Genomic DNA, 140256 nt, shown 5'->3' on the forward strand with positions numbered 1-140256 from the left:
GGGCAGCGGAGTTCAAACTGCTGACCAGAGTGGTCATGATGGGCATTGTGGAACACTTCCTGGAGACCAATTAGGGTGATATAAGCAGGCACAATGTGTGCACTGACCCTGAGTCAATCTAACTTTGTTGCAAAAATCTCTGCGCCCCTCATTGAGATGGTTTTATTCTGTCAGGGTAGCAGGAGAGTTAAATCGGCAGGAGGAGCATTGTAGTGTGTACACCTCTACTGTTTTGTTGCCGAAAGCTGACTTTTGTTGACAAAATTGTGTCATGTAGACAAGGCCTAATGTCTTCTCTTTTTCCCCACAAGGACAGTTATTACCACTTTAATACCATCTACAAGCTAGGTCCTACCTTCATTCAACTCAGTGGGAGATTTACACAAGGGACACAGAATCAGGCCCTAAATGAAATAAAACCAGAATTGTATTACCTTAATACTTTAATGTCTTCTGCATAGAATATTTTCCTGTTTCTTCCTGGTATTGTTCTAGTATTTAGCCTGGGGGAACACAGGGCAAGATTCACTGAGTCTGGTGCTGGAAGGAATACTTCACATCTCCCAACGCAGGTTCAGCTTCTTGTGTTGAAAGGAAGATTCACCCTTAAAGAGAGCAGGACGGGGTACCCCTTTTCTTATGTATTAATCAAATACAGTAAGCTTGAGTACACAGCATACAACTTACCTCAGCCAAGTTTTCGCTGTATGGACTGTTCTAACACAGGGCCGGCTTTAGGAAGTGCGGGGCCCAATTCGAACAGTTTCGACGGGGCCCCGGCAGGGATGACTATAAAAAAAAAAAAGGTAAAAAAAAACACATGGGGCTTGTACTCACCAGGCGGTGCTCCGGGGATTTGCAAAGTCTAATTTTGTGACTGCTGAGACAACGACCACCTCTACAAGATCCTGTGGCATTTTTAAATTAAATGTATCTGAAAATTGTGTGGCTTTCTGATAACTCTCTACAAATGAGGGCCCCAAAACTGCACAGCATGGTCACAAAGCTGGCAATCTGAGCAGCATAGCAAGTGTATTATACCTCAGATGACATGTCCTTTTCTGTAACTAAAAGAAAAAGGACAAATATCTACTGTACCCAGAGGAGATGTGCATTATGTTCTCTATATGCATAGCAAAACAGCTATAGCTGCTTGGCATACGACTCCCAGCAGCTGTTTGGTTTACACTTCAGTTCTCCTAGCAGATTAGAAGCACAAGACAATAATCTGGTTGGCTGCTGTTCCTGATGCTAGTTTTCGAAAAGCATCTAGAGATCTCATCATCTATATTCATCTCCACCCAGGGGCGGCTCTAAGTATTTTGCCACCTCAAGCATGGCAGGCAGGCTGCCTTTGGTGGCTTGCCTGCAGGAGGTCTCTGGTCCCGCGGATTCGGTGGTACGCCTGCGGGAGCTCCACCGAAGCCGCAGAACCAGCGGACCCTCCGCAGGCGTGCCGCCGAAGGTAGCCTGCCTGCCGCCTTCACGGCGACCAGCAGAGCACCCCCCATGGCTTGCCGCCCCAGGCACGCGCTAGGCATGCTGGTGCCTGGAGTCACCCCTGTCTCCATCACAGGAGAAAGGCCCAGTGAATACGGTAACACATGAATGGTAATAGCATCAGGAGCCTCAATAAGAAGCTCTATTTCCTCTTGACAGGAAGCAGCAAAATATGCAATGCACACACTTCTCATGTGCAAACATGCAAAACAGTTTCTAGTCCAATTTGCATACCAACCACAGCAGCTGTCTGGGACATATCAAAACTCCTTCTACAGACCCACTTAACTTTACCTCAGAAATATGAGAGTTAAAAATACTTAACTGTAGCTGATGGTTTCACGCATCTTTGCCTTGATGAGCAATGCCAACGTCTCTTTTCATTAGAAACGAAACCTCTTTTCTAATTTGTTTGTCTCTTAGCAGCACTGACATACCTGCTGTGAACAATGCTCAAGAGCCCTCAGGCTTTTTTCTCATTCTTTTGCAAGGTCACTGTTATGTGTCTAAGGCTGGGAATGAATCATTCTGATCTGAAAACCCTGAAAGGTGTTAGATACCTTGCTGAGAGAGTATTGAATATTTACAATGTCCAAATACCTACTGCCATGCTTCTTAAAGATCTGTTTGCGACTAAGCAGTAGGTGACACTCTGAGCCACAATGTAACCAGTGCCTCATCCCTGGGGGGCACTGTGCTGCTATCAGATGAGATACAAAACAGAGTTGGTCATTAAAGATCACATGAGGCTGTTTGTAAGAAGAGGGGTAATAACTTCAGGCCAAATTCCAATTTGGGTAGTTACATCCTTATGTACTTAGTAAATTCCCCCTTCTGCTTTAACTAGACATGGTATTCTTGTTCACATTCAGCTCCTAAATTGTGGTCTAATGTTGCTGGTACCATTATGCTGGCTGTCATGTTGCACTCCAGAGGTGGCTGCAATTTGTTAATCTGTAAAGCTCTTTGAGACTTGCAAAAAAAAAAAAAAAAAAAAAAAAAAAAAAAAAAAGTGTATATCTCAAACAAATAACTGCTCACAGATGTCACTTTCCGTGAATAGCTAATGTATCTGCCTAACAGCTTAATGAGAAAACACTAGATTACTGTTTGAATTCCTGTGAACTTTCTTCCTAATCTTAGCAAAGTACTTTGGATTCTAGTATATTAGAATTCCAGTATGGTCACTTAATATTTTTTAAAGATTTAGGTACTAATAAAGAGCCGTGGAAAATATAAATTAAATTCCTAGGATCTGAGTGAGACGATACAAAGTGAAAGATGTACCAGCGGCTTTCTGGTGGCTCCCATTGTTGTATGCACAAATTACATTTTAATTAAAAAAAAAAAGTTTTTAGCCCTTAGGTTTGTGAAGAACCTTCCAAATGTGATCATATAATAAGCTGTCTCCTATTGAGTCTGCAAATAGATAAAAATGTAAAAAAAACACATGGGGCTTGTACTCACCAGGCGGTGCTCCGGGGATTTGCAAAGTCAATTGACAACATGGTTGACAACAATGGGCCAGATTCCACCAGCAAAAATCAGGGCCCTCAGTGGCAAGTTAGACCTACCTATGCAAGCAAAAGTAAATCTAGGCCAAAATTTTTTAGAGGTTCGAACTGCCCTCATCCATAACAAATGAACATTAGGATTCAGTCAACACTTAACAGTTCACATGTCAAAGCTGTTAAGTTCTTAACTACTGGCAATTTTTGAAGCAATATTCAAGTACTTTTGGTGGAGTTGGGGTTTTGCAGCAGAACTTCAACAGAGCTGGACTTCTGTCACTCTCCCAATATTTGATCCATAAAGAATACCCTGCTTGCTAATCCTCTAATCAGTTTTTTTAAATCAAGATTGAGTGTCTTTCTGAAAGATATGTTGTAGCTCTAACAGAAGTAGTGTATGATGTGGCTGAAATTATTGGGTGAAGTTCTCTGGCCTGTGTTATGACCGTCTAGTCTGACCCCCTGCATAATGGCCCCTTCTGGACATAGAAATCTATAAGTCATTGAACAATCATGGTGACAGCAATTAGAGACTTTTCATTTGGGCCCCACGGATGGAAAGGAAACTCCATCAGGTGGTACTTTAATATGTCGTTATAACTTTCCATACACCAAGGGCAGCTATATACTTTCATCTTAGATTAAGAAACACAACAAAAAACAAATAAAGGTAAGTCTCCTTGAAAGAGCACAAGGTGTACATCAACCTGTATTGGGCTGCAGCAATTACAGGAAGAAAATTGCTGCCACCTCTGCAAACAGAGATTTTCGACATTTAAAAAAGTACAGTAGACAGAAAGTGAAAGAAACAATGTAATGCCTACAGTCTATATATTATGAAACTGTACACTGATCCTAAAATCCTCCTATTATGGGCTTATGACAACTTATGAAATACTAAGCAGGGAAAGTTGTCCCTGTCTTTTCTAATTAGTCAGACTGTGGAGCTCCCAGTTTTTTCTTCTGTGAAAGGCAGGCCTTGAATTGAGCCTACGATCAATCGACAACATGGTTGACAACAAAACTGCAGAAAGAAATTAACTTTGTTATGTTTGTTTTGTGATCATAAATAAAGGCTAACAGAAAACTGGCAGGACATCAAAGCCTTCATTAGGATTCAATCTGCCTATAAGCAAACTCATTTAACTGGGAAAATCTGCCTGTAGGCAGGAGTTTTACTGGATAGAGAACAACTGATGCAGATACCAGACTCGAGAAAGAAAATATGCTTCATGGGCTTCCCTTGAACATTTTAAAAATTCTCCAAGTAATTCTTATATACGCCACCTTACACTGCACAATCCTATGTGATGAAATGCCTTATTCATAATCACAAAGCAAAGCCTTGCATTAATATTTTACTGATACAAGTAAACCATCATTATCTAAATGTAGAAGTAAACTGAAATAATTTTTTTATCTGTCAGACCCGTGTTCAAGATTCTGGGCCAGATCCTGATGTACATCTGAGCACCACTGAATCCAGTTGAGGAGGGGAAGTTAGGTAAAAAAGAGGCTGGCTTTCCACTCCTCCTCCCTATCTTCAGCCCCCAGTTCATGATGGACCACCCTTAGGCTGCTGTAACTTGTACCAGAAGTAACTGTTATGTTCACTAAGGCCTGGTCTACACTACGCATTTAAACCGATTTTAGCAGCGTTAAACCGATTTAATGCTGTACCCGTCCACATTACAATGCTCTTTATATCGATATAAAGGGCTCTTTAAATCGATATAAAGGGCTCTTTAAATTGGTTTCTGTACTCCTCCCCGACGAGAGGAGTAGCGCTAAAATCGGTATTACCATATTGGATTAGGGTTAGTGTGGCCGCAAATCGACGGTATTGGCCTCCGGGCAGTATCCCACAGTGCACCACTGTGACTGCTCTGGACAGCAATCTGAACTCGGATGCTGTGGCCAGGTAAATAGGAAAAGCCCCACGAAATTTAGATTTTCATTTCCTGTTTGCCCAGCATGGAGCTCTGATCAGCACGGGTGGCAATGCAGTCCCAAATCCAAAAAGAGCTCCAGCATGGACCGTACAGGAGATACTGGATCTGATCGCTGTATGGGGAAACAAATCTGTTCTATCAAAGCTCCGTTACAGAAGACGAAATGCCAAAACATTTGAAAAAAAAATCTCCAGGCTACACAGTGCTGCGTGACAAGCATAACGGGAAGCCAGAGACTGAAATGGACGCTTATGGAGGGAGGGAGGGGGTACTGAGGACTCCAGCTATCCCACAGTCCCCACAGTCTCTGAAAAGTATTTGCATTCTTGGCTGAGCTCCCAATGCCTGTAGGTTCAAATACATTGTCCGGCGTGGTTCAGGGAATAGCTGAAAGAAAAGGGAAAGAAATCGTTTCTTGACTTCTTTCAGTGTCACCCTATGTCTACTGAATGCTGCTGGTAGACATGATACTGCAACAGTGAAGCGCAGTATTCGCTCCTCTCCCCTCCCTGGTGGTAGATGGTGCAGTAGGACTGGTAACCATCCTTATCAACCCGTGAGTGCTCCTATGCTTGATAACTGCTGAATACCCCTGGCTGGCCTGAGGTGAGGCCGGCCGGGGGAGGCACCTGGGTAAAAATAGGAATGATTCCCGGTCATTCCCAGTAGATGGTACAGAATGGCTGGTAACCATCTTCATCATAGCAACTGGGGGCTGAGCTTCAATCAGCCCCCTCCCTTTCATGTGTAAAGAAAAGATTCTGTACTGCCTGAACTATTATAGCAGTGGGATGCTGGGCTCCTCTCCCCTGCACTGCTTAATGTCCTGCCTGGACTGTCATAGCACGGGGAGGCTGCCTCCCCCTCATTTTATATCACTAAAAACTCAGTGTTTCTTATTCCTGCATTCTTTATTACTTCATGACACAAATGGGGGGGACACTGCCACGGTAGCCCAGGAAGGCTGGGGGAGGAGGGAAGCAATGGGTGGGGTTGTTGCAGGGGCACCCCCCGTGAACGGCATGTAGCTCATCATTTCTGCTGGATCTGACACGGAGCAGCTGTGCTCTCTGATACACTGCTTCTCTAGTACACTTGCCCCATATTCTAGGCAGGACTGACCATTTTTAGAAACCATAAAGGAGGGATTGACTCGGGGAGTCATTCCCAGTTTTGCTTTTGCGCCCTCGGCCGATCTCAGCCAGGGGCACCCATGATAGCAGCAGACAGTACAGAGGAACAGATAACCGTCATCTCATTGCCAATTTACGCTGGCAGCAGGCGGTACAGAACGACTGATAACCGTCTCTGCTATCATGCAAAAGCAAATGAATGCTGCTGTGTAGCACTGGAGTAACGCCTCTGTCCACGGCATCCAGTACACATACGGTGACTGTAAAAAAAAAAAAAGCTGAACGGGCTCCATGGTTGCCGTGCTATGGCGTCTGCCAGGGCAATCCAGGGAAAAAGGGCGCGAAAAGATTGTCTGCTGTTGCTTTCCCGGAGGAAGGAATGACTGACGCCATTTACCCAGAACCACTCACGACAATGATTTTTGCCCCATCAGCCACTGGGTTCTCAACCCAGAATTCTAAGGGGCAGGGGAGACTACGGGAACTATGGGATAGCTATGGAATAGCTACCCACAGTGCAACGCTCCGGAAATCAACGCTAGCCTTGGACCATGGACACACACCACTGAATTAATGTGCTTAGTGTGGCTGCGTGCACTCAACTTTATACAATCTGTTTTATAAAACCGGTTTATGTAAAATCAGAATAATCCCATAGTGTAGACGTACCCTAAGACATTATCTGCTCTATCCATTGCTTCTCCCATCCACACATGCTCACTCTGGTGAGAAAGGAAGGCAGAGGCCAGAAGCAGATGGTGCAAAGCTGGCTCCATTGTTTTTAGGTCACCAGGGCATTCTCTTGTGCCAAGGGAATCACCAGTGCTTTGTCAGGGCAGCTTTCTGTCACCTTTGTTCTGCAGGAGAAACACAAAGGGATGAAGTAGAGACCAAGGATCTGGTTCTCTTTTTTTTTTGAGCCTAAAGGCCCAATCCTGCAGGCCCTCTATGCAGAGTTGTCCCTGACTTCAATGGCAGTCCCACAAAGAGAGGACCTGCAGCAACGGGGGCTTACATTCAAGGCATCCGGGCAGCTCCATTCCTAACAGGGCATTAGCTGCTGGTGAGTATCTCAACCCTTGCACTCAGCTCTAGACAATGGACTTCCAAAGAGTTTGTTTTAAGGGTATTCATCATTTTTAGTGTCTCCTGTTAGTGATGTATCTTATGTACAGTAACTCCTCACTTAAAGTCGTCCCAGTTAATGTTGTTTCGTTCCTGATCAATTAGGGAACATGCTCATTTAAAGTTGTGTAATGTTCCCTTCCAATGTCGTTTGGCAGCCGCCTGCTGTGTCCATTGCTTGCAGGAACAGCAGCCCATTGCAGCTAGCTGGTGGGGGCTTGGAACCAAGACCAGCAACTTCCCTATTAGCTCCTCATGCCCCTAAGTTCCCTGTGCAGCAGCTTCCAAGCAGGCTACCAATTGCAGCTGTCCCTCCCGCCACTGCCATGTGCTGCTTCTGCCCTCTGTCTTGGAGCTGCTCCCCAAGACTCCTGCTTGCTGTGCAGGGTAGGAGAGGAAAGGAAGAGGGGGGCTAATGTCAGGGTGTCCCCCTCCCCCCTGCTCCTGCACCCCCTTACCCGATCTTCCATAGAGCAGGGGCGACACACCAGGGCTCAGGACAGAGGGACTTGCAGCAGCTACGATCTAATTAACAAGGCAGTGTACTTAAAGGGGAAACGCACATATAAAACGTATACTGCGTGTGTGTATGCAGTAACTCTTCACTTAACGTTGTAGTTATGTTCCTGAAAAATGAGACTTTAAGCGAAACAATGTTAAACGAATCCAATTTCCCCATAAGAATTAATGTAAATGTGGGGGTTAGGTTCCAGGGAATTTTTTTTCACCAGACAAAAGACTATACACACATACACACAGTATAAATTTTAAACAAACAATATAATATTGGTACACAGTGATGATGACTGTGAAGCTTGGTTGAGGTGGAGGAGTCAGAAGGTGGGATATTTCCCTTACTGCTAAATGATGAACTAGCAATTGGCTGAGTCCTCAAGGGTTAACTCTCTCACTCTGCAAGGCAGCAGGAATGGAGGGAGATATGCACACTTCCCTTAAGTACAACTTGCTGAGACCGCAGCCCTGGTGTGTCGCCCCTGCTCTATGGAAGATGGAGTAAGGGAGTGGAGGAACAGAGGGGTGGGGGACACCCTGACATTAGTCCCCCTCTTCCTTCCCTCTCCCTCACCCAGCAAGCAGAAGTCTCAGGGAGCAGCTCCAAGGCAGAGAGCAGGAACAGCACATGGCAGTGGGGGGGAGGGACAGCTGCAATTGGTAGCCTGCTGGGCAGCTGCTTCACAGGGAACTTAGGGGAGTGGGGAGCTGATGCGGGGCTGCCAGGCCACCCTGGTTCCAAGCCCCCACCAGCTAGCTACTATGGGCTGCTCTTCCTGCAAGCAGTGGACACAACAGGCTGCTGCCAAACGACGTTAGAAGGGAGCATGGCAGAACTTTAAATGAGCATGTTCCCTAACTGATCAGCAATGTAAAAATGAAACAATGTTAACTGGGACAACTTTTAGTGAGGAGTTACTGTATATATAAAATATAGTCTTTTGTCTGGTGAAAAATTTTTTCCTGGAACCTAACCTCCTCATTTATATTAATTCTTATGGGGAAATTGGATTCGTTTAATATCGTTTCACTTAAAGTCGCATTTTTCAGGAACATAACTACAGCATTAAGTGAGGAGTTAATGTAGCTTTCAATATTGATTTTTAAAGCATTTCAGTCCATCTCTGCACTCCCTAGAAGTTCGGCAATGGTTTAGAAAGCAGATGCACAGCTAGGTCTTAATCTGGACTCCAATGTGTATTTTGCCCATGCTGCATAAGGAGTCAGGGATTGCACCCTTTGTCCTCATCTGAACTCTGAAAAATTGTGAGCAGTAACTTTTATGTGGTCCTAGCCCTTCCTCTGTATGAAAAAACAAGGTATATACTCATAGAATATCAGGGTTGGAAGGGACCTCAGGAGATCATCTAGTCCAACCCCCTGCTCAAAGCAGGACCAATCCCCTATCTTTATCTGACCCACAACATTTTATCTATTAGAAAAGCAACAGTTTAACTATACAAGGATTAAAACAGTCAAATTAAGCATGACAGAAAAAGGGCAAAATTGCTTTTTGGCTCTTCAGTATAAACATATATTATAGGGCTTCACATTCATTTATTCTACACTTATTGGCTACATGTACTTCAATGTCATTAGAGGGGAGCAGAACTCAGGATCTTCTGTTTAAAACTTGGAATAACCCTACACTTGGTCAAAAAGAGAATTTATTACAGACTTGTCTGTCCTTCAGAAGGCCAGTCTCTAGACAGTCACATCATCACCAATCCCAGAGCAGGCTTCACATTCCCTCAGTCGAGGGCAGTGGAACATAGCCAGGGCAGAATTTGGGCTGTTTAACATTTAGCCCACTACCCCTCCTAATTGCTGTATGAACACTCCTGACTCTGTCTGGTCTCTCTCTGCTGTTCCTTGCAAGCTATGGGCTCTGCTGTACATTTAGTTAGCTCAGATAACCTTCTGCCGAGCATAACCAAAAGTGCATCATCATGGCATCTAGTGATCAGGAACAGCATCGGGGCATTTCAACAACTGCTGCAGAAATTGAACCCTCTCCCTCACCCAGATTGAAAATACCAACAGATTGGTCAGATTGCCCCAGGCTGCAGCCAAATCCAAAAATCTCTTGGAGTGCCATTAGCATTCAGTTGAAATGCATCCTTTCCTACTTTCCTTTGGTCACTCTGGCACCCTACAAGCCTCTTGTGAACCTGCCTTGGAGAAAGAAAGAGAAGAAGGGTGATTCAAATGGCACAAGCTACAAAGAAGAACCCTACCTGCTGTGGTAAATTGCATTGAGGAACAGAAAACATAAGCAGGGGGAGTTGAAAGGGGACTAGAGAGAGAAAGGACCCATGGGAGAGACCACAGCAAATCTGTGAAGGAATCTAAAAACAAGCAGGGCAGTTTTGAACTGGATCTTGAAATGAATGGGAGACCCTGAGATTGGTTGAGGCTGGGGATGATGCAGTTGTGTGGATAAGCTCTTTTGCCAGTGTGAAAAACAGAGCAGCAGCCCTCCAAATATACTGTTGGAATTTGGGGTAGGCAATAGAGAAATGCATAATAAGAGATGAGGTGAGAGGAGAGGAAATCATGACTAAGTTGCTAAGGCAGCAAAAGATATAAGCAGTGATAGAGAGATGGCAAACGGTGCAGCAGAATTATAGACAAGGAGAATCCAGAATCAACGACAACACCAAGGGGAGGGAGGAGGGGAAGAGAAGTACCTGTGACTAGTGCTTTCCAAAGCTCTTCACTGGGACAGCTCTAAAGCAAGGCTGGAAATTTAAATTCAAGGTTTTTATCTTGAAGTCAAATAAAAACAAGCAAAGAAAGTGAAATGTAACTACTCCTGGCCTCATGGGAGGTGGCAGAGAGCAGTGGCTGCAGGGATGATTGCATCTTTATTTAGTTTCACTCAGATATCACCAGGACTACTTGGCAAGACTCGCAGACAGCCTGGGTGACGTCATTCAGAAAGCCCCACTCCAGCCAACAGTGGAAATGACACAATCTCTATGGCAACATGACTGGAACCAATCATTGCCCGGGCCTCAGCTCCCCTCCCCCAACTTTTACCCTTAGAAATAAAATGCTGGTTTTCACTTGCATCAAACCAAAATGCAGCTTTCCCCTCACACTCCCAATTCTGGCAGGGCAGAGGGAGTGGAGGGGAGAGAACAGCCTTCCAATGAGGCAGTCATGGGAGAGCAACAAGTCTGGCAAATCACCCAGAGAATTCAATTTGATTCTCTGGAATAAAGGTTCATTCCTTTTGAGATGATCTGAGTCTGTGATCATGTGTTTTAAAATTCAGTTCACTTGCCTTGCAGCTGACATATTCCTCAGGCAACTCAATAGCTAACACAGCCTTCTTCATGTTCAGTGGAGACTCAGAGAGAGCAGGAGAGAGGATGTCTGGTGTGGCTGAGGTTCAGGTAAGGGTTTGTGGTGTTCATGTTAAGGAATTAAACTAGGCGTAGCTAATGCAATGTGATAACTTCCATTCCATTTATTAAACATTTCCACAAAAACAAACAATCAATAAAAGTGAAACGTTTTCCCAGCTGGGACAGTTAATACAATCGAGCGAAACCTTACTCAGAGATGGGTCTGAACAAAACCCAACCCTTGATCCAAACACTTTCCAGAGTTTGGATACGGAGCCTGAAATAAACTGGCCTAGTAAAAAATTGCCAAGGGACCAAGCCAAGTCCCCTGAACATTGGGGGATTCTGTATTCAGATTCAGCTGCAAACTTCATGGCCTCTGCCTATAACGGGCAGAACCAAAACTGTGGATCCAAAGCCTCGTAAACACCGAGAACATTCAGCTCTGTAGCCCGATTCTGTAACTATTCAGATTGTCACTTTAGGATCATTCCGCGGAAGTGGCAGCTTATTTTGCCACTAGTTGCTCATTCGTTTGACACAGGAAGCATAGATTGCTTTTACTAAGGCCCATTACCTGCCCCATCATAATTAAACCATCCACATTGTTCACTGAACAATTTTTTTTTGGGATTATGACTTCTAATTTTTAATCTTGAGCAGGAAAAGCGACCGGCAGGGCTGGATGTGGACATCCTTTGAAAAACGATTAGCCTGCCTTTGCAATGAGTGCATTGAGCCCACAGCAATAGAGATTGAAGGAGGTAGAGGGTGTCTTGTTGGACCAGATAAGTCAGCACTATTTTCCATTCTGCAGCTGCTGGCCAGAGCAGGTGTTGTCTCTTTCCCTTCTGCAGAGCTCCATGGTCACTGTGACAAAGGGAGCCAAGCTGAAAGCTTGCTGCCTGAATTGAACTGTTAAGGCAGAACTGTGCCGTGAACTTTCAAGGTGGGATCAGGATGGGGGTGGGGAGCTGAACTATAGTATAGATGTCTGAGGTTACAGAAGCCCTTAAAAACTCTCTGCCACAGGTCTCACCCTCCCCTTTGAAACTGCCTTTTTTAGGCTTCCAAGCCCTCATCACAAAAGCTCATATCACTCCTTGCTTTACCAGCCACCTTTTCACTTTTACAGTCAGAAACGTTTGGCAAAAACATCTGCTCTGGCTCTTCCCCAGTTGAGCACAGTATATGGTTCATCTGTTAAAACACAGCCTATTATGCAAACAGAGATGGGGCCAAATGAAATCTATATATCCAAGCCTTGTCCCAGCCTGCGAACTTTGGGAAAGTTCAGATCTGGAGCTGGTCAGTCTCTGCAATGAGCTGAGCCAAAGCTTTTCATCTGAACTCTCCTGAATTTTGAGTGTGTTCAGATATGGATTCAAACTTTGCAACTAGCTATTTACTATATACCATTCTCTATAACCATGGTGTACGAGCACCATGAGTCCTCAGCTCAGGAAAATTGAATTGCAAAGTGTTTAGGAGTGTTTACATACACTATTGAGTCATTATTGAAGACAAAGAAGGGAAATTAAGTCAGGGTAACCCATGAATGTTTTTGCCATTCCCCCTTCTGGTGGTGGTGATGCAATAGTGAAAATCCTCTCAGATACCAGGAGCTGCCCCCTCTCTTGACCTGCAGAAAGATTGTGTGTGCCCTCTGAGGGCTTTTCAAATTTGAGGTACAACCATGAAAATGTAACCTCATGCAACACACTACGTGTTGGTTTTCCTTTTTCCCAGATGTGATAGGGTATGTCTACATAGCAATTAGTCACTCACAGTTGGCCTGTGCCAGCTGACTCAGGCTCACAGGGCTCTGGCTGTGGGGCTGTTTCATTGGTGTACAGAACTCTGGGCCAGGCTGGTGCCTGGGCTCTAGGACCCTGTGAGGTGAGGACTCCATGGATCAGCACCACCCCTCCTTCCCCTGGCCTGCCTCCCATCTGCTGTGGGCAGCTGTTTTGCAGCGTGCAGGAGGCTGGGGAGGGAGGAGAGAGGAGGAGCAAGGACATGGTGCGCTTGGAGGAGGGTGCAGAACTGGGTGGGAAGAGGTGGGATGAGCTGGGGACTTGAGGGCAGGGCACGGGACAGAGCTGGGGGTTGAGCACCCCCAGCACTTTAGAAAGTCGGTGCCTGTGGCTGAAACTGCTTCCAATTAGTTCCCTGCTCCCTGGCTTTTCCTCCAGGTACAGCCTGTGGAATTAATTGGCCAGCCTGGCTACCATAACCCCTTTCAGTCTTGTGTGGGGTTGTCACCCCATCACACAGCCCGAGCCCCACGAGCCTGACTCAGCTGGCACAGGCCAGCCATGGGTTTTTCTTTGCTGTGTAGACATACACGTTCTATTGCTTTCTTTATGGGCAATACATATTTTGTAATGCAGTTAGCAACATGTATTCATTGGAGGGGCTCTGTTGTTGAACTCAGCTGGAGTCAGCCAAGCTAATTTGTCCCAGATGACATAACTCCTCTTTTGCAGGCCAGTCAAAGAACTGTACTCTGTATATAGATTTAACATGGCCCCAAAAGGGTGATCCAGACTTACAGTGAGTTTCCTTCATCTGGTCCTGCCATCAGATGGGGAGATCTGAATAGGTGCAGAGTTTCTTCCTCCCTTTCGTCTAACCTTCGGAGGGAGAGATCTGGACAGGAGAGGAGTTTTCTCTCTCTGCCATTCTGCTGCTGAAAGGACTGGCAATCAATAAAGGTTTGTCAAGTTAGTGCAGGACCCTAAAAAGGAACTCTTCACTTTTTGGGACCCAATTTGCATTGCTTGTGCCCAATGTTAACTCTGCAGGCCAATACTTGAAAACTACATGGGGTACGAACACCAATCTATCACTTACTGCAGACTCAGTAAAAATGCCTGCTCCTTTGTGAAGCAAAAGCCAGAGCCAGAGAGATTACTAGGGAAGAAAACACTAAACAAAAGCAAGAGACTACATGCACAGTAAATAAAAGGCTTCTCTGAAGAATCCATTACCTAGAAAGAGATGGTTGTTTTTTTGAAAAGGAAAGTTTTCTTCTTCCCGCCAAAAATTATGCAACAGCAGCAGCAGGTCCACAGCGTGTCTGCCAGATGACCTGCTTGTCACATCCATAATTGCTTCCCATCTGGTGTCTGGAATACACAAAGCCTGGCCGTTTGCCAGAGCAAAATGACTCACAAACTGGCCCACTTCTGGTGAAGCAGGCCCTCCAGACACTACTGATCTGCTTATTTCCTTATGGCTACAGAGAACTTTTCATTCATTTGCAAATTGCAGTCAACTGATTTATAAAGCTATTCTGACCCAACGCTGGACACGCTTCCAACTAATGTGCCTAAGATATTTGCTGTATGCTGCAGCCTGAAACACATCTGCATCCTTCCATGTATTATACTGTTGCATAATATCACCACACACATTCAACTGAATATATAACTTATACTGATGAGCTCAGTAACATATTGCTGCAAACAAACATTTGCAATGTTCAGACAAGCAGACAGCAGGACTCTATCCTCCTTTCAAGACAGGATCTGTGTCTTGGAAAATCATCTCCTGCAACACTGCTTATCCCACAGACCAGAGAGGAATGTTAAGCCCTAAGTGAAGAAATATGAGAGAGAAAGTGTGTGTATATACACATCGGTGCATTCAAAACTCCACTAATTCATGAGATCGAGTGCTTTATCAAATCTCAGCTGTTTCCCCTTTATTTCAACAGGAGTTTTAATGAAAAACAAATACCAGTAATTAATAGGCATAATAATTCAGATAACTTATATAACCCCTAACTACAAAAGTATCTTACGCACTTTACAATTAAACACAGCCTAAGGGTCTGATCCTGTAATGTTCTGAGCAGCATCCGCTCAATAGATGTAAGGTAGGTGATGTTAATTTTATAGATCACCTATAAAATTTTGATCAAGTTGTTTTAAATTCTTTCACCAATCCAATATCCTGTTCCGTCTTCCCATAACAGGTTTTTACTAATACCTAAAATACAATATCACAATACACAACCCTTGATCAATGGGATAGGACACTTTAAGCCACTGATACACTCATCACAATGGCATCTAAAGGCAAGTCTACATTACAAACTTTAATTGACCTAAATTACATCGACATACAGCCACCGCAGTAATTGAGTCGGTTTTACACATCCACACTACACTTCTTGTGTCAGTGTGCATCCTTACCAGGAGCGCTTGCACCAATTAAACTATCCATGTGAGGCATTGTGGAATGGTTTCTGAAAGGCAGCAAGTCGATGTAAGCAAGGCAGCATCTAACTGATGCTGCAGCGACCTAACTATGTCGACTTAAGCACTTTGCCTCTCATGGAGGTGCAGTTATTAAGTCAGCGTAGTGGGTAAGTTACATTGGTGAGAGCTACATTTTAGTATAGATACTTACAGAGTTAGGTGGATGCAAGTTGCCTTATGTCAACCTCTCTCTGTAGTGTAGACCAGGCCTTTCACACCTAACAAAAATTTGTAAACAAAGACTCAAAAGCCCCCTGTGATGTAAGTAAATATCTCCCATTTATCAATAGGGAAGTTGAGAGACAGAAAGATTAAGTGATTTGTCCAAGATCTCACAGGATGTATGTGGCAGAGCAATGACTAGAACTCAGATCTTACTCCCAACCCTGTGCCTTATGACAGGAACATTCTTTCTCCCAGGGTCAGAAACAGAGGACACTCCATAGCCCCAGGCTATCAGCACTGCAGACCCAGATGGTTTCCATGTTGCTCCTGCAAGCCATAGGCTTCAACAAATCCATCCCTCCGCAATTAGAGGTCATGTGGATACCATACACAGGAAGCCAGAAATCTGATATACAGTCTTTAAAAATAAACTTGAACAAAGTCTGGGATTACAAAGGCAGCTGGTGAAATAAATGTGGTATAGGGAACATAGCAGTGAGTAAGCAGAAGCCTCTTTGCAGCTGCTTTACTATTGTTGGGGGATGTGCTGTCTATACTAGCTGCAGGCAACAGTTTATCTCTTTTGTAGCCTACAATAAAAGCAATACTATAAAAAATGTATGAGAGAGAATTAATGGAAAGTAAAAATTGCAGTGGGAAGAAACTTTAATAGTGTTTTTTTTTAATTTTATACAGAACATAAAAATATGTACAAAGAACCAAATCTTAACCTGTGCTGTGCAGATGCATTAGCATGGGGAAGAAGCTACAGAAAGCCTATTATTCCCTCCTACCCTCATGCAATGACAATGCAAGATTCCTGCTAACAGTGTAGGGAGAGAGACCGGTTACTACACAGATCAGTACACTATAGTGCCAGGACAGTGAGATATATTGGCATACCTGATGGAGAAATAACTCTGAGTTTTCCTTACGTAGGCAAGGCTTCTGAGTTTGAGTTTGTTGCAGAGTTTCTGTCCAAGAAAAAGTTAACTGCTGGTCAGTGGAATAAAAATGTGGCCCAATATTAAGACAAGGCTCTACTTGCATCAATAAATTGGCTCATTGCATTGGCTGCAAGAGTCAGTCCCAGCATCACTTTATTTCTTTCCATAAATGCTCTGGTCTGCTTTGATCTACTTGCCATACTTGTTTGCTAGTGCTGGGTGATTCTGGTGAGTTATTCAGTGTGACTTAGTTAATGTGATTCTATGGACTATGGGTAAAATGGGCTGGCTACTAGAAACACATGTGGTCTCTGTTGTGAAGAATGAAGGGGAGAAGTGAAAGCAGAAGACAAATATATTGTTTTGAGCCAAACAGAATTCAGATTGAAAGCCAAAAATGAAATTTTCTGATCTACAGAGCTTTTAAAGGGGGTACTATGCAGATGGAAATACCACAAACGTGTCTTTAATAAACACTAGGGGTGATTCACCATTGTGGGCCTCATTTTATGTTGGAGCAACTCTGACAGTTACACTAGTTTAAGATTGGAGTAATACAGCAGTGGATTAGGCCCATTATTTTTATTCTCACTGCCCAATCCTTTAAAACCCATTTCCTTCATAGCAGGGCTATACCATGAGCAAACTCTGCTGAGTAGCTCCACATGAGCAAACAAAGGACTTTTTTCCCCCTAAGTGATTATGCTTATTGGGGTTGTCCCTATGCTCTGCTTTCTTCAGTTGAGCAATCATGTTAATATGAATAACAATCCTGATCTAAGTGCTAAAGTGGCCCACACCTTGGCTACACCTGGACTTGCCCTGATTTCAGCCACCAGCAACTAGCCACCAGCAGGACCCAGTTAAAATAAGCCATGATTTGCATTGGTGCACCTTAGCCCTGTTTCAAGCGGGGGGTATGCTCTACCAATGCAGAGAGCAGCTTTGTCTCTCTACACTTGGGTTTTGCATCAGTGCATTTACACTGGCAGGTGGCTGCTGCTGGCTGAAATTAGGCCAAATCCCCACTGTAGACCAGACTTTACTGTTTGAGGCATTTAAAGTTAGTTGGTACAAATGACTACAAAATATTCTGTAGGGAACAAGTCTGCACTGACAGGAAGATGGATGAGAGGTTTCTGATAGGTCTTTTCATTCCCTAGACTCTATGATTCATATTTCATCACAGAATTGAGGAGAGAGCAACATCTAAGGGCAATATTCAGTAAACTAGTACATAGACATTTCAAACATATTGAAACAGAGCTTGCAAGTGCAGTGCTAGTTCTGTTGACTTTAAGATTGCTTTGGGCACTATCAATTTAAAGTCCCACTGCAGCACACAACCTTACCTCCAACTTTCCAACAAAGTAATCATCTAATAACATATCTTGAAATGACAGCCAGGCCATACAGATGGGAGGAATGTAAAGTGACTCAGACTCAGACTCTAGGACTGGAAGGGACCTCGAGAGGTCATCGAGTCCAGTCCCCTGCCCTCATGGCAGGACCAAATACTGTCTAGACCATCCCTAATAGACATTTATCTAACCTACTCTTAAATATCTCCAGAGATGGAGATTCCACAACTTCCCTAGGCAATCTATTCCAGTGTTTAACTACCCTGACAGTTAGGAACCTTTTCCTAATGTCCAACCTAAATCTCCCTTGCTGCAGTTTAAGCCCATTGCTTCTTGTTCTATCATTGGAGGCTATGGTGAACAAGTTTTCTCCCTCCTCCTGATGACACCCTTTTAGATACCTGAAAACTGCTATCATGTCCCCTCTCAGTCTTCTCTTTTCCAAACTAAACAAACCCAATTCCTTCAGCCTTCCTTCATAGGTCATGCTCTCAAGACCTTTAATCATTCTTGTTGCTCTTCTCTGGACCCTCTCCAGTTTCTCCACATCTTTCTTGAAATGCGGTGCCCAGAACTGGACACAATACTCCAGTTGAAGCCTAACCAGCGCAGAGTAAAGCGGAAGAATGACTTCTCGTGTCTTGTTTACAACACACCTGTTAATGCATCCCAGAATCACATTTGCTTTTTTTGCAACAGTATCACACTGTTGACTCATATTAAGCTTGTGGTCCACTATGACCCCTAGATCTCTTTCTGCCATACTCCTTCCTAGACAGTCTCCTCCCATTCTGTATGTGTGAAACTGATTGTTTCTTCCTAAGTGGAGCACTTTGCATTTATCTTTATTGAACTTCATCCTGTTTACCTCAGACCATTTCTCCAATTTGTCCAGATCGTTTTGAATTTTGACTCTGTCCTCCAAAGCAGTTGCAATCCCTCCCAGTTTGGTATCGTCCGCAAACTTAATAAGCGTACTTTCTATGCCAACATCTAAATCGTTGATGAAGATATTAAACAGAGCTGGTCCCAAAACAGACCCCTGCGGAACCTCACTTGTTATACCTTTCCAGCAGGATTGAGAGCCATTAATAACTACTCTCTGAGTATGGTTATCCAGCCAGTTACGCACCCACCTTATAGTAGCCCCATCTAATTTGTACTTTCCTAGTTTGTCTATAAGAATATCATGCGAGACCGTATCAAATGCCTTACTAAAGTCTAGGTATATCACATCCACCGCTTCTCCCTTATCCACAAGGCTCGTTATCCTATCAAAGAACGCTATCAGATTAGTTTGACACGATTTGTTCTTTACAAATCCATGCTGGCTATTCCCTATTACCTTACCACCTTCCAAGTGTTTGCAGATGATTTCTTTAATTACCTGCTCCATTATCTTCCCTGGCACAGAAGTTAAACTAACTGGTCTGTAGTTTCTTGGGTTGTTTTTATTTCCCTTTTTATAGATGGGCACTATATTTGCCCCCTTCCAGTCTTCTGGAATCTCCCCCGTCTCCCATGATTTCCCAAAGATAATAGCTAGAGGCTCAGATACCTCCTCTATTAACTCCTTGAGTATTCTAGGATGCATTTCATCAGGCCCTGGTGACTTGCAGGCATCTAACTTTTCTAAGTGATTTTTTACTTGCTCTTTTTTTATTTTATCTTCTAAACCTACCCTCTTCCCATAATGCTCCACATACTCCAGATTTCTTACCTTATTTAAAACACAGACTTCTCCTGCAGTTCTTTATGACTTTAAAATCAAATCAACTGTACAATACTGCTTACTAAAACCAGACAGATACATTTAGTTGACTATCCTATAACAAAACAGATTAATAGGGCCAATTTAAGGTATGCATTGTAGTATGACTTTTAGTTGTCTCGTGCGTAACTGTCACAGGGTCCGCACAGGTCTCCGCCCTCTCAAGCCTGCGCCAGCTAGTTAAATAAAGAGTCCCCATGCCTTCTTCAGTGCTTCACCCTTGTCTCTTATTTACAGTGCAACAGTGCAGTACCCCTTATTCCCCGAACAGCTGTCCTCAGTCAGACCCTTCCCAGGGTCTCCTGGCCCATGAGGCTCCCTGCCTTTGGCAGTGCTTCTATAGTATGATGCCAACTTCTCCCCACCTAGGCTAAAAATTTCCCAAATCTGCTGAAAAATTCCCAGATTAAGTTTTTTTACAGTGCTTCTATATCCTGGGAAATTTCCCAACACGCGGGAATTTGTGAGTAAAATGTTTGAATGAAAATTCCCAATTTGAAACATTTTATTCACAAATTCCCAGACACTGGGAAATTTCCCAGGATGCAGAAGCACTGCTTTGGTGAGGAGACAGATATAAGCCTCCTATCTCCCCCAGGCTAACTTTCTGACTGAGCTTTCTCCGGGGCTTTTATTGCCTGCCCTTTCCTTAGCCCAGCTGTCTCTACTTAGCTCAAGTCATTGCTGTGAGTTGGCCCTCGTTAGGGCCTGCAGATAGGCTCTCTGCGGGCTTCCCTACAAGAAAGCAGGGCTTGGCCTGCCTTTTGGCAGGGCATTCAAGGGTTTTTACCCCAGCCATGCCACAGTAACCCACTGGTCATCATGTTTACACATTCACCTCTGTGCCCGATCCACAGAGGATACAGCTGTTACAGCCCCAGCTACGCCGTCTGACTCTAGCCCTAAGTGCAGAAACAAACTTTTAGCTCTAGCGGTCTCTGGTGAATTCTTCAGTGTTAACCTGTGCACTGAGATGATAAAATCATCCAGTTACAACGGAGGCCCTGTCTACACTGAAGAAATACATGTAACTGTAAAAGTATCATTACATTAGTACAAGCCCATAATGTAGATGCACTGCACAAGCACAAAGCATGGCGTAAGCATGCAGCTTAATCCAGTAACAGACTCAAGCACTGGGGCAAGCCCCATATTGCACCACTGCAGCATATCTACATTAAGGTTTTGAACTAGTGTCACTGCATTAATACATGCATTAACATCAAGGCATGTACCCTTAAGGTAGACAGGGACTGGAGTATTTAGTATGTTGGTGTGGTAAACCCAGGGCTGGCTCCAGGCACCAGCTTATCAAGCAGGTGCTTGGGGCGGCAACTCCGGAGCGGGGCGGCACTTTCCGGTATTCGGCGGCAATTCGGCGGAGGGTTGCTCACTCCCACTCAGAGCGAAGGACCTCTTGCTGAATTGCCACAGATCGCGATCACGGCTTTTTTTTTTGCTGCTTATGGCGGCAAAACCCCCGGAGCCGGCTCTGGGTAGAGTGTTGTGATAGCAGCAAGCTAATGCTTGGAGATTGGGACAATGTCAGGTGTGACAACTTCTGATTTCCTTGCTTTTTAGTATTTGTCTTGTGAGGTAATACATTTGAGCAACCTTAACTCAAGATTTATTTGTACTGAGGACCTGAGATTAGCTATGTGTCTCCTCCGTCTGCCATCTTCACTCTTTATTCAATGTGTGCGCTCTCCCACTCCACCAAACCACCTACCATAAGTCCCTCCTAAAAACTTATTAAAATAAGTGTATAATAAATATAAGTTCTAGTTATTGTTCCCTTTTTTCCCCCCTACCCTGTTTGCTCTCTTTTAGGTTGCAGGCCCTGGGAGGTAGGAGCTGCCATCATTTTATATTTTGTACAGTACAAAGCATATTTTATTTACCTGTGTAAGCACCGCTAATATTTGTTTTATAGTCAATTCACTGCAGCACAAACAAATTGTGACGGATTGGACCCCCTGGGATGTCACCTGGTGTGCTGGGACACTGCTTAGTCAGACTATCCTGCCAGCCTGGGCCCCCTTTTACCTGGTCTTGCTGGGCTAGGCTTCCCATGTTTTTCCAGCCAAGCACAAAGGCAGGGCCACACTCAGCTGCAGAAATAGACAGAATTCCACTCTGAGAAGGCTCAGCATAAGGGATTTGCCACAGCACGCAGATGTCCATCGCCCCTTGGAGTACAAACGCAAAATTATATGAAATTCGCCTCTTCTCTCAATGTGGAGGAGGGTGTACACACCTTCTCACCCTACCCACCATTAGAAATCAGATAAACTGGGTTATATTATAAACCAGAAATACATTTGTTAACTACAGCAGGTGTATTTTAAGTAGTTAGGGAGGTAGCAGACAGAACAAGGCAGATTACTAAGAAAATAAAACAGAGCGTGAGAACTAAGCTTAATACACAAAGAAACTGGTTACATGCAAGTTCTCACCCTAAATGTGGTTCTAAGAATCTTCTTCACAGGTCAGGTGCCCTTCCAGCCTGGGTCCAGTTCTTTCCCCCAGTTCAGTCTTAGTTGTTTCTGTGATGTTGCAGTCTATATGATTATATAAAAATTTGATAATGAGTGAATATAATGTAACTGAAATATGCTTCATACAAAAGGTCTCTTATAAGGTATCATTACAAAACTTATCTACTGAGTGTAATCATCCTATTTGTATAAATGTACCACTATCTGAAACTAGAAATATGAAATATAACTCTGAGGGCCTATTGTAATTATGCAAAGTGTGGGCCATTAATGCTGGTTTGGAATCTTGACTCCCATTAACCAGGACAATTGTCTGCAGATGGGTGTGTTTTACCTGCAAGTCTTCCTGTATACGTGTGTGTTGGCAAGTGGGCAATGAAGTCTTGCAGTGACATGTGATCATGTTACCTGAACTGGAATCCATCTTTAACCTGGTGTCTTTCCATTGAGGAGGGGGTGGGAACCCAGAGAGGGACAAAGGATCCCGCCTTGTGCAAAAGCTATATAAAGGGATGGGACAGAACAAAGAGGGGAGAGGAGCCATTATGAACAATCCCCTAGCTACCACCTGAGCTGAGACAAGAGCTGTACCAGGGGAAAGAATTGTGCCCAGGCCTGGAAGGTGTCCAATCTGAGGAAGAAACGTACTGAAGCATCTCTGAGGGTGAGATTATCTGTATTCAGTTTGATTAGACATAGATTTGAGCATTTTATTTTATTTTGCTTGGTGACTTACTTTGTTCTGTCTATTACTACTTGGAACCACTTAAATCCTACTTTCTGTATTTAATAAAGTCACTTTTTACTTATTAGTTAACCCAGAGTATGTATTAATACTTGGGGGGGCAAACAGCTATGCATATTTCTCTATCAGTGTTATAGAGGGTGAACAATTTATGAGTTTACCCTGTATAAGCTTTATACACGGTAAAATGGATTTATTTGGGTTTAGACCCTGTTGGAAGTTGGGCATCTGAGTGTTAAAGACAGGAACACTTCTGTGAGCTGCTTTCAGGTAAACCTGCAGCTTTGGGGCAAGTAATTCAGACCCTGGGTCTGTGTTGGAGCAGACGGAAGTGTCTGGCTCAGCAAGACAGAGTGCTGGAATCCTGAGCTGGCAGGGAAAACAGGAGCAGAGGTAGTCTTGGCACATCAGTTGGCAACTTCCAGGGGGGTTCTGTGATCTAACTCATCAGTTTCTAGCAGTCATCTTGGGTGGGATAGCAGGGGAGAACTGGCAACCTGGATTAGCTCACTCTCCACCCTTAAATAGGATTTGCATAAGGCAGGAGTCCTTTGTTTCCTAGTTTGTTCCCCACCCCAGCTTCTCCTGGAAAAGAACAGAATTCAAGATGGGTTCCAGTATCAGGTGACATAGTCACATGCCTCTGTAGGGCCCTGTAGCCATTCTTCACAGGCTGACCCTCACGTTCACAGGAAGACTAAGCTCTTTCAGTCCATTGTCTCTTGCTGATGAGCCATCAGCACTGTCAGGCTTTTACATCATTGCACCTGAAGTGTTGCCAGTGGGCGTCTCCCAAAGTAGCATAGTTGAAATATTGATTCATAGTCAATATTCCTAACTTCGGATACAGAAATGATACATGCATACACGTAGGATAATCACATAAATCATAGCCTTCCCAATGATGTCTTACATGAGCCATCTTGAATAAAGTATATCAATTATAAGAACAGGAGTACAGGCACCTTAGAGACTAATAAATTTATCTGAGCATAAGTTTTCGTGGGCTACAGCCCACTTCATTGGATGCATAGAATGGAACATATAAGAAGAGTGTATATTTTATATAAACACATAATATACACACACACGCCATACCAGCTCAAAGAGGCTAATTAATTAAGATGATCTGTTATCAGCAGGAAAAACACTTTTGTAGGGATAATCAAGATGGTCAATTACAGACAGACAGTTGACAAGAGGTGTAAGGATAGTTATCATAAGGAAATAGATTCAAGTAGTGTAATGACTCAGCCATTCCCAGTCTCTATTCAAGCCAGAGTTAACGGTATCTAATTTGTAAATCAATTCAAGATCAGTAGTTTCTCATTGGAGTCTGTTTTTGAAGTCTTTCTGTTGCAAAATTGCCACCTTCAGGGCTGTTACTGAGTGGCCAGAGAGGTTGAAGTGTTCTCCTACTAGTTTTTTAATGTTATGATTCCTGATGTCAGATTTGTGTCCGTTTATTCTTTTGTGTAGACTGTCCGGTTTGGCCAATGTACGTGGCAGAGAGGCATTGCTGGCACATGATGGCATAGCACATTGGTAGATGTGCAGGTGAACGAGCCCAATGGCATGGCTGATGTGATTAGATCCAGTGATGGTGTCACTTGAATAGATATGTGGACAGAGTTGGCATCGAGTTTGTTGCAAGGATAGGTTCCTGGGTTAGTGTTTTTGTTGTGTGGCTGCTGGTGAGTATTTGCTTCAGATTAGGGGCTGTCTGTAAGCGAGGACTGGTCTGTCTCCCAAGATCTGTGAGAGTGAGGGATCGTCTTTCAGGATCACTAGCTGTCACCTTCAGCCCCCAACTAAAACCTCTCCAGCGCATCAAAGATTTACAACTGATCCTGAAAGACAATCCCTCACTCTCACAGATCTTGGGAGACAGACCAGTCCTCACTTACAGACAGCCCCCTAACCTTCTCCAGGAAAGGGAGGGCGAGTTAAGATAGACAGGAATTAACTACTTAACAGAAACCAAGAGACCAGGAGAAGTTACCCAACACCTAACAATGATCTGACTCAATGTAGTTTCAATAGGGAACCATAGCACTTACAGTATGAGTGAGTAGAGATATTACACATAAAGTTGATAAAGTACTTTTCCACATTTATTCTTAAAAGATTGTCAAGAATTTAAGAACACCTCTACCCCAATATAACGCTGTCCTCGGGAGTCAAAATTTTTTACTGCGTTATAGGTGAAACCATGTTATATCGAACTTGCTTTGATCCGCCAGAGCACGCAGCCCCACCCCCCGAGCGCTGCTTTACCACATTATATCAGAATTTGTGTTACATCGGGTTGTGTTATATCGGGGTAGAGGTGTACATCTCACAACGGCACTGGAGAAGGGTATATTGTTATTTCTAGTAATATGATCAAGCTGAAATTGCTGGCCTTAGAACACAAGAGTGGTTAATTTCATAGGCCATGTCTACACTACAAAATTACCTGGACCTAACATGTCAGCATTCAGCTGCTGCAGTTATTAAACCATTTGTGTGCGTGCACACTTGGCTTCTTCAGTCAGCAGTACACATCCTCACCAGAAGTGTTTATATCAATTGTACTGTCAGTGTGGGTATTGTAGAATGGCTTCTGGAAGCCAGTAACAGTTGACATAAGCAACGCTATGTCTACGGTGATACCGCATCAACCTAATTACATTAACCGTTACTCTGTGCTGCTCAGGGAGATGTTACTAAAATTGACATAGAGAGGTACTTACATTGGCCCAAACCAAATTTAAGTGAAGACACTTCCACAGCTAGGTCGATGCAAGGCAGCTTACGTCAACCTTACCCTGTAGTGTAGACCAGGCTTTAGCGTGACTTCTGATAGCAGGTTGATTTACTACCCGAAACAGCAGATGTCAAAACAGAAAGGTTGCAAATGTGGTTGTTGCATGCTATGCTGAGTGTGCATGGTGCATATTGCTGACCTAGGGGGAAAAATCATCCAGGCCATTTGATTGCAATCAACTGAGACCACCTAGGAGCAATATAAAGCCCCTTTTGTGTACTAGTTGGTTGTGGTGATCGGATTTCTTTCGTTCCATCTCAAGCACTTTGAAACTACAAAGAATCCTTTTCCCCATAGAAGAAATGCAAACACTGCTGGCATGAACCGTAGCAGCTTTATAAACCATGGAGAATCCTCTAAATTCATAGAATCATACGGATCTTGAGAGGTCATCTAGTGAAGTTCAGTCCCCTGCACTTATGACAGGACTAAGTATTCTCTAGAGTGACCATGCCTGACAAGGAAAATTTTAGGTCAGCAGAACTGAAACATACCAACTTTAATATTCCTATTTGAGAAAAGTTCTATCAGAGGCCTTAATCGTCACAAATATTCAAGATCTGTTCATCTAAATTATGGTATGGTCAGCAACAGTCCAACACTGGAATGAAAGAAGTGCTATCCGCTGAACTGCCATTGCTACTTCCACAGCAAGAGAAAGTTACTCACCTTGTGCAGTAATATAGGTTCTTTGAGATGTGTGTCCCTGTGGTTACTCCACTCTAGGTGTTCGGGCGCTCCTGAAACGAAAGGAGTTAACCATCTATAACAAAACTAGAACTAACTAGGGTATACTATGCCAAGTAAGCTCTGAGGCACTGCTGAATGCACCAAGTCATAGCCAAGGGCGGTAAGGAAGAAATGAAGGGGGGAAGAGTTGATTGCACTGCGCTAATTAACTGCCTGAAATGGTGCAAGATGGGGACCATGCATGTGCGATCCAACCAGGCACTGCTACCATAAATCTCCAATTACGAGCACAGGGGCATCCAAACACCCAGAGTGGAGCACCCAAAGGGACATCACTCAAAGAAGAACTTAAGTTTTCCTTGGAGGTTTCAGAACTAATTATTGGAAGCATTACACATTTATTACATTTTTCAAGTTTTCAGAGCCCGGCTCCACACAGATTTTGTACTGGTATAATTATTTTTACTTTTAACTGAAGTAGTCATACAGATACAACCCCAAGTGCAGATGCAGTTATACCAGTATGGTTTATTTCCTTTCCTGCATAGGAATAAGCTACATGTGTATATGCAGTGTTGTAGCCATGTCTCTCTAATATCCTTGGACCTACAAGATGGATGAGGTAATCTCTTATTGGACCAACATCTGTTGGTAAGAGAGAAAAGCTTTTGAGCTTACACATTGCTCTTCTTCTTCAGGTGTGGGAAATATAGTCAGGCTGTCACAGCTAAATACAAGATAGAACAGATTGTTTAGCATAAGTAGTTAAGACATATTTCAGGGGATGATTCAAGGTGAAGTGGCCCGTTAACAACCCTTCAGTCATTGGGGGGGAAGAGTGGGTAGTGTAATCTCCTCAGACCTCGCATAAGATCCAATAGCAAATGTTACAGTATCCAGAGACAGTGACCTCACACAAGTTCCAACTGTTAAAAGTTGCAAGTTTCATGAACTGCATTTTTAAAAAATGGGAATTACAGGGTGCATCAGTGAATCTTATGTTTTGTTATAACCCACTGACAACCCCCTTGCCCAGCTGCATGTTACGTCCCCTTTTCCTCCCTATTAACTGGAGGGGTGTTGATGGGCCACTTCACCTTGACATGTGTTTACACTACTTATGCTAAACAATCTGTTCCATCTTGTATTTAGCTGTGACACTGAGTAAGTTGCTCAAATTTTTTTGGTAACAATATATGCCTATAGTTAATTGGCATTGCTGAGATTATGGACATACCAAGAGAACAAGTCCTTGGCAAATGTTTAAATGCGTCAAACACGGGGTCAAATTCCACCTCTTATACAGCAGTGCACTCATGGAAGAAAAAGAGGAACTGAGGTACTATAAGTAGAATTATAATAACTTAGCACAGTAGTTCTCAACCTTTTCCATCCTATGATCCCATATTAAGTGAAAGATGCTAGGAGCCTTTACTGTCTAACCATAAAGAGAGGGAGAGAGTGGTCATGACTCCTAGGTTGAGAGCCTATGAATTAGAATAAATTGTAAAAAACTACAGCTCTGTCTGTTCTATGCTACTAATGGTTGCTGTTCTCACTGCTTTCCATCCCTCCCCACTAAGGCCAAGATAGGGAGAGTAAGAGGAGCTATAGTCACAGCTGACAGATCAAAAAAACCCTGTATGCAGAATAGCTGATTTTCTAGAAGCCATCTACTGAAAAAAAGCAAAAGTAATGTGAAGGAGGAGGAGGAGGAAAACAGAAAAGCTGCCAAGCATCTTAGGCTTGTAGCTGAGACACAGGATGAGGTCACAGGAAGGTTTGGCTGTGAAAAGACCAAGTATTATTTTCCCTTTTAACAGGGAGTGGCTTGAGGAACTGTGTGTCCAAGACCAATAATGAGACTGCCATAAACTGAAATCTCAGACACTTGCATGAGAAGATCCAATAAGCAAAGATTACAGTATCCATAGAGACCTCACACCAGTTCCAACTGTTAAAAGTTGCAAGCATCATGCACTGCAATTTTTTTTTTAATAAAAAGACAATTAGAGGTTGCATCAGTGAAGCTTTTATTCTTTGAGAGTCCTAAACTAGATAGTTCTCTTACAGATTTTCCAATCTGCCAGTGAAGTCTGTCAGTTTCATGAACTCTTATTTGTTCCACAAATTTTATTCAGTAAATCACCCTTCATGTTAATTTAAAAAACCCTGCCGCACGCAGCCTCCCTCTCAGAAATTAATCGTTCATGTAACTAAAAAAATAGTAGGGAATGCAATACTAAAATGAGTTTTCTTCTGAATATTAAGAGAGAAGCTAAAAATCAAGGTAATGGAAGCCACACTGCAACCTCTACTTGACAGTCACTATCACAAATCTATACCAAAAAGATGATCCCCACAGACATGTTTTCCCTTCTCCATACTGATAGCTGTGGAATTATTGCAGCATTTTACTCATTTGGATGCATACCTAAATATTATTAGACTCTCACAAAATGTGTAACTAGAATATTTACAATAAATAAACCACACAGACTAGTCTTATTTCTCATAAGAAACAAGAAGCTTTTCCAGTAACCTTGTACATAGATGCTTTATTTCTGCTGTTAATATGGGTCTGCATTATATGCAAGATTCTCTTACATGAAGCAAAGTTTGTAGTACAACAAAAAAAAAACTAAACTTAATCAAGGCATTTGTTGTATATTATATCAAAACCTTAAAACAAAATGAATTATATATGTAGTCAGTTTTGTATGTATGTTTGGCTGCTACATGTATAGTCTACTTATAAACTGAAAGAAATGCAAATGCACACAACATTCAAAAGGTGATAAAAAGATGCCTGACGTCAAAGATTAAAACCTTTTCACTAACGCAGAAAAGCAGCAGTTAACTAGATGATTCAACCAATACCAACTCAAATAAATACTACTTATCATAACTATGTCTAACCTTGGTTCTGGTGTCTTTGGTGCAACCATTTCTAAGACATCGTCCAGGGGACAATAAATCCAGTTCCTGGCATGAAAGGCTTACAAGAATCTTTCTACATGTTATGCAACTTAATCACCTTCATTAATTCATTTTGTGCCACAGATTGGATTCTCCTTGTGAAATCTACTGCTAGCAATGAACACACCAAAACCACCACTGCCAAGGTGTTCTAACTGACTCCTCCCATTTGAAATGAATGAGGAATAATCCTGGCACAGCTGCGATTTTCAGATCTCTTTTCTACAAGAATTTGTATTCCTTTTAATCTGATTGCTTAAACTTTTTAAGCCTATTACAGAATCTAGGCATTCAAACATTCAATATTTAAATGTTCCTTTAAAAATATTGGAATCCATGAGCTGTTTTTAAAAGTATTTTAATAACCACACAGATTGCTTTTCACATACCACATACCAAGTGTTAAAATTAAGTAACAAAAAACATTTTCTAAAAGTCTTAGTATTATATGGTATAAATTCTGTGGTATGAATTTTGCTACATCCTGCATAGTAATGGTTGATCTCATTAAGATAACTGGAGAACCTGCCATCATTTTTTTTTTTTTTTTGGAAATTTTACATACAGTGCATATGATGCGCGCTCTTTCCATCTCTCATAGCAGCAAGCCGATTCTGCTATTATCTATAGCAGCACACCCAGGAGTGGAGAGGAAGAGTGTCTGAATTATAAATAGCTAAAGCTACAGTGTACAATTCTATTTACTTGTCAGTATTGTTGATAGCACACCATTATAATCTGCAAGAAATTAACTAGATAAAATCTCTACAACAAAAGCAAACCAAAACATTCCTTCAAAAAAGACAAAATAAGTGCAAATACCTAAAATAGGCAACCGAAGCAACTGTTGTAACCTGTAGAGGTTTAAATAAGGACAAAGATTTTCATACATAAACGTTCTCTTCACTCTTCAAATATTTAGTATAGTAAATATACAATGGTCAAACTTCTAAGTGCAGATAAGACTGTTTTAAAAACCAAGGTGCCAAGTTTTTTTTTTAAAATGTAATAAAATGCATTAATTTTTAATTCATTAATAGGACTCAATAATAGGGTCACATAAAGGACCTCAGGCTTGCTCTTATTTATATAATTAATTAAAAACAAGTTATTGGAATACTTGTATTATAATAATAAAGGGATAGTTTATAACTACTTTGCCGACCAACATGATTTAAAGGGTATATAGTGCAATCCTTAGGTAGATGTAACATACAGTATAGATTTATATGCTTCACAGCCTGTAATGATGCAGCTATTCCATACTTCAAGGTTAAAATCTGTCCTTTACCACTTTAGCTGTTATAACAGGAAACAACGTTGGCTTCTAGACAACCTACATACACATAAATATCTACATTTAAGCTTTAAAATGAAAATAAATTATAAAAACAGACTCCTTTCCAATTTACAAAAGTCTCCCTGTTCCTACATACTGTACAATACATTCAACAATGGTCTCAGTTTGAGATTTTGAAGAAAATACTGATGTTTTACACTAATGAAAAACTTAATTCATCCCATTTGCCTACTATCTTATTTCTAGTACCATTCTCAAATAAATATATTTAACACTGTAGTTAATTTTATTGTTTTTGCAGCATACCCAAAACTAGTAGTGCAACTTTCTATCCTTCCTTTAGACTCCTTTCCATTGTGTTTCTTTATATGGTAGAAAAAAATTGCTACATAAGCAACTGAGCACTTAAGCAAAATCATTTTCATACAGCTACGTATGGTGCTTATTCAGAAATCAGAAGTACCTGTAAACCTACTCTACATTCAAAATGCATTAACTGGAGAGTAGCAATGTATGTTGTGAAGAATAAATGTGAAAAACTGGGCTTAAAAAAAAGTGTATGTCAACATTTACTCCAATATTTTGGACTATTATTCTTTACACCCCGCTTTAGATTTTTAAAAAAATATATTGAAAAAGTTAATTGCAGGATTCTTTGTGCTATCCTTACTTGAAAAGGCAAAGCTTCATCTGTCTGTTTTGTCAATTAAAAAGAGAAGTTTTCCTTTACAAGGTTGTCTCAAAAATACCCAGAAGACTTCATTCACATATATTTAACTGGAATCTCTTTCAGTGTAGTGTTAATTGTAAGGGGAAGGGATGGTTTCGTCAGTTGCAGTGATCCTCACAGAATTAAAGCTCTTGAAGTGCTGCCGGAAGCTGTACATGTGCTCAGATATCGTCTTGCTTGTTCTGTCATGATAAGCTGATCTTCTGTTTTTCCATAAACAACTGCTTCCCACTCACAATTTGACTATATATAAAAAAATAGTTAAAAGGAAATTTTATTTTTTAAACAGCTGCATTTGAATACTTCAGCATTTAAATACAATCTTAATTCAGATATTCTTTTAAAAGCTATTTCCACACTAAATTTCACAAGTTTATGTAATCAAAATTCAAGTAATATCACATTTTATTGTCAGGGCCCATATATTTTGCAATACTTGGTCATAAATTCTGTGACAAAGCTTACTGCTTTTTCAGCACACCAGCAGTGCCTGTGCGCCAGGTTGAAAGTTCTAAGGTAACAAGTAGTGAGAGAGGGGCTTTCTTTAATTGAAATATTCATTGTAATAATTGATGCTGTAATAGCTAATTCAATAACACCCCTCCTTTTAGAATGTTTTCCCATTTATTTTACTTTGACGTTTCAAAAGACAGCAGAATGCGATACTGACAATGCACAGTAATTGCTGTTCAGAGGAAATGCAGAAAGTAGCTTGGCAGCTGGGAAGGGTGTAGTGGCTGGAAAGGATGTACGGTACTTTTTTTTATAAACACAGAAAGGAGGGTTTGGCAGCTGTGAAATGGGGGGCGGGAATCAGATATTTTGGGATGAATCGGATATGGTGGTGGACATTGGGGCTATCGATATAGGGGGGAGGGGGAATCAATGATCCACTAGCCCACCCCCCAGAAAACCTGAGCACTGAAATTCAAGCATGGGTAGCAAATCTGTAGAATGTCTCTTGATCAGGCCTGACTTGTGGTGGACCATTACAGAGCTAGCATAAGTAGTAGTGAGCAATTTACATGTCCTTTACTGCCATGTAACCACAAACTAGAATCTGGCCCAAGGAAATGTTACTGCACAGAAACACTTTTCAGAGAAATCTTAGCCATATAACATTACCAAGTGTTTCAATCCTAAAACAGACTGATAAGTTACATTTCAGAATTTAAGTAATTTGAATAAAAAGAGTTTATTTAAAAATTGTCCAGAGTTCAGACATGGAGTAAGTTTTCATCACCGAATTACTAGCTTGAAAAAACAGGAATCATAGAAACAGATCCAAACTAAATAATGGTGGCAAAAATATTGGCCAAGATTCCTATCAGTTATCAAAAAACTGAGGTACAAACTAAAAAATTATTAGAGACCATTTAACAGTTAAAATTGGTAATGAAATTAATAAAAAAGTATCTTGAATCCAGACCTGAAGAGACTTTTCCATTTTGACATTTTTTGAAGTGCAAGAATTCAGTTTCTTTTTAATTACTGTATTTGTTTTGTTTGTTGAAGTTGTAGCTTGTTTCTCCAATGTCAGATTACATCTGCTGTCATGTATTTCCAGCAACGGTATCATTAGTAAAGATGTAGTATAGATATTTTCTGACTAATGGCAAAAAGACAGGAATGGAGAAGAGGAATAAAAGTTAGTATTTAGTAAAACCACCTTTAACTGTTAATTCAAAAAAACCAAAATAGGAAAATAAAGCAACTATGTAGCAGGTAGAATTAATGAGTAAACATTTCTGAGAAAACCCCTCGTCTAGTACTTTATACTGATTTGACACTAGTTATCAACCTTTTTCTTTATGAGGCCCCCCAATATGCTATAAAAACTCCATAGCACAGCTGTGCCACAAGTGTTTTTCTGCATATGAAAGCCAGAGCCAATATTAGAGCATAGCAGGGAGGGCAATAGCCCAGGGCCCCACAAAGCTAAGTTGCTCAGGCTCTGGCTTCAGCCCTGTGTGGTGGGACTCAGGGATCCAGGCTGCAGTCCTGCATGGCAGAATTTTGGCTTTGTGGCCTGGGCTCTAGCGAGTCTAATACCAGCCATGCTTGGTGGACCCCTGAAACCTGCTCCTGGCCCCCAGAGGGCCCTGAACCCCTGCTTGAGAACGACTGTACTAGACTATACTGGGATCCAAAATGTATTGGTAACAACTGAATTTAAAACACAGTTGCTGCTGGCATGGCTCTGATGCTAATTCCTTGACCAGGGTGGACCAGTTTTTCTTCTCCCTTATGTTATATATTCATACTAAAGCTGCAATTATATTTTCTTTAAAATAAGTTATATAAAACTTGATAGCTTGGCATGGTTTTAGAAACAGTTATAAAATATAAATCTCTGTCCACACTAAGACAGAAAGTTATACTAGAAGCCTGCTACTAAAACACATGTTTAATACTCAAGTATCAGAGGGGTAGTCGTGTTAGTCTGGATCTGTAAAAGCAGCAAAGAATCCTGTGGCACCTTATCGACTAACAGACGTTTTGGAGCATGAGCATTCGTGGGTGAATACCCACTTCGTTGGATGCATGTAGTGGAAATTTCCAGGGGCAGGTATTTGCTGCTTTTATGTTTAATACTGATTTTTACGGAAATACTGCTTTCCGTGTTTTTTGTTTACAGATACTGAGGGAGACACTGGACTGATTGTTTCAAAAATTGGTTTAATATATTCTCCCAAATTATATTCAAAAGCAATACATTCACAAGCCTGTTTCATCATTGCCATGCACCACTAGCCACAATTTTGGTATGCAAACTTTTACAGTACCATCAAACAGAAATAAAACCACTGTGTAGGAAATTCCCTTGATTGCTTACAAAAACAACAAAAACAAAAAAAAAATTTTTTAAATGCTGTGTTGAATTGCCAGCCATCTTTGCATCTTTCCTCCATGGCGGATTCTCCACGTACTTACTAAGATATTAAAATTCCTCATTTTTCCCATTCATTTCAACGGTTGCCCATCCTACAATGGCTGTACTACAGCCAACAGCCTTCTTCCTAAGGATGGAACTGGGCTGCTCATCACCATCCTTCCTTAAAACTGACTAAAAAGGCAAAAACTTCCCCTGTCCCACTGCCATTAATGTCATCCAAGAATCCAGTGATTCAACAAGCAAAAGATCACCATTTGCAATACAATCCATACATTCCCCAAACTCATAATCCCACACACCATAGCATGGAGGCCAAGCAGGTACTGGAGACAACTACTTTTTAAATTGCTACAGGTTTACTGTTACTTCTCAATAGTTAGACCCCAAGGTGACTATTTACTAGCACTGCTTAAAAAAAAAAAAAAAAAGGAGAAATATCTGTTCCATTTTTCATCAAAATTTCTACCAGTTCTACTATTTATTAGTATACCAACCTGTACATCCAAAACATTCTCTTCTGTGAAGAGTTGGGCACCAAGTTCTTCTTTTTCCCAAGAATCCAAGACCAATGATTTTCTGACTTTCTTGGCAGAAGTGTGCTGTGATCAACATTTTATAAAGAAAAAATTGAATATTACCATTTAAGAGTTGCCATTTTTTGCTACCACTATTATAATAAAGTAACATACTGCACCATTACCTCTTGCTTGCAGCTTTTATAGACAGAGTCATCTTCCTCCTTAAGGAATATGTCTGTTCCAGTTTCCTCTTTTAAAACCTCTCGAATATCTTCTTCCAAGAAGGCAAGTGGTTGTGACTAATTTAAATGGGGGAGGAGCCACAGAAAATTTATCAGTTGCTGGTTTTCACCACATTTTACATTCATTTTGGTTATTATAATAAGGAGGTATCATCTACTCCATGGGAGGTAGAAAGCCTCAGTAAAATCCACCAAGATATTAAGGAATAAAAATTACTGCATTTGATAACTACAGTTCAGCATTTCAAGACTGAACAGATTTTAACAATGCTGTATTATTCCAAGTTATTTTTAGCCAGCTTGTTTTCTCATTAGGTCTATAAACATATTTTAACCCTAAAGAGGGAAACTTAAACTACATAAACAGTTTGTGTTTATTAGCCAACGGAACTATGAATGATAACTTTATCCAATAAGAACCACATTGTTTGGAAGCACAAACCATTGTGCTACTTTTTGTAGGAGACATTTCAAACTGAACATGTACATTATTGAATTACAGCATTCAGCTTTATTTTACACTTCCAAATTCAAACCCAACACACACACACAGGTGATGAAGCATCCCCTACAAATAGCACTATGGTTTATCCACTACAAAAATGTGATCCTTGTTGGGGAGAAACTCGTATTTACACCAATAATATATCTTTGCATAAGGCACTAAACTATAAAATACAGTGTATAATTTCACATACAGATGGTCCCTTTATGTACCTGCAGGGGGAGAGGATTCTACTAAGCTCAAAACTTTGGCTTTAAGAGCCAACATAGTAGTGGATAAAAGCTGGAGGGCCGAGCTACTATTTGCATTGTGAGGAGCAGAGGTTAGAATCTAGAGTGAGGGTAGCAAGGGTGGTGCCAATCCCGATGGCTGAATCTGAGCAGCCTTTAGTATTTATTATAGCATTTAGTATGGGAACAAAGGAGCAGCCAAAATATAATGGATTGGAAAGGAAAGGGGCAGATTTCACAAAAGGTAAATCAACTAGGGCTGCTAAGCAATTAAAAAAATTGTGATAGTGTGATTTAAAAAATCAATCATGATTAATCATGCTGTTAAACAGAATACTATTTATATAAATATTTTGGATGTTTTCCATGTTTTCAAATATATTGATTTCAATTCCCACACAGAATATGAAGTGTGCAGTGCTCACTTTATATTTATTTTTACTATATTTGCACTGTAAAAATAAAAGTATTTTTCAATTCACCTAATACAAGTACTGTAGTGCAATCTCTTTATTATGAAAGTTGAACTTCCAAATGTAGAGTTATGTACAAAAAAAAACTGCATTCAAAAATAAAAAATTAAAATATTAGAGCCTGTAAGTCCACTCAGTTCTTCTTCTCGTTCAGCCAATCGCTCAGACAAACAAGTTTGTTTGCATTTGCAGGAGATAATGCTGCCCACTTCTTGTTTACAAATGTCACTTGAAAGTAAGAACAGGCATTAACACAGCATTGCTGTAGCTGGCATTTCAAGATATTTACATGCCAGATATGCTAAACATTCATATGTCCCTTCATGCTTCAACCACCATTCCAGAGGACATGTCCATGCTGATGATGGGTCGATAACAATCCAAAAAGGTGTGGACAGACGCATGTTCATTTTTATCATCTGAGTCAGACGCCACCAACAGAAGGTTGATTTTCTTTTTTGGTGGTTTGGGTTCTGTGGTTTCCACATCAGAGTGCTGCTCTTTTAAGACTTTTGGAAGCAAGCTCCACAGTTCATCCCTCTCAGATTTTGGAAGGCACTTTAGATTCTTAAACCTTGGGTCGAGTGCAGTAGCTATCTTTTGACAACTCACTGGTGCCTTCTGTGCGTTGTGTGAAATCTGCAGCAAGTTTTCTTAAAATGAACAATGCGCTGAGTCATCATCAGAGACTACTATAACATGAAATATATGGCAGAATGCGAGTAAAATAGAGCCAAAGACACACAATTCTTCCCCAAGGAGTTCAGTCACAAATTTAATTAATGCATTTTTTTTTAAACGAGTGTCATCCTCATGGAAGCATGTCCTCTGGAATGGTGGCCAAAGCATGAAGAAGTATATGAATGTTTAGCATATCTGGCACATAAATACCTTGTAATGCTGGCTACAAAAGTGCCATGTGAACTTCTTTTCTTACTTTCAGGTGACACTGTAAATAAGAAATGGGCAGTAAATGTAAACAAACTTGTTCCTCTTAGCGATTGGCTAAACAAGAAGTAGAACTGAGTGGACTTGTAGGCTCGAAAGTTTAATTGTTTTGTTTCTGAGTGCAGTTATGTAACAAAAAAAAAAGTCTACATTTGTAATTTGTGCTTTCAGGATAAAGGGACTGCACTATGGTACTTGTATTAGGTGAATTGAAAAATATTTCATTTATCATTTTTACAGTGCAAATATCTGTAATAAAAATATAAAGTGTGCACTGTACACTTTGTATTGTGTTGTAATTGAAATCAACGTATTTGAAAATGTAGATAAACGTCCAAAACATTTAATACATTTCAATTGGTATTCTATTGTTTAACAGTATGATTAAAACTGATTTTTTTGAGTTAATCATGTGAGTTAACTGCAATTAATTGACAGCCCTAAAATCAACTAAATTCAGAAGATTCCTGTGCACCAGCAAGCAATTCAGCAGGAAGAGGCAAAGCTAAAATGAGCAGACTTAGTTTGAGCATAGGTGTAAAGCTATAATATGGTCCCAATGGCAAAGAAGTTACCCACAAAAGCCAGAAGAATCAAAGCAAACACAGTGATGTTTTATATGAAGATATGTGACTCAGTTGTACATTTCATGAAAGCTCCTTCTCCCAGAATACTCCAGATTTTATTTTACGAACATACAACTAAGGATGAAAGACACTCTACTTCTAAATATTAATCACCACCAAAAAATAATTTATTGAGAGCACTATAGTGCAGGGATAGACTATGCTGGGTCAGGGAGCAGAACCTTAAGGACCAAATTCAGTCTCGGTGTGAAGGGCCTGAATTACCACTGACTAGAAATTGCACCAGTTTAGCCAGGACTGACTTGGTTTTTAAGTGTCAAAAAGTGACAGTCACCCATACTTTCATCTGCACCAGCTCAGAAAGTCTCCATTGTCTTACCCTCTGGCCCAGAAAACATGGTTTGATTCAAAAATAAAGACAGCAAACAAAATATTTTTAGATCATGGCATTACCACATGTGTAATTTCAAGCTATATGCATGAGAATTGATTAATGTATAGTGATTCAAGAAAACAAAGAAAATGCTTAAGTCTACCCTTGTTGGTATTCTTAGGACTTGTCTTCACTGCCGCACTGTAGCGGCACTGATGTAGTGCAGCTTATGAAGATGCTCTACATCAACAGGAAAGCACACTCCCGTCAACATAATTACCACATCTCAATGACAGGCAGAAGATATGTCAATGGGAGAGCGTCTCCCACTCTCCCAGTGTAGACTCTGCTTTAAGTCAAAGTAACTTACATCACTCAGAAGGGTGGTTTTTTCACATCCCTGAGTGACGTAAGATGTCTACACTACCACGTAAGGTCAAGATAAGCCCTTAGAGGATATAAATTGAATGAGCGTGGGATCTGAATCTTTTACTCTCTGGAGATGGTCCCTTCAAAAAATGATTGGAGCATACTGGTGGGGCAGAAAGGGGAAGCCTGCACTGTTGCTGCCCCATGCTGTAACTGTCCTGTGGATAAACAGAAGACTATCTTTCAGCATTGGAAAGTGCTACACCTTTCAACGACACTAATAATTTTACTAACTTTTTTTAAATGTTCATGTTAAGGCTCACTTTGTAAGTCAGTATTTTGTACAGTGAGGGCATTCAGACTCACTTAAGAGAAACATTAACGAACAGGCAAAGAGATCACATACCACAATTTTGAGAGGGCCATATTTTTTCTCCTGAGCAGCTAGAGCATTCTTAAAAGGAGTTGGAGTCCTTGGTGTGGTACCCAGTAAAGATCTTCTAATTGTTGGCGTTCTAAAACTATCCAAGCAGAGAAAAATGTTCACATGTATTTTAACATTTCATGATTCCTGATAGTTAAGCATATATGACAAATTCATCAAAATTAGCTATTCTGTTTACTTCTTTATACAATGGAATACATAGGCACACAAAAATCAAGAAACATCACTGTGTATTTGCCCCAAGTACATCTAAACTAATTTTCATTTAGTACAATATTAAAAATATTAAGGGGAAATTAAAATTAAAGTCACTTCTTGGGAAATCAGAGAAAAACAAGGCCGATCTATGTTTGCATGCAAATATTTAAACTTCCTTTTAAAAATATTAATAGCTGCATATACAGCTAAATTGGTTTCGCATAGTCTCAGAATCTTGCTTTTATTTCAACATCTGATCTTTAGTGTCATCCTACCCTGCATTTTCCTTTTGGTCTTTTGGTGTCATTTCCTTGTGGAGAGGAGTTGTAATAAGGACTTTCTGCCCACAGATCGGAGTTGATGTAAATGCAGGATTTTCAAGGTTAAATTGTTCATTTCCGGAGCATGTGTTGAAAAACTAGAAGAAAAACTAAGCCAACTTACAAAACATGAACTCTTACATTATGCTGAGCAATAAAAAAAAAAATTTCCCACGTGATTTCAATTGAAAATCTCTAACAACTTCTTTAAAAAGTTATATGCCTCCATCCCCACAATATGAGCTGAATTTACTAGTGAAACCTCAATCTGAATTTTCTTTAAAAAAAAAATTCACAGAATGCGGCAAGGCCCTGTAGCTACACAATCAAATCTGAACAACCTCCAGTAAGTGCAGGAAGAAAATTGAAGCCCAGTTTTCAAGCTGTAGTAGAGATCAGTCCCAGAAAGGAAATCAGGTAACCAATTTCACCATTTTTAAAAGAACCTGTTTCTTCCATATTAAAGCTCTCCCTTAAATTCGGCCAGTCCTTTAATACATTCTAAGCTGTTTCCTAATACATTAAATTAAGGTACAAGGTACTATTCAAAAAATCCCGTAATTTGTATTGGTTCATTGCAATCCTAGCTTTCTAGCTGTATTAAAAAATTCATACCTGCGATGGGGAAAAGGGTAGTGTTTTTACAGGTGTTTGTTTTAGTGCAACATTGACAGCATCATTATATGATCCATCATTCAGCTCATTGACTGGTGACTGTCCAACTCGCAATCTTTTTTTCTTCCTTAGGATAGCTGGTGGAGTGCTGAACTTGGCTATGGAAGGAGATGTTGAAAGAATCTCTTCTCCTTCTCCACTGCTACAACTATTTTTCTTCCCATCAAGAACAACACTGACATTAAACTGGCACTCCATAGCCCCTTCATTGTGTTGAATCCTCAATGTTACTGGAGCAGGTTTGACAGGGGAATTAGCAGCCTCAGAAAGGTCAAAGCTGGTGACATCGCTCCATGCTACTGGATCCTACAATGTAAGGATACAAGACACTCAGGCTTGGACATACTCACATTTTAGCTAAATTTTTGCTAATCTGAAATGTTCCAAGTGGAAGTTGTAGATCGCAAAGTTCCTGTCTGGAATATTTCAAGTGAGCAACAGTTTCTCTCATTATATTGCATTTTATATATCAGCTTTCAAAACCAGTTATAACTCACTACAAGCATTCAGAGAAGTTATATATTGAGTATTAATTCTCACATTTTTAAAGCTACAAAAATATATTCATTACTCACCCTAATCATATACAATCTAATTTAGGCATACATTTACAGTCCAGACAGAAGTAGCTTGATACAATTAAGATTGGTTGGTTGGTTATAACAACCGGCTACCCCAGCTTCTGGCATTCCAGTAAAAAATGTCAATTTAACTCAGTTATATCGAGCTTGTAATTAAGGCATTACACTCTGGATTAAATATTTCCCCTACCTCTCTTACACAACTAGATAATTTTATATAGTTTGTTTTCAGTACAATTCACTCATGACTTTCAATAAAGCAAGCAATCAACAGTAGTGAAACTATACCTATCAGTACTATATGAAGTAATTTCAAACATTTTACATATGTACTATGAAAATATGAACATACCCAAATATAAACAGATTGCATCCTTATTGAAAACTAGAGAATCACACATCCCAACTTACAGATTCAATAAGCTCTAGTGTCTCTGCAAATTCTGGAATGGTCTGTAGAGATGACAACACTGCATTCGCCTCCACAGCTAGGTACTTGGTGGGTGAATTCTGCTGCGCAGATGTGCCCTGGGCCTCATCCATACTGTAAAACTCACTTGTTTGTTCCTCAAGGCTATTTAGAGTATTAGACATGCTATCTTCCATGATGAAGCTTCCAGACCAGCTAGAGAAACTTCCAGTTTGCTAGTAGTACAATAGAAATGCATTGTTTTATTCAAATTTGAAATTGAAAATAAATTAGAAACATGATTTTGGGGCAAGTTTCATAAACATACTATTATGGACACATTGTATAGTAATATTTTGTTTCAGAATGAACTTTTACCATTCTCCAGTGGATGTACTCACAACAATCTTATTCAGCTCAATGATCTCCCTACCTTTCCCCAGCCAACTTACTTTTTGAAGTAATGCAATTACATTCTTATTTCCCTTAAATTTACAGGACACAGTCAACATTCCCCTTCTCTTACATTTATTCCTTTGTCCTCTGCTCATTACTATAATTGAAATTCTATTTCATATATATTTATATATGGTTCCCTATTGCTCATGTTGAAAGTCACTGGTGATATAAGCTTCCCCACTCTCCTGAACATTAAGACATTAATCGATGTCATCTACATAATAGTTTAAAGGCACATTTTCAGGTTAAAATATTTCATTCTTAAAAATTTTCTATTTAAAGTTGACTTAACTCTTTACTGATTATGCTATTTTGTTTCATCACTGACCAATAAAGTGATGTTATTTTGTTTATAGACCACCTCATTTCCAGCTTCTCATGCACCATTATAACATAATGAGTATGAAGAGATATTGGAATTATCATACTGGATCGGACCAGAGTCCATCTAGTCCAGTATCCTATCTCTGACAGTGGCCAGTACCACAGGTTTGAGGAGGAAAGAGGAAGAATCCCAAAATAGGCAGATGTGGGACAGTCTGCTGTTACCCCCTGGACCTCAAAGATAGCTATCATCAGGGTCTCCATTAGAGGTTTCATATTCCTTCCAAAATTCATCATTAAGTGACAACTCTGGATATTTTTTATATTCACATTAGCGTCCATTCCCTCTTTCCAAACTTGCTAATTTCTTGGCGTCAACATTATCCTGTGGCAACAAGCTCTATAGTCAAAATAAGTGTTGTGTGAAAAAAGTAATTTCTTATGAGTTTTGAATTTACCACCTTCAAATTTCATATAATGTACCCTTGTTCTTGTGTTGAGAGACGGAGAACAGAAGTTCCTGATCTCTCTTTATATATGCCATTTATTATTTTGCATACTTGCATCATGTGCCCTCCCTCTTATCTGTCTCCTTTCTAAGGTAAACAATCCCCAACTTTTAAATCTCTTTTCACGATAGTGTTTCCAGGCCCTTGATCATTCTCGTTACTCTTCTCTGTTCACCTCCAATGTGCATTACTATGCATTTATTGACTCTGAATTTCATATGTAATTGTGTTGCCACTCACCTAGATTGTTTCAGTCTTTCCTGTAGCTCCTCACAGTCCTTGCTGGTCCTGACTAACCTAAATAACTTTGTCTCCTGCAAATTTTGCTGCTTCACTACTCACTTCCCCTTTATAGATCATTAAAGTTTGCATGGCAGGTGAAAGTATTTTTTTTTAAATAAATATCCCTTCATGAACCCTGTGGTGTTCTGGATTGTAAATACATGTAGGAACTGCAGAGGACACTAATGTTCTACTGGACCACAGGTAGAGCCCTACCAAATTCACAGCTATGAAAAACTTGTCGTGGACTGTGAAAACTGGTCTCACCTGTGAAATCTAGTCTTTTGTGTACTTTTACCCTATACCAGGGGTCTCAAAGTCCCGGAGCACGGGCCATCTGCAGCCTAAGAACTGCTGCAATGTGGACCGCGGGGCTCCAACAATTTTGGGGACGGGTCTCTCCCTTGTCCCCACCTGCCAACCCCGGGCACTCTTCTCCTCCCCCCCCCCCCCCGCGCGCATCCTCCAGGTGATTTAAAAAGTCTCGGGGCCCAACCCACCACTGGCAGCACAGCAGAGCTGAGCAGCTTCCTGCGCACTCACTCCATGTGGCTGCTGGCCCCTCCCTGTGGCCCCAGGGCGGGGCAGGACTGTGCCTCCGTGCCCTGCCCCCACCCTGAGCACTCCTGTGGCCAATGGGAAGCTGTGGGGGCAGTGACTGGGGGCAGCAGTGTGTGGAGGCCCCCCCCCGACCACAGAGCCCTAGGTAAGCACCGCACCCCATGACTCCCTCCCAGAGTCTGCATCCCCACTCCCTCCCCACATACTCCCTCCCACCACCAAACTCCCTCCCAGAGCCTGCACCCTGCATCCCAATCCCCTACCCCAAACCTCCTCCCCCACCCAAACTCCCTCCCAGAACCATAGGCAGGTGGGGAGCGGAGTTTGGATGTGGAGCAGGTTCTGGGCAGCATAAGTTACATTATTGGCCCATTGGAAGGATTTGAGGACTGGCACTAGTTCTAAGATAAATTGAGTTTGAGACCTATACTGCTCTATACTATACAGATTTCACGTGGGAGACCAGCGTTTCTCAAACTAGGGGGTCCTAACCCAAAAAGGGGTTGCGCGGGGGAGATCACAGTATTGCCACCCTTACATCTGCACTGCCTTCAGTACTGGGTAGCCAGAGACCAGCAGCAGCACAGATTTAAGGGTAACAATACTTCTGTGTTGCTGCCGTCACAGCTGGACGGCTGGAAAGTGGCAACTGCTGGCTGAAGGCCCAGCTCTGAAGGCAGCAGTTCAGAAGTAAGGGTGACAGTATCATACCATGCCATCCTTACTTCTGCAGTGCGCTGCATTCAGAGCTGGGCTTCTGGCCACAAGCCACTGCTCTCCAGCCGTCCAGCTCTGCATGCAGCGCTGCCACTAGCAGCAGCACAGAAGTAAGGGTGGTAATACCGCAAACCTACTCCCCTACAATAACCTGGTGATCGCCCCCCTACAATCCTCTTTTGTGTCAGGACTGCTAGTTACAACATCATGAAATTTCAGATTTAAATATCTGAAATCATGAAATTTACAATTTTAAAAATCCTATGACCATGAAATTAACCAAAACAGACCATGAATTTGGTAGTGTTCTAACCATAGCTCTCCTTTGCTATCTTTTCTGAGAATCAATGGTAGAAAAATCAGATATAGCAAAATACTGAAAAACATTTTTCTTTATCTATGTTGATCAACTAAATGGTTTATCTACGGAAATAAGTACTTTCAATTCCAGGCTGTTCTTAAACCAACAAAATTTTGCAGCCATTATTCACATGGTTACCCCTTCGAAAGTAACACAATTACTCAGTACATGAAGTGTTGCTGGAGTGGATCTCAAATAAGGGCTGAGTGAAACTAGTAGCAGGCGAAATTACCATTCTAAAAGTCATCTCTTTCTCTAGGATTACGAAAAAAAGCACTTGATTATACTACAGTATTTACCTCAAGTTAAAAAACACCATGTTAAAAGAAAAATAATGTACATTCCCCAAATTGAAGTCCTATACGTACACCAAGTTTGATCAGTTTTGGAAGAGCATATTAAAGCTATTATAGAATTACTAGCATCCATTAACGAACTGCTGATCAATCTTGGTGTAAAGCCAATACAAGTATTTATACAAATACACAGTCCTTACAGATGATACTCGTTTTCTTCTGATTTCATTCTCAGCTGACATAAGGAGCAACTCAAGTTCCTTTATTTTCTTTTCTTTATCAGGATCATCATCAACAAATGGATGCTGAAAGGGGTATTAGAAAACAGGATAGAAGCTGTTAATATAACAAATGTAAGGCTTCCCTTTACTGGCTAGACTTCTACTTTCTTACATCCTGCACATGCTGGGAGCAGAACTATGTAAGCTATAAAGCCATGCTTGACAACCATTTTAGAATAAGGTTGTCAATTGCACGGTTTTGGCACGATTTCAGTGCCCAGCACAGACAGATGTGTCTGATTTTCAACCTATGCATGCAGAAATCATGCTAGTTCTAATTAGTTTTAGTACTGTTTGTGAACATTCAGCATGCTATACTAGGCTTCTATGACAAATTCCCCAGTTCTAGCTCTAGTGGAAGTACCCGTGGAAACAGAAGTATAGAGCACACTCCAGATGACCACCTGCATTTTAAGCACCTGCGTGGCTAACTCTACTCAAAATAGATCTGCATGACACAGGTTTCAAACACTGATAGTTGCTGGTGTTGTCTACACTAGTGCTCCCACCAGTGGAAGTGGACTGATTGTAACAAAAACACGGAAGTTTTTTGAGAAATAAGTATAGCATAGACAAGTTTTTAAAATCATGGTCAATATGTCTGCAGGAATTAAATTGTAAATAAGTTTCAAATATAGTTACTAAGTCAGAGTTTAAGAAGTGTCTTAAAAGGTGGCAGCATATTTAATCTCTCTCTCATATATATATATATATATATATATATATATATATATAGATATATATATATATATATATATATATATATATATATATATGAGAGAGAGAGAGTGTAATATCGTGAGTGGGTTAACAGCGTGGCCTACTTCTTTCAAGGCTATCCTAGGCCATTCAATCATGATTTGCATCCACACCAAGGCTGGCAGGAAGGAGGAAGGGACAATTTTATTTAAAGATGAACGACATAGCAAAAATCACAGTTAAGTTAAAGGCGTTTTTCACAGAAATCCATGCCTATCTAACTGTGAGAGGAGCATGCCGCACAAAAAAGTTAGTTTATTTAGCTTAGTTTTTCCAAATGTATGCATTTTCTGCCACTTCCTAGTCCACTAACAATATCCCAGAATACCATCTCACAAACAGAAGGCTCCTTGCAGCGCACAATATTTATGATGGTACTGATGTATCATGAGCATTTCACAAAGGAAGTTTTTCTTCTAACAAGTTAATTCAAACGTATTTCTGCTCTGAATACCAATATATCCAACATAAAATTTTTGGTTTTGCTATGCAGTTCACCTCAATGCTTCAATATTTGTGAAGACTGACAAAGATTTGGAGTACCCAGAAGAGGTGAGAAAAATTATATGAATAAAATAAGATGACTGATTTATTTACTACATGGGCTTAATACATTTTAGATGAATCTTTCAATTGCTTAGGTCTACAGTAATACATGTGCTGCACACATAAAAAGCAAAACACAGCCTTTGGCTAAATTTAATGGGAGCTATGCACATAGTCAGGGACAGAAGTTAGACCAAAGGATTTAATTAGTACCAGATCTGAATTAGTTGATCATATATCAGAAATAAACACAGGCATCCTCTGATGAGTAGCTGCAGCCTGCACTTGAAGGGGATGGGGACTCCTTTCATTTCACAGGACAGTACTATGATCCTGTAAAGTTGCAACAGCTTTTTCAAGAGAAAGGGCACAAATACAATCTTAGGCGCCAATCCTGGAACTGGATCTATGCAGGAAGACCCCTGCTCCTGTACAGCGCCCCCTTAAGTCAATAGGATTCTGCATGGCGACAGATTTAGCTGAATGGTCAAGGCCTTCAATTAAAAAAAATGTGATGATTTCCAACTTTAAAAATAAACAGAATCCTTGTGTTATCGGGCTAAGAAATGAGACAGAATAAGTCAAACTCTAACCTCATTTCATTTACAATAGCCAATGAAAATTACCTGAATAAAGTTTGAAGAAGTTGAAACATGTTCTATACAGCTGCCTTCTGATGACACATACTGGTAACCTGGAATCTAAAAGAATTCAAAAAATTATCTTTGCACATTATAAAAAACAATTTTAGAGACGGAATTCAAATTTAATTAAAACTATACTTTTTTCTAAGAGAGTTTAGAAAACTTAAATTATTAAACTGCTGAAAACTGACTTCAATTAAATGATCTTTTATTTTACAGATTATTTATCAAGTTTGAAAACAGAATTTTGAAACTGGAAAAAATTGCTCAACTACGTAGCCTGATTTTAGCTTGAGCAGAAGACTAAAATGTGACTGCAGTGCAAATTTCAAAGCGACATTCAGTTTAAAAAAATGTTTTAAACATCTTACTAGTACTTGCTACAATTTAAAATCCAGTCTGTGTTTCTACTTTGAAGTACTTTTTCAGCGTGAAAACAAAAATGAAGGAAGATATTTGCACTTTCAAGCTTTTAGAATTGCAGGGTTTGACTGGGGAACACTGCTAGGAAATTTTAGTTAGAAAACTACCCTACTGAATTTAAAACATATCATGGAAACAGTTCTAATAGTACTAGGATTTTATGTTTCCTTTTACAAAACATAATTTAAGTTAAAATTAAGTCGACAAGTGGCCTCTTCAGAGACCAACTTATATTTTATAATATGCCAACAGTATAGAAGACATATACAGTGCCGTGAATGAATTTTTGTATGTACATTTAAAGCTTACTTGTGCCTGAACAGGTATGTAAAACTGATTCTGGATTTGTAAGCGTTCTACAGAGGCACAAGGTTTGTGTTGAAGTTTTGATGAACTAGGCTGCTCAGTCTTGATTCCATCTTGTAAGTATCCTTCCTGTTCCACTTTTCTTCGCATAGTGGAATTCCAATGATTTTTTATTGAATTGTCTGTCCTAAAATAAAGTCAGATAGTAGGAAGATATGGAAACCAAATTATTTCAGGAACAAATTTTTAATTAAGTAAATTACACAATGTACCACATTGCAAACTTCATAAAATTACACAGATTTTTTTTTTTTAAATTTATCACATACATTTCACCACTTTCCTAACTGGTGAGGAACATCTTTTTCTTGACTGGATACCTCAACAGCTGGATATGCTATATGACCATACTGTTTTCACCTCTAGCTTTATCAAATATAAAGTTGTTAAAAAAAACCCCACAATTTAATTCCTGTAGAACTTGGACAATTACTTTTGGATCTAGAATTTCTTTAAAAATAAATTAGAATCACCCATAAATTCATTAAATACCTTCTCAGCTAACTACCACATATGGAGGCCAAATTCTTGCACCACTACTCAAGATGAATACCCTGCTTTTCAGTCCTACTGAAGTTCATTAGACTACTTGCAGAATAAGAGTAAGGATTCAAATTTTAAAAAGGAAGGTATCTACAGATTTTTGGAGAATTCATTTCAAAACTTGTAACAAATTGACAGTTAGCAAGCTCTTTACTCACACTGCTGAGGAGTTACATAAGAAGTCCCATTGACTTCAACTGAGCTACTCATACAATTTAGCAGTCTGAGTAAGGGGCTCACAATCTGACTCCGAATTTGTCACAAGTTAGCTAACCTGTGGATAAAAGTAAATTAAAAAACTAGAAAGATTAGAAATTGCACTTCAATGTTTAAAACACTAATTACAGTACGCTTGCCCAAGATCTTTTTCAAAGTTTGTTTAGGACTGGGTGTTTTGGGGGCACGTGTCTTCAGTGAAAAGCCAAAATGTACCCCCATCACATTTAACCACCTTTTTGGATATCAGAATACACACATATTCTAGTAACATTTTGCCCTGCCATGTCCTTAAAAACAGATGGAAAATCAGGATGTGATGGGTATTGTATTTATTAGTAAAACAGTTAACAGTGTTGGCATTTGAACAATATAAATGGAGGAAGTTCATATTACTCCAGATGTTAATGTTTTTGTGGGTCTGGCAACAAATAAGAAAACATTGCTTAATCACGAGTGTCATCTTTAACTAGAAGACATAAGCTTTGGGGTTTTTTTAAGCAGAACTTAAATTTTGGCAACCACCACAAAAGTCCATAGGAAGACAAATTAGGTTTCCATGGATTTTTTTTTAAATTTGTTTACATTTAGATTACCATTACAATAGTTATATGAATTTTGGAAAGACCTTGTAAGACTGGCTTTCATACTCTTACATTTAATACAAAAATGTTGAAAAGCACCTTCCAGGAAGAAGTTTTGCAATTTCAGCCCATCTGTTTCCCAAACGCTTGTGAGCTTCATAGATTATTCTGTCCTCTTCTTCTGTCCATGAAGATTTCTTTACCTCAGGATTGAGGTGGTTATGCCATCTCTCTCTGCACTGCTTGCCTATTCTCCCTTTTAGGTGTTTTGCAATTAAAGACCAGCGTTTTGGACCATACTTCTGAACTAATTCAATAACCTTGAACACAAATCAAACAGTAGCAATGACAGACAATTTAGTATGTTTGAAAAATTAGATTTGAAATTCTATTAAAGAGCATTTGTGAAATTAACATCTCAAAAGATGAATAATAAAACTGATTTCTCAAAAAATTAAGTTAAGGATTAGAGAAGGCCTATAGAGACAAACAGTCATGGTGCTTTCACAAGTCATTGGCAGGAATCCTGGTTTCAGAATTATCTATAAACTCCTGCTTTTAAAGTTAAAGGAGACTATGTTGTGAAGGTAATATTAGCTGTAGAAAAATATATGCTGACCAAGTTAGATTTCTGCCAACTGATGCACTAGTGCTGGGAAATACTTAAATTATCTGATTAAATGATTCAAGGCCTAGAAAACAGGACCTTCACAGAAAATTGAAAAAAATTGGTTTGTTTAGCCTGGAGAAGAAAAGACTGAGGAGTCATAACAGTTTTCAAGTATATAAATGGTTGTTCCATGGAGGAGGGAAGTCAATTGTTCTCATTAACATCCAAGGATAGGACAAGAAGCAATCAGCTTAAATTGCACCAAGGGCAGTTTAGGTTGGACTTAAGGAAAAACTTAATCTCAGGGTAGTTAAGCACTGGAATAAATTGCCTAGAGAGGTTGTGGAATCTCCGTCATTGGAGGGAGGGAGGGGGGACCACCACCAGCTTCAGCCCCATGTGCCGCTTCCGGCTTGCGGGGGGACACCACCACCAGCTTCAGCCCGCACGCCGCTTCTGGCTTTTGAGGGTCGGGGAGAAAGAGGACACCGCCACCAACTTCAGCCATGCATGCCATTCCTGGCTTCAGCACTGGGGCTTGGGGCACCAGGTTTCAGCTGTGGGGCTCTGCGGCCCCCCTGAAAGGGCTCGTGGACCTAAAGGGGGCTGCAGCCCCCTGGTTGAGAACCACTGGTCTAGATAATACTTCTAGAGGTCCCTTCCAGTCCTACAATTCTAAAATTCTATACTTCTTGTAAAGAAGTGTGTGTGCGCACGCTGCTTGTTTTACATATTACTAATGAAAGGTCTTGTCTGTTTTTCCTGGAAGCCTATATGTAACTGAAGAACTGAGATCATCACCAAATGAGATATTATGTAAAGCCCTACGAGGAGGGGATGATTTTTTATTCCAACTGTTGAAAAAATGGTATTTTTTTCTTTTTGAACTTTTTAAACAGTTTGAATAAAAATTGTTTCCACTCTCACTCAAGTTTCACTTGTTTGATATCTTTTATGTCAGTCCTCTTAGTTTTCCAGTGGTTCTGTTTTCACAGAAAATAGACAAGATGTGAATTAATACTATATTAATACTATACATAACAGGCAGAAACAGGGAAGGGTTTTGTTTTCATTATTTTTTTTAAAGTCTTATAAGTGTCTTTCACAAGAGCATACAAATCCCCCCCCCCCCATCAGGGCAGGTCACCTGTTAAGTCTGGTGGTCTTGGGGAGCACAAGGTATAAGACAGGCCAGGTTATGGCCTATGAATGTCAGTTCCAAACACAGAGGGCTCTTCTACTCAATGAGATAGAGAAGCTGTTCAACTAGCATGGGGAAATGATAAACACCTGAACAGGCCTCACATTTTATGTCATCCAGGGCAGTGGCATATACCCAGCATAACAAAGTGAACTAGCTAGTATGCACAAAAACAACGAGGAGTCCTTATAGCACCTTAGACACTAACAAATGTATTTGGGCATAAGCTTTCATGGGCTAAAACCCACTTCATCAGATGCATGGAGTGAAAAATACAGCAGGCAGGTATATATAGTACAGCACATGAAGAGATGGGAGTTGCCTTACCAAATGCGAGGACAGTGTTAATGGGGCCAATTCAATCAAGGTGGAAGTTTCCTATTCCTAACAGTTGACAAGAAGGGGTGAATATCAACAGAGGGAAAATTACTTTTTGTAGTGCTAACGAGGCCAATTCAATCTAGTATGTGTCATCTGGGATTTGAGAATCCAACAAAACCATAGTAACTGGAGTAGGGAGGAGACAACACAGAAAGAAGTCTTGATATGCTTTTGCTACAGTCAAAAAATAACCAAGCACAATGTGAAATAGGTTCCATTACCCTCTGATCCTCTTCTTTAGTCCAGGGACCTTTAATCAATTCTGGGTTTAGAACCTTCTGCCAGCGATGCTGGCACTGAAAATCCGAACGATTCTGAAACAGTTTTAAAAAACAACTTTGCTAAAGATTATGTTTATAGATAGTTTTCCAGACTATTTTCGTACCAAACAGCAATAGTTTTGACTAATGCCAAATGTAAAACTAAATAATGAACTATAGATGATTAGCATTACACAGGTTATTCCAAAGTGGAAAAGATTCAGTCAGTGAGTTTCCTAGCCACTATTATAGTTGAGCTCTTTTCATTATGAAAAAGTTACTTACTCATTCTATACTTGTTCTTTAAGATGTGGATGCAGATATGTCTTATTCTCAATATGTTGCTGCCTTGTGCACAAAAAGCCAGAGACTTTTTTTATTACAACAGTAAACCATTAGGTTTACTGCACGTGCGCTTTATGTCCTTATGGCCCCTCCCAAGGCCACAAAGGCAGTATGCAAATGCTTTGTCTTGACCAAAAAATGAGCTGCATTCTGGTCAGGCTTAGCTAGCACATGGTAGCTACACTCTGCCACTTTTTTGGTCAAGGCAAAGCTAAAGAGTTTAACAGACTGACTACAAAACCCTTTCAAATTCAGTGCCAATAACCTGTCACAGAACGGCAGATTTCTGTAGAGGTCATATCCACAGAACACCCTTGCCTGCCTACCTTGAAAAAAACAAAAAATCAGCAACAGAACAGTACAGTTCTTGCCCACAATTACTATTTGACTTTGGGAATGGATGCTTGGTCCTTCCCTATATTTTTCCCAGGCTGTTGGGGGAGGGGTCCCCTTAACTGATCCCCCACTGCCACATAGCAGCTTAAATAACTTTTCTTTTCAGCAGTTAGGCTAACTTCCTTTGATGCTACCAAAAGGGAGTCTTTGGGGGCACCTACCCAGCTACTGAGGTGAGATTAGTCCTCAAACCAGGCACATCCCAATAAAGACTTAAACATAAATAACCCCAAGTTTTTAAGAATTAGAATCACATTGGTCTACAATTGATCCTGTCCTCGCCTTTAAAAAAAAAAAAAAAGTTGCCACCACACCTTTATCAATCTCATCAGCTTTGGCTCATTTCCTTCTCCCCACAAGTAGGTTTTTGGAACCTCATAGGTTGGGTTAAGTTACTGTATTTCCTTCCTTTCCCTCTAAGGTCCTAAAGTCATTTTGTATGTTGAAAACAATTTACAAGCATTAACTAATTAGACTTCTGCAATGCAACTGCACACCATTAAGTTGGGTGATACTCTAACCTATTTGTATTTTTTAATCAAGCATCTTTGAGAAAATACAAGAAACATCCCTACTTGCACTCACACACACAATATCCACCAAAAAAGGTTAGTCTCTGATAGAGGAGGAGGAGGAGGAAGGAAGAGAAAAGCCAAAAGTGTTTAGACCTGCATGCCTAAGGGTAGTCCCCTAACATCCATAATTAGTCACCTGAATATAAGGAGCCTTAGATTCAGAAGCATTAAGGTTTCATAAACGCTGTTGAAGCCAGCCTGAGCTGCACGTGTTCAGCAGCTTTGAAAACTTCTGTTCACTTTTATTTAGGAGATGAACTTTAGGCACCCAATTTTAATTTTAGCCAGTACTTACAAAAATTTCTTGACTGTTATTTTAGTAAATTGTCATATTTCTATCATGTGAACTTCCTAAAGTGTTTTTGAAGTTAACATCTCATTCAGTTTATAACTAGAACCCTATGTGAATCACAATTTTTTTAAAAACATTCACAACAGCCTAAATGGCAAAGTATTGAATTTCATGTAGGTTGCATGGAATGGATTTTGTAACTAAATTTAATCCTTGAAATGGACTAATATTACTTGTAAAATTTATTCTGTGCTTGAAATTGACTAGTGAAGGCAGTTGTTTCTGTTAAAAACTGCTGTAGACATTTATCTTTTAAAAGAATACTTAAAAGATCATGGTTTGAGGCATTTCCATGATTTCCATGCCTTCCGAAGTTGAGATTTACCTGGGGCCTTATATGATGTCAGCTGCTGTAAACACATTTAAAAAACGTATTACCTTGTATCTAGTCATTATCTAAGTTAAAGACTTAAGATGAAATTCATCACCAAGACAGCAACACTGAAAGCAATGACTATCTATACCATCCCCTGTTAAGGTGACTTTCATGATTGCTGTAGGCTACCAAAGGGCACCTGACATCCCTCTCTGCCCTCTCTCCAACCCCAAGATAAGAACACAAAACATATGAATGGCTACACTGGGACAGACCAATGGCCCATCTAGTCCAGTATCCTGTCTTCTGACATCAACCAATGCCAAGTGCTTCAGATGGAATGAACAGAACAGGAAATCATCAAGTGATCCATCCCCTCGCCCATTCCCAGCTTCTGACAAAACAGAGGCTGGGACACCTCAGAGCATGGTTTTACATCCCTGCCCATCCTGGTTAATAGCAATTGATGGACCTATCCTCCATGAATTTACCTAGTTCTTTTTTGAACCCTGCTATAGTCTTGGTCTTCATAACATCCTCTGGCAAAGAATTCCACAGGTTGACTCTGACTTGTGTGAAGAAATACTTCCTTTTGTTTGCTTTAAACCTGCTGCCTATTAATTTAATTTGGTGACCCCTAGTTCTTGTGTTATGAGTAAATAACACTTCCTTATTTACTTTCTCCACACTAGTTATGATTTTTTTAGACCTCTATCATTTTCTTTTCCAAGATGAAAAGTCCAAGTTTTATTAATCTCTCCTGATACAAAAGCTGTTCCATATTCCTAATCATTTTTGTTGCCATGTTCTCTACCTTTTCCAATTCCAATATACATTTTTTCATATGGGGTGACCAGATTTGCATGCAGTATTCAAGATGTGGGCATACCATGGATTTTTATAGAGAGAGTATATTTTCTGTCTTATTATTTATCCCAGGGGTGGGCAAACTACAATCCGTGGGCAGCATCCAGCCTGCCAGCCATTTTAATCTGGCCCTCAAGCTCCCACTGGGGAGTGGCGTCTGGGGCTTGCCCCACTCCGGTGCTCCAGCTGGGAAACAGGGTCAGAGGCCACTCCTAGTGGCTCCAGGAAGCAGTGGCATGTCCCCCCTCCAGCTGCCACGCATAGGTGCAGCCAGGGGACTCTACTCTGTATGCTGCTCCCACCCCAAGCACCGCCCACACAGCTCCCATTGGCCAGGAACAGCAGCCAATGGGAACTGCAGGGGCAGTGCCTGCAGATGATGCAGCAGACCCGCCTGTTCGCACCTTTGCATAGGAGCCGGAGGGGTGGGGGGACATGCCGCTGCTTCCGGGAGCTGCTTGAGGTAAACACTGCCTACAGCCTGCACCCATGAGCCTCCCCCAACACCCCAACCCTGATCAGCCCTCTAAACCCCTCAGTCTCAGCCTGGAGCACCCTCTTGCACCCCAAACCCCTCATCCTCAGCCCTACCCCATAGCCTGCACCCCCAGCCCCCAACCCCTGTGCCCCAATCCCCCTCCCACCCTCCAAAGCCCTCAGTCCCAGCTTGGAGCACCCTCCTACAGCCCAGACCCCTCATCCCCAGCCTGCACCTTCACCCTCCCAATCCAGCCCAGAGCCCCCTCCCGCACCCTCAACTCATTTCTAGCCCCACCCTGAAGCCTGCACCCACAGCCAGAGCCCTCACACCATCCCACACCCCAACCCCAATTTTGTGAATATTCATGGCCTGACATACAACTTCTATACCTAGATGTGTCCCTCGGCCCAAAAAGTTTTTCCACCCCAATCTATCCCTTTCTTAACGATTCCCAACATTCTGTTCGCTTTTTTAACTGCCGTTACACATTGAGCCAATGTTTTCGGAGAACTATCCACAATGACTCCAAGATCTCTTTCTTGAGTGGTAACAGCTAATTTAGACCCCATGATTTTATATGTATCGCTGGGATTATGTTTCCCAACGTGCACTGAATTTCATCTGCAATTCTGTTGCCCAGTCACCCAGTTTTGTGAGATCCCTTTGTAACTCTTCACAGTCTCTTTGGACTTAACTATCTTGGGTAGTTTTGTATCAACTGCAAATGTTGCCACCTCACTGTTTACCCCTTTTTCCAGATTATTTATTAATATGTTGAACAGTACTGGTCCCAGCACAGACCCTTAGGGGGACACCTCTCCATTCTGAAAACTGACCATCTATTCCTACTCTTTGTTTCCTATATTTTAACCAGTTGCTGTTCCAGGAGAGGACCTTTCCTCTTATCCCATTACAGCTTATTTTGCTTAAGAGCCTTTGGTGAGGGACCTTGTCAAAGGCTTTCTGAAATCTAAGTACACTATATCCACTGGATCCCCCTTGTCCACATGCTTTATGGCACCCTCTAAGAATTCTAGTAGATTGGGAAGGCACAATTTCCCTTTACAAAAACCACGTTGACTCTTCCCCAACAAATCGTGTTCATCTATGTGTCTGATAATTCTGTTCTTTACTACAGTTTCAACCAATTTTTCCCTTACCGAAGTTAGGCTTACTGGCCTGTAATAGCCAGTATCGCCTCTGGAGCCTTTTTAAAAAATTGGCATCACATTAGCTATTCTCCAGTCATCTGGTACAGAAGCTGATTTAAAAGATAGGTTATCAGTTAGTAGTTCTACAATTTCACATCTGAGTTCCTTCAGAATTGTCAGATGAATACCATCTGGTTCTGGTGACTTATTATTGTTTTATTTATCAATTTGTTTCAAAACCTCCTCTAATGACACCTCAATCTGGGACAATTCCTCAGATTTGTCCCCTAAAAAGAATGGCTCAGGTTGAGGAATCTCCCTCACATCCTCAGCTGTGAAGACCGATGCAAAGAATTCATGTAGTTTTTCTGAAATTACCTTATCTTGAGTGCTCCTTTAGCATCTCGATCCTCCAGTGACCCCACCAGTTGTTTAGTAGGCTTCCTGCTTCTGATGTACATTTTTTTTTCTTTGCGCTGTTACTTTCCAAGTCCTTGGCTAGGTGTTCTTCAAATTCTTTTTTGGCCTTCCTAATTATAATTTGACACTTCCACCTTTTAAAGATGTCCTTTTGCCTCTTAACTGCTTCTTACACTTGGTAGTTTAGCCATGGTGGCACTTTTTTTGGTCCTCTTACTATGTTTTTTAATTTGGGGTATAAAATTAAATTGAGCTTCTATTATGGTGTCTAAAAAGTTTCCATACAGCTTGCAGGGATTTCACTTGACACTGTACCTCTTAATTTCTGTTTCACTAGCTTCCTCATTTTTGTGTTCTCCTTTCTGAAATTAAATGCTACTGTGGTGGGCTGCTTTGGTGTTTTCTCCCTCTCCACCTCCGCCCCAGGGATATATTAAGTTTTACTATGTTATGGTCACTATTATCAAGTGGTTCAGCTATATTCACCTCTTGGACCAGATCCTGTGCTCCACTTAGATCTAAAGCAAGAACTGCCTCTCCCCTTCTGGGTTCCAGGCCTAGCTGCTCCAAGAATCGGCCATTTAAAGTGCCAGGAAACTTTATCTCTGCACTCCCTCCTGAGGTGACATGTACCCAGTCAATACGGGGATAGCTGAAATCCCCCATTATTACTGAGTTTATTATTATAGTCTCTCTGATCTCACTGAGCATTTCACAGTCATTATCACCATCCTGGTCAGTAGTATATCCCTACAGCTATACTCTTATTCTTCAAGCACGGAATTACTACCCATAGAGATTCTATGGTACAGTTTGGTTCATTTACTTTTTTACTTCATTTGACTCAATGTTTTCTTTCACATACAGTGCCACTCCCCCACTAGCAAGAGAACTAAAAAGCATCAATGTCTTCGAAAGGTTAACTATTACATTCACTTTAGAAGGCAAAGATTGGTCAACCATGAAATCTGCTCTTGGCATCAATAACCTTGCCATTTATTGAATACATTCCAAACCCTTGTTTTCTTAGTGAAGTCAGTGAGAAGATAGTGGCACCCAAATTCCAGCAGCACTGTCATTTTCATCATCCTGGATCAATCACAATCACATTCCGGAAGAGTACCGCAACAAATTCAACCCTTCTGGCACTGGTGGACAAACCTCTTTTGTCGCGGGGCAGGAAACAAGTTCGTAAGGGTATGTCTACACTGCAACTGAGAACAAGCCTTCCAGACTGACAGACTCACATGAGTGAGCCTCGAGCTAGCACAGGGGTAGGTAACCCATGGCACGTGTGCCAAAGGCGGCATGCAAGCTGATTTTCAGTGGCACTCACACTGCCCGGGTCCTGGCCACTGGTCTCGAGGGGCTCTGCATTTTAATTTAATTTTAAATGAAGCTTCTTAAACATTTTAAAAACCTTATTTACTTTACATACAACAATAGTTTAGTTATATATTATAGAAAAAGACCTTCTAAAAACATTAAAATATATTACTGGCACGCAAAACCTTAAATAAGGGTGAATAAATGAAGACTTGGCACACTACTTCTGAAAGGTTGTCGACCCCCAAGCTAGCATGTTAAAGATAGCTGTGTAGACATTGCGGCTCTGAATTTGAATAGTAAAAGCCTAGGGGGTTGGGTGAGCTTCAGAGCCTGAGCTCCAGCCTGAACCACAATATCCACACTGCTATTGTTAGTGCGCTAGCTTATGCCCCACTAGTGCAAGTCTATCTGCCTGGACTGTAAATTTACCCTAGGCTTACAATACTGTGTAGATCTGTCACTTGACACCAGTGACCATACGGTGCTTTTGACATGCAATATCACAAAGTAGTCATTCTATTCATTTGTTTACCTCACAAATCCCAATACCAAAACGAACACCAGCTCTGCCTCACCCACACCAATCATGCCATGGCCCACAAGACTCAATACTCTCTCTCTCTCCCCCTCTTCATCATGAGGAAACTTGGGAAAAATAAGAAGCCATGGACTTCAGTGCTATCAATATGCAGGTGGCAGTCATTCTCCGTTAATGCAGCCTACCACCTCAGATGGATAAAGCTACTAGTTTAAACTCAACCCCACAAAAGAGCTGGAGGGATTTTAGTAGGGGGTGGAGGGAGGATTGGAAACTGGATATTACTCTAACCTTATCAATTGAAGGAGTAAGACCACAGGTTGCCAAACTGGTACAAAGCCTTAGGTTTGAGATGGTTTCCTCATAGCTCCCGGACACAGATTGCCACAGCGATAAAGAATCCTCCTTTGGTAAAAAAAACTAGCCTCTTTTTCCTTTCACATCTGAAAGGAGGATTTTGACTGATTTGCACTTTTATTACCTCCTAGTTAAACTACCTCAATCCACAACATGGACTTGACTGTAACCCCACATGAAGACCGCAAATGATTCAGAATGCAGCAACTCACTTCAGATATATTGGCAGACATGAGCATAGCACACTGGTGCTTCACAAGTGCTGGCTTCAATCCTGAAATTAATAGGAAGTCAAATTCTTGGTCTTACTCCATAAGCCTTGAGGGTTTGGGACTTGGCTGTCCCAGCCCAAGTTACGGGTATCCATAGAAGTCAGATACAGCAGTCATGTATGCCTCCCCATATAAACTGCTTCATAGCCTGTCATCTCCAAATTAGACATATCATCATGGTAGACTCTTTCATTAAAAAAATTATACTTCACACTTACCTGTAAATGGCTAGCAATGAAAGTCCAATCATCTGTGCCATTTTGTTCTACCAGCTTCTTTAGCTTGTCATCCTATAAAGACATAGTATCAGCTGAGAAATATAGCATTTTGGTATGATATAAAAAGTAAAATTACCTGGTCAAGTGTTACCTCATCACGTGTCCATTTTACTCTGTTACATATCTTCTTCAACCCTTTTTGCTGTGGTACTTCATAGTCATGATCTGCATACTGAAGGTCATCATCTTCTTCCTCACTGCAGGTTTAAACAAACAGAACAGTTTAAACAAACTAGAAATATATTTTAAATTAACTGACTACCAATAACTCAAGAAACCAGAGAGGATTTTGGTTGTAATCTGTGCATCTGGTGCATCTCTGGAAGATATCTAGAAAGAAGTATAAAATTTGTAGGAACATAAAGTCAGACCATTGTCTTATCCAGTATAGTATCCTTCCTTTTCATATCCTATGCGTCAAAGATAAGTAATAAACCCCACAAGGGACCTAGTCAATTTTGCAAAACTATATATCGTGAGGAATAGGCAGAAAATTTCTAAAAGCTTAAACTGAGGCAAAAGATTTGCTTAACCTCACTATTTAGGCTTTTTTTAAATATAGCATCCAACAACGTGTCAGCTAGGCATAGCAAATAACTAGGTGCATTAGGGCCATAACAAAATGGTTTTCTAGTCTAGTAAACCCACAGATTAAGGCCATGTTTCAACTTTCTTAATTCACACAGACATGCTATGACATATACTTTGGTGTACACAAGTGCAAGTTCTAGGTTAAAACACCAATTAAAGTATGTGCATTTTTAAAAATACTTAGGAATTTAACAGAGTATATGACAGTCACACTATGAGTTATGGCAGGTGCCCCGCTTTGTTTAACTTAAGGATGTTACTCTAGTGGAAGCAATGTCTTCTAGATTCTTCTTTTTTTTTTTTTTTAAACCTTTCGTGATCACTAAATCCAGACCCACAAAAATGCATTCTGCTATATAATGTTAGTATCGGAACCTAGATAAAATGCTTGCTACAAGCAGTAATCACTGTATCAGAGTGCACAATCAAGCCTGAACCTTCTTACTGTGACTCTTAGAATGGAAGAGCTGCAGAGGAATAATTCAGTCTCTGAAGGTGGGAGGCAGGAAAAAATTATGACATATAGATCCTTATCTAGAGGTCAACAGAAGAAAAGATAAGAGCCAAGCAAAAGCAAAAAAAAACCCAAAAAACAAATCAATGGAATCCTGAAAAGTCAAACTGAAACCATGAGTAGGAGTTCCTTTCAAAAATAAAAGAAAAATACAAGAACTAACGACGAAGTATAATTTCAGATGGACAAAATTTAGCTGAGCAAGCAGCAGAACTTAAACTACAGTGCTGAGCTCCTTACCTTATAGTGAGTCAGAGGAAAGAAATGGTAGAAATAGGTAATGACCTTTGTGCCTTCGTGTTGAGTATGCTCCATCTACTGGAGAAGTGGTATAATATTTCACAACCTTAACTCTGCGAACAAACTCAGTTAAACAGAGGAGCTCACAAAGCTGTGTAATTGCTTAACTCATTCTTTTCCCCCCTCCTTTAAAACTGCATTAATTTTCCCGCTTTTAATTTGTCACTACAAGTACTTCGATTTTTTTAATTACAAATATACATGTTTAATGATCTATATAGCAAATCCTTCCCACTACTTATGAAAGTAGATTACACTCAAAGTGATCACTGTAAAATGATCATGCAGTCGTTATTTGTTTTTCAATTTTACTGTAATAAGAAATATCCAGTCTACAAAAAAGAAAATTCAAATTTTTCAAAAGCACCTAAGCCCTATTAACAGTCAAATATTTAAAAAGTACATACGTTCTAAGTCAATAGGACTTTGAAACCTAACTCACTTAGGGTCTTAGGAAAGTTGTACCCAAAGTTGTAAGGAAAAAAGACTTAAGGTTTTGGATACAACTTTCAATAGGACATAAGTCCCATTGACTTTCAACATATATCCATTTGGCTTTTAATGGGATTTAGTCTCCTAAGTGCTTTTGAAATCTGTACCCCAAGTCTTGATTTATTTTTAATCCCTGCCCACACCTCTTACCCCCCCCGCCACACACACACACACTCCACCTCTTCACTCAGGCTCAGCAATTGCATGTTGATAATACCCCGTTCCACGTCAAAGTAAAACTCTTTCCCCATGCTTATTCCCCCCACACAGTCCCTCACATCTTCTTGTCAATTGCTGGAAATGGGACATTTTCCTTAGCACTACAAACAGTTCTTTTTCTCTCCTGCTGATAATAGCTCACCTTAACTGATCTCTCTCCTTATAGTGTGTATGATAACCACATTCTCTCTTTGTGTGTGTATATCTTCCTACTGTATTTTCCACTGCATGCATCTGATGAAGTGGGCTGTAGCACACGAAAGCTTATGCTCAAATAAATTTGTTAGTCTCTAAGATGCCACAAGTACTCCCGTTCTTTTCACCTCAAGTAAGCCACAAAGTACACTTAAAATTACAACTCAATTGTCTCTATGTGGTTACACTCTGAACATGATCTCCATAATTTAAGCACTGCATAGTGGACCAAAATTAAAGTTAACAACTGGCAAAAGGAGTCTGAAGCTATTACAAAGAGCAGGCTACCGAAAAAGGGCCAATTCATCTGAATCAGATAATGAAATAGACAGTAAAATACTGTTTTGTTTTGTATAGTTCTCCCAATTATGTTACAGTACAGTTAATCTAATTTTCCTCATTTCCCACATCAAAAAGGCATCCTTTAAATGTTTTACACGTTTGAATAACTATTTTACCAACAGTAATTTTTAAAATATTGATAATTAATAAGCAAATATCTTGCTGTTTAAATGGTTTACAACAAACACCTGATGATAACCTCTAATATTAACCTCTTAAAGTATTATTCTGACTTGAAAGAACAGAAACCTTTGTGCTTAGGCCACCTGCCAAATAGCAGTGACAGAGCAAACAAAACATATATCTTTAAGTATCTCTTCCTGTTTTAACTACTGCCCAACACACACAACCCACTGGTCCAGAGACACTAGTCTGACTAATCTACAACTTCAAATACTACTATTTCCATGTCAAACTATTTAATATGATACTATTTTGAAAGGCAATAAAAAAAACTAAAGCTTATCTGTATTTGAGTTATAGCCAAGAATCAGTGTACACTGTCCAAAGCCTGACAAAAATTATGCAGCAACACCACAGTTCCTGGTCACAGTGGCATTCTAGTACGGTGAATAGAAAACTCTGGAGCAATGTTGATATATTTTTAAAATGTAATTTTTTTCCCAAATGAAATATGAAAATGAATATAATCAGTTGTTATTTGATATTAAACTCAATATATTTTGCACTACACTACATTCCCAGTAGACCATGGGATGGGTGGGTGTTTTTGTTTTTAAGAAACAAAATCACGCTGTAGAATTTTATAGGAGTAAAGCTGGATGTTTTGGCAACAGGGTAGGGCATAGAATCTCAGGGTTCGAAGGGATCTTGGGAGGTCATCTAGTCCAACCTGCTGCTCAGAGCAGGACCAATCCCCAGACAGATTTTTGCCCCAGATCCCTAAGTAGCCCCCTCAAGGATTGAACTCACAACCATAAATTTAACAGGCCACTGCTCAAACCACTGAGCTATCCCTCCTCCAACACTTTTGACACCAGATGTGAGAGATAACACGGAATTATGCAATAATATTAGTTGGATGTTTCTACTAAAACAGCTAGCACTAAAATAATGTACAATGCTTACATCTGAACTGTCAATTAAAACTCAGAATTAACATCCCTGAAGTGAATGGGGCAGGTCACATCTTTGGAGCATTATTTCAGGCTGCCTACAGCCTAAGGAAGACAAGAGAATCTTCTTACACTTGTTTTATATATTTAAGGTTCTCTTAACTACCGTGTGCTAGGAACAATTTTTTTTTAAATAATAATATCTAGCTTCTAGAAATGGAGCATATCACAGCCAGCAGTGGATTCCTCAGCAGTTCAAGATACACACAGCTCTGTCTACACTGGCAGTTAAGAACTATTCATTTGAACGTTCTACAGAAAGACAAATGCATTCTACACAGCCCAAAGACTGAGTATTTAAATTGCACAGAGAGAAAAGAGTATCTGCACTAGAGTCCACATATTAAAATTTCTTGTACCCCATCCATCTCAGTCTGAAAACAAACATGAATGTGTAGCGTATAGATTTGCTTAGACTAGGACACAAACAGGTTAGGTCCAAAAATTATATATGGGCTTAAGTAATCAAAAGGTAGTTTTAAAAAAATCCTCAAAACCTAATACGAATTGATTTTTTAAAATTCCAGTGATTACAATTTATTTGATCATTCCTCTGTAGTATTGTGCACTGAAACTGCATTGAGTTAGTGCATGAAAACAGAAAGTGAAACAGAGCCATTTAATTTCACCAAGCTGTTCGAAAGAGTAAAAATACATAAGTTAAATTTCAATAATTCAATTCTAATAGTCAAAAGACTTTTTTAAATTAAGATTCTAGCCTTCAGTGTCCCTTTTTATTATGCTGAAGAGTTGGCAGATGTATTAAGAAATGAAAACTTCGCTCATTTTAAAAATCAAAGACAATGTTATACCTAATACTACCACCTAGAACTGAAAGATCAAGATGCCTCCTTACTCTTGTACAAATTAGCAATCTCAAAAGCAGTTTGCCCCCGTTCTTGCAGGTCATGTTGTTATATGCTAACATAATTTTTGTTCTGGTGTTACCAATCTGTAGAAGATGAGTTCATTCTCTATGCACAACTATTTTAATTATCTAGCAAGAAACGTAAACTTTTCACAATTCAGTGTTCAGTGACAGCATGTTAGCATTTACAGAAAGACTAGTAAGTCTTGCTTAGCTCCTAAAGGCCAGAGAGACAAGGTGGATGAGGTAATAACTTTTAGTAGACCAACTTCTGTTGGAAAAAGAGAGAAGCTCCAGATGGTATACTGGGTACAATATTGTAGATGGAATTTCTGATGTTCTGTTATACCTATATTAAGGCAGTTTCTCAGATATTTTTGTGTTCCTTGAAACAATTACAGGGCAAACATATTACTTTCCTCCCCTGCTGCAGTTTTTCAACAAAAACTATGAATTTATAGTGTATTTGTAATAAACCTGATCTTCTCAAGAAGAAAAATACAGTATCAGATTCTTATATAGCAACCACGAAACTATAATTTGTTCACTCTTATGCACAATATGAATCCACAGCAACCTCCAAATAGTGTGGAAGGTCAAAACCTAATAATTTTCATAACTAATATTAACCATTTACCCTGCTCTTCCTTTATCAACCTTATAAACTCCCTTCTGTATTACCTTATCACTTTTCAAAATTTTATTTTTTTAAAAAACAAACAGGTAACACCATGGAAGTCCACTGCTAAAATAACTGAGGACAGCAGTAATTATATTAATAAATTTAGTTTCATTTTATATTCAAAATCTGAATTTTTAGGAGACACACAGGCTCCTGCAAAACTGAGGATTTATCTAGAACAGCTCTCAACGTTTGCAGCTGAATAAACACTTTCTCTCATAGATCCCCAGCTACAGAGCAAAAACCCCATATAGCTTTCTTTCAGTCAGTGGACATGCCAGGACTAGAGAAATAGTCTGTGTCTTTTAAAAAATTAGGAATTAGTGAAGACAAAGAATATAAAAACACATGGTTGGTTATGGTCAAGCCTAGCTTCCCGTCAGGAGCATGTGAAAGCAGAGTGGGAAAGGATCAGCAATGTTATGGAAGTAGGGAAAACTGACAAGAACAACTATTGTGCGGGAAGAGTATCTATTACCTTCGGGGAAAGAGAAGATGAGGTTACCTTTATGTCTGGGGTACGGGGTAATATGGGATAGACATGGATGCAGCGACTCCTGGGGAATCCAACATGCAGGGGAGATGGAGCAGTCGGGCAACACCTGTGTAGCGACAGGCGGGTCGGTGACAGGAGATGGGGGCGTGATGCAGACGGGATCGGGACAGCTGCGGGGCGCGGAGCGCGGGCAGTGACAACTGAGCACGGGGAAGGACAGCTAGGTAAGAGGAGAGTCTGCGCCTCTGGCCTGGGGAGAAAGATGATGAGGGTAGGGCGGACTTACCTGCCCCACAGCGGAGAGCGGAGCTGGCGGGGAGTGCAGGGGACAGATACCACCTGGGCGCGGAAGACAGAAAGCGCTGAGACCGGGGGAGGGAGCGGAGATTTGGGACCCAGACGCGGAGATACCTGAGCCAGGGCCGGCCAATCGGGGGGCGTTACTCACCTGCGCGGTCTCTTCGCCATCCTCTAGGCGCACCATAGGGAGGGGGCGGAGGCGGGCTGGCGAACAGAGCTGCGCGGCTCCCCGCTCGGGCTCCTCACGCTGCCCCGGGGCTCACGCACGGGCTCGGGAGTCTGTGCTGGTCGTGGCGCACGTCCCTGTCACACACCAGGGGGGAGCGGGCGGCTCCCTCTACCGCTCCCGGAGACCCCAGCGCATCTAACCCCACCGCCTCCACCGGCAGCAGCTCCTAGCCCCGGCCTGGCCCGGCCCCCCGCACACAGAACATGGCTTAGCCCGGGATCAGGATCGGGGGCGGCGGGACGCTTCTTGTCCGGGTCCAAGTTGCGGCTCCCAGGCCCCGTCACAACGGCCCCGGCTCCAGCTGCGTCCCGCGCCACCTCAGCTTCCCCCGTGCCCGTCCCAGCCGCTCCGCCGCCGCCACACTCGCTGCTGGTTTTGTCCGTGCCGCCGAATCTCGCGCCCAGCCTCCCTCCAGAGTCACCGTTTGAATCTGCGCACGCGGACTGCAACCCCATTGGCTGTGGGGGCCGTACGAGATCGAGGCGGGGCACCGCGCCAGCGGAGGAAGTAGTGCGACCAGTAGGGGAGAGGGGGCGGGGCATAGAGCCAGACGGGGCCGGACTCGGAGCGGGGAGGCGGGACATAGCGCGCTGCATGCTGGGGGACTGAGTTTTCCCTCCCGCCGAGCCTCACAGTGGGAAACAGTGGCTGCTTGTTCCACTGAGGCTGCGCAATAAACTCACAGCCCTGTCCGGGTTCGGGGTCTGCTGCTGCCGCTCTTGCTTCCCAGGCCTCGGCCCGCTCCCCTTAGTTGCTAGGGCTGGCGCTTCCAGGGAGGCAGCTTGTGATCGATAACCATTTACTCTCAGGCGCGCTTTCGCTTGCCAGTAACTCAGGACTAATAAAATGCACGTGAACAGCACGGTTTGCAGAGGGAGGAAAACACCTCTTCTAGGACAAATATTACTGGCAAGGGATTTCTCACGTCAGGCTGTAGAGCGTACTCTACAAAATCATGTCTCCTTCGAGCCGGAATCGAACCAGCGACCTAAGGATTCCTATAGGCAGCACCTCTACAGTCCTCCGCTCTACCAGCTGAGCTATCGAAGGGACTTTGAGTAGGTTTGTTTCCTCTATACACATATCTTCCTTTCTTGACTTAACCATTCTATTATTACTCCGTTCACAGCACTTAAGGAGAAGTTAGTCTGGGGCAGTAATAAATTTAGTGAGGGCAGCTTTTGTACCAATAACAAACGGAGACAGAAATGGAGCTTTGGAGAGGATACTTGTTGACTATTGATGCAATATTATGGTAGCCAGACTTACAATTTTTCCCCCTATAAAAACAAGTAAATTCTCTCTAAGTAGATTTTCCCTTCCTTTCATGTATATTTGCCTGACATAATATGGTATGATATAATGTATAAGCTGAGGCTTGGTTTACAGTACAAATTCATATTGCCTGAGCAAAATAGTAATACCAACCGAGCCCCGAGTGTAGACAGCACTACATCAATGGGAGGGCATCGGTACTCCAGCTCCCAAGAGGGGGAGTTGGAGTACTATGCCAAGGGGCAAAGCTCTCCTGTCAGTATAGATAGCTTCACTAAGCACTACAGCTGCATGGGTGCAGCAGCACCACTGTAAGTGTAGACAAGTCCTAATGAATAACATTCTCCCTCCCTTACTCCTGTGCAAAAAGCATTAGGAGTAAGAAAAGGCAGATGATCAGCCTCCTCAGTTATAAGGTACTTTGTATTGGGGAAGGGAGGTTGTCAAGGTTCCTTCCACACTCTGAACTTTAGGGTACAAATGTGGGGACCTACATGGACACTTCTAAGCTTAATTATTAGTTTAGATCTGGTAACTCTGCCACAATCCAGAAATTTCAGTGTCTGGATCATTTCTTGTCCTCCCCCCAAAAAACCTTCCCCTCTCTGGGCAGCCTTGAGAGGCTTCACCAATTCCCTGGTGAACACAGATCCAAACCCCTTGGCTCTTAAAACAAGGAGAAATTAACCATCCCTCCTCCTTTCCCCCCACCAATCCCTGGTGAGTCCAGATCCAATCCTCTTGGATCTTAAAACAAGGAAAAATCAATCAGGTTCTTAAAAAGAAAGCTTTTAATTAAATAAAGAAAAGTAAAAAAATCATCTCTGTAAAATCAGGATGGAAAATACTTTACAGGGTAATCAGATTCATATAACCCAGAGGAGCCCCCTCTAGCCTTAGGTTCAAAGTTACTGCAAGCAGAGGTAAAATCCTCTCAGCAAAAAAGGAACATTTACAAGTTGAGAAAACAAAAATAAAACTAATCCGCCTTGCTTGGCTGTTACTTACAATTTTGAAACATGAGAGACTGATTCAGAAAGATTTGGAGAGCCTGGATTGACGTCTGGTCCCTCTTAGTCGCAAGAGCGAACAACCCCCAAAACAAAGAGCACAAACAAAGACTTCCCTCCACCAAGATTTGAAAGTATCTTGTCCCCTTATTGGTCCTCTGGTCAGGTGTCAGCCAGGTTTACTGAGTTTCTTAACCCTTTACAGGTAAAAGAGGCATTAACCCTTAACTATCTGTTTATGACACGCACCCCAAATCTCAGACAGTGTGGAACCACACTGGCGATGATTTCTTCCTAGAACTTTAGAATAAACAGATTAATAAAACACATGCACCTTTACATATACTACTAATCATGTAAAACTACAAGATTTTCTATATTTCAAGGACAATTTTTAACCAGTTGATTCTGGGAAACTTTCATGGGAGAGTGCATCAGCTACTTTGTTAGAAGCTCCTGAAATGTGTTGAATTTAAATATCAAAATCTTGGAGAGCTAAACTCCATCGAAAAAGTTTTTTGTTGTTTCCCTTGGCAGTATGAAACCACTCTAGCGCAGCATGGTCGGTTTGTAGCTGGAAACGCCGTCCCTAAATGTATAGGCGTAGCTTTTCCAGGGCATGCACAACAGCGTAGCATTCTTTTTCACTGATTGACCAGTGGCTTTCCCTCTCAGACAGTTTCTTGCTGAGAAACATGACAGGATGAAATCCTTGATCCGGTCCTTCCTGCATTAAAACTGCTCCTACACCATGCTCAGACGCATCTGTAGTTAAAAGGAATGGTTTGTCAAAGTCTGGGGCCCTTAGCACAGGGTCAAACATGAGTGTTGCCTTAAGCTGGTTAAAGGCCTTCTGACACTCATCAGTCCACTTAACTGCATTTGGCTGTGTCTTTCTGGTCAGGTCTGTTAGTGGGGCAGCGATTTGGCTGTAGTGTGGTACAAATCGCCTGTAATATCCGGCCAAGCCTAAGAAGGATTGGACCTGTTTCTTTGACTTTGGGACAGGCCACTTTTGGATAGCATCCACCTTGGCCTGTAGGGGGTTTATGGTTCCTTGACCCACCTGGTGTCCAAGGTAAGTCACTCTGTTTTGGCCTATTTGACACTTTTTAGCCTTAACAGTTAGTCCTGCCTGCCTGATGCGCTCAAAGACTTTTTCCAAGTGTTCCAGGTGTTCTGACCATGAATCAGAAAAAATGGCCACATCATCGAGGTACGCAACTGCATATTCTCCCAATCCCACTAGAAGACCATCTACAAGCCTTTGGAAGGTGGCGGGTGCATTTCGCAGCCTGAAAGGAAGCACATTAAATTCATACACCCCTGCATGGGTGATGAATGCTGACCTTTCTTTGGCGGGTTCATCTAGCAGTACTTGCCAGTAACCCTTGGTTAAGTCTAATGTAGAGATGAACTGGGCATGTCCCAATTTCTCCAATAGCTCATCAGTGCGTGGCAATGGATAGTTGTCAGGACGAGTTACCGCATTTAGCTTATGGTAGTCCACGCAAAAGCGTATTTCCCCATCTGGTTTGGGAACTAGAACCACTGGAGATGCCCATGCACTATTAGAGGGGCGGATTATACCCATCTGTAGCATGTTTTGGATCTCCCATTCTATAGCAGCTTGGGCATGAAGAGACACTTGGTAGGGTGGGGTTCTAATTGAGTGAGCATTACCTGTGTCAATAGAGTGATATGCCCATTCAGTCCGTCCTGGGGTGGCTGAGAACATTGGGGCGAAGCTAGTGCACAGCTCCTTGATCTGTTGCCACTGCAGATGTTCCAGGGTTGTGGAGAGGTTCACCTCTTCCATGCCACCATCATTTTTTCCTTCATAGTAGACACCTTCAGGCCACTCAGCGTTATCTCCTCCCTGGGATGTAAACTGACAAACCTTTAAGTCTCTGGAATAAAAGGGCTTGAGAGAATTAACATGGTACACTTTAGGCTTTAGGGTTGAGGTGGGGAATGCTATGAGATAGTTAACAGCTCCTAGGCACTCTTGGACCACGAATGTTCCTTCCCACGATGCTTCCATCTTATGGGCCTGTTGCGCCTTCAAGACCATAACCTGGTCCCCTACTTTGAAGGAACGCTCTCTGGTATGTTTATCATACCGGGCCTTTTGCTCCTCCTGAGCATCCTTTAGGTTTTCTTTAGCAAGGGCTAAAGAGTGTCGGAGGGTGCTTTGTAGGCTGCTTACAAAGTCCAGAATGTTACTTCCTGGAGAACCCCTCCCATTGCTGCTTCACCAACTGTAATGGCCCCTTAACCTTGTGGCCATACACAAGTTCGAATGGTGAAAACCCTAAACAGGGATGTAGTACAGCCCTGTAGGCAAAAAGCAACTGCTGCAACACTAGGTGCCAATCATTGGAGTGTTCATTTACGAATTTACATATCATGGCCCCCAAAGTTCCATTAAACCTCTCCACCAGGCCATTGGTTTGATGGTGGTAAGGGGTGCAACCAAGTGATTCACCCCATGAGCCTCCCACAGATTTTTCATGGTCCCTGCTAGGAAATTAGTTCCTGAATCTGTAAGGATGTTGGAGGGCCAACCTACCCTGGGAAAAATGTCTGCTAAGGCCTGGCACACAGTTTTAGCCCTGGTGTTGCTTAGAGCTACTGCTTCCGGCCATCGGGTAGCAAAGTCCATGAAAGTCAGTATGCACTGCTATCCTCTGGGGGTCTTTTTTGGGAAAGGACCCAGAATATCCACAGCTACTCGCTGAAAAGAGACCTCAATTATGGGGAGTGGCTGGAGAGGGGCTTTGACCTGGTCTTGGGGCTTTCCCACTCGTTGGCACACCTCACAAGACCGGACATAATTAGCAACGTCCTTGCCCATTCCCTCCCAGTGGAAGGACTTCCCCAATCGGTCTTTGGTTCTATTCACCCCAGAATGGCCACTGGGATGATCATGAGCTAAACTCAAGAGCTTTACCTGGTACTTAGTTGGAACTACCAACTGTCTTTGAGGATGCCAGTCTTCCTGGTGTCCACCAGAAAGAGTCTCCTTGTATAAAAGTCCTTGTTCTACAACAAACCGAGATTGATTAGAAGGGCTGAGAGGTGATGGGGTGCTCCGTGTCGCCCCCTAAGCTTCCTGAAGGCTGTCATCTGCTTCCTGCTCAGCCTGGAACTGTTCCCTTGAGGCTGGAGACATCAGTTCCTCCTTAAACTGTGGACTTGGGCTTGGTCCCTCTGGAAGCGATGAAGGTGATGGGGTTGTTTTCGTTGATTGTGAACCGCTTTCTGCTGGTGCACTATGTGATATTTCAGGCTCTGGCTGAGCCTCTTGGGTAGGGTTGTCTGCTGCTTCTGCCAGTTCAGGCCCGCTGGTGCCCTCTGGCGTTGGAGTTGTAGACGGGTCTGCAAGCACTGGAGTCAGTGTTGGCAACGGTTCTGGTGCTGGTTGCTTTTCCAGTTCTGGTTCTGGGACTGGATGCACTATGGCTGTTGCAGTCATTGGCAGGGCATCCGGTTCCACCACCTCTGTCGGGTCTTTGGTAACACAGATGGGGCCCTTGTGGACGGCTCAGGAACAGGGATGGGTGTGGAAGCTTGCGTGGCCTGGCTGTGTGTGACCATTCCCACCCTCTTGGCCAGCTTCACTTGGTTGGCCAAGTTTTCCCCCAGTAGCATGGGGATGGGATAATTGTCATAGACTGCAAAAGTCCACATTCCTGACCAGCCTTTGTACTGGACAGGCAATTCAGCTGTAGGCAAGTTTACAGATTTTGACATGAATGGTATCAGAGGGGTAGCCGTGTTAGTCTGGATCTGTAAAAGCAGCAAAGAATCCTGTGGCACCTCATAGATTAACAGACCTTTTGGAGCATGAGCTTTCGTGGGTCAATACCCACTTCGTTAGAAGCATGAATGGGTGAATTGTCACTTGAGCCTCTGGGTTGATGAATTTGGGGTCCACTAAGGATTGGTGGATAGCTGACACTTGTGCCCCCGTGTCTCTCCACGCGATAACCTTCTTTCCACCCACTCTCAAGTTTTCCCTTCGCTCCGAGGGTATTTGAGAGACATCTGGGCCTAGAGATCTTTCGTGTGATGTAATGAACTGTACTCAGTTGGGGTTCTTGGGGCAGTGGGCCTTTATATGTTCCAGTTCATTACATTTAAAACATCGCCCAGCTGACTGGTCACTGGGTCGAGGTGGGTTGCTGGAGACTGGTGAGGTGGACAATAGGGTGTCTGGGGTTTTCCTTGAGTTGTAGGTGGGGTCTTGGGTTGCCCCCGGTGATAGGGTTTATTTTCGGTTTGCCCCCTCTGATATTCGGTCCCCTTGCTAGTAGTTTTTTTCTTTTCTGCCACTTCCACCCATCTGGCTCCAATCTCCCCTGCCTCGGTTACAGTTTTGGGCCTCCCATCTAGGATGTACCTTTCTATTTCCTCAGGAACACCCTCTAAGAACTGCTCTATTTGCATTAGGAAGGACAGGTCTTCCAGAGAGTTAGCACTTGCTCCTGATATCCAGGCCTCCCAATTCTTTCCCATGTGGTAGGCGTGTCGGGTAAATGACACCTCTGGTTTCCACCTTAGGGCTCTGAACCGCCGACGGGCATGCTCAGGTGTTAGCCCCATTCTGATTCTGGCCTTGGTTTGAAAAAGTTTATAATCGTTCATGTGTTCCTTAGGCATTTCAGCCACCACCTCTGCTAAGGGTCCACTGAGCTGTGACCTCAGCTCTATCATGTACTGGTCTGCAGAGATTCTGTACCCAAGGCAGGCCCTTTCAAAATTTTCTAAGAAGGCCTCAGTATCATCACCTGCTTTGTAGGTGGGGAATTTTCTGGGATGGGAAACAGTACCTGGAGAAGGTTTGTTAGGGTTGGCTGGCACATCCTGCTTAGCCTTTGCTAATTCCAGGGCCTGCTGGTGGGCCTCCCTCTGGATCTCCATCTCTTTTTGTTTCATCTCCATCTCTTTTTCCTTCGCTTCTCTTGTGGGCAGCTTTTTTGGCTTTCTCTTCTCTTTCTCTCTCCTCCGTCTCTTTTTTTCTCACCTCCATCTCTTTTTGTTTCATCTCCATAGCTCTTTTGTGGGCAGCCTCTTCTCTGGCTATTTCTAATTGTTTTAGTTCCATCTGTCTCTTATGTTCATTGTCTTTCTCTGTTGCTTCCAGCCTAGCCAGCTCTAGTTTGTTAGTTGCTCCAGTGGTATTCATTTTCCTGCTTTCTTGTGCTGGCCACACCCCTCTGCAGGATGCACTCAGCTCAGGGCTGCTTGGTTAACAGAGACTTTCTAATTAGCTATACCCGAGAGGTAGAAAGAAAGAAAAAACAATTCAGCTTGTAAATTCCTTTTGCTGGCTGCTTGCTCACAGCTTGAAGCCTCCTCTTAACAAATACCCTTGTTAAAAAACTTAACACCTCTGCCTTGAGGCTGCTTTCTAAGCCGCTAGAAAGGAGAGAAAAAAAATCCTGCTGGCTTTTGGTTCCTAAAAAATCCCTCACCGCTGCTCACCATGTCAAGGTTCCTTCCCCACTCTGAACTTTAGGGTACAAATGTGGGGACCTACATGGACACTTCTAAGCTTAATTATTAGCTTAGATCTGATAACTCTGCCACCATCCAGAAATTTCAGTGTCTGGATCATTTCTTGTCCCCCCCTCAAAAACCTTCCCTTCCCTGGGCAGCCTTGAGAGGCTTCACCAATTCTCTGGTGAACACAGATCCAAACCCCTTGGATCTTAAAACAAGGAAAAATCAATCAGGTTCTTAAAAAGACAGCTTTTAATTGAATAAAGAAAAGTAAAAATCTCATCTCTGTAAAATCAGGATGGAAAATACTTTACAGGGTAATCAGATTCATATAGCCCAGAGGAACTCCCTCTAGCCTTAGATTCAAAGTTACAGCAAGCTGAGGTAAAATTCTCTCAGCAAAAAAGGAACACTTACAAGTTGAGAAAACAAAAATAAAACTAATCTGCCTTGCCTGGCTGTTACTTACAATTCTGAAACATGAGAGGCTGATTCAGAAAGATTTGGAGAGCCTGGACTGACGTCTGGTCCCTCTTAGTCGCAAAAGCGAACAACCCCCAAAACAAAGAGCACAAACCAAGACTTCCCTCCACCAAGATCTGAAAGTATCTTGTCCCCTTATTGGTCCTCTGGTCAGGTGTCAGCCAGGTTTACTGAGCTTCTTAACCCTTTACAGGTAAAAGAGGCATTAACCCTTAACTATCTGTTTATGACAGAGGTTAATTATGAAAGTCAAAATGGTATTATCTTTTTGCCTTTTATTTAAATCAAACACTAATAATTGGTGTTCAACCAGTCTAAAAAAAGCGACTTTTCTAACCACATTTCCCACACACACACCGCAGCTGTTTGCAACCCAAGCAAAATAGTCTATAAAACTAAAGAGGAAATGACTAAACATTAAAAACAAAACTTATTTATCATTATTGGCTACCCTGAGAAAAATGAAAGTACAATGAAACCTCAGTTACGAACAACCTCCATTCCTGAGGTGTTAGTAACTCTGAAATGTTTGTAACTCTAAAAAAAGTTACAATTGTTCTTTCAAAAGTTTACAACTGAACATTGACTTAATACAGCTTTGAAACTTTACTACACAGAAGAAAAATGCTGCTTTCCTTTTTTTTTTTTTAGTACTTTATGTTTAATGCATTACTGTAATGTATTTGCTTTTTTTTTATATTTTGGCTATGAGACTGTCTGACTGTGTACTTCTAGTTCCAAATGAAGTGTGTGATTGACTGGTCAGTTTGTAACTCTGGTGTTCATAACTCTCAGGTTCTACTGTAGTAAACAGTATGTAAAAGATCAAATTCCAAAAATTGTTTCACTTAATACACCTTTTATTTAATTAGTTAATTGAACATAAGAACAGCCATGCTGGGTCAGACCAAAAGTCCATCTAGCCCAGTATCCTGTCTACCAATAGAGACCAATGCCAGGTGTCCCAGAAAGAGTGAACCTAACAGGCAATGATCAAGTGATCTCTCTCCTGCCATCCATCTCCACCCTCTGACAAAGAGACGCTAGGGACACCATTCCCTACCCATCCTGACTAATAGCCATTAATGGACTTAACCTCCATGACTTTATCTAGTTCTCTTTAAACCTTGTTATAGTCCTAGCCTTCACAACCTCTGCAGGCAAGGAGTTCCACAGGTTGACTATGCGTGGTGTAAAGAAGAATGTCCTTTTATTTGTTTTAAACCTGCTGCCCATTAATTTCATTTGATGGCCTCTAGTTCTTATATTATGGGAACAAGTAATAACTTTTCCTTATTCACTTTCTCCACATCACTTATGATTTTATATACCTCTATCATATCCCCCCTTAGTCTCCTCTTTTGCAAGCTGAAAAGTCCTAGCCTCTTTAATCTCTCCTTATATGGGATCCGTTCAAAACTCCTAATAATTTTAGTTGCCCTTCTCTGAACCTTTTCTAACGTCAGTATATCTTTTTTGAGATGAGGAGACCATATCTGTATGCAGTATTCAAGAGGTGGGTGTACCATGGATTTATATAAGAGCAATAAGATATTCTCTGTCTTATTCTCTATCGGTTTTTGAATGATTCCTAACATCCTGTTTGCTTTTTTGACTGCCGCTGCACACTGCATATACGTCTTCAGAGAACTATCCACGATGACTCCAAGATCTCTTTCCTGATTAGTTGTAGCTAAATTAGCCTCAATCATACTGTGTGTATAGTTGGGGTTATTTTTTTCCAATGTGCATTACTTTACATTTATCCACAATGTATGTAGTACTATACATGTCCATAGGTCATTTCAGGACTGAATAGGGTTGCCAACTTTCCAATTTCTAGAAACTGGACACTCCAGCTCCGCCCCCTCCCCTTGAAGCCCCATCCTATGCTCCACCCCCTGCACCGGACACTGTCAGGTGCCATTTTCAACCGGAATTTCCGGTCAAAAACTGGTGTCAAGGTTTTTTCCCCACTTTGAACTTTAGAGTACAAATGTGGGGGACCTGCATGGACCCTTCTAAGCTTAATTACTAGCTTAGATCTGGTAACGCTGCCTCCAGCCAGAATTTAGTGTCTGGCACACTCCCTGTCTCCCCCCCCCCAGACTTTCCCCTCCCTGGGTTGCCTTGGGAGGCTTCACCAATTCCCTGGTGAACACAGATTTAAACTCCTTGGATCTTAAAACAAGGAGGAATTAACCATCCCCCCTCCTTTCCCCCCACCAATCCCTGGTGAGTTCAGACCCAATCCCCTTGGATCTTAAAACAAGGAAAATCAATCAGATTCTTAAAAAGAAAGCTTTTGATTAAAGAAAGAAAAAAGTAAAAAAATTATCTCTGTAAAATCAGGATGGAAAACGCTTTACAGGGTACTCAGATTCATATAGACCAGAAGGACCCTCCCCTAGCCTTAGATTCAAAGTTACAGCAAACAGAGGTAAAAATTCTTCCAGCAAAAAGAAACATTCACAAGTTAAGAAAACAAACATAAGTCTAATCTGCCTTGCCTGGCTATTACTTACAATTTTGGCACATGAAAGACTGATTTAGAAAGATTTGGAGAGCCTGGATGTACGTCTAGTCCCTTTTAGTCCCAAGAGCGAACAACGAACAAAACAAAAAGCACAAACAAAGACTTCCCTCCACCAAGATTTGAAAGTATCTTGTCCCCCTATTGGTCCTCTGGTCAGGTGTCAGCCAGGTTTATTGAGGTTCTTAACCCTTTACAGGTAAGAGAGACATTAACCCTTAACTATCTGTTTATGACAACTGGACACTTGGTAACTCTAGAACTGGGGCCTTAGTTCTCTTTGTGATCAATAAAATGCTCTATTTCTGCCATTTAGGGGTTGAACAACTCATTTATTTAGCTCCTATACCAAATATTGTGACACCAAATATTGTTAACATTTGAAGAGAGCAGTTAGGAGATTTCTCTTATCTATACAGGAATTAGAAAAGTTGTGTGTGTATACATAATTTATTACTTTATATCCTAATGCCCATGGTGCCTTACAATACAGTACAAAGACAGATTGTAATCTCTTTGGGACAGGCAATTTAAGGGCTCACTTCTGCAAACATTTCTTCCAAGCAAAGTACCTCATACTCTGACTAGTCCTATTGGCAGTACTTTACTGGAATTACTCATGGTAGTAGGCACTCTGAGTCAGATCCTGCTCATGCGATCAATGGCAAAACACCCATACATTTAAGGTGTAAAGGATCAGGTCCCATTCATAGCTGTATGCATCTGGAGGACTGGGCTGAGCAGAAATAAGACACCCAACCCCAACAAGGAAGAGAGTCTAAGGAAGAGGACAGTATCATAATATCATGACTTGTGATGGTAGTATACGTGTCTCAGTCTGATCACAAAAGCTACTTTGTCATCTCTGGTCAGCACAGCTGATCGTGATGCTAAAAGTCTGGTTGACATCTTTAGGCTGAGGCTGAGGCTGGGCAGCAGGACAGCGGGGCTAAGGCAGGCTACCTGCCCAGCTCCGCCTGGCTCCTGGGAAGTGGCAGTATGTCCAGCTTCTAGGCAGAGGAGTGGCCGGGGGACTCCATGTGCTGCCCCCAACCATAGGCACCACCCTGAGAGCCAGCCCTGCAGCTTCCATTGGCCGGGAATCCATGGTGGACACCAATCTCGGACGTCACAGGTGCATCTAGCTTCCTGCATCCCTGGGAAATGCCAGGGAAGCACTGGTGCAGCTACTATTTAAGGGACTGCCTGAGGTGAGTGCCTCCCAGGGCCCCTGAGAACCACACCAATCAAAGCTGCCCAGAACCTGCACCTCAAACCCCTCCTGCCCCAAAGTCCCTCACAAAGCCCACACCCCGCACTTCAACCCCCTGCCTCAGACCCCCCCCCCATCTGGAGCCCCCTCCTGTACCCTAAACTCCTCATTCCCAAAGCCTGCACCCCCAGCCAGAGCTCTCACCCCCTCCTGTACCCCAACCTGCTGCCCCAACCCAGAGCCTCCTCTCACCCTGAACTCCTCATTTCTGGCCCCATTCCAGAGCCTGCAGCTCCTCCTGCACCCTAACCCCGAAACATCCTCCTGCTCTTCCTAGCAATCGCCCAGCTACGTGACAGCTGCTTGAGGAGAAGGGGTCCAGACATGCAGTGGACATGCTCCAAATTTGCGACTCCCTTCCCTGATAGTCCTTAGCCGGGAGCCTCCATTTCAGCCCCTCTGAGGTATGTCTACACTGCAATTAAATGCCCTGCTGGCCTGGCTCAGCAGACTGGGGACATAACATTACTATGTAGACATTTGGGATCTCTGAATCCCTCCCCGCTCGGGGGTTTCAGAGCTTGGGACTGAGCTAGTCCAAACAGCCCCCCAGTGAGCCAAAGTCAACAGACAGAGGACAGGAAGCTTTAATTGCTGTGAAGACACACCCACCACCAGCCCTTCCCAGCAAGCTGCTAGTCTAGGTGGCTGTGCAGGCCAGTCCCTCCCTGCAGGAGGAGCATGAAGGGGTGTGTGTCTGTTAAGGCATCCAGAGGCAGTGCACTGGGGCTGGTCCAGTCTCCGCCCCTGGGTGGCCACTGCAACCCACCTAGTCAGTGGAGCACATCAGGAATTGTGCCAGCAGCCAGACATCGCTGTGCGCAAAGCCTAGCACCTCACACTAGTGGGTGCCTGCAGGAGTCTGCAAAAAGTAAGTGGGTCATATGGTCTGATGGTGCCAACACCCTGAGCAATACAAAAGGAGTCTGGCAACAGGGAATGTAGAGCTTCACTGGAACGGATGTCCCTGAAACACAAGAGCTAGTCCCTGGCTGTGGTAATCTCCCTCACACCCATATACAGACCCTTTATGTTTCAAATAAAGGACAACTTGGAAATTATGGGAGAGAGTTTATTTTTAAGGGCACCCTCCCCTCTGAATGTTTTATTTGAGACACACATTTATATACAAACACCACACTGTATTATAGTGTACTATTTTTGTATGATTATTGGTGGATACAAGACAATATTGTTTGATTTGATGTGCAGTGTGGAACTTTGGACACCGAATGAAGGACAGGTGGTCATGTTGTGTGAGACAATCTAACCTATTCCCTCTCAAGCTGCTTTAGGACAGCATGAATTATATTTTATGCAACCTCACCTTCTTAATATTAAAGAGCTATAATGAATTCATAAAATAACACCAATGCAATATTAAGGTTATATATTTAAACATAAGTGTCAGGAAACATTACACAAAGACCAGGGCCATCCCTAGGGGCATGCAGGGCCAGGACATAGATGAGGAGCTCCCCGCTAGCTTCACCCAACCCCAGCCCAACTCCACCCCTTTCCCCTCACCTGCTCCCACCCCTTCCTGCCCACTTCCACCCCTTCCCCCAGCACCTGCAGATGCCATGAAACAGCTGATCAGCAGTAGGCACAGGGAGGGAGAGGGAGTCGCTGATCAACAGTGCCCACAGGTAGGCAGGAGGCCCTGGGTGGGGGGGAGGAGCTCCTACTTGTGCCCCCCACTCACCCACCCAACTCACCTCCCTGCCTACCTTCTCACAAAGTTTGGAGCTCCCTAAAGCACAGGGCCAGGGCAGTCACCCTGATTTGCCGTACCCTAGGGATGGCTCTGACAGACTCCCATAACATTAATTTGTCCACATTGCATATATTGTCTATTAAAACATACATTTAAACAATTTAACTAGTCATTCAACATGGAACAGCATAACTTTTTTCCTTGTTATACAGTTCATTGTCAGGTAGGGAAGGAGTCAGTCAATGACTTCAGCTCTGCTGGATCCCCTCCCAGGACAGTTAGGTGAAGGCAAGAAAAATGAAGCTCCTGCAGTAATCTTTTCAGTTGCTCACACTGAGAGTGAGTGGGACTCTTTAGGGGCAGCAATCACTTTTACAATAGTGTTTGAAATCTCTCCCTGGTACGGTGAAGGGAATTTGAATCACACATTTCATCTCCCATATTCAAACTGTGGCAGCTCCTGGCCTTCTCCTCCTGGTGCCTGCTTGGGCCTTGCAGTGAAAATGTGTGAGTGAGCGAGGGGAGAACAAGCTACAGAGGGAGGGAGGATGGAGCGAGCAGGGCCTTGGGGAAGGGTGAGGCCTCGGGGGCAGGACAAGGCTGTTCAGTTTTCTGCAAGTAGAAAGTCGGCAACTCTAGTCTCAGACGTAAGTTTTAATACTCTATAGAAAATAATGTTAGGTCACTATTCTTCAGCAAGAGGGACAAATTGCTCTAGCCACCACATTGCTTCATGGAAGTCCCTAGGATCTTCCTGCACAGGGGACAGTGAAGGATCAGGGCTTTAGAAGTTAATTGTAATTTCATTTGAAGTTTCATGGTGTATTACAGTCGCATTTTATTTCAGAGGATATGTCTACACTGCCAGGTGAACAAAACACACACTGGCTCTGTGACAATGCGGTTCTGGCGGGACCCAACTGAGAGTGCCAATTCAGGATCAATTGCTTAAACAAGGCAATTACAGCCCTAGGCTGGGGTTTTTCCACCTCTAAGGCAAATCAAACCAGCCAGACAAAAAAGACTTCAGTTTCACCCCACTGGCTAACCACAAGTCACACACGCAAGTTCCTTAGACACTCCAGTCTCCCAGTATCACCACCAGTCCCACTTGTCCTGGGGATGAATGGTTATGAAAACCAAACACCCCAATAAAAGAAAACGGTTCTCTCAATTCCAAAGAATCAAGCCCCAGACCCAGGTCAATATACACATCAGATCTTACCCACAAATCACACTGTTGCCAATCCTTTAGAATCTAAAATCTAAAGGTTTATTCATAAAGGGAAAAAAGGTAGAGATGAGAATTAGAATTGGTTAAATGGAATCAATTACATACAGTAATGGCAAAGTTCTTAGTTCAGGCTTGTAGCAGTGATGGAGTAAACTGCAGGTTTAAATCAAGTCTCTGGAGAACATGCGCCGCTGGGATGGGTCATTCAGTCCTTTGTTCAGAGCTTCGGTTTGTAGCAAAGTTCCTCCAGAGGTAAGAGGCCTCATCTCCATCTTGTCTTCAATCCTGCATCAGCCTTTTATAGGCTTTACAGCAAAATGGAGTCTGGAGTCACCTGGGCAAGTCCCTGCATACTTTGCTGAGTTACAAGGCGTATCTGCCTTCTCTCCATAGGTCAGTTGTGTAGCTGATGGTCCTTAATGGGTCATCAAGCAGGCTAGGTAGAGCTAACACTACCAGAAACACAGCACAAATTTGTAATACAGATAGTACAGAGCCAATACCTATAACTTCAACTACAAAATGATACATATAGACACCATAATCATAACCAGCAACCCATAACCTGGTCTTAGACACCTTATATAGCCCCCTTTACATAAGATTTGGTGCCACTACAGGACCTTGGTCCCAGATTATAACAATAACGTCACAGGCTCTGCTTGAGCTAGCACACTAAAAATAGTATGGATGTTGCAACATAGGTAATGGCATGAGGTAGCTGCTCAAGTACAAGCCCACTAAGACAAAAACGATTGTCTTGGTGTATTCTTCACTTCAAAAATAGGTTTACTTATAAGAATAATAAATATAAATGGAGTTTCTTGCTCAAGAAACTGTATAAGCGTTGTAAACAAGTGACAGTTTGCGTTCCATCTTTGTAAATTAAGTTACAGCCAGTCTACAAAAAGACTATACATTTGCTTATTCTTTACCCTACATAGGACTCTAAGTAATTTACAACAAAGTCAAAATTTGGAGGTCTTATGAACCTAGGGAAAAGTTACCATTCCAGTGACTTATGGCACAATCCGCAATTCCAAGTAAGGGGTCTATATCCAAGAGCTACCATTTTTACAATTTGGTGCAGAAAAGGAGGAGTTTTTTGGGGTGGGGAAGGAGGTGGCGTAGCCAGGAACAATAGGATTGGGTACTGAACTGTAAACACAGCAAGTAGAAAAGCCTTTTCAAAGGCTACTGCATCTGGGCACCAATGCAGCATTTAAAGCTCTGAATTGGAGAGGGATTTATCTTTTTATATGGAATTATATTCAATCACGCAATATCATTTGGCCTCCTCTTACCAGTTGTTTATTAAGTGCTTTAACCTCTTCCTGTTGTGTACCCACAAGGTACAACCCCATACTATTGCAAGCAGTACAACTTTCAAAACACAATGGCTGCAAAATAGCAGGTAATCTTAGGTGCTCTCACTGGTGTTGCTCCAGCTTCAAGAAAAATAATTTGATCGGAGAAAATTAGTTATGCGCTCCTGAATCTCCAATTTAGAAGCTACAGTATATCCTCTCTCAATAAGCATGCAGAATTGCTTATGGAATTACAGGTAAAGTTCTCCAGAAATGTGATCAGTTATTCACAAAACTATGGCATCATTAAGGGAATGCCATCAGGTAACATTTGGCCCACAATACAAGTTTTTACAAATCCTACAAGTAACAGAATTTTTGACCGTTTTTTTTTTTTGGTTGGTTTTTTTAAATTCCAACTGATTTTTTTATATAAACAATTACTTTATAGCAAGTGACATTTCCCTTCAAGGTTTGCAAGCAAAATATTGCAACATTATGCTAAGTGATTAGAAACTGATAGTAAACCAATGACACAAAGTAATCTATTTTTATTATCCAGAACTAATGCAAGAGTTAAGCAAATAGCAAAAATACTTACACATAAAAGTTTAAGTTCTTCACCTTTTGGTATCTTATCATGTCATTAGTAATTCAAGGCAATATATAGTTTTAACAGGATTTTTAAGTTGTACTTGGGGCTGGGAGGGGGGAGGGAAATGTGTACACACATTTTATCCAGGGAAACTCAAAGAAAATACAGTTGTGTGAATTTTTTCACCTAAACATTATGCCTTTAAGCACTGCAGATTATATTTCTGCTCAGAAGTGAAAGGCTTTAGGAAGATAAACATTTTATCTCTGAGTTTTTCTTCTGTATTGTACCTATTGGGTTTCTGGGAACTGGGTAGGCGGTCTTCTGTATTGTAAGCAGATAGGCGGCTTGTACCAAACAAAATGGTAAATCTTAGCTTGTAGCGCCCCCTACACTTTCAAATAAGAATCTAAATTCTCAGCAGTTGTGCCGAAAGTCCATAGGTAAAGCTGTGGTGGAATAGTAACGCAGAAATGGTTCTATTGTTCTGTGGGGGGGAGGAGGGAAAACACAAAACACAAAAACAAGACCATAATTTGATTTTAAAATTATCACACAATTTTATATGCTTTTCTTGGCTTATGTACTATGTCTGTTCAGTGCCTAGTTCCATAGATATGGTTGTGCTGTACCCAAGAGATAATACCACAGCATGTGTCCCCACATCAAGGTCATGACAAGAACCTTTGAACTACACAGGCTGTTTATTCAAGATCTATGTGCAACTAAAACTGCCTTTTTCAGGCAGTTCCCATGTCTTTGTCTGCCTTGTACAGCACCAAACATGTAAACTTAATAAATACTTTAATAAAATCATCAGATATAAAGTACAAAGGGCCTGAAATAGACACTACTGGGTGCAAAGACAAATTTCATTATTAAAGCTAGCATCTTTTTATGGGTGTACATTAGTATACATCAGGGGTAGGCAACCTATGGCACACATGCTAAAGGCGGCATGCGAGCTGATTTTCAGTGGCACTCACAATGCCCGGTCCTGGCCACCGGTCCAGAGGGCTCTGCATTTTAATTTAATTTTAAATGAAGCTTCTTAAATATTTTAAAAACCTTATTTACTTTGCATACAACAATAGTTTAGTTGTATATTATAGACTTATAGCAAGACCTTCTAAAAACTTTAAAATGTATTACTGGCACGCAAAACTTTAAATTAGTGTGAATAAATGAAAACTCAGCACACCACTTCTGAAAGTTTTCCCACCCCTGGTATACATAAATATTTTCCCACATTTTATTTTAATATACACACTAAATTCTGAAGTATTAGTCTTGATTATAGATTAAGAGTTGAAGGTCACAATATTAAAAATTTAGTTTTGCCAAGATGTGCAGTAAATATTGTTCTAGGAGTATGTTTTAGTGTGGATCCCATGCACATGACATCAGACTTTTATTTTATTTTTTTTTTTTAAAGTAGCACCATCCATCAGGGCTGCACAGGCACCCTGTCCTTCCTCATGCTCCCATCTGAGGCATAAAGGTCATGACAGCCATGTCCCTCACTCTTCCCTTTGTTTGTTTCACCGCCACCAACAGTAAATCTGATGAACATCTGATCCGTTACTCTTTAAAAATCCTAAACCGATTTTTCTTTCCAGCCAACTTGGTGAAGAAATTTTATCTAAAGCACATTCCTTTAAATAAATAAATTTTAAAGAAAAAAATAGATCAATTGGCAACCCCCAATACAGCAAAGCAAGGTGCCTCCCACCAACCACCATGACTCATGGCAGAATCCAAACCCTCAGGGTTTAAACCCTGCCCATGCTGTGATCCCCATTAAGGAATGGCACGGCCAATGTCTCTTCTGCTCCAGAGAGAACCATATCATAGACAGCTGCTCTGTGTGCAAGTCCTTTTCCTCCAGGACCTGCAAGTCCAGGGGTAATCAGCTCTAGCTGCTGGAGCAGTCCATGCAGATCACTTCAGACCCAGAGGTGCAGTTACAACTAGAGGCAGTTAGATAAAGCAGCCTAGGCCTGTGCTCCCTTGAGCACACAGACTCCAGGATCAAGCACCTGAAAGAAGGTGGTGAAGAGCAGAGGCAGCTCCAGGCCCCAGCACACCAAGTGTGTGCTTGGGGCGGCAAGAGGCGCTCTGCCAGCGCCACGAGAGGATTGGGGCTGAGGATGAGGGGTTCATGAGGCGGGGAGGCTCAGAGCTGGGGCAGAGGCTCAGGGTGCGGGGGATGAGGGCTCTGGCTGGGGCACAGGATCAGGGTGCAGGGGGATGAGAGTGGGGCTGAGGATGAGGGTTTGGGGCGTTGGAGAGGCTCAGGGCTAGGGCAGAAGAGCAGGGTAAGGGCAGCCTGCCTTGCCATTAGCAGATGGCAGGTGCTAGGACCCTGGGGCAGCAGACAGCAGTTCTGCCAGGAGCCTATCTGTGAGCAGGCAAGAACAAGGCAGAGGGGGGACGCAGTGGGAGGGGTGGAAGGTAGAGGCCAGGATGCGGCGGAGTGGGATGGTGGTGGGGAGACCCACGGGCCAGGGGAGAGACCCAGCTCCAAATATTGCTGGAGCAGGGCACCCAGCCCTGAATATTCCTGGAGCCTGGGCACCTCAAGCCCATATAACCCGCCGCCTATGACCCCTTATGCCAGCTTGTGAACAGGACGCCATTGCACACAGTCAGACAGAACTTAAATATAGCACTAAGACAGAGGGGAAAATATGGAGGGAGGGCACAAAGCATCACTTCTCCAAGTACAAAGGCTCCAAGCAGTCAGGCACATTGAGAGATCTAGACCTAATCGTCATCCTGACAAAGCTAAGCAAAGATGAGGGATATGAGCTCCTCTAAGTCCTAGCACCTCCATAGTCATTCCTGGTACTGAAGAGGCAACCAGCATCGAGACCAACACTGCCTCTATGCAGCCAATCAGCACCACCTTTGAAGATGAGCAAACATTCCACTCCTCTGCCATCCAAGTGTGACCCCAAACAGGCCATCAGGGAATCCCCATTCAGAGCCCTATAGGAGGCATAGCAGTGGTACTAGGCCAGCATCCATGTAAGAAGCCAATACAACCTTATTTGTCTTACAGAGGACTATTCTTCCACATGTTGAATCACAGATCACCCTCCTTCAAGTTTACAAAAGGAGGAGGAGATTGGTCTTCTTCACGGCGTTGTTTGCTAAGTCACCTTCACCAGAACCAGAAGTGGGCCCACAGGAACAACCCCGCCCCTCATCTCCACCCAAAAGATTCCTCAATACTGGATAAGGCAGTGGCACCAGCCCCACCCTGGCAACCCATGAGTGAAGACTTCCAGGACCTACAGGCAAACGGGGGAGGGATAGCTCAGTGGTTTGAGCATTGGCCTGCTAAACCCAGGGTTGTGAATTCAATCCTTAAGGGGGCCTGTCATGGTATAATTCCCCACTCTGAACCTTAGCATCCAAAAGATGGGGTACCAGCATGAATTCCTCTAAGCTCAATTACCAGCTCAATACTTGTAGCGCTGCCACCAACCAGGAATTCCAGTGCCTGGTACGCTCTGGTTCCCCCAAAACCTTGCCCAGGGGACCCCCAAGACCCAGTCCCCCTGGATCTTAACACAAGGAAAGTAAACCCTTTCCCTCACCGTTGCCTCTCCCAGGCTTCTCCTCCCTGGGTTACCCTGGAAGATCACTGTGATTCAAACTCCCTGAATCTTAAAACAGAGAGGAACATGCACCTTTCCCCCTCCCAGACTCTCCCTGAGAGAGAAAGTAATCCTAACAGAGAGAGAAAATTAACCTCTCTTTCTCCCCACCAATTCCCTGGTGGATCCAGACCCAGTCCCCTGGGGTCTCACCAGAATAAAAAAACAAACAAACAGGTTTTTAAACAAGAAAAGCTATTAATTAAAGAAAGAAAAACAGTAAAAATTATCTTTGTAAATTTAAGATGGAATATGTTACAGGGTCTTTCAGCTATAGACACTGGGAATAACCTCCCAGCCTAAATATACAAGTACAGATTAAAATTCTTTCAGCAAAATACAAATTTGAACTCCTTCCAGCCAAATACACATTTGCAAATAAAGAAAACAAACATAAGCCTAACTCACCTTATCTACCTAGTACTTACTATTTTGAATCTATAAGAACCTGTATCAGGGAGATTGGAGAGAAACCTGGTTGCACGTCTGGTCACTCTCAGAACCCAGAGAGAACCACCACCAAAAACTAACAGCACACACAAAAACTTCCCTCCCTCAAGATTTGAAAGCATCCTGTCCCCTGATTGGTCCTCTGGTCAGGTAACAGCCAGGCTCACTGATCTTGTTAACCCTTTACAGGCAAAAAAGATATGAAGTACTCCTGTTCTATTAACCCTTAACTATCTGTTTATGACAGGGCCACTTAGGGATCTGGGGCAAAATCAGTACTTGGTCCTGCTAGTGAAGGCAGGGGGCTGGATTCAACCTTTCAGGGTCCAGCTCTATGAGATAGATATATGGAGATATACCTATTTCCTGTCTGAAATTGCTGAGATCCTGAACATTGAGACCACACTGATACAAGAAAAATCTCTAGCTTCTTGACATTTGAGTACAACAATGCTCACCAGGATCACTCCCCTAATTCATGAAGAGATCTTAGAACTGGCCAAAGGACTGTGGCAGTACCTGGCTACATTTCCTGCAATCTCCATAACCAGCCCTCTGTTCCTACTTTTGAGAGTTTTCAGCCACTATGGGCTTTAAGTGGCAAGGGAATTGAGGGATGGTTGCAATCATCCCTCCTCACACAGGAGCACAAGGCAGTGCAGGGTACATGCATGGCCTGACATTGTTATTAAAATAAATACAGTCTTGCATGCATGTGCACCTACAGTGGGATGCACATGAAGAAAATATCTGCTTTATCATCACAGGATGTGATTGCAGCTTCTGTAGACATACCAGGGCTAGCTTTAATCTAGCTAGCTCAGGCACCAGAGCAGTGAAGCCACAGCAGCAATATGGACTAGCTGCTAGAGTAATTACTCAATATTTCAGACAGGCTTATACAGCCTGTGCTGCATGGTTGCACTCAACGGCATATTATCGCCTAGGCCAACAAGGCCTGGGCCTAGGGCAGCAAATTTGCTCATGCCCCCTCCCAAACTCCACCCCTTCCTCAAATCCCTGGCCCGCCTCCTCCCCCAGGTGCACCATACTTCCTCCTAGGCTTGCCATGCAAAAGCACTGAGAGGGAGAGAGAAGCAAGTAGCAACACACTTGGAGGAGGCGGAGCAGAGGTGAGCTGGGGCCAGCAGGCACAGGGACTAACTCTTGGTGGGCAGCAGGGAACTACTCCCCACCCCAGCTCACCTCCACTCCACCGCTGCCATCCCCCTAGTGCGCCGCAACTCCCCTTTTCCCCCGTCCCTCCCAGGCTTGCTGCGGGGGAGCGGAGGTGAGTTTGGGGGGTGGGGGGCGCCACGGTGGCAATTTTTTGAGGGTCTAGGGGCAGCAAATTTGTTAATCTGCCACTGGTTGCACTGCTAATTGGATTAAAGGTATGTCAACCTGAGCTGTTGTGACACTGAATGAATGATTGTACAGTATGTCTACACTGCAATAACTGGATCTTCAAGTATGTCTCAGGGTAAGTAACAATTCTGCCTTTGACTTCAGTGCTATGACATTAATAATCTGTATACAGGTAATATATAGGCAAACATTTAATAAGATATTTAAGAGTTAAATGTGGAACCATCTGTAACTGGAAAGGTAAGAATGGATTATAAATATGGGAAGAACTACCTGTGACCTTAACCTCTTCAGGCAAACAATATTAAAACAGCTATCAAGTTAATAATTCACAATGATGAACTCAGCAGATTTTTCATGTCTAAAATGTCATTTCATTTACACTGGCTATACCCACCCAAGGGAGGGGTAGTTTTACTGGTTTATCATTATTTGTCAGCAGCAGCAGCTGCAGGAGCTAGCAAATGTTTTAATAAAAATAAATGAAAGTGTATCCTGTGTTTGTGAAAGCTGCCAGATTGACAGCTCTGGCACAGGAAGGGGGTGTCTGTTTGATGTACAGCCCAGGCAAGATCAGTGCGAGCTTTTCCACACTGCCTAGACAATGTTCTCCAACCCTTTCCTGGAGGGATCACTTGTACAGGGGTGTGAAGTCAGTTCTGTCCCCGTCCCTGCTCAGTGCTTGCGTTTTTTTGCTGAGAAGACTGCAAGCAAGCAGTTAGTTCCAGCTCTGATAGCACTTGGATGACAAGCAGACTGAGCGCACCAAATTTTCTCATGGGGAAACATAAAGCAGTCAGATGGAGGTAACTGTTGGTCATCACCAGCCTGAGGTAGAGTCAAGCTGGCAATATCTTCCGCCCAGCCTAAACCATCCAGCCTTTCCAGCCCACAAAACCAAAAGGCTACTCTGTTGAAAGAATGCAAGAGAAAGTGTTGCCCAGCAGTAAGAATGGGAGGCAAGATGTCAAACATCCCAGGTTTCCACCTTTAACACTAGCTCATGCATCTGAGGAAGTGGGTATTCACCCACGAAAGCTCATGCTCCAAAACGTCTGTTAGTCTATAAGGTGCCACAGGATTCTTTGCTGCTAGCTCACTATGTAATCTCAAGAAGAGGTGACTGGTCATTAGTATTTAATAAGGCTAAGCCCCACTAATTTCACAACTGTGTAGTGTTAGTGTTGCTCCTAGAGTAGAGGTCCCCAAAGTGTGAGATGCCCCCACAAGGCAGCACAGAGGAACATCTGGAAGGGGGCACAGCAGGGCCCAGGCCAGCCCCCACAGGGGCAGGGAGGGAACACCATCCAGCCCCTCCCTACCCCCAGCTCTGGTCCCATCCCCAGCCAGGGCCAAGGCTGGAGGCAAGGCCAGGAGTGGAGCCGCACCTGGCAACGGGCCCACCTGCTGCCCCCCACTGCAGCTCTACCCCCCTCCACACCCTTGGCCTCATGACATAACCCTGCTTCCAGCCCTAGACCCACCCACCCACAGCTGCAGCCTCAGCCCAGCCCCTTTATCCCTGGCCACATCTCTCCCCGTCCCCAGCTGTGTCCCTGCTGGCTCCAGGAGGCACTAACAAGTGCAAGGGGTGGGTGCAATCCTCTAAAGTTTGGGGACCACTGCCCTGGAGGGCTACTTGAGTACACTTGTCTGCTTTCAAGGGACTTATAGTCCTACAGCACACGGACTGCAAGGCACAAAGCACATCTTTTGCAAGACTAGCCCAGAGGGTCTGTCTACACTACATAATAAACCCAGGTTCAGACTCAGATTTAAGCTCAAGTCACTCTACCATCCAAACACAGTATTCTGACCCATGCCAGGAACGCAGGTCCGCAGTCTACTCTGGGTTCCAGCTCAGGGACCCTCTAGTCAGCAGCCAAGGTCTGGTCCAACCATATCTTGCTGCATTTCTCCGATCCCTTTCTTGTCCGTCCGTCCGTCCGTCCATCCCTTCCTTCCTTCCTTCCTTCTCTAGGTCTGCCAGTTTCACAACTCCTACCTGCCAGAAGGTATAGACAATCTCCAAACACTCCTCCCAGAAAGTGACTGCACACTTTCCCAGCAGATCATTTAGTGGCCCACTTCCTGGTTTTTATTGGCCACACCCATTCCTGCACGGGTGACCTTCTAATTAAGGCTTCTCTCACTGTCTTAATTCCCCCCAGGTTGCTGTCTAATAGGCTAACTGGCCCCTCTGATCTGCCTTAACTCTTTCAGGGCAAATGTGGGGCCAACACCCCATCACAGGCTATTTCTGAGAAAGTTGAGGAGGTTGGAAAGGTGGCAAGGTGATAGACAGAGTTCAGTCAGGGGAGAAAAATAGGGTTAGCAACTTTCTACTCATACAAAACCGAACATCCTTGCCCCATCCCTGCCCCCCAAGGTCCCTCCCTGTCCTGCCCCTTCTCCAAGGCCTTAATCCCCTGGCTCACTCCACACACCCCATCACTTTCTCTCCCCACCCTCACTCATTCACTCATTTTTACCAGGCTAGGGCAGGGGGTTAGGGTGCAGGAAGGGGTGTGGGCTCTGGGGTGGGGCCAGAAATGAGGAGTTCAGGGTGTGGGAGAGGGCTCTGGGCTGGGGCAGGGGGTTGGAATGTGGGAGGGGCTGAGGGCTCTGGCAGGGTGTGCAGGCTCTGGGATGGTGCCACAGATGAGGGATTTGGGGTGCAGGAAGGGGCTCTGTGCTGGGATCAAGGGGTTCAGAGAGTAAGCAGGGGATCAGGGCTGGGGTAGGGGGTTAGGATGGGGGGGTTGAGGGCTTTGGCTAGGGGGTGCAGGCTCTGGGGTGGGGCCAAGGATGAGAGGTTTGGAGTGCAGAAGGGTGCTCTGGGCTGGGACCAAGGGGTTGGGAGGAGGATCAGGGCTGGGATACAGGGTTGGGGAATGGGAGGGGGTCAGAGGTACAGGCTCCGGGAAGCGCTTACCTCACAGAGCTCCCAGAAGCAGCAGCATGTCCTGTTTCCCCTTGCCCCAGCTCCTACATGGGGGCATGGACAGGGGGCTTTATGTGCTGCCCCATCCACAGGTGCCATCCCTGCAGCTCCCATTGTCCATGGTTCCTGGCCAATGGAATCTGCAGAGTGGTGCTTGGGACAGGAGCAGCGTGCACAGCCTCCTGGCTGCCCCTATCCATAGGAGCCAGAAGGCAGACATGCTGTTGCTTCTGGGAGCCACGCAAAGCTGACCAGACTTTTAACAGCCTAGTCAACAGACGGCAGGGACCCTTCTCAACTGGGTGTTCCACTCGAAAACCAGACACCTCACAACCCTGAAAGAGTCAATTAATGGAATGGGTTTGATGGTAGCATAACAGCTAGATTGGAATGAGAGAGCCCGAAACTAGCAGAAAACAGTGCCAGAGACATCAAATTAATACTAGTTTTCTGCCCTTCCCTTTACTGGAGCATCCTTGTTTTTCCATTCTGACAGGGAGAAGGAAGAGGACACTCTTATCTTCCTACTTCCTCAACAACCTCCCTCATGCCACAGAAACACACTTCCTGTCAAACACCCCTGACCAGAATGAAGAGCATTCCAATAATAATCCCCATATAGATTGCAGGGAGCAGAAGGAAGAAGAGGGATAAAGATCACTGATATTTGGGCCTAGTTTCAAAAGTGTGTGTAACTGTATGGCTGATGTGTGTGTCCTACAGCTCCATTGTACACAAATACTAGTTGGACATGCAAATAGTCATATGCATTTTAGTGATAAAAGAGCCATAATTTAATACACAAGTTAGGCATGCAGATGCGGTAATTGTTTTGAAAAATAAGTCCTTAGCCTTTCTCTGCTTGTTTTCCCTTCTCTCAGATGAATTGTCACTCACCTCACAGGATTGTTGTTGGGATTAGATGTTTGTCCAGCAATGCGTAAATGATTAATTGTTTATCACATACTATGTTACATATTAGACCTAAATTCAGCCCCAAGCTTCTCCTGCCAAATTGCTGTGGAAGAGCTACACGGAAATTTTGTGTGCGTGGGGATGTGGGGGGGAGAACGACACAGACTTTCATGGCTTTAACAGATTATAACAATCATTTGCTCTGTTCATTTTTATCAAAAGGATTCTAAAGGTACACCAGAAGGTAAATATATAACTAATACAAATGCATTAACATCGCAGTAGAGAAACACCAATTTCACATAGCTAAGAAGCTGCACAGTATGGCCACATAGTTGCCCTGTGGAACTGCTAAGTGGCTTAGAAGCACTGCATGATAGCTTCCCCTTTTCGACAAAGGGCAGTATTTCAGTCTTCTTTTGGCCCTGCCAGCTATGCTGCACCCTCCACAAATGCCCACCTCTGAAAGTCCAGCAGGGCAAATCGCTCATTTCTAATGATTGAATCAGTTTGGCAACTGAGCTTTCATCTTCGCTGGTGTCCTGAATCTTGGAGAATTGGTTTGTCACTACCTCCCATTGTCTTTAGAACAGTAGCATGGGGAAAAGTACAGAAAACAGACTAAAACTCCCATTATGAACACACAATAAAAGCCACACAGACACAGAGAAGAAAGGCAAATGGTAGGCAGACAAGCAGAAATATGGCAGGAAAATTGACATTTAAAAAATATTTAATGGACCTCTTTGGGATTTGCTGCACAAAGTTTGGGGGGAAATGGCAGAACGGTAAATTATGCATTCATTTCTACAACTATGTAACTGCACTCTGGATGGGGCCCTGGTTTTAAATAAATTCTTACATGTTGAGTGACTATACAGCATATTCACCTGAGTTTCAAAATAATGTAAAGAAAAGGGTTTTTTTTTAAAACTAGAGCTCGAAGTTTAACAGATAGTTCTTGTGTGCTCTGCTTTCAATAAGAATAACTCCTGTCACTGTTGGCTGAGAGGCAATGTTACTAAAAAAGTTATTTTTTTAATCTATTTACTTTGTTAAATCAAAGCTTCTGGCCTAGGGCACCTGACTTCTGCTAAATTAGTTAGGCAGTATTCAGTTTTGATCCTCAAAGTGATTAACGCTGATTTCTGAGGTAAAATTGACTTATTAGCTCTTTACAGTGGGACGACAGGGAAGTAACAGTTTCAGTGATGGAACAAAGTCGTGGAGGTTCATCTGATTCTCTTTAAAAAAAAAAAAAAAAGAGCACGGTAAGCATATGAAATTACAGTGCAGCCTTGTGTGACTATGCGATCACTAATACATATACCTTCTGTTTCATCTAAAAGGAAATTTAAGAGATCTCAATGAAGTCAATAGTTGTGTCATCTTTTTTGCTGGTTATCAAAATAAGGAAGATATTTATATTCAAAGTAAAAGATGCTGAATATATCACTAAACTAGCAAATACATTGATTAATATAGATTAAATAATGTAGAGTCATTTAGAGTCAGAATAATAAAGAAAATCATTAAAAGTCAGAAATGCAGAAAGTTAAGAGCTCCAACAATGTCATCATGGCCTTGGGACCCATCTATATAGTATTCTCTGTTCTTAATCTTATACAATATATACTTCCAAATATTACATATTCATTTCCTCAGTTTATAAAATGCAGCTATCAAGTTCTAGACGTATTTGTAACACATTACAATCACCAATACAATAGGTAAATCAACCCAATGTATCTATGAAAGAAGCAAAATTACACACAAACACACACCCCACCAAACATCTTTTAGAAAGTCTACCATTTCTACTAGCTTCTGCAAGAAGACCAATAATAACTAGCCCTTTTGCAACATCAGTAAACACGAGTCCTGACCTCAACATGGAGATAATGTACAATTCATGACAAGCACATGCTCTTCTAGTCTGTACAGGCTTGTATACCATGTAGTATCCGAGTTCTTTCTAGTAATGTGTTAAGTAGTGTGAATATTATCAGTTTGTTCTCTCATCTTCTTCCCAGCAGGAGAAGTGTGTATAGTGGAGTTTGGTTTTGCTTTGTTTTTTGGATGGTTCTTTGTTTTTTAAAATGCGTTACTACGTAATTATGGTAGAAAAGGCAAGATCAAAGAACTGTGCCTTCACTGCCCTACCCCTCCAATTCCAGTCCAAAGCTAAAATTTAGACAAGCTTTATGAGTTGAACTAATGTAGCTAGGTTAACATAGGGGTATTAGCTTTTGCATTCTCTCTCTAACTGTAGATCTTTGAACATTGCACTAATGAAATTAATGAAGCTGCCTAAACCACTAAGTGCACACCTGTGAAATATACCTCTATAAAAGTGCATCATTTTCAGTTGTTCAAAGTTTTAACATGCAATTAATGTCCCTTCAAATTTGATTCTGGACCTACTCAGAAAGGACTACATACATGCCATTCTTCAGAGTTCTTTGAGTTACCTGTGTGACTGTTTTTTTCCACTCATACAAAATTTGAAAATGGCTGAAGAGATTTTTCCCAGTTTCTACACCACCACATCTTTGGCCAGGGACCAAAAACTGAACGTTTAAACCCCAAAGATGAATTCTCCCAGGAAGATTCAGGGTTTTCACAAGCTTGTATCATCTCTGAAACTATTTTGTATCAAACACAAACACCTCCTCTGGCTGTTTTGTGAACATAACTCTTCTTTTCCTCTTATATTAAAAAGTGTCCTTTAAAAAAGGGTTTGTTCCAGGTCAAACAAAATGTTTCATTCAACACAAAATGAAAATTTTGCTTTTTTTGATTCACCAACTTTATTGGATTTTCAGATCAGGTTTAACTTTTTTCTTTTTTACGATTTTTCAGAATTTCCAGTGAACTTAAAACAAAATACATGGCAGCTCTGTGCACCAGCTCTAATTCAGACACACGTGGAACCTTGCAATGCCATTTTTACCCAGCCCATTGTCAGAGGAAAATTTAACACTCAGCAAGTGAAACTAGCAGAGGTATTTTAAGCATTAGAGATATAGCAAACATAGTATAACCCAAGTATTGCTGGGATTTCTAAAGTTTAGATTCCCCACCACCACCAAAACAAACCATTGCTATTTTTATTATTTTATATTTACCTAGACACACACCCTTTGTCAAATTTTGCTTTAAATTATAAGGTTTTTTAGTTCACTACTTCATATCCCAGGTTGCATGTTTACTTTGAATGTCTTACTTGGTCTCATGTTTATTTCAATACTTTCCTCTCCAGGTCACATCTTCTAATGTTTGAATCAATAATTCTTCAGAGTTCAGCTTTAGTGCACATTAAATCCTATCCTTAAAGCGACTTTGACAGCCTTCTAAGTGTAGCTGCATTAAATATTTATCGAAGTATTTAAAATAGGTGTGAGGCTGAAAGGTCCCACTATCACTCTAAAGAGTGAAACATTTCCTCAAAGCAGAAGTGTCACTAAACTAATACATAATGAGACAGGAGAAGTTATTTTCCCCCTTATGTATTACTACTACTACTGTGTGCAAGTAGCATGTGATTTTAATTTAGGTGTACTAATTTATGTCATTAAGACCCCGCCCTTAACTTTTTTTTAAAAAAAAGAGGCAAGCAATTTTAATTTAAAAAGATTAACAAAATCTGAGATGTGAAAGGCTAGACAAAAAGTTGTAGTTTATAAAGCAGAAGCAGACTTTTTAACTTAGTTTTAATATAGCAAAGAAAATTCCAAATACTGTACAGTGAAGTGTAGTATAGTACACTATATACTGTTATAATACACTATTGTTACATTACAGATAAAAACCAAATGTAATTAGTACAAGAATCACAAATAAAACAAACCAAAATGTGCTGGATAACAGCCAGTGCTGTGAAGATGGTACAATGTCTTATGCTAATTTATTTTTAATTCAACATGTAAAGCACTTACTGTTTAAAAAGATTTGTTTTCTATATATATACACACTATTAATGCTTATTTATACATACTTTAAATAGCATTACCTCCAAATAGTGCACTCTTTTTAGTTTCTTGGCAATAATCTTCATTAAAAATAAAATAAATCTGAAAATACCAATCATGTTTCAATCTTTTATTGCTCTAGGGCTTAGAGGGAATTCTGCATTCTACAGATTTTATGCAACATCTTAAAATTTTAAATACTCAATAACTGATATTCACAAGCAAAACAACGTTAAACAGATCACGACCGGTGTTCTTAAACAGGAGGCTCAACTTCATGTTAATATTGTACTACAAATGTATGTAGACTCCATAATTTAAAAAAATTGTCAGGTGCCAAACAAATGTACAAACAACAATGGCATTTTCCTCATTCACATTTTGTTCACTTATGCTGGAGCATAGTGCTGAAACTCCCGTACTTCTAAATATTGAATTCTGAATTGTAATATCCAGCATTTCAGTGTGTTCCAAAGAAAAGGCAGAATTAGTGAGCTAGTCTTAGGGGGCAGTATAGTTCCCCCCACCCTCCCTTTTTTAACTATATTTTGAAGATTTTAAATTAAACACTTTGGTTTAAAAAAAATATATATACCCTTTGTATGGAGTTAGCACACAGCTTTGAGCCAGTGTACTTCTGTGAAGTTTGCTAGAGTATTCTCTTGGAGGCTACAGAAACCTTGTTTAGACATTAATACAGCCATACCTAAATATCATCCTTACAAAGAACTGTTATGTTCACATGCTTGATCTGTGGTTTTAAAAATTCCACATAACTATTAAACCACACAATAAACAGATGTGTAAAATAAAGGACTGCCTTTAATTTCAAATAAGATCAGACTAAGTTCTGATCTATTTTTACATCTGATGACACTATTTAAACTTGAAAAGCTCAACAACAAAAAAAATCCACCACTATGAATGAGTGTCCTTGTGATTGCAAAGGGAGGTTGTCCCAAAGAATATATTATAGTAACTAATACAGCATCTTAAGAAAGGTACATAAATCTCTACTTCACTCAAGCAATGAAATTCAAATATTAATTCCCAGAGAAATATAACACAGTAGCAAGTACTTATTCATAGCCAACCATTATAACAATACTGTTAATATCTTGCATTTGTCTGGAAAGCTAACTGCATGCTGTACTCCAGTGATTTCTAGTATGCATACCGATATTGATTCAAAAGCATTTGTCCAATAGTCTGGATTTCAATCTCTACGTTAGCAATTCTTTGCACTGGGCCCTGGCATTTGCCACTGCCTGCCTTGCCTCTCATTCAAATTACATACATTAACCAGCAACGGAGCTTGGGATGCTCCAAAACTTAGTCTAATTTGTCGTGCACACTGAGCAAAAGTTGGCAGGCTCTGGCTAGGACAGTAACTGGTTAGTTGTCCCAAAATGTGGGAACCGCAACTGAATTTCACACTGGTGACTCTGTAGTAGGCCTGATGATAAACAATACTGACTGATCTTTGCACCTTTAGAGAGAAGCCATAGTCACACAGCTTTATTCACCACTATTATTTTACTAAAGCTCTCCTCCCACCAGCATGCTCCCCTACCCCTAGCATTTTCCTGAGTCTCTTAGGGAAAGATGACAAGCACACAAGTGGCAGAAAAACAGGCACGTATATCTCTCAAACTATATTTGCTTCTGTTAGGCCTGCTAGAGTTCAAATGAAATGCTCTCCCGAACTTACAAGTTTCAGTGCTCTTTATTTATTTTCTTTCATACGGATACACACCTCCCCAGGGTGTAGATGAAATCTAACTTCATTTTGGATATGTTGGAAATTAAATGCATCTGTTTAAATGCATCAGAAAGTTAAATGAAATAAAGAAAACTGCAAAGAAATATGCACATTTATTGCAAGCCTGCATGAAACATGGGGAGCTCACATCAAGCTAAAAAATGAGCTTCAATTACACTTCTCATGCATCCTGGAGTTTTCTGAACATTTAAACTATACCTTCTTCATATTTCTTTATTTCACAAAGTGAAGGTTTTTGAGAGCCATGATTTTTGATGGGTCCCAGACACATGACACTAATTGTGGGCCAAAACCAAAGAATGAATAACCTGCATCTATGTCATTTCTGTTCACATAGTACAGATGTGTGGAAAGATTTAACAAAATAAACCAAACAAAATCAAAGTCAAAGTCTTCCTCTTCAAGCAATAAGATGTGCACATACACCTACTTGTGCAGTCCCCCAGAAAATGCAATAGGTCGCTGACCGGTACACACCATCCCTCTGAATAGGATTATGAAAGAATGGGGTGTAATAAATTTAAAAATGCATGGCAATACCTCATTCTCCCCCTACACATACTTTACTTATGGGGAAGGTTTCTCTCTCCTTTTCCCTGAAGAGATTTCAGTGTGTGTTTAAGAAATTCTTATATCAGCTAGATTCACTAAAATCCAAAGCCACCCACGTACCTCTTCTCTCAACCCCTGCTCATTTATAGTGATTTCTGGGAACACCTCTCACCATGTGGAAGCGTGTGCTTTTGTCTCCAGCCTCCAAACAGCTAGGCTGCAGCAATGGACAGTAATACAACATCTGAGGCTATGGCAAGCTTCCAGCTGCTGCATGTGCATCCTATTTCTCATTGGATAAGCACTGTCAGTTAATCAATACACCAGAGAGGTCAATTTTGGTGCCAAGTTTACTTCACTTATAGTTATTTGGTTGAGATTGCAAAGTTAGCAAAAGAATATCTTTTAAATTAGCATTTATTAATGAAAAGTGATTTTATGTTTCATATGTAAGTAATGCACTACCTTATTAAATATTTGTTCCCTGTATGAAAAGAGAAACCAATATATGATGTTTTAATTACTAGTAATTTAACTAAATTGGGACTATATTTTAAGTGATTTGCTTTAGGTACTTTTCCATATAAAAAAATATGACCTCCCTTAAGCAAGGCAGTCTGTCATAACAGTGCTTAGAATTTGTTTCTGTTGATGTGACTATAAATGTAAAAAGTAAGGAGATATTTTTCTGAATACAAACATGTTTATAATAAAAACTTAATATCTGTGGAACTAGTAAAAACCCACGTGTGTACACAAACAGACTTCAAGATCTAAATGTTGTAAATTCCTTTGAGGCTGTTTTAACACCTTTTGCCTAATCCATTTTAGCTTAAATCAGAGGAAGCAGCAATAATGCACTTAAAATATGAATATAGAAAGTAGAAGGCAAAGATACATATTCCATCTTTATGGAGCACGCACAGTGGCTGCTTCTTAAGAACTAGCACTGTAGATCTGATGAATATGCTGCTTAAGCAGATACCAGCTTTATCATGAACTGATGCAGGGAAATTTGCATCACAAACTGCAGAGATGCCAATAGAAACAGTAGTCTTTATGGGCATTGAAATAGTACATATTTCCTGTTTCCATGGAGTTTAAAAAATGAGCTTCCAGAAGCTCAACTATCACTGGAGAACATTTTAGAACAATGCAACTAATTCAAGAGCTATTTCTTTCTAATGAATTCTGTTAATTCCTCATGCTCTGAAAATATTAGCCATTACTTAACTATAGCCACCATTTACCAGTGCTAATAATCAAAATCTTTAAGAATTGATTTGCTATTGAGCTGTTGTAACTTCTTACAACACTTTCCAACCTCTCTCCCCCATACCCAATATCAAAAAAATGGCATGGCAAAAAAGTGCATGCTATCACTTACTAAGAGAACAATGAAATGGCTCTGTTGGCTCAGACAGCCATGCGTAACTGCACCGCATTCGCTTTGTCTTCATCTTACACTAAGTAGCCTTTTTGCTAATCTTGCTCAAACTGACAATATGCAGAAGATAAAGAGAGCTTAATTATAGTTACTCTTATCCCAAGGTTCTGACAAGCATTTACAGGAATATGGATGCAAAAGTGTTTAAATCTAAGGGAATGCCAGCATCATGTAATTAAAGTGTTGTATATATTGTTTTATGAAGTTTAACATACAATTTAATTTCAGTTGCTCTTCTGAAATTAATGTAAATGTCTGTTTACACTATAATTTTGAGTGGACACAGACTTCTGGGATAACACATTAACATTATCAATTTTGTATTTTTGCTCTGTTCTAGCCTTTTTGGTAATCTTACACTAGCACTAAGAATCTCACATGGGCTTAAATTTTAAGACTTTCATGGAATTAAAATTACAAAGAACTTTCAATAACCCACATCTACAGCAGATATTCATCTCAGTGCATTCTCTAATAGCTAATTTACAGGTCACTGAGAACCAGCCTGGGCAGCAGCATGGAATATTAAAAGCTATTGCCAGTCACACACTTGCTATCATGCACTGGATAAGAAGATATAGTCTTCGAAACATACAAGATTTAATGACTAATCATTTTATATGGCCCAGCCAACAAATATTACATTTGAACAGCTATCCTTATCAGCTTTCAACCAATCAAGAGTGATCCATCGGCTCAGTTGTATTAGCAATCCCTGCATCTTGACTATCCATCTCCTCAGCCTCCTCAACAGAATTTCCTTTTTGCGCTTTAGGTCTTGTGTGGAATGTTGCTCCCATTGAATTTACCATGTTGCCAGCAGTTGTTTCTGTATTTGAATGTTCAGTGCCACCTGTTACAGAAAAAGAATCTGGCAAATTAGCCTGAACGCTGCCAGTTTTAGGTGATGAATTCACCGCTTCTACTTTCCTTTGTGACAAATCGATAGATGCTGACTGCTCTGCATTCTGATCCCGCAGGTGTCTGTCCATTGATGCCTGAATAGAAGAAACCATTTCCTGTAACTTTTTTCGCTGTGCCTCAATCAAGGTAGGGTCAAGCTGCCTGCTGTCTCTCATTGTCACCACTCCAGGAGCTATGCGGATAAGCTCACTGTTACCAGAAGCAGCTGTGAATATAGAAGGCTCTATTTTAGTGGGACTGGGATTGAAGTCTGTTTCTGTGTTATGCTTTCTTAAAAGTGGTGTTTCCCTGGATTTCTGATCAAGTTGTTGGCTACTAGATGCAGTTCCTAGTGAGTGGCCCTTTCCTTGAAATGCAGTTACATTATGCAGTTGCTCAGACTTCTTTTTTACTACTCCACCGCTACCTAATTTCAGAAGTCCATGTGAAGGACTCGCTTCCCTGCTTCTTGAAGTAGCCTCTGCTCGTACTTGACTTAATGCCTCTTTAACCAAGTCTTCAACATCAGGACCAATAGGGAAGTGCCCAGCAGCATCCACACACAGCTCTAATCTATCTTCTGCTGCATTATACACAAAGTTTTTACCAGGCAGATATGGAAAAGTACAGTGCTTGCCATCAGCCAGGCCTACAGAAAAGATAGGGAGAAATCAATAATGTTATTAAGTCAGACCATTTTTTCTAAAAACATTTATATTATGCAGTAAAATTCAAAATATTAGTTACGGTATCAGTAAACACGGTAAAGTGATTACAGTAGACCTATTCAAGTGTGATCAGAAGATTTATGCAGGCTTTGCCTGCAGTGACCACCATGTTAGAAGTAAACATTCTGTGCTGCTCTACAGCAAACACACAAAGATGCACCACAACAGGTTGGAACAAAGAATACATGGCAAGATATACAATTGTAAGGTGTTGTTTGTTTACTCCACAGAGATGGCGAGGTATGAAGCTGAAAGCTGCAGAATATGCTTCCAAGAGTCTAATAAATGCTAAGAACCAAGACAACTAATGGATAGGCTGCAAACAGCTGATTTCAGGGCAGGGAATTTATTTTCAGAAATTACTTCATTTTTAAATAATGCAGCTTTTGAACACAAGTTCTAAGTTTCAAGAAGCTGACTCTGATTTAGTGGCAGAGTATGTACTACCACACAAGATTAGAGTTCAAGTCTGTATGCCAAAGGCTGGGTAATGCTTTTTAGGTAACATGCTGAGTGTCTGGAGGATGTCCCCCGCTGAGAATCCTATCTAGCGTTTTAGGAGCAGAAGGTGAAGTTTTCAAAAGTGACTAAGGATCCTAAATTTCAATGAAAGTCAATATGACACAGGCTCCTACATGCCCAAATCACTTCTGAAAATGGGACTTAGATACTTTTAGAAATTTGACCCCAGGGTCTTTTAGTACTCTCTCTCTCTGATTGTAAACTCTTTGGAGCAAGGATTTTCTGTCTTTATAAATCAGACAGCACTGATCGCATCGTCAGTGCTAAACAGAAGATTAAGAGTGTCATATTAGCAGGAGCAATAGTTACCACAACACGGGGATGAATAAAAGATAGACAAAAAGGGAGAATCCTCAAGTATCAGAAGACCATCTTCACAGGGCAAGGAAGAGTTATACAGATCACAGCATACAATCGTTTTCTGAAATTCTAGCAATTTTGAAGAGATCCAGTTTTCCTTAAATTGTTCTAGTGTCTTGTGTACAGAGGCAGCACAGGTTAGGTTAAAGCAGCCAGTTTTATAAGAGCATCTACAGGATCCTAACACTGCTTTTGGTTTAGATTAAGTTAATATTAAATAACTAGTAAGGCAGGGTTGAGTTGGGGATAGTCTAAAACAGTGTTTCTCAACCGATGGGCCGTGACCCAAAAATGGGTCACAAGAACGTATGAAAGGGTTGCCAACAAACTTTAAAAATAGTTCATCTTTGGATACTTTCTAAAAAAAAAATAGATGCCACTTGTGCTTTACCGTATGTTAACACTGTGCATACCAATGGTATTGTCACCCTTACTTCTCCTGGTGGTGGCGTTGCGTTCAGAGCTGGGCAGATGGAAAGCAGCAGCTGCTGGCTGGGTGGTATGGTATTGCCACCTTTACCTCTGTGCTGCTGCTGGCAGCAGCTTTAACTTATTATTTCTATTGTTATTATTACATGTAATGGGTAATAAGTATTATAGGCCAAAATACTTGTGTTTTCTACTTAAGCTATTTACTGGGTCAGTATTGGCCATCAATGTTTACAAATGGGTCCTGGTCCAAAAAAGGTTGAGAACCAGTGGACTAAAACATGCAAGTGTTCAATATAGAATGGCATGAGCCCACAAGAACATGACACATTTCCAGATGAGTATTACAAGGAGACAGCAATCTGAAATAAGATTAACTATAAACTGAGGTCAGACAGAGGTAAAATGTCAAAAATTTTAGTCAGTTTTTCCCAGTCAGAGACCTGTAGTAGATATAAAGATCTAGCAACTGACAGGGGTATGTCTACACTGCATTTAGACACCCGCAGTTGACCTGTGCCAGCTGACTTGAGTTCACCAGGCTCAGACTACGGAACTGTTTAATTGCAGTGTAGACATTCTGGCTCAGGCAGTTGCCCAAACTCTGGGACTCTCCCATCTGGCAGGGTCCTACAGCTCAAGCTCTAGGCTGAGCCAGAACATCTATACCACAATTAAATAGCCCCTTAGCTCAGATCAGCTGGCACAGACCAGCTGCAGGTTTTTAACTGCATTGTAGACATACCTTCAGTCACTAGAAGTAGGAGTGCAGAGTGTGTGCTATCAGGAAGGTTTCTATATTACTGGGTTTATGGGAGGATTTTGTAAGCTCTGTTCCCGACAGCATTTGGGCCTCAAGAATATGGATTTTAATAGTTAAATATCTTCTTCTCAGAAAGAGAAATGTCACAGTCACAGAATGACGTCTCAGTCCACTACATGCAGTGAGCCTACGAAGTTGTGGGGTTTTGTTTTTTTTTTTAAGAAACATGACTTGTGTTATAAAACTATGTTTGGTAATCTACTGCTCCATTGCCCATCTGATTCTGCAGTGTTCCTGCCACGGCTGGTTCAAGCAAGGCTGGAGCACCATGCAGTCATTTTGATTGAGCTTCCAAGCTGTTGTGTGGAAGAAGGGGATACATCCCAATCTCTCAGAGTGTTCTAGTTGTCACCACAGAACAGACTTGCATGAGCTATTCTTTGTTGCATGCAATGCTGGACTGTGAGCAATAAGACAGCATTTTAGTGCTGGTGGGGCCCTGTGGCTTAGGGACCATCCGCCAATGAAGACTTTGCAGCACTGCCTAAGCCAGTTCTGTTCACTGCAATTCTCGTAATAGACCTATAAAATTTACAATATCAGAAAAGCGCTAAAAATTGGCATATTTCTGGCATTTTCTTTATATTCTCTTGCAATTCTTGAGAAAAAAAGCAGAAATTATTCAAGGTAGAAAAATATGAAAAACCACAATTTCTTTATTTCAAACGGAATGAAGTCAAGCAAGTATTTGGGGAGCATCAACAAAAAATCATTTTAAATATATTAAATTCATTAACACTGAACACTGAAAAGACAATGACAAGTATAAAAAGTTGATCATTTATTACAGATCAAGTCAGTCAATATAAGGGCCTATTTGGCTGAAAATACCCTCCATTGCTACTGGTCCAGAGACCTGCAGCTGCAGAGAGATGGCAAGCCAAATTCGGTCTTAAAAAAATTACATGCACACAGCTCCCATGATACCAGTGGGAGATACACACCTTCACATATACCCATGAGCAGAATTTGGCCTCAAATTGCTACCCTCCTCAGTAGCCTCTAAGGGCTTCAGGAATTAAACATCTCTATCTTTCTTACAATGCAGTCAGACTTAACAAACCTGGATTTATATAAAAGCACACATACCAATAGTGTCAGGTTCTTGAGATTAAAATAAGAGGCATCTAATGCACATGCTCATGATATTTCCCAAATCTCTCAACTTGAATGGGTTCTTCCCTAACTCACTGAAGATCAGTTATCTGTAGTGTATATGGAGCCAGAGTCATCGCACCCATTTCAGGATGACAGGATTGTTCCAGAGGTAAATCTGATGAAATATGAAGCTATGCAGTTCAAGAAAGAGCTCATATGCTTGAGTTCTTTCTTAACTGGTTCTGCAACTTTCATCTAGTCTTAAGAATGTTTCTATAGCAAACGATTTACTCTGAATAGGTGGTCCTGCAGTTTGAAGGCCATGGACAGGATCTGAGGGATTAACCGTAGCTATACTCCACTATAAAACTTGATTTTGTATTACTATCACTTACAGAACTTAAAAATACGTGCACTCCTGTTTCTCATTTGAACTGATACAAAAATTACAGCGTTAACTTCTCTAGCCTGCACAAAGGCATAAGTTCCTTCACTGTGTATTACTAATTACATGACCATAGCAATTTAAAATATCCATACCACTTCAAAGCATTATTTGTAATATAATGTTGATACTTATCCTATTTGCCTACCTTCTTAGACACTAATACCGGAAAAATAATTCATGGCAATGCAGCAACATTCAAATACAAAAGGTGTCCCTCCACTCACTTTCTTTTCATGTTTCCTTAGTTGGCAATAGTGACTTCTGGGTCAGGCATTTCCTGTCAGTTAATCACCAGCTGGTGTTTGGCTTTATCACAGGCCCTCAATTCCAGGTGGTTATTAATGAGGGAGGAACAACAATATGAGGAACTGTGGAAATGGCAGAAATGCTAAACGATTTTTTTGTTTCCGTTTTCACCAAAAAGGTTAGTAGTGATTGGACGTCTAACATAGTGAATGCCGGTGAAAATGAGATAGGATCAGAGGTTAAAATAAGGAAAGAACAAGTTAAAAATTATTTAGACAAGTTAGATGTCTTCAAGTTACCAGGGCCTGATGAAATACATCCTAGAATACTCAAGGAGCTGACTGAGGAGATATCTGTGCCATCAGCGATAATCTCTGAAAAGTCACGGAAGACCAGAAAAATTCCAGAGGACTGGAAAAGGGCAAATATAGTGCCAATCTAGAAAAAGGAGAATAACGACAACCTGGGGAATTACAGACAATTCACCTTAACTTCAGTACCCGGAAACATAATGGAACTAATAATTAAGCAATCAGTTTGCAAACACCTAAAAGATAAGTAACAGTCAGCATGGATTTGTCAAGAACAAATCGTGTCAAAACCAACCTAACAGCTTTCTTTGACGGGGTATCAAGCCTTGTGGCTAGGAGCAAAGTGGTAGATATAGTATATCTTGACTTTAGAAAGCCTTTTAATATGGTCTCACATGACCTTCTCATAAACTAACTATGGAACTACCACCTATATGGAGATACTCGAAGGTGGGTGCCAGTGCTTAATTTGTGCCAGGGCTTGCCAGGACTGAGCCCCAGCACCTCTAGGCTTGGCAGTTCATAGCCCCAGCACCAATGGGCTTGGCACGTCAGTTATGAATGTAAAAACTGCTTGAGTCCCAGTACTTCTTTCATTACAAATTAAGCATTGGTAGGTGCATAACTGGTTGGAAAACCGTTCCCAGAGAATAGTTATCAGTGGTTCACAGACAAGCTGGAAGGGCATATCAAGTGGAGTCTTGCATTTCTGGGTCTGGTTCTGTTCAATATTTTCATCAATGATTTAGATAATGTCACAGAGAGTACACTTGTAAAGTTTGCAGATGATACCAAGCTTGGAGGGGTTGCGAGTGCTTTGGAGAATAGGATTAAAATTCAAAATGCTCTGTACAAACTGGAAAATGATCTGAAGTAAATAGGATAAAATTCAATAAAGACAAAAGCGAAACACTCCACTCAGGAAGGAACAGTTAGTTGCACACATACAAAATGGGAAATGACTGCATAGGAAGGAGTACTGCAGAAAGGAATCTGGGGGTCATAGTGGATCACAATCTAAATATGAGTCACTAGTGTAACACTGTTCAAAAAAAGCAAACATCATTCTGGGATGTATTAGCAGGAATGCTGTAAACAAGATAAGAAGTAATTCTTCTGCTCTGTGCTGCATTGATTAGACCTCAACTGGAGTATTGTGTCCAGTTCTGGGTGCCACATTTCAGGAAAGATGTGGACAAATTGGAGAAAGTCCAGAGAAGAGCAACAACAATGATTACAGGTCTAGAAAACAACCTATGAAGGAAGATGGAAAAAATGGTGTGTGTTTAGTCTGGAGAAGAGAAGATAGATAGTGGACATGATAACAGAAACATAACAGTTTTCAAATACATAAAAAGGTTGTTACAAGAAAGAGGGAGAAAAATTGTTCTCCTTAACCTCTAAGGATAGGACAAGAAGCAACGGACTTAAATTGCAGCAAGGGTGGTATAGATTGAACATTAACCACCCTGACAGGAAGCTTTTTCTAAGGTGGAATAAATTGCCTAGGGAGGTTGTGGAATCTCTGTCATTGGAGATTTTTAAGAGCAGGTTAGAAAGTCACCTGTCAGGGATGGTCTAGATAATACTTAGTCCTGCCATGAGCGCAGGGGACTGAACTAGACCTCTTGAGGTACCTTGCAGTCCTACGATTCTGTGATTCTATCATTGTCCAGAAATGTCCTCTCCATTAGCCATTGTTACAACAAATTCACTAGCTACACACAATATACCATTCTTCACAGCACAGATTAAGCATGCAGAAAGATGGAAAACCAGAAAGAAACATATTGTCATAAGATACTTGTCTACTAGTTGTTGGTGCCAAGACTAAGAATTAAGCTAAAATAGTGGGTATGAAGTATCACTGAAGTATTAATGAACTTTACAGATTTCTGTAGAAGAGAATGGGATGAGTTGTGTACAGTCTTTATTAATCATAAATCACGCTCATTGTTGCAGGGTTGCCTCAAAGCAAAAACATTTTTCTATACCCTATGATAAAAGTGTGTTTAACATACAATGAAGAGATGATTGATGTGGTACAGCTGTTTCAACCCAGAATCAAGAGTTTAGCGGTGATTGGTAAAACAGAATCTAGAAATAAATCAAGTGGTGAGAAAGCAGATGAGTGAGTGCTACACTGTAGATGGCACCACAAGAACTAAGTTGTACTGTGAGTGCAAAGATTTGGGTAAGAAAAGCCTAATATATCAGAGAAGGAACTCAAAGTGAATCAGGTACTATTAATAGCATAACTTCTCAAAAGGAAACATTATTTCACTTGTAGACAACTGTTTTCCCAGATTCTAAAATTAGTTTCTGAAGAATATAAATTTGTTCTATCTTCTTGGTCTTTAGCTCGTCAGATTATTGGCATTTTCCAACAATACAAGAACATCCACTTCATATATGGAAACGAACTAACAATATCACCTATGCATTTCAGAGCATGAACAGAACTTTGAAAGCCTCTATATATGAAAAAAAAGTCACTATTTCCTCAGTCTGCAGCCTCATGCCATGCAAAGTTATGAGAACCATGACACTTAAACCCAGTTATCTTGCATTCAGCAAAGAAGAGCAGCTAATATACAGAAACTATTTTCCTTATTTATGCAGCTCAGGAAGCTTAACTGGAGATACATAGCTAGGACCCTATCAAATTCGTGGCCATGAAAAACACATCACGGAACATGAAATCTGGTCTTTTGTGTGCTTTTACCCTGTACTATACAGATTTCATGGGGGAAAACCAGTTTCTCTCTCAAATTGGGGGTCCTGACCCAAAAGGGAGTTGCAGGGAGAACTGCAAGATTATTTTAGGGGCATCACAGTATTGCCACCCTTACTTCTGCACTGCCTTCAGAGCCAGGCACCCAGCTCTGAAGGCAGCGCCCTGCCAGCAGCAGCACAGAAACAACGGTGGCAATACCATACCATCCCACCCTTACTTCTGCGCTGCAGCCTTCAGAGCTGGGCAGCCGGAGAGTGGCGGCTGCTGATGAAGGCCCAGCTTTGCAGGCAGCAGCGTAGAAGTATGGGTGGCAATGCTATACCATGTCATCCTTACATCTGTGCTGCTGCTGGCTCTGCCTTCAGTGCTGAGCTCCCAGTTAACAGTCACCGCTCTCCAGCTGCCCAGCTCTGAAGGCAGTGTCACCGCCAGCAGCAGTACAGAAGTAAAGGTAGCAGTACTGCAAGCCCCCCTATAATAACCTTGTCACTCATCCTCTCCTCCACCTCTTTTTTGGGTCAGGACCCCTACAATTACGACACCGTGAAATTTCAGATTTAAATAGCTGAAATCATGAAATTTGCGATTTTTGAAATCCTATGACTATGAAATTGACCAAAATAGCCCATGAATTTGGTAGGGCTCTATACATAGCTGTACAGAGACAATTTTAGAATGAAAGCTTAACTCTGGGTAACATCCTTCATGACTGTATAATTTTGCCTGGAAACAGCTATGAACCTTCATAACCTCAAAATATTTTACACAATTACCAGGCTTACTGCTATTAGAAAGTATCAGAGGGGTAGCCATGTTAGTCTGGATCTGTAAAAAGCAACAAAGTCTATATGGTGCCACAGGACTGACAGACATACATATTGGAGCATAAGCTTTCGTGGGTGAATATCCACTTTGTCAGATGAATGGCATTCATCTGACAAAGTGGGTATTCACCCACGAAAGCTTATGCTCCAATATGTCTGTCAGGCTATAAGGTGCCACAGGACTCTTTGTTGCTATTGGAAATAATCCATACACAATTACTTTATTATACCCAGATTAAGTTTTAAAATAAATATTATTTAGTCATGTAAACTAACTTCAGGTTCCTACATTGTGCCAATCACTACGGCATCTGAGCACAGTACTTCTCTTAGTAAGAATGTTGGGAAGTTACAGAAAAGGCCCAAAACAGTGTTCTATTGGCCATCCATGGTAGGGTTTGCCTCTTCACTGCTGGTTTCTTCTGCATCCTAAGAAGCAGTATAAAATGCAGCTGCAGACTCTGAAGTGCTAACGTTCCAGTGAATCAGTACTTTGAGGGGGAAGAATGGGTGGTCACAATGGAGGTGTGATTTGCTCCAGATTCTATGGGATTTTCATACTCTTAACACTTAACCACTTACAGCTGGTTCCCCCTGTAAGATGTAAGAATTTCAGAATCTAGGCAAGTGTCACGCCATTTTTAAGGAGAAAGTTTCTTGCAGAAATTCAGAAGGGTTGTTTCCGTCATTGAGAAAGATTGATTTCAAGTGACTAAGCAAATCTGCTCCACATGACTAAAAAGAACCGGAGCCAGTTTGTAATCCCACAGACAACTGTTGGTAACCTCTTTTGTGAATCACAACCCATATGTTGAGAATCCCTACTCTAAAAAGTTACAAAGCAGTATTTCAAGAAATAGAGGCATTTATTCAAGCTACCATGAAAACCAACTATTGGTTGGTTCAGTTTATATGATTGCAGTTCCTGCGTTAAAGTTAGTGAAAGTTAATATGTACCTGGTGCATTTTAATTGTGTTTTAAAAACAGAGCAAACAAAAAGACTCTTGCTAAACCTTGTTTTTTCGGACACAATCAGCATCTACACATGCAAGTTCCAAGCCTAGGCTCTGGGGTTTCCATGGTTCAGCAGTCACAGATCTAAATGTTTGATGCGTGAAGTCCTATAGATTTAAATAATTTTAACCTGAACATGTTGTTTAAAATGTTATTTTCTCAAATAGCATGCTTTTTTCTGCATTGTCCCCCATTTTGGTACTTTACTAATTTTTTCCATTTAATTTATTCTAAGAAATGAGGGAGCATTAGAAGTTGGTATGGCATTATTAAATTGAAACAATGGGTTATGGCAGTGCAGCTTAAGATCTTGGCTATATTAAAAAATACAAATTTAAGATGCTTGAGGTGCAAACACCTCAGTATCAATTTTCTCATTCTTAATTATTTGAGAAGATACACGCCACGGATTTTAATAATTTTAACCTCAAAGTTAGAAAAACTGTACCAGTAGTTTTCTTCATTATGCTGTAGAACACCCCACCCTGCTGAAACAAGTGAGGAAGTCCCTTTGCATATGACCAAACATCTTCACCTGTAAGACAAAAAAAAAATAGAGTAATAGTTAGAAACTAGCAGTCACATTTAATGACACAGGGTAAAAATTTCAATAGTCACTGTTTAATTTATACCAGGGCTTACCAGGTCTGAGCCCCAATACCTCTAGGCTTGGCAGTTCATAGCCCCGGCACCTCTGGGCTTGCTGCATCAGTTATGAATGTAAAAAAATTGCTTGAGCCCTGGCACCTCTTTCATTACAAATTAAGCACTGTCAAGAGTGTCTAAGGGATTTAGGAACTTAAGGCTTATTGGAAGATTATAGGACTTAGCACCCCAAGTAATTTAGGACCTTTTGAAAAATGTTACCAACAGTCCAGACACAAGTACTCTTTACACTTAAGAACACAAATAGAAAGGAAATATTAACCCTGGTGTCCCAGCCATCTCCTAACTCAGGTGGCATGATTTTACATCTCATTCAAAGGATCCCACTTTTAACAGTGCACCTCTTAGAACTGTAGAGAGGCAGCATAGTCTAGCATGGACCATGCAAGGGTCTGGAATGCCAACCACTTACCTGCCTCACAGGAATGAGAAGCAATTAAACTAGCACTGTACTGTGACCAACTAGGTCAATAGACATTATTACTGCCCTATCAGCAGGGTTTTGGAGCTATGTTCCGGCTCCGCTCCAGCTCCAGGCAAAAACCTGCAGCTCCACTGCTCCAGAGCTGCTCTGCACTCCAGCTCCAGGCTCTGCTCCAAAGTCCTCTCTATCAGTATTTAGTATCTGCCCAAATTCTGGAGTGGAACTTGAACCCAATCTTCTGGCCCAGAAACAAACTTTAACTGGACAATTGATTTGTTTAGAGAGCTAATTCATTTTTTTCACTTGGTACTGAACGTTCTAAAAAAGTGAAATGGAAAAGTATTCAGAGACTTAAAAAGGAAAAAGATAGTGCAAGAGCCTTCTTCTGCAGATCTTGCAACCTAAACAGCCACATATTTCTCTGTCTTAACTCTCCATCAAATCTTGTCAGCTGAAGCAATGTCAAATAATAAATAGCACCAAGGAAATAAGTTAACTGTATCTGTTATTTGGGGAAACAGTATGTATGAAAGATGCCATAAAATATCACCCTTCAGTACTTTTTCAGCCAGGAGGGGATACAAGCTAAAACATAAAGTAAGGTAAACTAGAGAGTCGTACACTTCATAGCTTCTTTAGGCTGAGCTCATTGCCCACACCAGGCGCTTCTTGCATTCCTCCATGTCCACCCCTCCCTTGTTCACAAGCTCCATGTGTGTTACCATCCCATCCCCCTTAATTTCAGGGACTCCCTGCAATTCCCTCTCAATCCACCCAAGAACTCCTACCTTTACCACATGGCAGGTGTTCTGTGTGTCACCTATTATGTTACCCCCTCAAGCCAGAGGCTCCACACATGTCCCATTCTCCCAGTCCCACTTTCTCCTCCACTCCCATATTTATTTCTTTTCTCTCTCTTTGGGAGAGAAAATCATGTAGAGTGGCAGCATTTTAAACCTATTGGGAAAGGAGGCAGAGTTGAGATGGTGAGGTATTGTTATGCTAGAAGTCAAGTATCAGGAGGTAGCCGTGTTATTGTGTATCCACAAAAAACAACAAGGAGTCCAGTGGCACCTTGAAGACTAACATTTATTTGGGCATAAGCTTTTGTGATCGAAATGGCCCTGTCAACACTGGTTCTCCACTTTAGAGGTAACTCCCTTCTCTCCATGTGTCATTATATAATACCTACATCTGTAATTTTCACTCCATGCCTCTGAAGTGAGATTTTTTACCCACGAAAGCTCATGCCCAAATAAATCTGTTAGTCTTCAAGGTGCCACCAGACTCCTTGTTGCTTTTATGCTAGAAGTTGTTAATGGCTGTCATCAACCAGATCTTTGATCTATAGACCCTCGCAGAGGGGGTTGAAGCTAATGCTCAGTGTGTCCACACCCACCCTTTGCTTTTTCTGATTTTCACAAAAATCAATTGGGGTCTTACAACTGATGCCCACATCATTCCCTGAAATTCTGGAATTGATCAGATGCACTGTTCAAAAATTATCATATTACAAATAGATAGAAATGCCACTGAGTTGAGCAGAAAGCCTCGGTTCTCTCAGCCAACAAACAGGATGACACACTATTGCTTCTGTTCAAATATTTTCTCCCCTACTTTTTTTAACAATACTTTCAATCACTTCAATCAGAGAAGCTGCCACTACTCCTTCAGCAGAAATAATATTATAAGATTTCACAGTTCCTGCAATGCAAGCTCCACAAATCTAGGCAAGTCTTAGGGCACGCCTTCACTGGCAGCGCTTTAATGCTGTTTAGTTGAAACACAGCACTGGGAGAGAAAAAGAAAAAACAAAAACACCTCTAGGAGGGGGAATAGCTCTCAGCGCTGGTGCACTGTTTACAATGGCACTTTACTTGCAACGCTCAGGGGGGTGTTTTTCACACCCATGAGCAAGAAAGTTGTAGTGCTGTAAAGTGCCAGTGTACACGAGCCCTTAAGTTATCCAAACAAAAATGTTAGCAGCTAGTAGAAAAACGATCTGATCTTTACAACTCACAGCTTTGCCATGATCGTGAACTATGACGCTAAGCTCTTTAGGGTAGGGAGTGTCTTTCTGTTCTGTTTGTACAATGCCTAGCACACTGGGGTCCTGGTCCATGACTAAGACTTCTAGGTGCTACAATAATACAAATTAATAATAATAATAATAATGATATTCTAAAGACAGCAATTCAAGATTGTTCCAAAGCAATCCAAGCAATATTCCAAATTTTGATCAATAAAGTTGCAGAATGTACATGAACTAAAATAGACCAGATAAAATGGCTTTAATGCCATACTTCCATATCCATCAGTTTTTATGATGGTTTGAAATTAAACAATTTAACACTTCAACAAATTCCATTGCACTTCTTAAACTCACTTTAAAAAAAGTCTATTTTCCCTATTCTTTATAGTCAAAGGCCGAACGGTGTTTTTTGCACATACTTTCCAGAGTTCATCCTCTGGCTGAGACCAGAACTGGCAAATTTCATCCTGGTAGGTGGAAGTTATATGCAACTCATACATGCCCTTTACAATATAAAATATTTATACAACCTTAACTAAAGGTCTTGCTATATTGCATCTATAAAAAGCTGCCCCTACTAAAAAAAAAAAAAAAAAAAAAAAAAAAAAAAAAAAAAAAAGGGAAAAGGAAGTTTGAGAAGGGCTGTTGGTTGATGAGATTCCAAATCAAGAAGACTGTTTCTTCATTCTAAATACCTGTTCAAAGCCAGCCAGCAAATACCTAGTATCCCAAGTGAAGCACTGATGGAGATTGTCAATGGGGCCAAAGTCCCTTTGGCTGGTTTTTACTAATCATAAAGACCATGGAACCATCTCACAGATCAGAGGTGGGCAAACTATGGCCCAGGGGGCCACATCTGGCCCTCGAGCTCCTGCCGACTGGACAGCAGGGTCCAGGGCTTGCCCCACTCCAGCGCTCCAGCCAGGGGCTTGCCTCATTCCGTGCCTGCTGTGGTTCTGGAAGCAGCAGCATGTCCTCCCTCCAGCTCCTATGCATAGGGGCAGCCAGATGGTTCTGTATGCTGCCCCTGCCGAGAACCATGACCAATGGGAGCTGCAGGGGCAGCGCCTGCAGATGGGGCATGGAGGAGCCGTAGGGGAGACATGCTGCTGTTTCCAGGAGATGCTTGAAGGCAGCACCAGCTATAGCCTGCACCCCTGATCCCCTCCTACCTTCTGGTCCCAGCCCTGAGCACTCTCCTTTCCCCCAAATCCCTCATCCCCAGCCCCACCCAAAGCCTGTGGCCTCAGTCCAGAGCCCCCTCCCACACCCTGAACTCCTCATTTCTGGCCCCATCCCAGAGCCCTCACCCCCAACCACACCCAAACTCTCAATTTCTTGAGCATTCACAGCCCAGCATAGAATTTCCATACCGAGATGTGGCCTTTGGGCCAAAAAGTTTGCCCACCCGTCACAGATGGTTCCTCACCTCTCTAAGTGCACCCCAAACCTTTGAAAAGCTAAAAAAATACAGTAAATATTCTTGCTTTATAGATACCCATTTTCATTTAGGCTAGGACTTTTAAAGAAAAATAAGGGAGTTAGGAACCCAAATCACATTGAAAAGATTTGACTATTTCCCATAGGTGCCTTTGAAAATCCCCAAATATTAAGCTACAGGCTAGTGTTTTATCTAATGCATCATTATAAAGAAAAGCAAAATTAAATTCAGATAGGTGCTCTTCACTTTATAAAAAGGCATATTCTGATGACATTTAAGTGTTCCCTTAACTGTGTTACTAACATTAACATTTTTAAAAAGAGAACATTTTAAATGTACTTTTCACCCTTATTCAAAAAATAAATGCAGCATATCATATTAACCTTTGTCAGTAAAAAAATCCTAATAGTTTCACTTTCTCTCTCATCAGTTTTGCTTCCCAGTTGTTACACACTACAGCATTTTTGCTGAGTTCACAACACTGCCAGGAAATAAAACATCTGTTTCAGTTTAATTAAGATGTGGTCCTAACAATTCTGTTCATGTTAAATTTAACAAACCTTTTTATTTCTTTTTTTAAATATCTAGATTGTGTATGAAGAGAGTCTAATTGCAAGAAGTATGAACAATGCCACTGAAGCATAGTACATACAGTCCATCTTACACTTGTGCAATTATTGATTAATTACAGCAAGGCAGAGCTTCAAAAATTAACCTCAGTATCAATTAACCTAGAGATCAAGGCTACTAATCGTGGTGAAAAATACTTTTGCTGCCATGCCTCCTGCAATTTAGAATGACTAACATTTGTGCCCTGTTCATTCTGTATTGTATTTAGGTTTGGCAGAATTCAATTAGTAAGTTACCTTTGGGGTCTATACATTTGTCCTGTGTTGCTGGGTTAGGTTCTTTTCAATGCTCAGATGATGGGTTTAATGAAATAGTCTATTAATCTGGCAGATCATGCAATGGGATGTAGAAACTGCCTCAGGACTCCACATATGAGAGATGATACTCTTAGTAATATGTTGGAGTATGCCGATTACACAGTGGTTATGGATTCCTTAAGAGCAGACTTCTGCACTTCAACTTCAGATATGGCTGCAAGAATGGCAATGTTGTATTCACAGGAAGCATATGCACCTGCTTTTTTTCCCCAACAGAAATGAGACAGCCTAACCTACACAAACACACATACACACACACACAAAAATGACACCCCAGTCAGTTCATACACTGGGAGGAGAGGACACGAAACAAAAATCAAATACCTGAATTTTCAGTTTAGGCCTGTCTACACAAAGAAGTTGCCTTGTTTTAACTGAAATCAGTTTTAAAATCAGTTTACTTAAACTAGTGCAAGCCCCTATATTGACACACTTAGCAGTTTAAACCTGGTTATATCAGCTTATCCAACACCTGCTAATTTACCAGCACAAGCCAAACCGATCTAAATAGATTTAAACCTGGCTTGTGAGAGTCCACAAAGGGTTTTGCAATGGTTAAAGTAAATTGGTTTTAAAAGACACCTTTAGTTAAACCGGTGCAGCTCTGTGTTTAGAGTAGGTCTTTGGGAACAGAAAGTAGTTCCTGTGTGTGGTTCTAAATTTTGAGCCAGGCAAAAACGGGGAAGAAAGACAGAGTCAATTTTTCACAGGTCAGATATAAAGTGTAAAGCAAAAGTCCAAAAACAAAATAATGCAAAGTATCCAGTTTAAAGCTCTGTAAAAAAAAAATAATAAATAAAATCACAATTTAGAAGTTAGTTGAACACAGCATAAATGCTCCAGAGAGAGCTTGTCAAGATCTTTAATTAAGTTGTTAATCTAGAAATACTTGCACCAGAAAGACAGAGTTTAGTCAATCAAATAGGCTGAACTGGTGCTCCTTCCATTAAAAAGCCTGGATATGATTTTCCCCAGTGTTAAAGAAAAGTTTTCCAGCATCCAGAATGATCAGCAACAGATTTTCCAAAATGGATTTTCCTTGTAAGCATGAAAATGTAAAACAGAATTTTCAGAGAGGTCTTTTCTCTCTCTACCTCGTCTAATCCAAGTCTATAGGATTTTATTGACAAAAGCAAATACTATGCTATATTCTCTCACTCTGTAATATGAGGCGCACAGACTCTTCAGACTTTGTAACACTGTAGCTAAGCGGCAACTGAGAAACTATCATTTATATAGCCCCATATAGCATGATGGCTGAAAGCATCATACCTGAAATGCTCCCAGTCCCCTGCATCCCAAGAATATTTTACATTCTTTTCCTGTGAAAAATTAAAATTGTTTTCATAAAATTGTTTGAAGTCTTAGCTGCCTGATCAATTAATGAATGGAACGAAACAGCTGTAATACAGTAGCAAGCAGCCAGTTGCCAGCACAAATTTCCTCCAGAAGTCATTAGAATAAAAAGAACAGTATGGTTTTGATCAGAAGAGTGACTATGTAAAAATAGCCTCTTACTCAGTGGCTTTGTTCTGTGTAATCTGTCATAGTTGTTTGCTTTTAAGAGAAAAAATAAGCGTGTGCTACCATTTATTCTATTAACCCTGAAAAGCTAATACAGCCATAAGAGAGTGAGCTGGATTCTTTTTCTAGCTTGTACATCAATAAAACTGTTAACCAAGCTCCAAATGTAGAACCTTGAACTAGTGATGTGAGCGTCAAAGAATAACTTGAGTCTCTGATCCCAGAATAAGCTTGCAGCGTTCACAATTTAACAATATTTACTTGTAAACAAAGCAAGATTGATACAGAAGTCACTGGAACAAATGTAGAATGCCAGAGTGCTTTTTTGAGTGTCAGTTATCACTGCATTGTCAAGAGTATTTTCTGGGGATCTTGTTATACATTCTGAGTGGGTAGTTTAGGGCTCCATCTTAAAGGAAAGTAGTTTTTAACCTAGACTATTCCAAAATGGGCCCTTGAGGCTCTAGCACATATGCCAAGTTAATGTCTTGGCTGGTGGTTCAAAATGCTATCATACAGACCTGGGTGTAGACAGGCTCATAAGAAATCAAAATAATAATAAGGTGTAAGCTTCTGTCACTGCACTCTCTGATTAAGAAATCGTTTTGTTTTCAAATATTACGTTTTACTTTGTGTTAGCCAAACTAATTCCCTCAGGCAAAGGAGAAGGCCCAGTCCAACAAAACACTCTAAATTTTAGTATATGTGCTGCCGAATACTACTCTGTGTGTTTATCCAGCTAATGTACTACAGTGAACATTGTACTTCCTGGAAATAAGTGAAAGGAATTGTTGCACTGAGTAATGCAAAGCCATTTCAGCTTAGCACACTGGTACATTACTGGGACAAAAACAGAGCAGAGACCATGGGAAAGAGGAGGCAGAACAGAAGAGAAAAACAGAAATAAATAGAAGAAAGACAAAATAAAAACTATCAGTACTAGAAACAGTCTCTCGTCAGCCACCAGAAGAGTAAGTTTAGACATCAGGAAGTGAGAGAAGCACTGAAAAAGGCCTGAGTCATCTGAGTCAAGGTAGGAAAAATGAAAATAAGATGACAAGAAAAAGGAAGCGGTGAAGAGTCCCTTCTTCTAGAATTATGACTACCTCAAATTCACATTTTTCAACTGTTTTCAAGTGAAGCTTCTCCTACCTACTGGTTGATTTGGAACTCAAATATATTCAGCTTCTTTTTTTGGTATCTACTGCTTCTCCTCTGCTTACATTAAGCCAATTACAATACCCAACTACTGTTCTTCACTATGTCTCAGTCTACATATAAAGTTGCACCAATTTAACCAAGGTGCAATGTTGCATTGACTTCACTGACCAGTGTAACCTTTTGTGTGGCAAGCTGTAAAGGCTTTATCTCTCTACAAAATTGAAGAGTTTAGCTAGCATCCAAACTTCCAATTAAACAAACGCTGTCTAATTATTTTCTTCTCATCCCCTTAGCCTGCATCCATCCTTGAATACTCTGAAGTCTGGGTGGGGGTGGGAAGATAACTTATGTATACACCAAATTTTACCTTCAGAAGGGACTGGAGGGGGAAAAAACAGAATGAGCTCAGAGAGGGCTCCACAAAGACACAGAGTAGAAGGTATTTTCTGTATTGTGTTAAAAAAAATGTATTAACTATAGATACCTTACAAGACAAATTAAAGTTAGTCTTACCCATTAATGTTGCTAGAAGACACAATGAGTACATTTCTTTATCAACTTGCTCTTGCAACTCCTTGGAAGATATTTTACTGGTTACTGCAACATCTTCATGTTTCACAGCATGAGTTGAGGGTGCTGAAGTAGACTGACTACCTTCTTCCTTACCTTTGAAGATCTCTATAGTTATTTTATCACCATGCTGCAAGGGAACTGGCTCGTTCTCCATTCCTTCCTTGGGTGGCAGAAGCTCTTTAGGAGGAAAGCCATAGCGAATACATTGCAAGTATGGAGGAATATTAAATTCTCTGGCTATACTTTCCTGCAGCTCCATGAATGTGGTTGTGGACTTCAATGTAAGCATAGACTGTCGCCCATCATTTGTTGTTATTCGGATCTTCTTTTCTTTTGTAGAAGTTGGAGAATAAGGGGTCTTTGTAGGCGTAGCAGGAGCAGATGATGGCCCATCATGAACAGCAGCAGGGGAAGTAGTCCTAGGTTGTCCTTTTTGTTCTTGTTTCAATTTTTCAGTTTTCCGTTTCTGCATTACAGAAGCCTGGTCTGCAATGTTCTGTTGAATAGTTCTTTCAGTTTTACTCATATTTAACTCTTCCTTGTGCAAAGTTTTCATTTTCTGTCCAGTAAGAATAATTTTGGTTGGAAGTTGCAAATCTAAGTCTTGTCCTTGTTGTATATCATCAGCTCTTTGCACATGAGCACTATCAATATTTACAGGAGTATAATCATCAGGGTTCTTTTTGGCAGTTTGATGTAATATTGTATTGACAACTTTCTGAACAAGAATCTCACTACCAAATTCACCAGGAAAATGTTTGGTAACAAGTTTCATTGCAACATCATACACATTACTGTTAAGGGTTGTATCACTTTCATACTGGAACCAATATACAGTCTCTCTCACCACTCTTCCACCCCATTCTAAAGTAATAGGAAAGGCTTCAGGGAGATTGTCATATTCTTTACCATCCCAATAGTGCTTGAATCCACAGCCACATTTGCCACCAGTGGATTTAGTATTAGTTCTGTCCCCATCCAGATATACAACAGATCCATCTCCCCTGACACGACGCACCAAGGTACCATGACACCAGTTACAAGCAGTCAAACTACTCAGACTGTAGTCTGGTACCAGGACATCCTTCACAGAATTATAAGAGCACACCAAACTGTTCAGAGGGAAACTGTAATTTTTGTCAGGCCTCAGCTGGCCATGGGTACTTTTGGCCAGATTATACAGTTTCCCTCCTGGAGCCAGCCACTCTGGAGGAACATGAAGCTCTGAAAGGGCACCACAGATTAGACACTTGTGAAGGCGGTTATCCACCACTGCTTTTTTGGCAGCTGCAGTAACATCTTCAGGCTGAACTCCTATTACACCAGTCCTTCTGTAAAAATACTGATGTACATCAGCTACTAAACTGGGATGAATACCATGCTTATTCATGAAAACCTCTTCCATTGCAGCAACCAGCCTCAGTAAGTATTTATCTTGCAAACTTCTATCTCCTCCAATCACACAACCATCCTCCTCCAGTTTGATGTACTTTTTGATGAGATCCTGAGGAACTCCCCAAGCTTTAGGAAGTAATTTCATAGGCAGTTTCGGTAAAGCAGCACCTTTTATTCCAACCAAAGGAATATAATGGTTACGTCCAGAGCTACTCCATGCAATACAGATAGGTTTATTCAACATGCCATCTTTTCCCATGCATTTTTCTACCGGTACCAGCCCAGGGAGGAAAGTTGCTGAGTAATCTCCAGAACTACGCATTCCACTCAAGGAATCCAGCAGGATGATGGGTCGGTGAAGCACATTGGCCAAACCAAAGATGTGAATGTTTCGCAGGCCCAATGGCACACCTTCTGGAGGGACAAACAAAGGGTCACACTCATTGATTATGTCCTCCCACTCTACTGCATCGATGAAGTCATGGAAGAGAGCCTTGTAGCGGCTCAGGTTCTCCTTGAAGTGTTTCTTCAGGTTCTCCCGGAGCGCGTGCCAGAACAGCTCCCTGCCCACCAGTGCTCTTGAGACAGCATGGACCAGGCAGTGGCCGTCACCATCCACGTGGACAGGGATCAGGCAGTCCTGGCTGTTGTTGGCTTTCTTGATGTCCTCCAGGGTGTCATGCAGGTAAAGGAGGCTGCCGGAGCGGTCCTTGCCATAGCCCATAGTGTCGACATGCTCAGGCTCGATGAGGAAGGCACGGTCGCCCAGGAGAGCACAGTCAAAGACATCCCCCTGATTCATCTCGGTGAGAAGCTTGGCCTTGCCCGTTTGCTTGTCCATGCCATAGCGGGCCAGGATGGGGGAAAGCAGCTTGCAGTGGTAGTTGGACAGGCCCATAACTTTGACCAGCTCCGTGTTCTTCCTGGGGGGCCCCCCGCCGCTCACCCCCAGCAGCGCGTTCCGCAGCAGGTTGTGCAGCACCAGGTCCGGGTCCGTCACCTCCTCCACCCCCAGCAGCTGTCGCTGCTCGTGGCGCTGCCCGCAGTCCGTGCACTCGATGCTGCCGCTGCTCAGCGGCCCGTGGGCCGGGAAGAACAGGCGCGCCTGGCAGCTGGGGTCCGGGCAGGTTCCGGAGAAGATGCGCCGGTCCCGCTTTTTCGAGACAGGCGGCGGGGGCTGCTGCTGAGGAGGCGGAGGAGGCGGCGGCGGTTGGGACATCGCTCCGCAGTGGGCAGTCTCCACCCCTAGCTTCTCTTCCCTCACAAGCTCATCCCCTCGCCTCGGGGAACGCCCGGTGCCCGACGGATTTCGCCCCGTTCCCCAACCGCGGCGCACCAACCCCGCCACGGAACGCGGAAGCCACCGGTACCACCGCTTACTGCTTCTTCACTGCCCCGGCCGTTGCAGTGCAGGCAACGGCCTTCCACGCAGATGGCGCAGGCGCGACGCTGCTCAGCCAGCCGGGAATTGTAGTCTTCTCCGCGAGAGGGCCCAGGCTGTTGGGACTAGGCGATTGGTACTTCCAGAACTACAAGTACCGTCATGCAATGTGTTGGGAAGGGTACGGGAGAGAGGAGAGGCAGGCGAGAGCAGCTCCCAATGGTTTCTGGGAGATGTAGTCTTTTGTGTTGGTCACCGGGTCGGCAAGGGAGGAAGATTGCGGAAGAGGACACAATTCCTAGAATGCTTTGCGGTATCCTGTTTGCTTCCCGTTTTCACCTGTTAGGGAGGGGTAGCTGCTGCGCTTAAGGTGACACGCGCCCGTCGCCTAGTGTGTCTCGGAGCCTGGTCTTAGCCAGCTCAGCACAGGTGTCGCCGACAGCCAGGAACGCCTGGCTCCCTCCTTGCCCGCCTCTGACGAGCCCCAGCCCGCTGGGCAATGAGAAGATGAAGGCACTTCAGGGCCAGTGTTATAAAGCCTGGTGCAATAATCATACAGGTGGAGCAGGAGAGAAGACATTAGAAAGGAGTTGCACTTTGCGAGGATACTGAATCGTCAGTATTTGTCCTTCTACATGCCCCAGCAAGCCACTGGGCATCGTGGGGACTCCATGCAATGCTTCGGTGAGGGACAAGGCAAGGAGGTGAACAGGTTGCGATAGAGGGACAAGGAGCTACACTGAGAAATGGCCAAGAATTTGCCAGCATCTCAGGATCTGTACAGGGCATCCCACAATCTAGACATGGTGCGACAGATGGCAGCTGAACTGGTTCGGCAGATGAGAATCACTGCAGGCTTGAGCTGGGGCAGTTTTCTGGATACTAGAAAAAGCTAAAATCAGTATTTCAACAGGATAAAATGTGGCCTCACAGTCAGGACTTATATTAAAGGGGGGGAAAGATGGCCATACGCTTCCAAACTCTCCCCCACCCCCCAGTCCCATGAGCCATCAGAATGAAACACTGCTCACAGTAGATTGTGTGGATATTCAAAATACAATTGTGCATGCTTTGTGAGATCCACTGGGCTCCTGGAGCTTGGCTCCCCTTCAAGCATATTTAAGTGTCATGTTAGGCTCCTTGGGCTTGGCTCCCTCTGGATTGGAGGGTGGGGGATTAACAAAGAAAAGGCAGCATCTCCCATTTGTCACTTATTTGTGGCACTAAAATGAGATATCACAATAAGTTGTGCAGATTTGTGATTTTCATTTCTCAGGTAAGAACGCAGAGATATAGTTAATAGTAGGACCCCTGAAATAACATCACTGAGATGAAAGGGGCAGTTCACACCTTTCTGAGTTATCCTTACTTGGCTCTGCATATTCGTGTGGACATCTCTGCTTCACATTTTTTAAGTTTTCTTCACAAACAGCTAAATACTTTTTTCAAAAAATGAAAGCTGAGATTTTGGTGAACAAGATAATGTTCCAGTGAGGTGCTAGTACATGATACTGCTGCCAGGGATGGCATGGTATTTACCTGAGGTAATTTTTACCAGATAAAATCATGTTTTTTACAGCCCTGGGAAAAACTAGCTAGTTCTAGTTTAAGGCATTTTCTATTTTAAAAACTGTTTTATTAATACACACCACATTACACTTAGTTTAAATTACATAGTCAAACTGTGGTTACATAAGACAATAGATTGAGAGGTTAATTTAGGCTTGTACAAATAAAAAGTAAAATTGGCTTGGGCAAAATATTAATATATGTAATTATCATACTGAATATTATAATGTCTGTACATTTTGATTTGGTATTTTCTCAAGGAAGTTATCCATGTCATGACTCATATTTCAAGTTTTCAATATTATATAAACAAGTAAAAATAATTTGATTTATGAAAATGACAATAATGCAGCATTGTAGGCTTGAAGCATTAAGCAATCGGAAGCATGCAGAGTTTCAGACTACTAGTCCAGGTCCATTTGGCCATGCAGCAGTCTGTAGCAGAAAACCTACTTGGATGTAGTGGACAGATCCAGCTGTAGAACTGATAAATGAAATTGTTTTCAATTGTTCACTTTATTAATGTAACTTCTGTTCACCATTCACTACACTTGCCTATACTGTAACTTCTGTTCCATATTGTAATTCAACCCCCATTTTAAAACACTCACTCCATTTTGTAAAAGCTTCCTCCAACCTTCATTTTTGCAAACCCTGCTGTAATCTTATTAGTTTAGTTTAGATGTGTGAATGAGGTATGTATGAATGATGGAATCAACCTCCAGCCCCAGCCTGTCCTGATGAGATAAAGTTCAAATACCAATGGCTGAAGACCTAGACAACAGCCCTAAACAAAGTAAGAAACATCCACCCTAAAAAGAAAAGGACAACAGAAGGAAGATCAAAGCCAAGCTCAAGGCTGAAAGTCACGCCTGCAATTGATGGATGATCAATCTAAACCCAGAGGCAGTGTGACACAGCAAGACCTATAGACTTTGAATCCAAACTAAAAGCCTATAAAAAAAGAAGGGTGAGATGAGAGACTCTGGGTAACATTCTGCTGCCAACATGGAAGAACATCGGTGCCTGCCCAACAGAGATCCAGCTCAGCCTTGTGCCCAGCTTTCCTGGCCAGTTAGCGGCCACAAGCTACGAACCCAAGCTGCAAAATCAAGCCATGAACTTAAGCTATCTTCAGGACTGGTAACTATGCAGCAGCTGCAGAATACCTGATGAATGTGGGTGTGTGTGTGTGAATGTGTGTATGTATAGGTATTAGGTATAATGTGAATGTGTATACCTATTACCTATACACACACAATGTGTGTGTATAAGAATTAAGATATTAGTTATTAGTCATAAATTGTTATCATAATAAATGTGGCATCTTTGTCTTGTCCCCTTTAATAAGATCCTGCTGGTTTTTACTGGTCTAATATAATTGGTATAACACAGCCTATTCCTCAGTTGTGAATGGAAGTTATCAAAAATTTGAAAATATGTGTTCTATACTTGCTGGACACTGATGCAGTTATTTTTCCCAGTTTAAACTGGGTTTAAGCTAGTATTTACCAGTGCCTTGTCCTAAACTGGTATTTCCCAGGAAATTGCCAACTCTGACTGCTACATACCAGCCCAACCCAAGTTCTACTCATGAGGGAGCAAAAGTGTCCACCTCTCCCCATGCTCTGCACTTGGCCACAGTATTGCCTCCACCATTCTCTGTCTTCCCAGACTCCCCAGTAGAAGTAGCTGGTGTCAGTCTCTCCCTGTTCCACTTGATTCATTTCCTTCTAACTCACTGAGTTTGGTATTGTGACAGATATTGCAACCCCATGCAGTACCTTTGGGGATTATTGTAGTGAACTTATGAATCTTTTCTGTATGATGGTGTCCTACTCCATGGGGGAGGGTTATCAAAGCTCTTCCACAAACTAAAACAATTCCAGAGAAGCAGCACAGATCTGCCTGTGTGCATGTATCATTGTACGGCCGAATCCTGCAACCTTATGTCTATGGGCCTCATTCTGCAGCCTTAATGCATATGGGCGCCTATTCACTAAGTACTGGACTGAAACAAATTCATTCATTTTTCATAGGGCACCATATACTGATTGCTATAGCTCTGGACTGGATGTGAAACCATGACTCAAAAGAAGTTGTATAGCCCTTTACAAACTGTCTAAGCCAGTAATTCTTAACTTTTGACTCCCATAACCCCATGTTACAACAGAAAAAAATGTCAACATCCCCCTCCACCTAGCCATTATGAACAGGAAGATGGTCCTGATGCCCAGGTTGAGAATTCATGATTTAATTAATTCAGTCCTTCCTACTATGTACTTTCCTTTTCAGCTAATATCCTGCAGTGCAAACTATAGGGCTGATCAAATACCCATTGTAATTAATGGAAGGGGTCCCATTTGACGTTAGTGGTCAATTTATCAGGCCTGTGGCCCAGATCCTGCAACAAAATACTCCCACCCGGTGCCCTGAGGCTCCACGTGGGCACAAAGGTCGGCCTCTGTCTTATTGTAAGATTAGGGCCATAATTTACATTGCTGCATATCAGCTGAAAACAAAAAGTAGAAAGAACTGAATGGCTTAGGAGATTGTCAAAGACCTATTCAAACTTTCTCACCTTGCTGCTGACACAAATCTAATCCAGTCATCAGTTTTTGGTGCCCAACTAAAAGTGAAATGATGGTCTCATTCTAATTTCTAGTTAACAGGTGCTCATATTACATACGCCCACTATCTCATAAGTAGATCTATGGAACTGCTCATGAGGTAAAATTGTAGACTAGAGTTTACAGAAAATAATTCTTCTTCATCTTGTCCGATCAGTTGAGGTTGGCGGCTCTTCTTCTTCATCTCCAAATGTTCCTGTCCAGTGCATCTCCCAACATGATACCTACCTTCTTCATGTCCCCCTTCAGGGTCTTGAACCACCTTTTTCTAGGTCTTCCTTGTGGTCTTTGTCCTGTGACTAATAGCTCTTGTACTTCCTGGCCAACATATCTTATATCTCATTGTCTCTGAGATTATTATACTAAAGGAATGGATCCTATCTTGTTAATCTGCGATTATCCCCATTTTACAATTTACATGGTGAGTTTAAGTGACTTCCTGAAGTCACAGACTGAGTTAGACAGTCAGGAGCTTCTGGATAAAGTGCTTTGCAAACATTAAATAATTTATTGAATAATCCAATTAATTTGTTGTGAGAATTAATGCAGCAAGTTATATAAATGTTAAGTATTAATTATTAACTGAGGTTCCTTCTTGTGCTGATTACTTTGTCCCATATTTGAGCTTTGAGAAGTTGGAAGTTATATCAGGAATCATTTCACAATGGGAGTTTCACCTCCCTCTGCATCTGGGATAATTTACTTCTAAAAGTTAGGATGTGATCCCGACAGGTAATGAGCACTTACAGTTCTAATTGACTTCCATGGGAATTGGAAGAGTGTAGCACTTCCAAGAACCAGGACTGAAGCCAGCTTTACAAGGTTTTTGGTTTTTTGGTGTTTTTTTTTTTCTGGTCCTATTTTGGTTTTAAAAGACTCTGATAAAACACACATCGAGAAACCCTGCTTATTTATCATTTAAATGTCAGCTGCATACATTACGTTTTATCAACATCTGAACTACATTTCATAGAAATTAAATCAACTAGCCTATTTGCCTTAGGAAGTCAGAGCAGAATTTTGTACATTTTCTATTACTTTGTCTTTTCCAGTTTTAAATGTGAAGATTACCAAGGGAGATACCTGTCACAGTTTCAGGACAACTGCACCTTTATTCCCCCTCCATGGTTCACTCCAGGAATGCCTAGTCAGGTCTCTGGACTCCTGGCATTACCTGTCTATGAATACTATCAGAGGAGTAGCCGTGTTAGTCTGTATCCACAAAAATAACAAGGAGTCCAGTGGCACCTTAAAGACTAACAGATATATTTGCGCATAAGCTTTCGTGGGTAAAAAGCCCACTTCTTTATGCACTTTGTACCTACAAAAGCTTATGCCCAAATAAATCTGTTAGTCTTTAAGGTGCCTCTGGATTCCTTGTTGTTTTTGTCTATGAATAGGAATCCTTGTCTTATTCCCTTCTGACCAGGGGTTTTTAAGGCTGCACCAGCTCCCTTCCTTATACTGTGATATCCCCAGCAAGCCTGTCTGCGTAATGGCCAGTGCTTGTGCATTGCTTTCTCCTTGAGGCTATGCACAGTGTATTTCCAGCCAATACAAGTTCCCACACAACTCTTTCTCAGCAGAATACATTTATTTTAAGTACAAAAGCATCACAGAGTAGACATATAAAAAGTGATAAAAGATCCTACATGGTTACTAATACATATACCAGGAATCACCCATCTTTATGGGGAACTGGTAGGTCAGTGTCCCTTCCAACCCTTCTGAAAGGATTGGGGCCGCGCCGCCCTTGGACAGAAGGTCCTGTCCATTGGCTGAATCCACATGAAGGTGCTTTGTTAGTTCAATCTTAGCTTTTCATACCAAAAGCCCTTTCTTTGTTTGGGTCTATTAGATAATCCAGCGTGACCTGGTTCTTATTTATCCATATGACACTCACAGTTTGGATAGCACCCAGACCTGAAGTAACTACCCATAAAGATGAAAGGACAGTTCAGTCTGTACCCATTTAATCTTTCGCCTTTCCTCTGTCAGCGACAACAAGGGTGCTAATGATGGTGGTAATTTTTGTAATAAAGACACCTATCTACTGGAAACTGAACCACTGAATTGATTTTCCATGGGTCACTAGCAAGGCATTAGCTGGTAACAATTCCAAACAGGTTTCCATTTGAACTAATAACCTATAGATGAAATTTCTGTATCCCCTTGCCAATCTTCTTAGTCATCCATTCCCTCATGTATGCCAAATGTAAATTTCTGTCAATATTTAATGTAAACTATTTATTTAAAAACAAAATAATACTATGCTGGAAACATGGACTTCATTAACAAGAGTGACAAATGCATTGATTATTTCTGTAGTGTGACCTTTTATGAAAGTCCTACACTGGAGCTTACTTGATAAATTAAATGCAGTTCTCTTTCTTAATCCACTATGTTGTTTTCAATTATAAATTATATTCAGTGCAGGAAATTTACTTTTCTGGTAACTTGAACCTAATTAACATGAAGGCTGTAAATAGGGTGACCCGATAGCAAGTATGAAAAATTGGGACGAGGTGAAGTGTAATAGGTGCCTATATAAGCAAAAGCCCCAAATATCAGGACTGTCCCTAAAAAAATCAGGATATCTGGTCACCTTTGGTGTAAAAGAATATTTATAGGTATTCCAACTGCATGCAGACTTCCCATCCTGAATGATTACTCAGACAATTTCTGCAACAATTAATTTTAATCACAGAGTCGTTGATAACAAAAGACAACTTTCTAGCAAGTTAATTGAGATGCATATTTATATATAAGCTTATACGGTACAGCTGGGAACCCAGGATGAGGAAGTTCTGTATTACAGCACTGATTAAAAGGTCCTGTGAGTAACAAAATCTGATCAATTTCTTAGAGGCAAATTCTGTAGGAATTATCTCACTTGTTATTAGAATCCTTATGGAAATGTAAAGACAAGTCCAAGGAGAGATCACAGCAATAGCCTCCCCATTCTCAATGATTAGCAGGAACATCACAGAATGTTACTTTCAAATGTACCATATACTTGAATATCACTCTTGTACACATTTTAAATTATTTTCTTGACAGCTTAGAAAAATAGTTAATTATCAGTAGCAGGATAAATTCTACCCTGTGCTGTATGGGAGCCTTTTGCTTCTTGAGCTGCATCAGGCAGCGATGGTTTAAGTAAACGTGCCTACACCACCACAAAACCTGTAATTTCATGCCCTGGCTGCCAGGCCTAAGAATCAGTGTCGGATCTGTTCATCATCTTTCACAAACTATTATGTCATGGACACTGGGAGAATGGTTCACTCCAGGGAAATACAGTAGTACTTGAAAAAGACTTGTGTATTTTGGAGGGAGTTAGTGGAATAATGGATAGAGATTTTCTGGGGAGGAAACCTGCAAACTGTGAAGGATAAGGAGATGTCCTGATTTTCCAGGAGGTGCAATTTATCATCACCATGGAGCTATTACGGTGCACAAACAATAGGCACTCTACACCAGGCAGCATGATGAATAAAGTTTTACACCCATTCTTTGGTGTGGTGATGGTTTTCTGTGGCCTGCAGGTTTGGCAGCATTCTATGAATTGGCCCTAGCAGCAGGGTAGATTCCAGTTTAGAACTTGAGAGAGCACTAGCAAAGCACATCCTCACCCTGAACTCTACCATATCTAGCTGTCTAGGTATTTATTCTGTGCTCATTGTCATGGTGTCTGAGTGTCAAAAAGGAGCATAACCAGGACGCCTGACTGGCTAACATATATGGTGTCTGTGGTAAATAAGACAATATCCAGGACAAAACCCTCTTGAATTAAGTTTTTTAGGAGTTCATTGTATTAAAAATGCAAATGTTGTTATACTATTGTGAGATTGTATGTAAAAAACTTCCTTTAAGGGGTATGTGAATGCACCTGCTCCAGTTATGCAAGAATTTAGCCTTTTGAAGCTTTGCCCTGAGGGGAAACCTATTGTCTGGCTGATTAACTATTCACAGTCTCTTCAAAGTTCCAAACTGGATAATGGAGGGACTGATTCATGAATAGGCTTGTTCTGAGCTGAAGCTGTGATGAAGTTGTGACAATGGGAAAAACCCTTTTGTGGGGTTTGAAGGCCTAACTGCTAACTAGAGCCCTTATTGGAGAAGGGAGGTGACTGCTGGTAAGCTTATTAGCATGCATGTAGGTTCTTTGTTCTTAATATATTTTCTCTGCAGTGCTTTTGCCTTAAGAATAGATGTGCTTGCTTAGAAAGAACTAGGTGGTAATTTAACTGTGGCAACTACACTGTTTACCATCTCAGAAAAGAAAAGCAAGGCAGGCCTGCTTAGGCAGTGTGACTTTGCTGGGGAATTCACAGTGTAGGCAGGGAACATGCAATCTGGAAATAACCCACTCGGAAGGGAGAGAGACACAGGTCTCTGCCCAAGAGAGGTGACAGCTGAGGAGCTGGGAGCCCCAAGAATGGGTGCCCTACCTGGACCATAGAGGGGTAATCCAGGTACAGTTGCCCTGTACTGTGAGAGTGCCATCTGCTGCAACCAATAGCTGGGGATATATATTGTTTCTTTACGAAGAAATAGTGTGTATCCTACCATGTGGTGCAGTTGCCAGCCCTGTGCAATGTTGGCTCTTGTAATTAATGTGTCCCTCCATTCCACCATCCACCATGGTTCTTACCCATAAGAAAATGGTTCACCTTTAAGATTTGTAGAAGTGTTTTGAGACCTGTGGATGAACGGCTAAGTACGTGCAACATGATAATCAACAAGTCAGGCTGAATGTTTGTTGCAATACACTTTCTACCTGTGTGTGAGGCTGAGATTTCAATATTTGAGGAGCACAGTTCAGCAGCAATATTATTTTTTGCAAAAAAAAAAAAAACCAAACTGTTATTTCCACAAGATTCTAAAAGCCTAACATGCTATCTATATTGCTATCAACAAATCATTACAAATGTAGGGAGTCTAGACATGACAGTAAACAAGATAACTCAAGCATTATGGGTTTTTGGGCCAGAGCATTCCAGTTTCTTTGCTCTCCTTATGTTTAAACGGATTGATAAATTCTTCATTGCAGATATTCAAGATTGCAATCTTCAGTGATTTAATTTCCTGAGATAACAGCATTAAGTACTCCGTAATCATATTTATATATGTTTTAGATTGCATTCCCAGGTTGTGTACTGAACCTAGATGACTACCTTTGAATTTTTAAATCGCTTATCAGTGGTCTCCAAAAAATAAATGTTCCTATATAGCTCCCATGTCATTTTAGCCCATTCTGAACAAAATAAACATTCATTTCCTGTCATTCAAAACGCTAATTTATAAAGCTTATTTGAGCTCTTTTATTAACTTATTAGCCCAAAGATGCTAGCAGTAAGTACTAGTCAATATTCAGATCTTATATCAACCCGCAGCACTAAGGGGCTAATAAGAAGTAAAAATCAGCACAATAGGACAAAACCAAAAAAATCATTTTCCCCCTAGTTGTGGTCAAGCTCCTGAACAATACTTGTTTTCAGCAATTGTAAAATATTCTTCAGAGCACTCCTGTGAATTGTGCTCTCAATGCAGTAATGCCATTAACCTCCACATTTTAATTTAGTTGTGTAGGGTTTTAGGAAAGAATGCCATTAACTTTTATAGGAGTTGGCTTGGGCCCTTATTACGATGAATAAGTACGTTTAATATGGTGCATTGCAGGGGTGGCATTTACCTTAATTCCTAATTTCCTGGTTTTCTTGGATTGGACTGTAGTTGAATTCAACATTCTGGAAGGACACAAGACATCAGTAGGCAGCTGTAAACCTGCATTAATACAGCCGTGGGGCATTGAATTAATACTAAGGCCCTGAGTCCTGACCACTTGCATTCAGTAAAAATCACCTAGCACTTTTCTTAAGAGGTGCAATGTTAACCCAAATATCTTGGTCAAATTCCCCCTTTCCAACAGTTAGCAAAGGATAAGATTTCTTTCTTCAGTTCCTCTCCAAAATCACTGTGTGCTATCATTGCCATTATAATGGCTGCTGCATTCCACACCAGTGGCAGTGGCATTTTGATGACAATGGATCTGATCCCTGTATGTATAAAGGGCCAAATTTTGATTGCCTAATATATGGTATATATGTGCATGTCAGAAAAATAACATGAAGGAAGGGAATGGCAGGGTAGATGTGATTTCACACTCCGAATCTGACTCCCCAAAATAACCTACTCAGAGGGTTTCAGCTGTGGAGGCAACCATCTGTATGTTGGTGCACATGCAGCCCTAGCCTCCAATCCCCTTGTCTCCGCATATTATTCCTGCTCAGAATAGGAATAAGCTCTGTATTTAAAGTGGAGAAGGGCTATGGATGGAGAACATGCCAAGTATTAATTTACCCCTGTTCTGGGGCCATTCATGCATTCGGCCAAAAGTTAGTTCATAGGCCCTGATGCAAAGGAGTTTCACTGGCTTCAGCTGAACACCATTAAAATCATCTATATAATGAGATTCCAGGAATGTCATTCTTTGTATCACTCTAAGCTTAAAATGCCTGTAGAGTCAGTGGAAGCAATGGAAACAGCTATGAGCATGGTTGAGAGCACTTTTTGTTCAGAATATCACCAGGTTCAATCATCCTTGGGATTCACAGTCTGTTATTGTCCAATTTTTACATTCTCAGCCATTTTGACTTTACAAGTTACATCTATTCAGTGTACAGCTACACTAAGACATGTATTGATGTCATTCCAAGGGCCCTAGACTATTGTAATATCAGAGGTAACAAAACACCACCCTTACTTTGCAGCTAATTTGCATGTAATAATTTCATCGATTGTATGAGGGCGACAGCACAGATGGTAAATTATTTGTCCCAACTTCTTCACCCAAATGCACAATTGCCACCCCTACAAATCAACACAAATCTTCTAGCACAACATCCCCAGTTGCAAATCAACACAACCCACATACAACACAACCCAAAATACAGACAACCCTTCATCGCAGCACACACCCCTATTTCACCATCCACACAAATCTTCCAGGACTGCCACTGTGTCTGTGTCATTCTGAAGCCTAGAATGTCCGTTGAATCAGGGTGAAGTGATGGTAGCAGCTACAACATGGCTGAGAACTCTCTTTACTCAAAGCATCACCAGATTCAGTCATCACTGGGCCCTGCGAGAACCAGATAGTCTGCTGCGGCCCAAAGGGTCTGTGCCGGTTGTAACATGACAGTGAATCAGAGAAGGTGGGAGGTACAGCTGCATGGGGTAACAAAGAGATGTTCAAGCCTCCAAACAGGGGGGCCACTGTGCACAAAATGGGGGAGCACATACAAACAGGGGCATTGCTCACTACAACACAGCACATGGAATTAAGAGCCCCCCATTTTTGGCTCTTTTACACATGACTGTATGAGTTACACTCATGACACAGCACTGGCTTTCAGCTACTAGAATGGACATAAGGGTCTATTTGAGATCTCTTTGCAAGGTTAGGGCCATAATTTTTAATCCTGAAAAGTCCCATGAGGCTTGTGAAAGGCACTTGAAAAATTGATATTAGGAACTCTTCAGGGTTTCCAGCATGGTTAGGATGACCAGACAGCAAATGTGAAAAATCGGGATGGGGGTGGAGGGGTAATAGGAGCCTATATAAGAAAAAGGCCCAAAAATCAGGACTGTCCCTATAAAATCAGGACATCTGGTCACCTTAAGCATGGTACAAATGTCAAGGTAAATAACCTTTCAGGGCTATAAATCTTGACAGTTACTTTTTAAAATCTGAGTATATGTGTTATGGATTTGGAATGTGTAGATTGATCATATATCAAAACCTCAGTAAATATTCACAGCAAATGTTATCTAGCATCCATACTGCTCTCTTACATGCAGACTGAAGGACCGGTGCATTGTCAATTGTGAGATTAATGCCTAAAAATAAAATTGTCTGAATCACTGGCACACCCATTCTCATGTAGATTTGTGTGTTCATACTGGACACAGAATCACAAGTGATCTCAGCACTTGTTAAAGATTTAGTTAACTCTATATAACGCTCCAATTTGTCTAAATATCTCCTAATTTATATTCTGGCCTTCAGTTATTTTCTCTTCACCAATATCCAGTTAGGAGGAGTGGGTCAAGAATTCAAATGGATGATGATAAAAAATGATCAATTAATACTTACTATGTCTAGCACATACCTTCTCTTCTCTCTGTGCGAAAAGGTTAAAGTTTTCCAACATTAGCCTTTCATAGGTTTTTTATTTCCAGCCATAACATTAATTGCACTTATTGTGTTGCTGTTCTCCTGTAAAATGAACTCCTATGCTGGAGTAATTTACTAATGAAAGAACAGCAAGTACATCAGGAGCCATCACAGTTTTTGACCTTTATTTCTATTAATTCCATAAAAATTATAGATAATATATACCTCTTAAATTAGTTATCATTACTCCACTTAGTCTCCAAAGCACTTGGGACATAAGATATTACAGTGGCAAAACCTTATCATGTCATTTTACTAGACTTGAGCCCTGGCACTAGGTGTCAGCAGAACCCAGCCAATTAAGTCTTGATGCTGATTATTTCAGATTCTAGAAACAGCCTTGACACAGACTTCCTAATGTATGTCACAACAAATATGTCGGACTAATGACAAGTTTGTATAAGAACAAATCCAACAGTGTAACCAGAAAAAGAGAGAGAGTTTATGTGCTTGCGACCATTGCTGCTCCTTGGGAAAACTAGGAAACATCCATGGCTCTGAAGCTGTTTCCACTAGCCCTCACTGGTGTTCTCTCTAATCGTTTATATGGGTGCATTGTTAGTAGGTCAAGTCCTCTAGCTAAGGCTTTCAAAACCTGCACTAAAGTTTGATCCATTGATACCATGTGAAAAATCAAGTTCAGTTCTGCTGGAAATAATTTCCCTATTCCAACTGGCTGGGGGAGAGGGGAAATTTGACTCCCATCACTTTCTTCAACTGCTAAACAAATTAAAAATTTCTTGTCCTTACCTTCAAAAGCTTATACTACACAGTTCTTGCTAATGTTTCTGACTTAGTCTCCTTTCATGTTCCCTTCTATCCTACCACTGATTTGATTTCAGCCTCAGTACCCCCTTTTTTGACCATGCAGAGCAATGACTGAGACTCAACTCAATGATATTTCTGTCTGTTTGTAACATGATAACTTTTGAGTGCCACATCCAATCAATTCCAAAATTTCAGGTAATGTTCCAGGCAACAATAAGTAGAATCCCACTTCTTATAGTGAAAATAAAAAAAAAAATTAAAGGGGGAAAAGGGGAGAGAACGGAGCCCTGGACATCTGATGGGCAATGCTACGAGCTTCAGCCATCTCTGTAATGGTCTGAATATCAAAGAATTGGTGGATGACAGCCATTAATACCTTCCAGCATAACAACAACCCCATCTTAGCTCTGCCCATCATTCAATAGAGTTTAAAATGCTGACACCCTGAGAGACTCCCTCCCCAGGGCTGGCTCCAGGCACCAGCCCAGCAAGCAGCTGTTTGGGGCGGCCAACGGTGAGGGTCGGCACATCCGGGTCTTTGGCGGCAATTCGGCGGCGGGTCCCTCAGTCCCTCTTGCAGTGAAGGACCCGCCACCAACTTGCTGCTGAAGACTGAAGCGGCAGTGGTAGAGCTGCAGATTGCGATCATGGCTTTTTTTTTCTTTTTGCTGCTTGGGGCAGCAAAAACCCTGGAGCTGGCCCTGTCCGTCCCAAACAAAAAAGAAAAGAAAATGGAAGAGGCAGTGAAGTAGCAAGGCACACCAAGCCCCTGGCATATGGCAGAAGGGGAAATGGGGGACATACAGAGTTCCTGGCATTGAGGGAAGAGGGGAATGGGAGTATGGGGAGGAATGAGGGGTCACACAGAATCACTGATGGGGGAAGAATGGAAAATCATGGTATGAGAGGAAAGAGAGGCTGGGGGCATGGCGGGCACAAAGCCCCTGGCACGTGGCAGACAGATATAGGGAGGACATACAAAGCCTCTAGTATAAGGGCTGGGAGGGGGTTGCCGGGAGTCCCTGAAATAGAACGAGATGGGATAGTGGCATACAGGGAGCTTGTGCAGGGGAATGGAGGGAAATGAGCCCCCATGCGTGCAGTGCACTGCTTCTTCTTAGCGTATACACAATGTGTCTCAAGTGGCACATGACTAGGATTCATCACCATATTTGGTCTGCTGGTTGGATCATTAGCTTCCCCGGCCCAGGCTGGATACTGATGGGGAGTGCAACGTGAACGCTGATCCATGCCCCCCCCCCCCCGCAATGCACTTAGCCTACAGAAGCAACAAAGTGCACACCCCTCTAGTGCCTGGGTCCTCACAACACAGTTTTTGGTGGTCTCAGAATGCAGCCACCAACTCTTGCTGGTGGCCACACTGAAACTTTTCCCTAAAATACTTAATTAACTTTAGGGAAAAAAAATAAATATGCACATAAACACATCCAAATAATTGTAATTAATTTTTGTAAGTTTTTTTTCCAGACTCAAGAATAAAAATAATGCTGTGAACAGTAATATCTGTATGTTTGTTAATATCACTTTTTGTAGCAAATTTAGTAGCTAGCTAGGTGGGTGTGAAAAGTGATATATTAACAAACATACAAGAATAATTTTTCACAGCCTCCTAGCTTGCTAATAAGTCTGCTGTGAAAAATATTTGCATGTTTATTAAAATAATTTTTCTCAGCAAGCCCCAGGACAAACTAAGCCCTGGGTATGGGGTGGGTGGGAGGGAGGGAGCAGGGGTGATGGATGTGGGGCCAGGGGAGGCAGCAGGGACCTGGGATGATGGGGAAGGGGATAGAGAGCCCCACTGCTGTGCATCCAGAGCCAGGGGTTGGAGCACACAGCTGATGCCAAGGGTCAGAGCCCACTGCCACTGTGTGGCCAGGGCTGGGGGTGAGAGCCTACCATCAGGGCCAGAGGTCAGAGACCACTGCTGCCGCATGGCCAGGGCTAAGGGTGGGTATCCAACCACCCCAGGACTGAAGCCTGAGCCCCACCGTCCTTCCCTCCAAGGTGAGTGGAGAACTCACCTTGCTCCTGCTTGTGCCCCACCTGTCTCCAGAGGCCGTGCAGGGCAGCATATCCAGGAGCAACAGGGAAAGAGGGGGAGGGGTCAATGCTTTGCTCCCTCCCCCCATGTCTGCCCAGGAGGCTGTCATGGCTGCATGAAAAACCCCTGGTAGCTGCATTTGAGAAATGCTGCACTAGTGTATTCTCTTATATCTCCCCTGCCTACTTTCCATGCTTCCCTTACACTTGGAATGCCGTCCCCTTCACCATATTCAACTCCCTCCTTTAATCTCACTTCTGTTATACAGTGTATGACAAATGAAAGGGTGCACAGGTAACAAAACAAGGAACCATCAAGATACAAGGTCCCTCCCTTGTTGTGTCATGGTAAGTTTTAGTTTCTATGCTCTTTGGGGCAGGACTCGTGCTCAGTATTTGGTCTGTGAGGTTCCATGCACACTGTAGGAAACTCAAAAATAATTAATACACTTCTACCTCGATATAACGCTGTCCTTGGGAGCCAAAAAATCCTACCACGTTATAGGTGAAACCACGTTACATGAAACTTGATTTGATCCACTGGAGTACACAGTCCCACTCCCCTCCCCCACGAGCACTGCTTTACCGCGTTATATCTGAATTTGTGCTATATCAAGTGGCGTTATAATGGGGTAGAGGTGTATTATTGTGCTTACAGACAATGACTTTCACTTTATATTCATATACCACTCGATATCAGCCAGCTATCTAAGGTTTAGAATTAATGTATGTTAACTTGGAGGCCTAGCTATACATGTACTAAATGATAAGATAATTTGATTATATCGCAACCTTAAATAGCTATTCTTATCCAAAAAAAGGATCATGTCTCTCAACATCTATTTATTGCAATACAGTGAAAATTCCCTTGATTTATCCAAACTTATTCAGTGTCTCTCATGATCTTCAGATAATTAAGGCTGCACTATAATTAAATGTTCTTCACAACTTCCAGCCTTGTCTAAGACTATATGCTGCACTCACTGCTGTCTGTTGTATGATGAGCAGGAACAAAGATAGAGGCTCAGGTTTCAGAAAGAACCTTCTTTGGTGTGACAGTAGGAGCTCAGGATAGAATGCAATCAAATGCAAGTGCTGGCCAGACTTCCACTGAACAAACAATGGTCTTTATGTATGTTGAACAAAGATCTCTTCCATACAACCTCTGCCTGCCTACAACATTGTTTATTGCTAATGAAACACAGTGGTACTTTTGAAAATGAAGCAGAGGTAAACCCACTTCCTGAAATAATGAAGAGTCCCTCTTCTCCACCCACTGATGACCAAAACAAGGCAAGTTTCAAGCAGGCACTTTCACTGAAGCTGCTTGAAGGGGAAGAGAGAAGGAAGTTTTGTCAGTGAAAGAAATCTGTGTGCCAGAAGTTAGAATCCCAAATCTAAATCTAGTTTAAGGAAGGGGGTAAGTTCAGAGCCCAAACTTCAAAGTGTTGTCTATACAATGTTTTTTCAGAGCACTAGCATGAGCCCCACTATCCTGAGTCTGTTGACCTGAGCTGGGAGGCTTGCTTCTGCTCACTCCAAAATGGTGTGTAGATATATCTTGATAGGGATTCAGCCTAGGTGGCCAGGTGCCCGGTTTTCAACTTGAAATTCTGGTTGAAAAGGGGACTTGACAGTGTCTGGTCAGATCTACTGACCGGACACCCAGTGTCCAGTTACTCTGGGCTGGGGAGGTGCCGGGTGATCACACGTCAGCCCCTACTCAGCCGGAGCTGCCTCCTACCTGTGAAGGCAGCTGCAGCTGCAGCTCCCAGCCCTGACTCCACAGGCAAGTCCTTCCTGACCGGGGTGGGAGGGGAAATGCAGTGAGAGAGAGGAGGAGAGGGGAAAGAGGAGTGGATTGGGCAGGGCCTTGTGGGGAAGAGGTGGGGCAGGGACTGGGATTTGATGGGGGAATAGGCAGGGCAGGGGTGGGGCCTCAGGGGAAAAAAGCGGGACAGGAGAGGTTCCGGCACTCCTGCTGGAGTGGAGTGTCTGTTTTTTAAATATTACCAAGTTGGCAACCTTAACTCAGCCTTCCAAAATAAGCTTTTCAGACTTAGCTCACTCACAAACTCTTCAATAGTTTCACTTTTTTTTTGTACCCTGAGGTAGAAACACCTCTCCTTACGTCTGAAGAAGTCAGTCATAGCTCACGAAAGCTTATGCTTTAATAAATTTGTTAGTCTTTAAGGTGACACAAGACTCCTCATTGTTTTTGCTGAAACAAACTAACACAGCTACCCCTCTGAAACACCTCTCATATGTTTTATTTGTACCTGGAGTGCAGTACTTCTCAAATTTTTGTAACATGATTGTTTCATATTGGCTTCCTCTGCCTCAATTAACTGCAAATTTTCAAGCACATCAAGTGCATTAGAACCTGCTATTTTCAGAAATAAAGCTACCTTCTGTCTTCTTTTTCACTGGCACCAATTGCTAACAGGCACAGAATGAAGCATTGACTAAATCTCCTACAGTTGTCTCCCACATTTCCAGAGAGTTTCTGCTCTGGTGGAGCTTTCAGCTGCTCCATTCAAGTTATTTTCTTTAATTTCAATGTATTCCTGGTAACATGTAGTGTTCAGGAAATACTCTGAGTCCAAGGTGCTTGAAACAGACCTTATTCAATGACCAGTTCCAACTGCCTCTGCATAACAGAACATGGGCTTCTGCACAACCCCTCCCTACACTTTCTGGCTAGGAAGCTTACCAACTTAGTTCAGCTCCCAATACCACAGCTCTCAGCTCCTACTTGCTCAATATCTTGAGTTTTTTTTCTTGCTTTCCTATCTCCTTTTAGAGGGCCTTAGTCCCACTTCCTACAACAAAATCTCCTTCCACCGATTCATTCTAGCTAATGGCCGCTTCTGTGGTTTTATTATAGGAAAAACCTTATTGAGGGGAAAGCTAATACCTCATCCTTGCTGCTTCGTAATAGCTAACAGGACATCAGATTGAGTCCTTCTTGCCTCTCCCACTCTCCCCAAAATGGCTGCACAGCTGTCTTGACAATGATACGAAGAGAAACCCCTGTGGCACTGGATGAAAGGTACTTCCTAATGGAGATGTTCTCTCATTCTGGGTCCCTGATAAACTAATTCAACTCCTGAGCATTCAGATGTCCACCGATGTGCCAAGTAAATTTAGGTTTTCCTTGCCTGTCATATCTAGTTTTATTCCCTTCATATAGATAGAGGGGGAAAAAAGGCAATTTGTCTTTCATTTAGAGCCTGTAACTTACTAGGCCATTCAAAGATTATACTTCATAGCAGGTAGGAAAATTCTCTTGACTTCTGAGTCCCCAACCAGCATGGGCATGATTCTACCAGCAGAAACAGTGACAGTTGTCACAGTACCCCCTATAAATCTTTTAAGGAAACAAGCTTTGAACCTTATGTGGGTGTTTAAGAAAATATTTAACATTTTTAAAGATATATGGTTTAAATAATGCAACAATCTTACCACAGAAGTAATATATATAG

The 140256-nt window shown here is 41.7% G+C and overlaps 2 protein-coding genes and 1 non-coding gene across 3 annotated transcripts; all 3 read right to left on the bottom strand.

Annotated features, from left to right (window-relative positions):
• Positions 1 to 28879: 28879 nt before the first annotated feature.
• On the bottom strand, positions 28880 to 65836 carry MYBL1 (MYB proto-oncogene like 1). Its single transcript, XM_050940867.1, has 16 exons — positions 65403 to 65836; positions 59211 to 59316; positions 59060 to 59131; positions 51404 to 51496; positions 49090 to 49310; positions 47591 to 47774; positions 46841 to 46915; positions 44829 to 44933; positions 41122 to 41355; positions 40070 to 40435; positions 39410 to 39552; positions 38898 to 39012; positions 34947 to 35063; positions 34741 to 34845; positions 32780 to 32959; positions 28880 to 31593 (listed from the first exon to the last, which is right to left on the bottom strand). Exons 1-16 carry the CDS (start codon positions 65420 to 65422, stop codon positions 31465 to 31467), a joined length of 2265 nt encoding a protein of 754 aa, XP_050796824.1. The 5' UTR covers positions 65423 to 65836; the 3' UTR covers positions 28880 to 31464.
• Positions 65837 to 66443: 607 nt separating this feature from the next.
• On the bottom strand, positions 66444 to 66533 carry TRNAY-GUA (transfer RNA tyrosine (anticodon GUA)). Its single transcript is given in 2 exon segments — positions 66444 to 66479; positions 66497 to 66533. It is a non-coding gene; the product is annotated as a tRNA-Tyr (tRNA).
• Positions 66534 to 95456: 28923 nt separating this feature from the next.
• Positions 95457 to 121560, bottom strand: VCPIP1 (valosin containing protein interacting protein 1). The gene is made up of 3 exons (XM_050940610.1): positions 118666 to 121560; positions 110406 to 110492; positions 95457 to 101065 (listed from the first exon to the last, which is right to left on the bottom strand). The coding sequence occupies exons 1-3, from the start codon at positions 121337 to 121339 to the stop codon at positions 100191 to 100193; spliced, it is 3636 nt and encodes a 1211-aa protein (XP_050796567.1). The 5' UTR covers positions 121340 to 121560; the 3' UTR covers positions 95457 to 100190.
• Between the last annotated feature and the right edge of the window lie 18696 nt (positions 121561 to 140256).

The sequence above is a fragment of the Gopherus flavomarginatus genome, chromosome 2 (assembly GCF_025201925.1).
Source record: "Gopherus flavomarginatus isolate rGopFla2 chromosome 2, rGopFla2.mat.asm, whole genome shotgun sequence".
NCBI lineage: Eukaryota > Metazoa > Chordata > Testudines > Testudinidae > Gopherus > Gopherus flavomarginatus.

What these genes read in the sequence shown, in the direction of transcription:
- MYBL1 (XM_050940867.1), bottom strand. Translation starts at nt 65,422, where the DNA reads ATGGCGAAGAGACCGCGCAG. An exon ending in ATGGCGAAGAGACCGCGCAG is followed by an intron (nt 59,317 to 65,402) that starts GTGAGTAACGCC and finishes TTAAACCTGCAG; the next exon opens with TGAGGAAGAAGATGATGACC. An exon ending in GAAGAAAACGAGTATCATCT is followed by an intron (nt 41,356 to 44,828) that starts GTAAGGACTGTG and finishes TTGTACTACTAG; the next exon opens with CAAACTGGAAGTTTCTCTAG.
- VCPIP1 (XM_050940610.1), bottom strand. Translation starts at nt 121,339, where the DNA reads ATGTCCCAACCGCCGCCGCCTCCTCCGCCTCCTCAGCAGCAGCCCCCG. An exon ending in TCTTCTAGCAACATTAATGG is followed by an intron (nt 110,493 to 118,665) that starts GTAAGACTAACT and finishes TTTGTCTTACAG; the next exon opens with GTGAAGATGTTTGGTCATAT. An exon ending in CATAATGAAGAAAACTACTG is followed by an intron (nt 101,066 to 110,405) that starts GTACAGTTTTTC and finishes TCTTTTCTGTAG; the next exon opens with GCCTGGCTGATGGCAAGCAC.